This window comes from Phascolarctos cinereus, unplaced genomic scaffold, assembly GCF_003287225.1.
Source record: "Phascolarctos cinereus isolate Bilbo 61053 unplaced genomic scaffold, phaCin_HiC Scaffold_9;HRSCAF=440, whole genome shotgun sequence".
NCBI classification, from domain to species: domain Eukaryota; kingdom Metazoa; phylum Chordata; class Mammalia; order Diprotodontia; family Phascolarctidae; genus Phascolarctos; species Phascolarctos cinereus.
The window spans coordinates 231,160,447-231,282,342 of record NW_027556402.1 but is presented as its reverse complement, the minus strand read 5'-3'; the positions used below and the strand labels follow the sequence as shown (position 1 = coordinate 231,282,342).

General features: G+C 42.8%; 4 protein-coding genes across 4 annotated transcripts in view; 3 read left to right on the top strand and 1 right to left on the bottom strand.

Moving 5' to 3' along the window:
• Positions 1 to 15,555: 15,555 nt before the first annotated feature.
• Positions 15,556 to 40,068, top strand: FBXO3 (F-box protein 3). The gene is made up of 11 exons (XM_020963948.2): positions 15,556 to 15,714; positions 18,320 to 18,409; positions 19,218 to 19,381; positions 27,859 to 27,973; positions 30,087 to 30,291; positions 31,962 to 32,007; positions 34,389 to 34,473; positions 35,156 to 35,278; positions 36,855 to 36,970; positions 37,993 to 38,183; positions 39,042 to 40,068. Exons 1-11 carry the CDS (start codon positions 15,596 to 15,598, stop codon positions 39,171 to 39,173), a joined length of 1,386 nt encoding a protein of 461 aa, XP_020819607.1. The 5' UTR covers positions 15,556 to 15,595; the 3' UTR covers positions 39,174 to 40,068.
• A 2,466-nt stretch (positions 40,069 to 42,534) lies between these two features.
• Positions 42,535 to 69,449, top strand: CD59 (CD59 molecule (CD59 blood group)). Its single transcript, XM_020963902.2, has 4 exons — positions 42,535 to 42,759; positions 55,659 to 55,746; positions 66,034 to 66,135; positions 67,627 to 69,449. The coding sequence occupies exons 1-4, from the start codon at positions 42,550 to 42,552 to the stop codon at positions 67,824 to 67,826; spliced, it is 600 nt and encodes a 199-aa protein (XP_020819561.1). The 5' UTR covers positions 42,535 to 42,549; the 3' UTR covers positions 67,827 to 69,449.
• A 15,666-nt stretch (positions 69,450 to 85,115) lies between these two features.
• Positions 85,116 to 90,512, top strand: CUNH11orf91 (chromosome unknown C11orf91 homolog). Its single transcript, XM_020963929.1, has 2 exons — positions 85,116 to 86,986; positions 90,323 to 90,512. Exons 1-2 carry the CDS (start codon positions 86,434 to 86,436, stop codon positions 90,406 to 90,408), a joined length of 639 nt encoding a protein of 212 aa, XP_020819588.1. The 5' UTR covers positions 85,116 to 86,433; the 3' UTR covers positions 90,409 to 90,512.
• A 21,352-nt stretch (positions 90,513 to 111,864) lies between these two features.
• The window catches only part of KIAA1549L (KIAA1549 like), a 310,713-nt gene continuing 300,681 nt past the window's right edge, over positions 111,865 to 121,896 (bottom strand). Inside the window, 1 exon segment of the mRNA XM_078148701.1 lies at positions 111,865 to 114,657. Coding sequence (XP_078004827.1) covers positions 114,376 to 114,657 — 282 coding nt within the window. The 3' untranslated portion in view covers positions 111,865 to 114,375.

The following is a 121,896-nucleotide window of genomic DNA, read 5'->3' as shown; positions in this document are numbered from 1 at the left end:
AATATGTATACACACACAGACGCTAGGTGGTGCCATAGTACGCAGAGTGCTGAGCCTGGAGTTGAGAAGACTCCTCTTCCCGAGTTCAAATCCAGCCTCAGCTGCTTACTAGGTGTGTGACCCTGGGCAAGTCACTTCACTCTGCCTCAGTTTCCTCATCTGTAAAATGAGCTGGAGAAGGAAATGGTAAACCACTCCAGTATTTCTGCCAAGAAAACCCCAGATGGGGTCACAAAGAGTCAGCCATGACTAAACCACCTCAACAACAAAATACACACACATACACACACACACACACACACACACACACACACACACACACACACACACACACACACTCACACGGACTAACGCTGTGGACTGTCCATGCAACTACATATTATTTTCTGGACGACAGGTGCTCTTTATCTACTTTGTTTCCCTGTGGACAGACAGCCTAAAGTCTTCTAGCTAATTGTGGAGCTCATTCAGAAGACTTCAGTGTCCTGGGATCTGATGCAATTAATATGATGTTACTTGCAAACAGGAGCATCCAGGTGATTTTGCCACCAAAGATAGGGTTCTTGACTTGGGATCCATGAACAGACTTCAGGGAGAGCCTGAACTTAAACAGGTAAGAGTCTACTGTAAAATTATAAAACAAAACAGCCTGTAGCATTTTGTACAAGACTCTCCTCACTGATGAATAGAATGATGGCATGACCCTGTGTGACAGCTTTAGGGAAGGAGCTGATGTGAGACCTTTGGAAACAAGGGATTCTTCATTCTGTCTTTGAGGACATAAACAGTCTCAGATTCTTTTCAAGATCAGCTCCAGGGAGGGGAAAGAGAAAGAGAAAGAGAACGACCCTTTCTTTTACATATCTACAGATATGGAGGTAAAGATAACTCCTCAGTTTGTCCCTAATTTCCTATGGGCCTCCCTAGATTTCAGGGAATTTCCCCTTGAGTGAGATCAGGACCTGCCTTGATTAGAGCCAGATCTGACTGACTCTCGTATAGGCTAATTCCTTCATGTATATGTTTTGTTATATTCGAACCTGTATAACTTTTCTTATTTCTGTTTGTTGTTTGCTTGGACAAATGGGTTGACTTGCTATTCACTGTTGGTGGTGGTTTTTTATGTAACCTGTATTTGGTTGGAAGGGGTCAAATCAGTGTATGTAAGCTTGAGCTGCCATATCTACTTAAGAGATAGTGAGTGGGAAAGTGGCTTTTTTGTTCTAAACCAATTATGTCCCTAGAATGGCAATCTTCGAGGGAGGGGGTGCAGACAGATATAATTCTAGTCCAGTACCGCTCTCATAGACTAGAGAAAGCACAGAATGCCCAACCTTAAAGTGCCCTGAGCGTGCCCGCCCCTCCACCTGCCCTCCTCGAGTTAGTCCTGACTCCAGATCATATCCATCCACGCCTCTCTCCACGCTACGTGTCTGTATGTCTAGACAACTCATGTGAATGTATACACCTTATAGATAATGCTTCTCTTCAGTTGTGGGCATAAAGGAAAAAATGAAATCAGGATAGGATAATTAGGACTTAGCTCCATTCTTTCTGTAGCAAAGAAATAATTGAATTTAGCACCTAATAATTAATTAATTAGGAATAATTAAACTGGTACGCTACCAGATGTTGGCTTCCTCCTCTTGATTCCTCTTCCCCAGGCAGCTCAATATAGTGGTTACAGAGGTGGACTTAGAATTCAGAAGACCTGCATTCATATCCCACATGAAATACTTACTAGTTGTGTGACCTTAGGCAAATCACCCAACCTCTCTGGGCCTCAGTTTCTTCCTCCATAAAATAATAGAGGTTGCTTCTCAGATCTAGATAAATCTAACCAAAAAACAAACAAAAAAGGAATGAAGGACCTGAATAGAATTTTAGAAAAGTTAATATTATGAACCTCTTTATAATATTGGGTGTGAATAGAAAGAAATATACCTATTCCTCAGCTGTACATGGCACCATCATGGAAATTGACCTTGTATTAGGGCATAAAAACCTCACAAACAAATACAGAAAAAAAGAAGTATTAAATGTACCATTTACTGATCATAATGTAACAAAAATTACATTAAATAAAAGATCTTTGAAGTAACAATTTAAAAGTAATTGGAAACTAAAGAATGGGTGGGCAAGAGAAGAAATCATAAAAGCAATAAATAATTTCATTAAAGACGACAGCAATGAGACATTTTTGGAATATAATCAAAGCAGTACTTAACTGAAAATTTATATCTCTAAATGCTTTCATCAATAAAAGAAAGGAAGAACAAATTAATGAACTGGCCATACAATTTAAAGAAAAACAGAAAACCAACCAATTTACAACCTCTATTTAACACCAATAAAGAAATCTTGAAAATCAAAGAAGAAATTAACAAAATTGAAAGTTAAAAAAAAACCTGTTGAATCAATAGGCAAAACTGGTTGTTTAAAAAAAAGCAATTAAAGAGATGCCATTAGCTAACCAATATTTTTTAAAAGAAGAAATAAGAGAGGTCGTACTTAAGGGAATAAGAGAATTGTATCTCTAAGGTCTCTTCTAGCTCTAAATCTGTGATCTTGTGATTCTATGATGATCCATTCAGTAGTCTTGCTATATCCCAGGGCCTTTGTCTCCTCAACCCACTTCAAATTAATTTATTTTAAAACTTGATGTAAAGGCAGATTCCTTATACTCTAACAAGGCAATGAGATACCTCTTCCAGAGCCACCCCAGCTGCATCTCCTCTTAGAATTTTAGGGTCATCCTGCAGGGTTTAGGGGCAATTCTCTATTACCAATGTGCAGAGCCTCCATTCTGGTGTGTTTCTTCACTGTTAACCATCACTGATTAGCACTGCCATTTAAATTAACAAATAAACATCAATTAACTTATACAAAAAAGATATTAAACCAGAAAACAGTGAGAACAGTAGTTATAAATGTTTCTCCCCAGCACCTACTCTATCCCAAGCAAGCCCCAGAGGAAAGTGGGCTCATACCATTGAATCCACTAAGTTCATTTCCAACTGTAGCTTGGCAGATGGATGGATGAATTCACATCTCTATAGCCTGGGCTAGGTCAAGCTTCTCATCAACTGGGATCTGGGAAATCAGGTGGCTTGCCTTGCTCTCCTGACCATTCAAAGCTCAGGAGGTTATAGCCATCTCTCATGACCTTCACCTACAAGAGGGAATTGACCCAACGAAGGCAGAAGCAACAGTAGGGTCATTCACTCACAGCCTACCTGGTCCTGGTAGTGAGACAAAGTCTTGGGGTCTCTCTTCCCTCCAGGGGCTTGGTCTTTGCTTCCTCACTTGAATACACTCAGGCAAGAATGAATACTGTGCCTTACTTTGGCCTTTGGCTACACCCCAGTCCTGACTTTGCAGCCAATCAGCAGATAACCTCTTCTCCAGATGCTTAGTCAACCAGAACCATTCACTGAATATCTATATTGCTGGATTGAAGAATGTGGCGGGGACAGACATTAGGGTGTAAGAAGACTGGAAAAGTGGGAGGGGGCTGTATTATGAAGGGCTTTGAATGACAAACAGAGCATTTTGTATTTGCCATTGGTATTTATTTGAGTAGGGGGGATGATATGAACAGACATGCGTTTAGGAAAATCACTTTAGTAGTTGAATAAAGGATAGATTGGAGTGGGGAGAGACCTGAGGTAGGCAGCCAGCCTCCCACCCCCCACCCCAAGCAGGCTCTTGAAATAATCAAGGCATGAGGGGCAGCTAGGTGGCGCAGTGGATAGAGCACTGGTCCTGGATTCAGGAGGACCTGAGTTCAAATCCGGCCACAGACACATAACACTTACTAGCTATGTGACCCTGGGCAAGTCACTAAACCCCATTGCCTAACCAAAAAAAAATAATAATAATAATCAAGGCATGAGATGATGAGGGCCTGCACTGGAGGGGTGGAAGTGTCAGAGGAGAGAAAGGGGCAAGTTGGAGAGACCTTACAAAGGTGAATTTGTCAGGCCTTGGCAACAGCTTGGATGTAGTGGGTGAGAGATAGTGTAGAATCCAGGGTGATGCCTAGGTTGTGAGTCTGAGGGGCTAGGAGGATGGTGTTGCCCTTTTTGGTAAGGATCGGGGTAGGGGAGGGAGCAGAAGCAAAGATGAGTTCTGTTTTGGAGATATCGAGTTTGAGATGTCTACTGGACATCCGCTTTGAGATGTCTGAAGGACAGCTGGAGATCTGAGTGTGGAGGTCAGCAGAGAGATTGGGGCAGGATAGGTAGTTGTGAAAATCATTGAATAAATTTGGTAATGAAATTCATGGGAGCTGATGAGATCGCCATTATGAAGCAGTATAGAGGAAGAAGAGAAGAGGGCCTAGGACAGAACCCAATGGACACTTACGGTTAGAAGTCATGATCTGGAAAGAATCCAGCAAAAGAGAGGGAGAAGGATCAGATAAGGAGGAGAAAACCAAGGAGAGAATAGTGTCCAGGGAACCTAGAGAGAAGAGAATATCAGGGAGGAGAGAGTGATTAACAGGGTCAAAAGCTACAGAGAGGTCAAGGACAGTAAAGGTTTAGAAGAGGCCATTGAGTTTTTCCCATGCAACCTATGATTTTTATGGAAGCCAAAAGCACTGAGGCCTGAGCTATTATAAAAATTAGGAATTGATATTAACCAATTCATGTTAATTGATAAAATTAGGAATTAACTTATTAATTTATAAGAACTAAGAATCAATTAGTGAAGTTAATTGATTTATATTAGAAATAGCAATCAAGCATTTATTAAGCATTTACTAGGTGCCTGGTATTGTGCTAAGTGTAGGGATAAAAAAAAAAGCAAAACAAACCAGTCTTTGCCTTCAAAGAGCTTATAGTCTAATTGGAGGAGACAGCAGGAAAATAAATCTGGATATAGGAGACAGACAGAATAGATGGCAGGTCTCCTGTGAATTGAAGATCTAATCCGTTGTCCCTAGAATTGAACCTGTAATCTGTTTCCAAGAGGAAATTTTCAAACAGAAACAGCATAATAATAGCAATAATAATGAGGAAGAAGAGGATGGTGATGATGATAGCATTTATATAACACTTCCTCTGTGACAGGCATTGTTGCTAAATCTCATTTGATGCTTACAACAACCCTGTGATAGGTGCTCTTATCATCCCCTTTTCACAGATAAAGAAACTGCAGCAAACAGAAGTTAAGGTCACAAAGCTAGTAAGTGTCTAAGGCCAGATTTCTACTTAGCTCTTCTTGACTGCAGCCCAGCTCTCAATCCACTGCCCCATCTAGCGGCCTATTAATGGAATCACTCCAGAGCTCAAGGCCTTTAGTTTATCATGGATTTAATCAAGAGTGAGAAAAGGCCCTTTTGTTTAGCCTGATTAACTTTTCAAGAGAGACAGATCATCCCCAAGTGGGTGTGATATTTCCATATTTTAATGATTAATTCAAAGAAAGCTTAAACTGAATTTTGTATTTCATTGCTAAAATTTTTGTCTTTTATTTCATAATTACCACAAAATATAACCTGGGAAGTTGCTTTAAAGAAAGTTATCTCTTTATAAGGGGGATGCTGCCCTTCAGAATCTCTCCAAGTATAAATGCTTACGTATTAATAAATTGTTTGGCAGATTTTGGTTAAAGTACAGCATCTCTACCACACTACAGTGGATAGAGCACCAGGTCTGTGTGACCCTGGGCAAGTCACTTCATCCTGTTTGCCTGTTTTCTCATCAGTAAAACGAGCTGGAAAAGGAAATGTCAAACCACTCCAGCGTCTTTGCCAAGAAAAACCTCAAATGGGGTCTTGGAAGAGTCAGATCTGGCTGAAAAACAACTTAACCACAACAACAAATCTTGAATTCCTAGAATATTGTACAATAAACAGAAGAATGGTGTGCTTTTTGGTTCAAGAGCCAGTAAGTGCCGGTATATATCACTAATTTAAACTATCTATAATCCACTTTGGAGCAACTTCACCAGAAGCTATTAGGGTATTTTAGCATTTTAAATTTAAATTCCAAGAACCTAAATAGGTAAGGGGAAAAATAGGAGAAATTCCCAACCTAGATTCTAAAGTAACAAGAGTCACCTAAAGTGCCCCAGGGTACTCCAGCACGCAGAAACCCATGCAAATCATAGCCCAGTGCCCCTGCCAAAGCAACAATACTATTGGGAGACCATGTAGGAGCCTGGAAAGAAAGCATTTAATTAAGACAAAAATATAATGAAAATAACGAGGGAGAAATAATCAGGCAGTAGGGCCATGCTCAGTCCCTCATACAAATAGGTATAGTCTCCTACCCCTCTAAAGTCTTAAAGGTACTCTGGATAAATCTATTATGGACCAAGGCGACCCTTGTCCAAACAACATTGATTAGGGCTCAAGGTGGGAGGTGAGCAGAAGAAAGGAAACCAATGATTCTTTCCCACCTTTTTCCTCTCCCTAGTTTTTTTCATACCTATCTAGGCTTAAATGACAGCAACCACCTTCTTCCTCCTGGCCCTCAGTTCTCCTCCTTTCCTGTCCTGGACTTCAACCATCACTTTCCTTCATACTCCTGACTACCTTCTCTTAAGGAATGGAATTTAAGAATACCTTGAAGGACCAAGCAAATTTATGCATGGTTTCACCTCCAGGTCCTCACTACTCCTTTCCATTGCAGCATGTCCTTTCCCTTTCCCCTAATTCCTCTGCATAGCCTCTGAGTCAGAGCCCACTTTCTAAAGTCCTAAAACTCTACTTCTCTGCTCCAGAGATGATATTAATTTCCACTGTGGGATCATAAATTTACAGCTGGATGGGCTTTAGAGGATACCTAGTTCAGTCTCATTTTACAGATGGGATTTGAATTCAGGTCCTCATATTGCAAATTCCAGTACTATTGCTTCTGTCCAAATGCCTGAGACAGGAGCAGCTAGGTGACCCAGTGGATAAAGCACCAGCCTCGAAGTCAGGAGAACCTGAGTTCAAACTGGGCCTCAGACCAAACACTTAACACTTACTAGCTGTGTGACCCTGGGCAAGTCACTTAACCCCAATTGCCTAAAAACAAAACAAAAAAACCCAAATGTCTGAGAGCTAGGTGAAAAACTCTTACTTTGTAGTGAGTAGAGATGAAGTTCCTGGTTACACTGTTGCCTCACTTCTGGATGAAAATTAAGTGGGAGTGATGAAGTCTAGAGGTTTAGGGGGTGCTGGAACCCCAAAATCACAACATGTGGTCCTGCCTGAAAGAATTTTGACCCAACCCTCTTTCAGCCAAAGACAAGGTTTATTTAAGATCCACCATATTAGCCAGACTCTTAAAGAAGAATCTGAGCACCTGTGAGCTATTAGCTAGATTGTAAAAACCTGAACAGTGGCTAGATTATAAGAATCTGAGCATTTTACTGGAGACAAGATGGACCTTATATACAGAAAGACTATGGGAGGGATCTAGCAGTGGCCAAGTAGTCTATGAGGTAATAGAACACCTGGGACCTGGACCACTTGGCCAAGGAAGAATGGAGCCTAGATAGGATTATGGGTGGGAAGACAATGGAGGGCTAAACTAAGTTAAGGGTAACAGAGAATTGGGCCAGTTGATGGGATTATAGCCTCAGGCCAATGCCAGAGATTTGGCCATGTGGAAAAGTCCAAGGTTTTTCCTTTCTGGGGTCCAGATCCCAACCCCATCAGGAGGACAAAGTAAAAGGAGTTGTTTCTTAGCAGAGGCATCAAATTCCCTGCCTTAGGTTGCCAAAAAACTCCCTGACCAGATTAATATGTAATTGGCAAGTGCTGAAATAAATAAAAATACAATATGTCACTAAAGCTTACTTAGCTTACTAAAAGCTAAACAAAGACTTGTTGATTTGATTGGATTTTTATTTATTTTATTTATTTTTTATTTTATTTTATTTTTTTGGATTTTGATTTATTCAACTGGTGGGATTAGTCTACCTTTGCTCTTTGACTTAAATTTAGTTTGAGATCCCAAGGCCTTTGGACTGTAAGCAAATATTTATTAAAGTGTATTTTTAAAAATCACAAAGTTACACTTGTCTCCAGATCTGGGAAATGATAATGAAAATCAGTTTGCGGAACAAAATTTTTGTTGTTATTTTTTGTTTACTAATTTTGCCAACTAATTTTTACTAGAATTTTACTAATAGAAGAAAGCAAATCTAATTCAAATGAAGTTAAAAGTGATCTTGAGAACATTCCTAAGGGTTATTTGAATGAATGAATAAACTTTAGAACTTCTTTCCTCCCACCCTGCCTTCTGAGCTAATGTTATAAAGAAGGAAGCAACTCATTTTGAGAATTTTAACTAGGAGAGGCACTTACAGCTGAGCATGGAAGTAGATTGATGCATCCTAACCAATGATAGATTTGATCAAACTAGAAATGCTATGGACAATTTGTTCTGAACTGAGGTGCAAGCTCATTAGCAAAATTCTGAGTGAGGTTAGAACAAGATTAAAATGTAATTTATAGTTTTCTAACAACAAGCAAAAATACAATACAACATAGGTAATATTAATTTGTATTTGTCTAAGTCAGTATGTGTCCTGAGGGATCCGTTTCTATTTGGGTAAGACACCATTGATCTATAAGATTCTTCAAATTTAATACTATAACTAGCAAATTCTTGCCTTTTGTTTTAATTCCTTGATTCAGAACCCTCTTTCTTCTGCTACATTTCCCCAAACTTGCATCTTAGTAGATCACTCCTGATTTTCTCCAGTCTTTCTGCCTTCCTCTTTCTTTTTTAAAATTTAATTTTCATTGATAGCTTGTGTGTGTGTGTGTGTGTGTGTGTGTGTGTGTGTTTAATCACATTCATTTCCCAATACATCTTCCTTTCCTCTATTCAGGGAACCATAACAAAGACTTTAAAAAAAAAGCAATTCAAAAAGACTGTTATTGTCCAGTCACTTCTGACTCTTTGGGACTCCATGGACCATACTGTTCATGGGGTTTTCTTAGCAAAGATACAGGACTGGTTTTCCATTTCCTTGTCCAGGAAGGCAAACAGAGGTTAATTGACTTGGCCAGGGTCACACAGCTAGTCAATGTCTGATTGAGCTCAGGTCTTCCTGACCCCAGGTCCAGCCTTCTATTCACTATACCACCTAGCTTCTCTATTACCCTGCCCTCATAATTTGGGGACTACAATATCCTCATTGATGTCTGTTCAAAAACCTTGGTCTCCCAGTTCACCAACCTCTGCAGTTCCTTGGGGGTTACTGATCCCTTTGCCCCATTTCAGCTATCTGAGGACACATTTGAAATTTCACCATTACCCCCAACTATTGTATGCCCACGATCTCAAATTTCCCTTCTCTCATCATAGTCTTTTGTCCTTCTATCTCTCTTGCCACTAAACTTCTCACCTTCACTTTCCTTCACGATCAATCATCAGCAAGTATATTAACTGTACTGCATACTAGCCGTGGTCTCAGTCCTGCTAGCCATTATATTCTCAATCCAAGAACTGAAGTTGGGGATATGAATAAACAGAAGAAAATTCTGAATCCAGGAAGAAAAACTAAGGGCTTAGAGATGCCCAAGAGGTGAATCTAGAAGAGAGTAAGACTTGAATGACTTACAAGTAGAACCTCAGGGAAAGGGCTGGTTTGTCCCCAAAGACTCTAAGAGTGGTTAGAAGTAATGATAGAAGAGAAATCAAATGACATTAGAGCTTTTGTGGTAAAAATTGGAAGGAAAAATAAGTGGCCTGGCCTCAAAAGTAGAAAACAACTCAAGTGTTATAGTCTCTGAAAAAAAAGAATGTAGGAAATAGAACTTGATAATTCAATGAGAAAACAAGGAATATTAGAATAAAGTCAAATGCCTAAAAAATATTGTAAGGTTTCTACTATCAAAACAACAGACCTGGAAAGGAGGATGAAGAGAGATCATTGTTTAGAACTCAAAAAAATTTTTTTAATGCTAAAAATAATGAAATTTTTAAAAAAGTCACTGGATTCCCTGAAAACTATGGCCAAATAATAATGTGGATGTCATATTTCAAAAAGTCATCAAAAAAAAACCAGAGAGAAAAGAAAAAAACATGAAGAATCCATTGGTTACCTCCTGAAATAAGAACAAACAGTGAATACTTTCTTAGGCTGAAAGCACATTTTCCTGACTAGATCTTTAACTGGACACAGAAGTATTACTTTAATTGATCCATTAAATTATTTTGCTTTATATTTCTTCTCTCCTTCAAAAGGTGATTGAAGTATGGTCTGATTGTCAATGGGCCAAGCATAAATCCAGTCTTTCTGACCAGCGCTGTCTCTGTTATTATTTGAATGGTCTATTTTTCACAACTGTCTGCAGCATCACCCACTAAGCTGTAATTTAGTAGTATGTGGTTGTTTTGCGTCCCTTTTGGATTAGTGACAGCCTTATCCGGGCCTTACATTTGCCCCGTTTGGGTGCTGATAAGACTAATCTGCTGCAGTACTGTCTGGTGTATACATAGTTTTCTCAGCCAAACAGACCCCAATAGAAAATGACTTATAGTATTTTGAAATAGTATGGTTAGCCCATCCTTTGTGACCATCTGCTTTAGGTTTAATGGAATCACGTCATAGGATTGTTTGAGAAAATTCCCTGAAACTCCTAATTGCTTGCAGATAGAAATTTTTTTTGAATTTTTTTTTTGGTGAGACAATTGAGGTTTAGTGACTTGCCCAGAGTCACACAGCTAGTTAATATCAAGCATCTGTGGCCAGATTTGAACTCAAGTTCTCCTGAGGGCCAGGGCTCTATCTACTGTGCTACCTAGTGGTCCCCTAGAAATAAAATTTAAGTAACCCAAGTTATTCAGAGGCAGCTTGATATAGTGGATAGAGGGCTGGACTTGGAACAAGGAAGACCTGGGTTCAAATACCTCTCAGACATTCACTAGCTCCTTGGACAAGTCTCCTAACTGCTCTGGGCCTCAGTTTCCTCATTTGTAAAATAAGGGCAGCTAGGTGGTGAAGTGGATAGAGCACTGGGCCTGGGGTCAGGAAGACCTGAGTTCAAATCTGGCCTCAGACACTTACTAGTTATGTGACCCTGGGCAAGTCACTTAACCCTGTTTGCCTCGGTTTCCTCATTTGTAAAATGAGCTGGAGAAGGAAATGACAAACCATTCCAATATCTTTGCCAAGAAAACCCCAAATGGGGTCATGAAGAGTTGGACGTGACTGAAAGAACTGAACCACCACCACCAATAACAACAAATATGCATATACATGTATATATAGCTATATATACATAATGTATATCTATATCTATATAGACACAAATGAACAGCAACAAAGTAAGGGAGTTGGACTCAGTGGCTTCAAAGGCATTCTTTTTTCAGCTCTAAACCTGTGATCCCAGGATAAGCTAAAGCTATCGAAAATATTTGTCCTGTGAGCTTTTTACCTGATGGAAAATTACAGGCAAATTTAAATCATCACCATCATCAGTCTATGTGCTGCAGTTTTGCATTTTTCTCTTTTTGATAAACTATTCAGCAGCATGGGGTAATGGACAGAGCCAGTCTCAGAGCCTTGAAGATCAAGCCTCATGTCCCATCTTGTGTGACCCTGGGCAAATCATCTGACCTCTCCTCAATCTAGGTCAGAGGTGTTTAAACACTTGCACACTCCAGAGTGTCAACCAGAACCGGATTAAAATGTAATGGGAAATATTTAACAAAACAAATAAACATATAATAGAACCCAAAGTTAATTTGTGGGTTTGTAAGTGAAGTGGGCCAGCAGGGCCCTTCTGTTGGGTTTAATGGCTTCCTTTTCTATGTGACAGCCAGTGCTCCAGGCATCTCTCCAAAATTTGAAATTGAAAAATAGATCCAAACCTGCATTGAAGAGGAAGTTTCTACATCTGGGAAATCCCCATAGCAATGAAATCACAGGTTCTCCTCTTAAAGAAACACACACACACATACGTATATATACACATATACACACACATAAAATCACATATGATATACAAATATATAAAAACTAACATATGTTAGTAATTGCATATATAAACTTCAATGGAAAAGTTTTGATGGTGATGATTAAAATTTACGGCTCATCTCCCAAACCTCCTCCCCTCAATGCCTCTCTGCACCCAGTGGGGATGAACTTGGCCCAGATGTGGCCAGAGGTATTTGAGATCATTAAACCATCAATATTTGCATTATGTGAAGTTTTGTGGTGACTTAGGAGAGAAACCATGGGATTTCTGTCCCCTTGTGTGTCCAAGCGTTCAAATAAAAAGTCCTTTGACTTGATAGTTACCCAGTAAAAGCAGTTTAAGAAGATTAAAAGGGACAAAACCCACTAGCAACAAAGTTAAAGGCCTTCTTTCTTTCTTTCTTTTTTGTTAATTTGATTTTATTCCTTCCCACTTAATAGTATTTTATTTTTTCCAAGTATATGTAAAGATAGTTTTCAAAATTCACTTTTATAAAATTTTGAGTTCCAAATTTTTTTCTCTCTCCCCCCCTCCCCAAAACAGCAAGCAATCTGATAAAGGCTATACATGTACAATCATATTAAACATATTTCCACATTCATCATGTTATGAAAGAAGAATCAGAACAAAAGGCAAAAACCATGAGAAAGGGGGAAAAAAAGAGAGAAAATAGTATGCTTTGCTCTGCATTCACACTCCATAGTTTTTTCTGGATGTGGATAGCATTTTCCATCATGAGTCTTTAGAATTGCCTTAGATCATTGTATTTCTGAAAAAGCTAAGTCTATTCTAGTTAGCCATCACACAATGTTGTTCTTATTATGTACAATATTCTCCTGGTTCTGCTCATTTCACTCAGCATCAGTTCATGTAAGTCCAGGTTTTTCTGAAATCCACCTGTTCATAATTTCTTACGGCACAGTAGCATTCCATTACATTCATCTACCACAACTTATTCAGCCATTCTCCAATCGATGGGCATCTCCTCAGTTTCTAATTCTTTGCCACCACAAAAAGAACTGCTATAAATATTTTGTATAGGTGGGTCCTTTCCCTTTTTTTTTTATAATCTTTTTAGGATACAGGCCTAGTAGTACTATTGCTGGATCAAAACATATGCACAGCTTTACAGCCCTTTTGGCATAATTCCAAATTACTCTCCAGAATGGTTGGATCCGTTCACAACTCCACCAACAATGTATTAGTGTTCCAATTTTCCCACATCTTTTCCAATATTTATCATTTTCCTTTTTTTTTTGGGTCATATTAGCCAATCTGATAGGTGTGAGGTGGTACCTCAGAGTTGTTTTAATTTTCATTTCTCTAATCAATGGTGAGTTAGAGCATTTTTTCATATGACTATAGGTAGCTTTAATTTCTTTTTTTAGTTTTAAAAAAAATTTTAAAATTTATTTTGAGTTATCAATAATCACTTCCATAAGCTTTTGAGTTTTAAATTTTTTCCCCTCTCCTCCCCACCTCCCTCCCCAAGATGGTGCTCAATCTGATGTAGGCTATACATATACATTCCTCTTAAACATATTTTCACATCAGTCATGTTGTAAGGAAGAATTAGAACCATTAGGAGGAACCACAAGAAAGAGAAAACAAAACAAAACAGAAGGGGAAAAAAAAGCAAATAGTATGCTTTGATCTGCATTCAAACTCCATAGTTCTTTCTTTGAATGTGGATAGCATTTTCCATCATGAGGCTTTTGGAGATGTCCAAGATCCCTCATAGCTCTAATTTCTGAAACTCTTCATATCTTTTGACCATTTGTCAATTGGAGAATGACTTGTATTCCTACAAATTTGACTCAGTTCTCTCTATATTTTAAAAATGAGGGTAAAGGGCTTCTTTCTACAAGGTGGTTGGTTCCCAAAGTCTCTGGAGCCCCAAAGTCTTAAAACCTGCTTTTATATTCTTCTAGCCCAAAGGACAAGTCTCTACCAAGCTGGAGATTCTGGGAATGTTTGTTGTTGGAAAAATCACTTTCCCTTCATTGTTTGAGTATTCCCGTCTCTCTCAGAAATCTGTGCTTCTCACAAACTGGTTTTGTTCAGGAATCAGATTTAAAGTGGCTTTCACATTAGCCTAGTTGTTTTTTTTTTTTAAGTGTGACATAAATGGAGAAAAGTGAAAGCAGGTTTGGTGCAGAAGCAGACATGAGTGAGATTTTGGCCGGGGCCTATAGGCAGCCAGAATCAGTACTCCTGGGACACAGGCTGAGAGCCGATGGGGCGTCATATTTGCAGACAAGGATCCAGAGGAGATGGGGCAAGAGGATATTTGGAGACAGGACCAAGAATAGAAGCAGGGAGAGAGGATATCTGAGAACTAGACAGAAAGGGGTTCAACTCAGGGATGATAGAGAAGAGGAGAGACTAGGTAGGCTGCAGAAATCTGGGGTCAGTGAATGAATCTGGTTGGAGAATGTTTTAGGACAATCAGATCAACGAGCATTAATTACGCAATCTCAATGTGCCGGGCACTGTGCTAGAGATTCAAAAATAGAACACAGTCCCTTCTATCTATGGAAACAACACATAAAAGGATCTAGAGGAGACGGGCTGGGGTATGAGAAACAATGAGTCAAGGAGGTATAACAACCTATCATACGATAAGTAGTAGCTGAAAGGAGAGCAGGCTGGAAGAGATTTTGGAAGGGCATTTCCCCTAGCAGACTGTAAGTTCCCTGAGGGCAGAGATTGCCTTCTTTTTCAACAGCAAAGCACAGAGAACTGGTTGAGTTGAATGTTTTGAAATGACAAGAACTGAGACAAGATGTAGAGATATGAGGGGGTGAGGCTGAGAAGAGAAAGGGGGAGAGGCAGGATCAAGACCCTGGATTTAGGCTTTTGGGGCAGAAGTTTAGGAAAGGGAAGGGGACCAAGCAGCCAAGCCACAGAAGAGCTGTCCAACCTACCCCTCCCAGCCAGCCAGAGAATTGCAATCCGGTACCGGGGGCGGGGTGGTGGAAATCTCCTCCCTAGATTGAGTAGGGGGTGGGCTGGGGAAGATGGGCGTGGACAGGGCGGGGCAAGTGGTTTAGCCCCTTCCTCCTCCTAGTCTATAAATTCTGGAAGAGCCGTCGGTTGAACCATTCCCCTAGCAGAGTTGAGAGACGACTGTATCCCCTCTCCCTGCTTCGGGCAGTCCAGGGGACCTCCGCCTCCCTCTCTTACTCCTCCTAGGCTGGGGTCCTCCTTTTCCAGCCGGCCCCTGTTTCTCCTCTCTCTTTCTCCCCTGATCCTTTCTTCTGTCCCCCGCTGAGGTCAGCTTGGGTCCTCCCCGTCTGGCTCCTGCTCCCCGTCCCGCCTCCTCCTCCTCCTCGCTGTGGTCAGCCCGGGTCCGCCCCATCTGGCTCCTGCTCCCGTCCCTCCGCCTCGCTGTGGTCAGCCCGGGTCCGCCCCGTCTGACTCCTGCTCCCCACTCCTCCTCCCCCTACTCAGTCCAGGGGCCCCCGTCCTTCGCCCCTCGCGGCCCCTGCCCCCCACGATGTACAGCTTCCTCGCCAGGAGACGCCTTCGGAAGCGCCCCAACTCGGAGCTCGGGCTCCCGGCCCCTTTGGAGCCCTTCCCCCGCCCGCCCCAGGGCGTGAGGGCGTGTTTGGGGCGTGGCCGGGGCGGGGCGTGTGTCCGCAGCCGGGGCCTGGCAAGATGGCGGCAGCGGCGGCAGCTGCGCTGGGGGCGGAGGAGCCTGAGCTGTGCCTGGAGCTGCTGCCCACCGACCCCCTGCTGCTCATCTTCTCCTTCCTGGACTACCAGGACCTCATTAGGTGAGGGGGGGCCGGGGGCGGCCCGGCCGGGGGGAGGGGGCCGCGGCGCAGCCTGCCCATCCCCCGCCGCGGGAGCCGACGCGGCCCAGGCCTGCGCCGAGACGCGTCCCCCCGGGATGCGGGGCCTGGGCTGGGGGCGAGGGTGGGGGGCGCGGCGCAGCCCCCGGGCCGGCTGCGGGCCCAGGCGGGGCGGGGGGCAGGGCCTGCGAGCCCTCCGGCCCGGGCTCCGGCCTGCGACGATCGTGGCAGCGTAGACACGGCGGGACGCGGGTGTCTTTGGGGCTAGACAGCCCGACGCCCCCATTTTGCAGATGAGGAAGCTGAGTCCCCGACAGTCGAGGCCTCTCAAGGTCACAGAGCTGGCATCGGAGCGCAGCTCCCGTAGCCCCCCCGCCCCCGGCCAGGGACCCCGCCGCTGGTCAGTGTGCGCAGGGGCCCTCCCGAGACATTGATCGTTTGGCCTTGGTGACCCGTGGTCACCCAGGGCTGGGCTTTCGCCGCGACAACCTCTCTGAACGGTAGCAAACCCCTCCCCTCCCCCTCCTCACTCCTTATTGCCTTCGGTGCTAGCAGCTGTCCCTCCCATTAGCAGCTCCCCCCCCCCACATCAGCAGCAGCCCCCATTAGGCAGGACCCCCAGGGCCAGCCCTGGAGAGGTCAGGGGCCCGCTCCGTGCTCCCCCCACATGGGAAGTAGCCCGGCCTGATCCTCCAACGGTGCCCTCTTGCCATCACCCCCGCAGAGGACCTGGTGGAAAACCTGCCTCCCTGACCTTGGCCACATCTCTGGGCCACGGTGTCCTCCTGTATCTGCCGGACTTGAGCCCGATCTCTGTTTGCACAGTTAGACATGACCTTGGTCCTGGGAGGCTGTCTCAGATAGCGCCCTGTAGGACGTGTACCCTGGAGAGCTCCCAGGAGGGCTCGCAACCCACCTAGGCCTCTTGAAATTTACCAGCTCATTCAAGCCTCCTGTTAAAAATGAGCTGTTACATTTGGTCTCCAAAGACCTGGGTTCAATGCGACTCTGCCAGCTACTCCGAAGTCCCTTGTCCTCCTATGAGCCTACTTTCCTCATCTGTAAAATGGTGATACTAGGTGCACTTACCTGCCCTTCACAGGGGATGTTGGCCGTGCCTACTTCACTGCTTTTTTTGTTTGTTTGGTCAGTCGGCAAGCACTGAGTGAGTGCTTTGTAAGCATTTAGTGCTGACTATTGACCCGAGAGAGAAATCGTACTGCATCAAGGTCTTCATCCAGGACCAGATGGGTCAACCTATGTGAACTACTTTCCCAACCATAAATGCCAGCCACTGTTATTAAGGAGGGCCTTACTCATCATCTCATCATCCAGGATCCTTGCTAAATTTGATTTAATCCTGTTTCTAAAACCAAAGGAGGGTGGAGGAGAACAAAAGGATTCCTGGAGGAGGAGGAGGTGGTGTGAAGCCTAGTTAGGACTTTCCCTTTTCTGGGAGAGGCAGTCACAATCAGGAAGAGGTCAGGCCACCAGGAGGGAAAGTCCTCCTGGACTTGGTCTCTGGTGCTGGGCCAGGGGAGGTCATGATGGAATAGAGGGAAATTTCAGGCTAGTACCTACCTTACATACCTTTCTTGGCCATCAGCTCCTGACCCGCAGGGTCCTCTTACCTTGAATTTTTTGATGTCTATGAATATAAGCTTCTTGAAGGCTAGGCCTTCTTATCTGCTCTGTCTGATGGAAATTTTAACCTCTGATAGGCCCAGAGAGATTGAATTAACTGGACTACCAGATGCCTAAAGTCAAAAGCCAAAGTCATTTCCATGTCAAAGTGCCTAAGATATTACATGCAACATAAATAGAAGAAAAATGAAATAAAGCCCATATTGTTATGTACTGTTTTTATTTCACTTCTCCTACCTGGGACCACAAACCTCATTTCCTCCAGCCTTCTTCAGCTTAGGTATTACTCTGGAAGGATTTTAGAGCTCCTCTTTTCCTGATTCCTGTTTCTAATCCAGAGCTTTTTTTTCTTCTTCTTCCAAATTAGCTGTGGAGAGCTTTGAGGTCTGTTAGAAATCCATGATGAATATATGGAATATTAAAATTGTGGTGCGTTTAAGCAACACTGATATGAAACTTGTAGATGGAAACCCATGAATACTGTCATGAATTTGGCCACGTAGCTGGACTGTTAGAATAATTACTATAGTCAAATTGGTTTTTTTGGCTGCATCATTTTTTAAAAATTTATGGTAAAATTAGGCCAGGATATAAATGTACCAAGATTGCTCATGGCCCTGGACTGGCAGAGAATTCTAGCAGAGAGCTGCACAAAAATATTTTGCTTAAACCTGACCTTAACTGTGTTCTTTTACATAGAATTGAGATCCTCTCCATCACGAATAGAGGAAAGGTTCTTCCCGAAAAGGCAAGCACAAAGGTGTATGTCTTGTAGACCTGTCATGGTTTAAATTACATTGCGGGTGTCAGTTTATTCATACGTAGGGCTCATTCACTGCTCTACAGGTAATTCTACTAGTTAACACATGCAGCTTGTTTTTAACTCTTTGTTCTCCTGTGGGCAGTTTCACACAACTAATCACAATACTGATTTATGTTGCAGCTGTAGCTGTGTCAGCCGACGATTAAACCAGCTATCAAACCATGATCCTCTCTGGAGAAGACACTGCAAGAAATATTGGCTTTTGTCAGAGTAAGTATGTGGGGAAGAGAAAATGATAAAAAGGTAGCCAGGAAACCTCAGCCACTTTGCAGCTGGTCAGGAGGCAAACATGACATCCTACTGACCCTGCCTGATTCTTTGCCTACCCACAGTCTAAGAATCATAGATATAGAACTAGAAAAAGGACTTTACGAGGCCACCAAAGGCCATACCCCATATTCTCCAGGGGAGGAAATAGACTGAGGGGGAGCTGGGAAGTGTCTGAGCCAGGATTTGAACCCAGGCTTTTTTCTGATTGCCAATCTCTACCACATAGCCTCAATATACTTTAGATTGATTACCCTAGTGTCTGCTCTATTTAGTTAGATTGAGAAAGTTTATCCCTAGGAAACACTCATCATAATAAAGGTATTTGTAGGTGTTGATGGTTTAAGATCCTCGGGCTAACTTCCCTTGTAATTTCCTTAGTGAAGAATTTATTCACCATAGATTTCAAAGCTTGACCCAAATGATTTCTCTTTTGCCGCCTTACCCATCATTGATGTCATAACATATCACTGTTTTGCATGTTATCTTATCTCCCACATTCTTTCCCCTCTGACTTGTGACTAAAAATGTGAAGGCATTTTGAATAATTTGTTTTTAACCTGTCATATTATCTAATCTGTTATTGAATTTAATATTATTCATTATTTAGTCTATAGCATTCCAATTAAAAAAAACACTTTACAGAAGTTAAAGCAACCCCATATGAGCCTAAATAAAACATCCAGGTAGCTGTCAGTATGTGCTCATGATATTTCATAAGATTCTCAAATGCTTGTTCTTTTTTAATTAGGGCAGAAAAAACGCAGAAGAACAAAAGTTGGAAATCTCTCTTCAAGGACACTTATATTGATCTGGGAAGATATATTCAACATTATGCTACTCTTAAAAAAGCCTGGGATGACCTGGAGAGATACTTGGGACAGAGGTGTCCAAGGATGATTGGATCTCTGAAAGGTGTTGTAAATTTTTTTTTTTTAATTAATTTATTTTAGTTTTCAGTAATCACTTCCATAAGCTTTTGAGTTTTAAAATCTTTCCCCCTCCCTCCTCACTTTCTCCCCAAGACGACTCACAATCTGATATAGGCTCTACATAGACCTTTGGAGATTTCTTAGATCCTTGCATTGCTGAGAAGGGTTAAGTCTAACAATATTGGTCATAGCACAATGTGGTTGTTACTGTGTACAACATTCTCCTGGTTCTGCTCACTTTACTCACCATCAGTCCATACAAGTCTTTCCTGGTTTTTCTGAAGTCTGCCTGCTCATCATTTCTTATAGCACAATAGTATCCATTACATTCATATACCACAACTTGTTCAGTCATTCCCCAATTGATGGGCAGCCCTTCAATTTCCAATTCTTTGCCACCACAAAAAGAGCTGCTATATATATTTTTGTACATGTGGGTCCTTTTCCCATTTGTATGATCTCTCTGGGATATAGCCCTAGAAGTGGTATTGCTGGGTCAAAAGGTATGAACAATTTTATAGCCCTTTGGGCATAGTTCCAAATTGCTCTCCAGAATGGTTGGATCAGTCCACAACTCCACCAACAATGCATTAGTGTTACAATTTTCACACATCATATCCAACATTTATCATTTTCCTATTTTGTCATATTGGCCAATCTGATAGGTGTGAGGGGGTATCTCAGAGTTGCTTTGATTTGCATTTCTCAGTCAACAGTGATTTAGAGCATTTTTTATGTGATTTTTTTTCATAGATAGTTTTAATTTCTTCATCTGAGAACTACCTGTTCATATCCTTTGACCATTTATCAATTGGGGAAAAGTGTTGTAAATGTTTCTGTTCATCTTTTTTAATGTTAGAGGCTAACCTTTTAAAAAGTTTTATTTATGTCCTTTTATATCACATTCTTTCCTCATTCATATGGAATGCACCATTCCATGCCCATAGTCCACCACCTTGTCCAAGACTGTAGAGAGGTGATTTTCCCTGGGGCTTTTCAATATTCATCTTGTTTGTACCATTGTATCGTGTTCATTGTTGTCCTGGTTCTGCTTTCTTGACTCTGCTGCATTCCACACAAGTCACTCTGTTTCTGAATTCCTTATTCATTGATTCTTATAGTTGAACAATATTCCATTATATTCATGTCCTACGGTGTACAGGGGGCCTTGGTTTGCTTCCAGCTCCTTGCTATCCCTTCCCTCCTGTCCCCTTCCAAAAGTGCCGCTAGGAATATTTTGGGGAATGTGGAACCTTTCTTAGGTTTGGGATGTATGTCCAGCTGTGGGATCCACAGAGATTAATCTGAAGAATGCCCAGTGTCCATAAACCCATATTATGCTTCACATTCAGCTTTGACTTGGAGTCAGTTAAATAGGAAGCTGATATTTCTATGAAAAGGACACAGCCTGCATTCTAACGCTAACCTTGGCATCTTGGCCTGGCAAAGCTGGTTTGGGGTTGTTGTGTTTTTTTATAGAATAAGCAATAATCCTATACCAGGAGACTAGAAAATGGTGGAAGTGTTTATTAAAATAATAATGACAGTAATGGCCTAAAAGGCAGAACATGTCATCCCATTACACAGATGAGGGAAGTTTTTGTGATCTGCCTGAGGTCACACAGCTACCCAATGGTAGAGCAGATCTTCTAAATCCAAGTTCAGTGGAGTTTGGACTCCTCTACTCCTTCCAATACAAAAACTGCCTCCTTTATATAATAACAAGACTTTGGTAAGTACAGCTCCATAAGAGCTAGCAATTCTGTTTGTTTGGGGTTTTTTTGTTTTTGTTTTTGCTGAGGCAATTGGGGTTAAATGACTTGCCCAGGGTCACACAGCTAGTAAGTGTCAAGTGTCTGAGGCCAGATTTGAACCCAGGTCCTCCTGACTCCAAGGCTAGAGCTCTATCCACTGCACTACCTAGCTGCCCTAAGAGCTAGCAATTCTATAGCGCTTCCAGGCATACAAAGTGCCTACCATAAACCCCATTTGACCCTTCCTACAACCCCTGTTTTTGTGGATGAGGGAACTTGAGGCCGGTAAGTATCTGGGGGAGAGTGCTCATTCAGGTCTTCCTGATTCCCCATCCTGGTGAGCCACCTTGCTTTTGTCAAATGATGTCCAAAGTCATTTCATGCTTCACAACATCATTTGAAATGACTCTCATTCTTCCAACTTGAAGAGCAGGTGGCTCATTGTCCAGTGACTTGAGAAGATTTTATTCTCATGAGAGCACAAAGCTTAGTGGCCAAACCTGGTGGTTCTCTTGAAAAATGATTTTGACATGGGTGAAGAGAAGATGGCCATCAAATATCCTTTCATCTTTTTAAATGAGCCACCTAGAACCTTTTGCAGCATCCAGCAGCACAGTGGATAGAGCACTGGGCTGGGAATCCCTAAGACTCTGTCTTCATGAGTTCAAATCTGGCCTCAGCTACTGACTAAGCTGTGTGACCCTGGCCAGATCACTTCACCCTGTTTGCCTCAGTTTCCTCATCTGTAAAATGAGCTGGAGAAAGAAATGGCAAACCACTCCAGTATCTTTGCCAAGAAAACTCAGTTGGGGTCACAAAGAGTCTGTGACTAAAACCACTGAACAACTACAAAGACCTTTTTAAGTTATACGGACTTATGAAGCCAAATGTGATCAAATCATTAGCAAGAGTGAAGGATGCCATGTGAACACTGTACCAGTCTCCGCTCTCTCTGTGGTCATGGAATAGCTGAGAAGGTGTGGAGGGCTGGTCATCTCTCCATGGATGGAGTTATCAGAGCCATCAAAATATAAAGAAAACTTAGGGCATTTAAACTGTAAAGAGGCTCAGCTTCTACCCCTTTCCCCTCTTGGGAGTATTAAAAAAAAAAACCAAGCCAACAAATGTGAAAACTTGCTTGACTTCTAATTCCTCCTGTAAAGCCCCACAGCCTAGGCTGGTAGAAAAATTTTATCATGAGCCTATGCTGCCCCCACTAGGAAGTGACTGAATCTCTCAAGGCCTAGTGACTGGTGCTGACCTAAGGGGTGGGTGGCATGTACACTCTGCCTAAGAGGTGAGATAAAGAAGCTGGTGGGGTAAGGGACTGATAGATTTCCATCCCTTAATGTAGAAGCTCCTTTCTTTGTTTTTTTTACATACTTAAACACTCTAAAGCATCTTAGATACTAGGGAATCTTTAACAGAATTTTGACTGGGGAGCTTTAAACAGAATTGCTTCCTTAAAAGCCTTCAAAGTATTTCCTTGCTGCTGAATAGAGAAAAGGCCTTGCCTGCCAAACTTAACTTTGGGTGGATAATCAATACAAAATGAACATGCCTTTGCTCCTTATACACCAGAAGTTTTAGGTAAGTGGGTTTTAGATTGATTTGGTTTTTCAGTTCTTGTTGTTGAAACTTTGCAGTTTTAGGTGAGGTGATTATTCTGTTTTCCAGAACATCATAAATATTTCCATTGAAAAGTTGGACATTTGTTTTAGTTTTCTGAAGCTAAGCTTCTGCTCCCTGTCTTCTCATCTGGACCACAGGCTCTGCTGTCACTGTGCCCTCTCGTTTAAGCAGGCCATTTGGTTGCTGCTGGGAAAAAAGGTTTCTTTCATAATAAATGATGGGGTGAACAGGGACATAAAAATGAATTGCTTAGAAGGCTGAGGAAGAAATGGAGTAGACCAGAAGAGCCAGGTTCTAGAGGAGATTCTCATTATTATTAATGCCATAGAAGAAATGAGCTATATAGTAATCATTTGGGATGTGGGGTCACAGAGCAAAGGGACAATCATTCAGAACATAATTGGTACTCAGGGCCTGCGAACGCTATACTTCCGGGCAGCATTTCTCAGTGTTCAAGAATTTTTTTGTAGTGGAAAGAACACCAAATGTTGGAAGACTTGGATTCATGTCCCAGCCCCAACGCTCAGCAATAATAATAATAATAGTAATGAGAGCAAGGAGGGATCATCCATCCTGAGAATGCTAGTATGGGTCTAGATCTTTGATCCTATGATAATAATCCTATGATATAATAATATAAATTGTTATAATAATAATATAATAAAGATGATAATGTTTGGGGCTTTCTTGGCAAAGATACTGGAGTGGTTTGCTGTTTCCTTCTCCAGCTCATTTTACAGATGAGGAAACTGAGGCAAATAGGGTTGAGTGACTTTCCCAGGGTCACACAGCTAGGAAGTGTCTGAGGCCCAATTTGAACTCATGAAGAATCATCCTGACTCTAGGCTCAGCTCACCATCTAGCTGAGTACCTCCTATGCCTGGCATTGTGCTGAGCACTTTACAGTTTTCTCATTTGATCCCTTGAAACAATCCTGGGAGGTACAGGCTATCGTCCCCATTTTACAAATGAAGAAACTGAGGCAGAGGTTAAGTGACTTGGCCGATGTCACACAGGGTTCTGAGGCAGAATTTGAACTTGGGTCTGACTCCAGGCCTAGCATCCAGCTTCACTAGTTCTAGTCACATGACCATGGACAAATCATTGAAGATTTGCCTTTGTTATTCAGCCTCCCTCCCCCCCCCCCAAAAGGAAACAGTCTTAACTGTGGATCTTCTGACTGAGGAATTAGCTTCTTCATTGATCAAAAATCAGTCATTTAACAAGGTATGATATATGAGGATGGATTTTTAGCCATCTAGGCCAATGAGATGAGGAAACCAGGGTCCAAAATGGGGAAATGACCAGTCCAAGGTAGTTACTTTTTTTTGGGAGGGGGAGGAAGGGAACCACCCCATTACGTGTAAGTAATATTGAGTAAAGAAAGGAAGTGTGAGACTGTAAACCAAAAGTGTTTGACTACTCGATCCTATACCCAATAGAAACACATCTCTATTTGGGGTCTGCTTCTCATCCTGATGCTGAGTAGGAAATTCAAATCCATTCTCTGACACTTATTAGCTGTGTGACCTGGGGATAGTAGCCCCTTCCTCCCAGGATTGTTGTGAGGATCAGTTGGATGCTATTTGTAATTAATCACGTGGAGGCACTCTATAAACGGTAGCTATTATAATTAAATATACTACATCTCTCTGATTGCTGAGAGGCTCCTTCTGCTAAATAGAGACCCTCTCTTTTGCCCAGGTGCCTTCCCTGGGCCCGTTTGTGAAACTGGAGGAAAGTCCTGGTTGGGCTCTTTGAAGAAAGCTTGTGAGTTGTACTTAGTTGGGATTTTAGCATAGCTAAACAAAGACTTAGACTTGGGAGTAGTTGATTTCCTCCGTGAAACTAACCCTTCTTTCAGTCTAGACTTTGGTAAACAAAAGGGACCCCTCCCTTCCTTAGGGGAACAAAAACACATTCCCACTCTGGGACACCAGTACAATACTTTTCTTCATTCAAGGACTTTAGGCCCGTCTCTAATATTAATTCTTAATTTTTATTACACACTGCTGCATGCTTCCATATGGAGTTCTAACAAAATCTCAAAGTATTGACAAGCACAGTGAGTTTATAAAGGAAACTCCATTATTGAGTGAATTCTCCCAAAATACTGGCATCTAAAGGGAGAAATGTTATTAGGAAGAATTTTAAAAGCTGATGTGTTATGTTTAAAGATTATTACTAAGTAGAAAATGATTGCTTATGTTTTATTCAGAACAAGAGTTATATGTAAAGATATGTGGACCTATTTTCATAGACAGCATGCTGTCCTTTGCGGGATTCTCCTCCAGATCACTCCCTGTAAATGGAGGTGTCTCCCGGGTTGTCTGGAGCCCTCTTCTCCCTCTATATATTGCCAGCTTTAGGCTGATGACTCAGATCTACCTAGGCTGCCCCAACCTCTCTGCTGACCTCCAATCCCACATCTCCAGCTGCCTTTCTTCAACTGGATGTCCAGTAGACATCTTGAACTCACCATGTTCAAAACAGAATTCATTCTCTTTCCCCTTAAATCCTCCCCAACTCTTACCTTCCCCATTGCTGTAGAGAGCACCATTGTGCTCCCAGCCCCTCAGGCTCACAACTTTGGAGTCATCCGGGACTCCACACCCACCATATCCAAGCTGTTGCCAAGGCCTGTTGATTTCACCTTTGAACCATCTCTACCAGTGCTTAGGACAGGTGCTTAATCAATGTTTATTGATTGATTAATGGTTAGAGGACCAATGCTGGGGTTAGGAAGACCTGGGTCATATTTGTGTGAGCCTGGGCAAGCACATAAGAGGATTTATGGGCATGGACCAGATGAGAAGGTGCTGAGGGCTGGTAATAGAAGGAAGACCTCCTTGGATGAGTGATCCAAGACACCAAAATTGAAAGACAAACTTAAGGCATTTCCACTGTAGAGGTTCAGCTCTCACTTGATCTCCTCCCCTCTTTAGGAGTATTTGTTTTAAAGTAGGGGGGTATGGAAGACTTGTCTCTAGAACACAAATCCAGAAGCCCAGAGGGTCCCAGCCCTTTGGTAGCTCCATTCTAATGGGGAAAACCATGGCTATAGAGGGAATATGTAAAATTCTCTACACTGACTCACTGATCCAGACCAAAAAACCAAAGATGTGTTTTTTCAGTCTTCCTTCTTTTAAGTTTTAAAAGGTTCTTCCACTGGAGAAAAAGATGCCAACAGCTGAGGGGTTCTGCCCTCACCAGTGGTAAGAAGAAACGGGGCCTTTGAGAATGCCCAGTGGGTGATCTTCCCGCCAGCTGTCTACCACTGGTTAATAAAAGCAAATGGGCTGGTCACAATTTTTTTGTATTTTGAAACTAAGAGTTTTATAATGTTGACATACAAAGAGCAACAGAAATTAGGTCTGTAGTTGAGACAGAATAATTTTCAAACCTTACATTTAACTTGTTAGGTGGTACAGTGAGTAGAGCACCCAGCCTGCAGTCAGGAAGACCTGATCCACCCATGGATCTAGCTGTGGCACCTTGAACAAGTCACTTCACCCCTGCCTCCATTTCCTCGCATGTAAAATGGGGCTAATACCCACTTCCTAATGTTAGGAAGATCAAATGATAATTGTAAAGGGCTTAGCACAGTGCCTGGCTAGTAAGAGCTAGTATAAATGTTATAGTATATAGTAAGAGCTATATAAATGTTAGCTTATTATTAGTTCTCTTCCCCCACCCCCAGGGCCTGTCTGCCAATGCTATGTTTTCTCCTTGTCCGTCCAATCTCTTGTTTTATGAGAATAATTTTAGGTTGCTTTTGTGGTGGGGTGTTTTTTTTATTTAATTTTTTTCTCTTTTCTGGCTTCCTATTCCACCCAGCTATTCAGCCTGGCTGTTTGGGGAATAAAGCTCAATCCAAGCTGTGTTACTGAGTTGGGAATGGGGAAGGGGGAGACGGTGATATTCAGAGTTTCTAGATAAACCTCCACCTTCTTCCTTGTTCATCTCTTGGGGCTTTGAGTTACTCATGTTGTTCCATATGAGAGGACGCTTGCCACTGCTGAAGCTGACAGTGTCCTCATTGACTTCCTATGCAAGACATGGACGTAGATTTGACACCCTTGGCCTCTTTGTATCACACTGAGAAGTGTTAATGAAGGCTGTTGGATTACATCCATTTAGAAAGTTTCTGAGCAGTATTTAGTTCTTAATAAGAAAGCTTACTTTGGAAGAGTATATTGAATATTGGAAAATTATCTTCCACAGTTTGTAATGTAATTTTAAAATAATTGTTTCTTAAGATGGGGTTTAGAAAGGATTGGACTTAGGTCATTGGACACTCTGAGCAGCGTAATGGTAGAAGGCTGGGGCTCAGAATACCTGGGTTGAGTCCCATTAGGCTGATTGTGGGACCCTGGTGGCAAGTCTCTTAACTTCTTAGTGCCCCAGGGAATGAAAGGATGTCTAAAGTGCTTAGCACAGTGCCGAGTGCCTGGCAAGTGCTTCAGAAATGCTTCCTCCCTTCCCTTCCTTTCTCTCAGACCACCAATTGAAGATCAGATGACTTATGTGCATATTAGTTAGAGGAGAATGATACTTAGGAGAAAACAGATCCAGCCACAAATTTTTGTTTTGTCTGTGTCCACATTTACATGATTTTATTTAATATCAGTGAGATCAATCGGCAAACATTTATTAAGCACCCACTGTGTGCCAGGCATTGTGCTTACTAGACACCTGGAATACAAAGACAAAAATGAAGTCCTTGCACTCACAGAGCCTACATTTTATTAACAGGGGAGGCTGCATGTACACAAATATATATAGAATAAATAGAGAATACCAGGAAGTTGGGAGAGAAGGCTGAAGAAGGTGGAGCTTAGCAGGAAAGGCTTCCCAATTACAGAAATGGCAATTAAGAGGGAAGATGACTTGAACGGGCCCTTTGTCATCGAGGTAGAGCCTGAATTGCATTGTAAATCTGTATTATTTCTTCATAAGTTTTGTCTCTGTTGCAGTGACAGGCCAGGATCACCTAGGGAGTCGTTTGTGCTTTTCCTCTGGCTTTCTGGCACTGGGTTGGTTTTCTGAAGTCCCTCCTTTCTTATCTTTGCAGACAGTGTGGAGGAGCGTGAGCTGGATGCTGTGGAAGCACAGATAGGGTGCAAGCTTCCCAATGACTATCGATGCTCTTTTCGGATCCACAATGGGCAGAAGCTGGTGGTTCCTGGGTAAGATTCTCTCTCAACCTGAACCTTTTTCTTATTATCCCTCTTATCCTTTCTTTGAAAGATGCTGAAACCAAAATGTTCACAAGTGAAACTCCCTGCAAATGCGTTTACATTCCCCACTTCCTTGTATCTTATAGGCTTCCAGCAATTAATTCTGCCCTTCCCACTCCTTCTGGATGCCTTTGTGGGCCTAAGACTCCATGGAAAGGTCCAGTCCTCAGGAACATCAGTCACACGAGTCCAATGTTTAGGGTTTGCCTGGAAGAGGAGGGGTGTGAGGCATGTCATTCATTTGTCCTCAGCTGTAAATGCAGCTTTGGCCATCTCTTAACTATCATATCAGTGAAGGAGAATGTATGTGAACCTTAGAAGCCTGTATTTATAAAGACCTATTTTCCTAGTAGACTAGAACCTCAGTGAGCCTCTTTTTGTGTCCATCCCTGCTAGAGAAGCAGCATGGAGCCAATGGGCAGGGAGCTGTCCCCTGACCATCTCTGGAGTGTGCCCTGGTCGGTGCCCCAGGCATGTGTTTAAGATTAGCAGTCTCCGAGCAGTTCTTCAGCCAACACTTGTTTGTTTGTTTGTTTGTTTGTTTTATCAGAACCATGGGTCAGTCCCTAACCTTATTCCCCAGCCTGATAAAGTAAACATAGTAGGGCTAATCCAATGCTGGTTTGGATTGAATTGAACAGGGGAGTCCCCAGTCACCTCCTGCTTCCAGCTCAGCTTTGCCTTCCCACAGCTAGCCCAGGAAACACCTGAGAACTGCAGAGGCAACAGAAGGAGCTACAGGGTAGCTCTTGGACCTCCTGGAGAACCTCCCACCAGCTTTCCCTCACTCAGTTCACTAAAGATGAAGGGTTAAGGAATCTGCAATTTGGGTTAACGGGTGACCTATAAACTCCAGACCATGGAAGGTCTTTGCAAGGGAAGACAGACATCGGCGTGTGTATCTCAGCCAATTGTTCATGGCCATGGTTTAGCAGATTAGGAAATTCATGAGTTGAGTTCTAAAAGAACTCCTATGTGAGCTGGGACCTTGTGTTTTTTGTTTTTGTTTTGAATTATGACCCCATGTCAGGTTTGAGAGAAACTGGGCTGAGTTCGATTGGGTGTACATAAACTGGAAGACGTAAAATTCAAGGGCCTCGGTTTATTTTAATCTTGTAATGCCTCTTACTTCTCAGTTAAGGAATGTTTAAGAAATGTTGATTAAATTAATATTTTAATAAAGGCAGAATATTTAATATGGAAGTGGAAACCATGCTCTAACTTGTGATTTCAGTTCCCAACAGCTTACTCTACAGCTTGGTCTTTTTTTAACGTTGAAATCTTTCATTTATAGAGCATGAAACTAGGTTTTTGAGTTTATATCGACATGGGTAAATCTGGGGAAAGTCTGGGTGAATTGCAGCTTAGTCTTGAAGAATTCAGTAGAACCTGGGTCTCCCTGACTCAGTTCCTGCCCTCTCTCTGTGTGTTTAACAAATTGTCCAATTTGCTGATCTCTGTATGGTCAAACCTCTAGAGAGAGACAGCAGAAGCTCTTTTTTTGGGGGAAGTACCAAGGCAATTGAACAATGGGTCAGGAACTACCTCCTGCCTGTGCAGGACCAGCAGGCCATATGCGGCCTCGCCTGACCCACCCCCAGATTTCAGAGGCCAAGTTGAATAGACCGTTTTGAGCTAGAATAGTTTCCATAGGTCATCCAGGAAACAGGACATGGAGGCCAGTGCAGGAGCATTCTCTGGGCCTTCCATCTCCTATGATCCTACTTAAAGATTTCAGGTAGACTCTCAAGCCCTTTGAAGACAGTAGACGTGGATCACCATTGACTTAATATTGCAGGTCAAACTAGATTCCATACAGTACGTACTTTATGGGATTAAACACTTATTTCATGTAATTCAGACTTTGAGTATTCAAACTCTGCTTATGGATCCTTTGGATTAATAGACATTGCAGCATCATTCTTCATCTAGCATTGTGCCACAGGTTGGGTTGAAACTAACCTGAGTCTACTTGGAGATGTTACTCATCCACCTAAGGGACCCTGAGGGGATGTCCCTGGTCTCTGGTAGAGCTGCTGTATTTTCCTCTTTGACCCTGAAGGTTGATGGGAAGCATGGCCCTCTCCAATCACTACCGCTCTGAGGATTTGCTGGACATAGACACGGCTGCCGGCGGGTTCCAGCAGAGGCAGGGCCTGAAGCAGTGTCTTCCTCTCACTTTTTGCATACACACTGGGCTGAGTCAGTATATGGCGTTGGAAAGCGTAGAAGGCCGCAACAAGTATGAGATATTCTATCAGTGTCCGGTAAGTAGCTCTTCACATGTCTGAAGTGGAGATGCTAGGTGGAAGGCTTGGAGTCGGGCTCAGTCTGGGGCCATTCCAAGGCAGAGCCTAGTTTGTGCTGGGTGCCAAAGGGAGGCTTGAGGAAAGCTTTAAGACCACAAGGAGGGAAACTGAAGAATTTTAGTAAGATCTCTTATATCTTGAAGAATCTGTAGAAATTTTTCTGTTGAAATAATTTTAGGTGTTTCATTGACTGTCTTAAAGACACAGCTGTTAACTTTTTTTTTCAGTAGGTAACAGTTGTTTTAAAGTTTAGTATTTCAGGAGATTGTGTTTTTGTCTTTGTTTTGTGTCTATACCACTCCCTAGGGGTGACAATGCAAATCCCTTGAAACAAAAACATTTTCCCATACTTTGAATTACAAATGTGAAACATTAAGAGCAAAAATCAATTACTCAAAAGTTCATGGTAGATTTCCATTTTTCCCTTCAAATGCTTCCATTAGGTCTTAGAATCCTTCCTTATAATTGCAATATGCTTTTAACTCTAAAACCATGTTTATTATAACAAACTGAAATGAAAAATGAGAGGCAGTATGGCTTAGTCACTCTGAGTGACCTTGGAGCCCCTGGCCCAGTCTGGCTGTAGGACTGAACCAGTAACTACCCCTCCCTGCCCCAGGCAATGCAGATTAGATTTTGCTGAGCCCATATTCCAATATTGGAGGAAAGGGTTTGCTTGCTTGCTTTCTTTCTTTCTTTCTTTTCTTCTTCTTTCTTTCTTTCTTTCTTTCTTTCTTTCTTTCTTTCTTTCTTTCTTTCTTCTTTCTTTCGATCTTTCTTTCTTTCTTTCTTCCTTTCGATCTTTCTTTCCTCGGTCACACAGCTAGTGAGTGTTATGTGTCTGAGGGTGGATTTGAACTCGGATCCTCCTAACTCCAGGCCTGGTGCACTATCCACTGTGCCACCTAGCTCCCCCTAAGAAAGGGTTTTCTTACCATGAATTCTTCACCAGGGACTATCAAAAAAAGAGAAAATGTATATCCTGGCTTTCTGGAACATGTGCCTCCATAAAAACTTTGAGGATGTTTAAAAGAGCCATGATAAAGTACATCTTTGTAAAACCTTAAGATGCTCTATGATGGTGAGCTTTTGTTTAGATGGCTTTTATATGGCTTTTCATTGTTTTCCTCATCTCTTACCTCTTTTGTCCTCACAGCACCCCTTTGAAATAAGAAAGCTAGACATCTCTTTAGACAGTTAGAAATTGGGGCCCAAAGAGAAGTGCTTTGCTTAAGGTCACATGGAATTAGTGGCATAGCTGGGAAGGTCTCTTGGTCTTCAGTCCAGGGCCCTTTCTCTTCTTTTTAGCTTCCTACTTAGCTGTTTTTATTTAAAAACCAAAAAAGTACATAACTCTATATCCAACGCAATGGGGTCCTTGTTGCAAGGTAGAGCTTGTGAGCACAGAACGTTCTAACATTCGGGCAATGAAAGCCATGTCTCCGGCTTGCTAGCTTTTGAATGAGGTTTTTTTTTGTTTTGTGTTTTGTGTTTTTGTTGTTGTTGTTGCTTTTTTGGTAGAGGGCAGGAAATTTGGGGAGGGTTAAGTAGCACTTGGTTCCAGGGAAGAATATAGAGATAAAGTTAAATTTGATTTCCTCAATAACAATGTACCTTTTCTAATCTAGGACCAGATGGCTCGGAATCCATCAGCAATTGATATGTTTATTACAGGTAGGAAAGATGTGTGTGTGTGTGTGTGTGTGTGTGATTTGTCAGCTCCTTACTCCACCCCCAAAAAGAAGTTAGTAAAGAGCTATTCGTGCTTAGCTCCTAATGCAATGTTGTTAGATTGATAGTACAGAGCTCTATGTCTAGGCTGGCTTCAGGAGAGTAACTAGCTTGGCTTTTGGAGCTGCACCTGCTGATGGGAATCTGAAATGGAGCATGCCTCAATGACAGGCAATATTGATAGACTTATGCCCTGTGGTATTTTTTTGTTTGCCACATTAAGGTTGGGTTTCTTGCATATCTTTCTGGACTTCTGTAACAGCAGCTGTTGCAGAGCCTTTCAGTTGTATGTGTCCATCACCAGAGTGGCAAACACCACTGTGTGCCCAGACTACTTGGGCCCTGAAAGGAGGGGATATATAATAAGTGGAGTTCACTTCTCTGATTGTCTATTGTTCTCTTCTTGTTTATGTCAAGAGAAGAGGAGTCTCTTAATTCTCTAGGCTGCCTTTTAAAATGTGCATTCTTATGAGTTAAAAGTAAAAGGATATTGCATCTTCAGTTGTTTGTACTGATATGAGGTTGGAGTGCAAGCTTTTTGAGGTCAAAGGCTGTCTTTTGCCTTTATTTGCATCCCTAGCACTTAGCACAGTGCCTGGCACATAGCAGATGCATAGTAAATGTTTGGAGAACAGGAAATTGCATGCTTTCATGTTTTCCAACACTACACAGTATAGGGTGGGTCCGTGTCCCCCCTCCCATCTGTTTGCCTCTTGCCTTGCTCAAGAAGAGCATTGGGTCCTAGATTATGCATCCCCTAGGAAGTGGGAGCCATGTTCTTTTTGAGCATGTGGCCTTTGCTGCTCTGAGAAGGCTACTGACTTTCCAAGCAGGTATGTGGTTTGTCTCCCTGGGTGCCGTGTCATCATGGAAGTGAAAGACTGACTCAGTGCAGGTACCCTGTGCTATAAGCAGACCTTTGGCTTAGGGTGCTACTGTTGTTGCCTGAGAAATATTGCTGCAGCTGTCCTTAGGATAGCATAGCAAAGGGGTCAGTGGGAGAAGCTTCCATGGCCAGAGAAGGGGGCAAAGCTAGCCTGGGCTGGGGCAGCCTGAGGGGAAGCACTTGGACAGGTCCTGACAGATATGGGTGTTCTGAGAATCCAAATGAAGAAATTAAGGGAATGGTGTCAGCAACGGAATTGGCACAGGTTTCTTTAGGTAGTAAACTTCCGCTGATAGCATATGTATAAATGATATATTGCTTGCCTTCGCAGTGGACAGGGGAAGGGGTGAAAGGGAAGGAGAGAATTTGGAATTCTAATTTTTTAAAAAGAATGTTAAAAATAAAAAGTATTTTTAAAAATGGTAAGCTTCCTTAGTACCTGTCAAGTACTTCATTGGACAACATTTAATTTACATAGACTCTGGGGGTTTCATCTCTCATAAAGCGAGTTAGGCATGTCCTGTGCAACGTAAGATTACAGAGGAAAACAATTACACTGTATTAGAAAACCCCAGGCTTTCACAAGAAATGCTGCTTGTGTGTTTCCAGTTTTGGAGAAGCCCCATATAGTTTTGAGTGGAGCAGTATGGGAGCTCCCAAGCAAATCTCCAAGTCTATTTGCCACAGCCCTGGTACCCAGGGCTGGACTTCCTTGAATTCTCCCAGACTTTCTGTGCACTATATGAAAACAATGCCAAGACCTTGGTGCTGCTGTCCTTGCCTGGGTTAGCATTGACAAAGTGCCTCCTCTGGGCCAGTTGCTATGCCCGATGCTGGGAATAATAGTGCAAAGAAGGATCCCAGCAAGTCAGTGTACACAAGTATGTACCGAATAAATGGGAGGGCCCCATGTGCAAGGCTGTAAGAAGCAGCTTTCCTGCTGCCACCCCACTCTTGTCTTTCATTTTATCTCACCAACTAGAAGGATAAAGTGCTTTTCACTTGAATTATGACACACTTTCAAGACCAATTCTTCTCTGCCTCCTCCCCTCCCCATGAGTTCTGTTGGTGCCACTCCCAAGATATTTTAGTGAGGAGCAACTTCCCAAAGGAATAATGATTGAATCCTAGGGTGAAATACTCCTCAAGAAGAAGTGCAATCAATGGCACTTAGATCTACAAGGAAACTTGGATGTCTTGTGGTCCAGTAGCCTCTTTGCAGCTGAAGAATGAGGCCCAGAAGGGGCGGGGACTCACCCAAGGACACCCAGCTCGGTCCAATGACTCCTGAGCCAGCATTATTCCAATCTACCCAGATGAGGCTTTGCTACTGTATCTTCTAGATAAGGTCTAAGTGATGAATTTAGTTGAACTGATCTGTGGACGGACTTAGCTGGTTTTGTAAAACCTCTGTTTTTTCCTATTTCTTTTGGCTTAGGTGCTTCTTATTCTGAATGGTTTACCTCTTACGTGCACAATGTTGTAACAGGGGGCTATCCTATCATCAGAGACCAGATTTTCAGGTATCTTCCTATTCGAAGACTTCTTTGTTTCCCTAAGATGTATCCCTCATTGATAGAAATTCACTGAAGCGACACGTTGGGACCATAGGAAATAGGAATTGTAACTCTGGTTTTTACTCAGCAAAGGGACATTTGTCTATTTATTGATCATAAATAGCAACTGGTACCTTTATAGACTTTTTAAAGAATTACTAAAATGAAGGGCGTATCTGTAACTGACCTCACTTGAATATTGTGAAAATCAAAGTGTTATTATTCAGTATAGTTTGGGGGGAGGAGGGAATGGGGACATGTATGTATAGATATATAAAATGGCCCATATAATTTTTGTAATTTTTCTTCTGTTTATCCCAGACTATTTCTAAGTTCTAGAATCACATTAACTATACTGTCTTTTATAAATGTTAGTAAAATACAAACTGCTGTGAATCTCAGATCTGTCAGACAGATTAAATGGACAAGCACCTGTTTGGAAATGAAGTCTGACTGCTGAGTTCCATGTGATAACACAGGGGGGAGAAAAACCTCCCTGTTAGAAAATTAATTTTTAATTTTTATAATGCAATTGAGGCTTAGCACTGAATGTTTCCTCCCACATGCTAGTTTTTCTTGTTTTTTTTTTAACCTTAGAGAACTGAAATCAGTTATTCAAAAGAGACAGTTCTCTTTCTTGGCTATGTAGGTACGTTCACGATAAGGGATGCGTGGCGACAACAGGAGACATCACGGTGTCCGTGTCCACATCGTTTCTCCCAGAACTTAGTTCTGTCCATCCGCCTCACTATTTCTTCACTTACCGAATCAGGTGGGCATTAGTAATTGCGGTGGTTTCACCATATTTTTCACTGTTTTCAAATGTTGTATGACGAAACATTTTAATGGGCATTTTCTGGAGGTGGTTTTCATAGTATCTCACATTCTCAGGCATATATCTTCTAATCTGTATTAGATAGTGTTTTCCAATTTATTAAGATTTTTTATCTTTTGTGCTTATTTTTGGGCTTTTAATTCTTAAATATTTTAAAATCACATGATCAGTCCACGAATCTTCTCAAATTTGCTAAATGTATATTCTCAGGATGTACTTTTTCCTCTGTATTTGATATTGGTAAGACGTCTAAATATATTGTACAAAATAGATCTTTGTACATACATACCCATCATATATACAATTGAGTGTGCTCCTTAGGAGATGGGGACCAAGCTTGATTTCTTTCTGCCTTAATCCCCTGTGACTAATAATGCATTTTACATAGTAGACATTTAATATATGCTTTTATTAAATAAATTAATTTTCTTATCTAAGGTCAAGCAAGTACCTGAACAAATTTGCTCTGAGGTGTCCACAAAGGACTTTACCTCTGTCTCGGATTGCCCGTTAAAGCTTCCATCTCAGATTTGGGTACTGCTTTATCAGATAACTTTTGGTGACAGCTGTAACCATTTTTCAGAGGGAGGGGGAGAAGGGCACCAGTTCCAGGTGAGGCCCTTGTTCTTTCAATTCATCTTTGTTCTAACTGAACTTCTTAGAATTTCCTGGGGTCCTGAGAGGCTGAGTGACTTTACTGGAGTCACACAGCCAGCATGAACGAAGGTAAGTAAGCCACAGGCCCAGGTCTTCCCACCTTCTCTCTCCTATATGCTGCCACGTTTGTCTGAATTGTTGTAATTAAATGAATGGCCAAGGGTCAGTGTTGGGTATCGGAATGAGGAAGCCCACCTCTGATGTCCTGGCTTCATAACCCTAGGCACGTTAACTTCTCAGTGTCTTAGCAACTCCATTGCTGTGGAGAATAACAGGTAAGTCAAAACCAACTAGGAAGTGTTCTAACCTTTGAGTTTGGTGCACTTGCCGCCCACGGATGCCGGTGAACTCACTATGAATGTGCCCCACGGTGGCCAACACAACCCTTCCTGGCTCTTGAGTATTTGAAATGCTTTTTTCTAGTGGACACATCACACCTGTCCTTGCTGACCGTCTTTAGAGTTTCAGTATTATATATGTGGTTGCTCTGAAGCATCCTCCATACAGGCTTTCAAAAGATTCCATTCATCACATCACAGGTAACCCAAGCAGATGAGTTGGGTTTTGACTCGGAGGTCTTTAAAAATACCACAAGTTCCTCAAATATTGCAAGTCTGGATATAATTCCTCTTGTTGTTTTTTGCTTTTCATTCTCGAAGAGGACCAATGACATCAGGAGGTCGATATTTTTGACTTGCAAACGAATTGGATGTAAGTGAGGCAGAGCTGTGCATAGCTTCACTCTCTCCTCTGGAGTCACTGGAGTCCAGTGAAAGACACAGGTCAGGACGACCTGCGATGGTCCCCGTGACTGCTTTTAAATAAAAATTAAGTGCTTATCTTTCTCACTTTCTAGGATTGAGATGTCTAAAGATGCTCTTCCTGAGAAGACTTGTCAGTTAGACAGCAGATATTGGAGAATCACCAATGCCAAAGGTGAAATCGAAGAGGTTCAGGGACCTGGAGTGGTGGGTGCGTATTGGAACCGGAGAGTCAGGTGCCTTTGCTGGTGGCCAGCCGTGTAGACTTCGTGAGAAAATGGACAGTAATTAGCCATCTTGTCTATTGTTCTCTTCAGAAGCATTATAGATGAGTTTCCTCATCCTGTCTCTTGGACTGTTGGTTAGGGATGAATTCCTTAGTTTGTGGGTTAGCTGTTCCCTTCATTCCTATCTGGGCCATGCCCTGCAGAGTCACTGGGGCCGGGGCCGGCTGCTCTGAGTGAGGTGGGGAAGTGGCAAACCTAATGGCCAGATGGGTTATTTGTCCCCAGCCCTTCTCACCATTGGTTCCTTTTGCGGGATGGGTTTGGTTGTCAGTGATCAGGATTTTGTACTGGAACCTGTTTATGGCAGGGTTTCTTAATTGGCAGGTAAAACCATGTGTGGATTATATAATCGGTCTGTTGAGCAAATTAAGTTAAAGCTGAGGCTGTCCCAATTAATTTCCAGGTCTAGAATAGTTATGTTCTCTGTGTGCTGATTTTTCCTTAGACTTGGAGGATAGTTCATGCCTGTAGAGCTTTGAGGAGAATTTGTCATGCCTAACTTTAACTTTGGTGCCCTAGGCCTCTGTTGTCAGAGCCAATGGCATCAGACTTTGACTTAAACTTTCCTGTCTTGGTGCCAAAAATTCTTTTTAGAACTTAAATTCTCAAATTTTCTCTACTATACTGTCTTCTAGACAGTAAAGTGTAAAGTTCTAGTGACTTCAAAAATTCTTTTCATCTTTTTCATGGCAGCAGCTTGGTATGGTGAACAGGGAGCTGGCCTAGGAGCCAGCAAGACAACCTGGGGTCTAGTTCTTGGCCTCTGACACTTAGGTCTCAGGCCTCAAGGCAGTCACAGGGCAGGTGCCAACCTGCTTTGGTTGAGGGGAGTTCAAGGAGTTTCCTCACTTGGAATCCCCTATATAAACCCATGAAATCACAGATCTGGTCCCTGGCCTCCTGTCCCAAAGGACATGTGTTGATGTGTCCTGTGTTTCTCCCGCAGGAGAGTTTCCCATCCTCAGCCCCGGCCGGGTGTATGAGTACACCAGCTGTACTACCTTCTCCACCACATCAGGATATATGGAAGGGCATTATACCTTTCATCTCCTTTACTACAAGGACAGGATATTCAACGTGGCCATTCCCAGATTCCATATGGTGTGTCCCACCTTCAAGGTCTCCACAACCCCAAGGGTAAGCAAGCGAGTGTTGGAAGAAGGTTAGTTTTTCTCGGGACTCAAAGCCACTAAGCTAACTTCCTTCAAGTTAAAAAAAAATCTCATTTTGATAAACAGCCGTTGGACAGGTTAGCATCTGAGCTCTGGTTTCCTCAGCTGTAAAATGAGTGGCCTAGCTGCCCTGCCTGCTTCTCAGGCATGCTCATTTGAGTGCACTCTTATTCAGAGACTCACATCCACCCTTCTGTGGGAAAAGCAGCAGCTGCTGACCCAACAAGCCTTCCGTCTCATCCTCAGGAGAGTTTGAGAGATGTGTCCAAGAGTAGTTGGAGGAGATAGGGAAACCGTCTTTATTAAGGGATTTTCTGAGCTAGGCCCAAGTGCCGTTTATAAAAGCTACCACTAGAGGTCGCCCTGTCTAAAGGTTTTTTGGTTTTGTTTCGTTTCCCATACCCTTTAAATCACAGGATAATATTTTAGGACTAGAAGGGCCATTAATCCAACACCCTCCTTTTAAAGGTGTGATGTGACTTGTCCCTCTTACCTTCATAAGTTACAAATTCCAGCTAGGAAGAGTGGCCCCCTCCATTGTCCAGCTCCTTGTGCTGCCATTTGAAAACCTGTATTTGTCCAAAATGGTTAGGGACTTCGCTTTCAGTGCTCTCACATACATGCCAGGTGATGACCAAGTCCGTGACCATTCAACCTGTGATGACTCAGTGCTGCTAATCTTGTGGTGTCTGGAATAACAGGACCATCACTTACTCGGTGTTGTCAAAAATGTGGTGGTGTTGGAGCTTCCTTTAAGTCTGCTGTGAGATGTAAAGGCTGAGAAATGAAGGGTTATCTACTCAACGTGTGATTCTATCCCAAGGAAACTGGCCATGATGAATGTTCTGTGATCGAGGAAGACGAAGATGAAGATTCCACAGATTCTGATGACTACGATGGGCCCAGACTCGTCAACTACTCCCCAGCCCCAAGCCACTGTCCTCGGCACACCTGAGCCCCGGCGCCGAGGTGTTTCTGAAGAGTGTAAATAACTAACTGGCTGTTCAGTCACATATGTCTCCCAAGTGGCAAGCCAGCAGTGGGCCAAGCTGTGGTTTCTACCAGACATTTATCTTAGGAGTTGGTTTGGGTTTTTTTGTGTTTTCTGTACGACAGAGGAGGGGAAAGGAAGGCTTCTTTTTTTTTTTCCTTTTGTCAAATGGGAAATTTGTTCTCAAGCTGCGGGGCTGGTATTACTGCCTTGTTTAAAGTATTTCATATTTGTAACATTTACAGAAGCTGGGTCTGTGTGGGGGGTGGCGGGGAGGGTTGTTTTTATACAAGTATTGCAAATGTAGCAGCAGTAGAAAGGGTAGAAGCGCAGATCTATAGAGCCACTGCCATCTTCAGTTCTTGGGTTATCATTTCCTGATATTGTACGTTGTATACAGCGGAAACACACTTGCAATTAGGCCTTTTTAGCCCGGGAATCCATTTTAGAGGGCCCTCTCCATGTATATCCACCGCAGACACCAGGGACCCTTCATGGTTGACTTCAGCTACCGGGAACTAAAAGTGGTCTTTCTCCCCTTGAAGACAATCCATCCTTTAATTTTAGATGAAAAAATCCTTACCATTGCAGTAATTTTAGAATGTGATATATTAAAGCATCTGCTGTGTTGTTCATTGCTAACAGGAGTAATCTTGGCAATGACTCCCATGGTATATACATTTGTAAATACGATTTCTGGTTTTTTCTGCTTTATACACTGTCTTAACTTTGTGATAAGTGACATGAATTTTATGTTAAGCTAAATTTGTTTTCCTGAAACATGGGTTTTTTGTAATTATCAGACTCTGAATTTGGAATGAAATCTTGCAGGTGTTTAAAATCACATATTTAAAAGTAACTCTGGTTGTTGATCTCATCTGTTTAATATCACATTTAAACATTTTCCTGTTTGTGTAAATTGACGCTGCTTAGCATTGTCTTTGCTTGTTTGAAGCAGAGGTTGGTCAGCATTGCTGCTGGAGTGCAGCAGGCCCCATTTCTGGGTTACTTCGGTTGGGGCCATTCTGTGGGGTGTGTTGCAGTGTCCCAAAACACACACAGAATTCCTTTGTTAGGATGCATAGAAGGGTACGGTGGCAGAATGCCTGGCCCCTTGACCTCCATCTGGGGCCTGGTCCGCATCTCCCAGCAGACCTTTGCTCCCAATCATCCAGCCTCTTCCCAGCCTGGCTGCCAAGTGGTGTGACCTTGGGCCAGTTCCTTCTCTCTGGTGCTTTGGTTTCCTCTGCAATAGGAGGGCTTTGGCTGCATGTGCTCTTCTCAACCCTGTGAGCCTGTTAACCTCAGACATGTACTGTGTAGAGTTCATTTCCCAAAAGGGCATTTAGCCTGTTGACGTCTAGAAGACCTGGTTTCTGTCTTATTATAATAAACAGACTGGGCTCTAAGTTTCCACTTAGTGCAGGCTAATAATTCTTCAACATTGTTCGTCCTGGTTTTGCCCTTGAGGGTCAAAAGGAACAAATTAATCCTGAAATATCTCAGGTTTTCAAATACCTGAAGACATCGTCACATTGAGGTCCTTTGCCAATTGCCCAGCTGACCTCCTTGGGACACGATCAGCTTTAAGTCACTTAAATTAAGGCCTGCCAGTGGCCTGTTATAGAGGAGGTGGCGCTTCTGGGAATTAGGGTTAGCTTTGGGGAAAGGTTTGAGGATCATTCAACAAGCATTAAGACCCTCAGGATCCACATTTTTAAAAATGAAACATTCTCTGCCCTCAGGAAGCTTATGTTCCATTGGGGGATACAGCCTGTCGGGGGGAGAAGCAAAAATAGGATATACACAAGAGTCACTAAAGCAGAGGGAGAGAGCACTTGGGCTGAGAAAGTGATTTTATGAGATTATTTCACCAAAGCTCTAAAGGTGCCATTTCTGGCAGTGTAACGGGCCACTGGGAAATGATACTGATAGAGAGTAGGATCTCCCAAAACAGCTTGATTCTTTGAGAAGTTCTGGTCCCGTCAGCCCCCTAGCCTTTATTAAGCACCTACTGTGGGGCACACACAATGCTAAGCTCTGGGCATACAACAAAAGGCATGAACTTCAAAGTTGGGTGATTCCAGCCATTAACACTGGAGAGGGCCTTAGAACAACTTCAGGCCTGCCATGTGTCTCCCCCTCCCCTCATCCTAGAATCTGGGTACCACCAAACAGTCCCCTGACCTGACTTTTGGACTTGTCCTACTCCGAAGACCTCCAAAGGATCCTGATAGGAAACAAATGTATCATGCCTCTATGTAATTGCCTCCCACTCTTCCTGGCCCCAATTAAGCAACACCAGACTTGCAGTGTCCAGGTTAGGTCAAGGCTGGTCACCCCAGAGATAGCTTGTGCCTCAATTTCCCCATCTATAAATTGATGGTGTGAACTAGACCTTTAGGTGTCCGAGATCTAAATCTATGACTAAGGTCCCTTCCCATCTCTGCACAGATTTTTTCAAGGACAGACCAGTACATCTCAGTGACAAGTAGCACAAAAGTTTATGGTCTGGAGGACTTGGGTTTGAATCTAGATGCTGGCACTTAGCATCTCTGATTCTGGTATTTGGGTCTCATTTTACTAGATGGCCTTTGAAGTGCTATCTAGCTCTACATCTTAATGCAGTTAGATTGTTTTTGGCTACAGTGATTCATATAAAGACCTTTTTTCTTTTTGGCAAGGCAATTGGGGTTAAGTGACTTGCCCAGGGTCATACAGCTAGTCAGGGGTCTGAGATCACATTTGAATTCAGGTCCTGACTCCTGGGCTCTATCCACTACACCACCTGGCTGCCCCCATATAAATACCTGTTTAAAGAAAATTAAGGCATGGAAAGGCATGCCTCATGCGGAAGGAATAGCCACACCAATGAAAGAACAAAATAGGTAGGTAGGTAGATGGTGGACTGGCAGATAGATACAGAACAGGCAGGAAGACCTGGCTTCTTATGGCCTGAGATCTACAGCCAATCACTTAATCTCCAGGCAATTCTGTAAATACCCCTGGCCAAGCACGTGTTTCATTTGCTTCGGGAAAAGGACCTGCCGGGCTCTCACTGACCACCCCCGCTCTGTTGCCTCGGTCCGTGGAGGTGACCAGTTCTCCGTAAAGGCCCTGACGGGTTCTGCTGAGCCGCATAAACCTTTAAGCTGAGGCCAGGACACAGCTGTCCAGTCGGTTTGCGGCTTGATGCCGGGGGCTTGGTCACTGTGCATTACAGGGCTACTGAATTCTTGATACTCTGTCGGCTAGGCTTTCAGGTGAAATGACAGCACCCGAAATAGTTAAGTTGGCTGGCCCTCCCACTCTCGGTCCCTAAGGCTGCCCGAGACTGGGGATGGGTGGGCAGGATCATCTCCCCCCACCCCCGGAGCCGGCCCCGCCCCCACTGGCACCTGGACCAAAACGGGGTCCAGTTGGTACTGGCCTGCTGCGGCCGGCCGCTGCAGCCCCGCCCCCACAGTCCAGCCGCTGCGGCCGCAGGCCGCGCGCGGGTGTCCACGGCCCCAGCTCGGATTTCCAGCCCCACGCCCGGAGCCGCTTCGAGGTAGGGAGGGATTTCTCCCCCAAGGGCGGGGGAGGGGAGCAGGCTCGGGGCGGAGCCCGGAGCTCAGGTTTCCCTGAGAGTCTGGGGAACGGGCCAACGGGGGCGCCACCCTGAAACAAATAGCACGCGCGAAGCCCTCGCGCTCACTCGCTCCGGCGTCGTTCCCCGGTTAGCCTGGCTCCCGGACCCCGTGGCCGCCTCTCCTGCCCGCTCACGTAAGACCGGGAGCTGGCGGCTCTGCGCCCCGGGAACGGGGGCGGGGGGTGCGTGGCTGGGCTGGACCGGGGCGCCCGGCGGCTGTTGACGCATTCTGTCCCCCCCCCCCGCCCTGCGCGTCCGGAGGCCTGGGCCGGCCGTGCCACTAGGGGTGCACAGGTGGCTGCTGAGGGCGGGGGTCGAGAGTGGGCGCCCGGGGGACTGGGGGACAAGGGTAGGCTCTAACGCAAGTGCCCCTCTTCTGGCAGAGGCGCGGGCTCCTTGGGTGGCGCGCCCGGGAATGAAGCGGGGGGGGGCTCTGGGACCTCCCTCGGGCGCAGCCCCCGGCCCAGGCGCAGGGGGTCCCACCGCGCTAGCGCGCTCCTGGGCAGGACTGTGCCCTGTGCGTCTCCGGGGGCTGGGAAGCTGGTCCAGCCGGCGCCCTTGGGGGAGCAGGACTGTGCCTATTCCCCCCAGGTCTCTTTGGTGGAAGCCCGCACCCCAGACTCCCACCGAAGGCCCCGACCTTGGGCATATGGCCCCCAAGGCCATGACTCCCAGAGGAAGGAACCCCACCCCACCCCCCATTGTCTCTCTTCTTTGATGCTGAATATTGTTGGGACAGGACGTGCGTCTGGGCCTTGTCCGGCGAGTCAGAGTAGACTTTCCAGTGGGGGAAAATTGTGTTAGCCTGGTCCTGAAAACTAGACCCAAGAGAACATAGCCTCCCCAACCCCCACCCCACAAAAACACAAGACAGAAAACAGGTGGGGCAGAGAGGAGCCAGGCAGTTGTGCTCTCCCCGGTTTCCCTTGGAAACATTAAATCAGGCCTCTAAATGGATTCCAGAGCGACAGAGCCCACGAAAAGACAGAGGGAAAACAACTAATTTACTTAGAAGGACTTCAGGAAGGTCTGTCGCTCTTGAGTAAAAGCGGTGTCCGGCAAGGCAGCAGGAGCCTCTTAGCCACAGCACAGATAAGCACCCAGGCCCTCAGCAGGTCAGCTGGGAGGCCTCCAGCCCCAGTGCAGCAGGCAAACTGCCAGCCCGGGAACCCAGGGCACAACAGGCAGGAATAGGCTGGGGCCACCCCAGTGCAGAGAGCCAGTGACCAAGCCCCCCGGCCCCAGGGCAAGAAGCTTGGGAGGGTGCCCCGTACCCCAAGAGCAGAGCTCAACTTTTAAAAATGAGCAAAAACAAAACCAAACCCCAACCTAACCAGCAACCCGTCATAACAGTAGTCTGATCTCTTGAACCGAACTGTGTTCTTAGCATTTCTCAGCATGGCCTCTAATAGAAAGAAGGGGATTGAAAATCAGGAAGCCTGGGTTCTAATTTAGGCTGTGGCACTTGTGTGAGAGACAGCCTGGCATAGAGGGCAGGCCTTGGATTCAAGTCGTGCCTGGCCAAATCGCTCCGTCTTTTTGTGTGCAACTCTTTAAGATGGTAAGTTATAAATCTTGGGCCATCGGCATCTGTGGAGCCATATTCTACACCAGCACTAACCCCCCCCCCTTTCCCCTCCATTCAATGAAACCACCGGTTGAGACTCAAAGGAAAAAAAAAGTGTGACTGGACAATTCATTTCCCCTCTGGATCGCATTTTTCTCATTTAGAAAAAGAGGGGTTTGGGACTAGGAGACTTCCAAGGTCCCTTTCAGCTCTTTGAATTATATATGATTACCTTCTCTCATGATAAGTTCTCCCTGAAAGCTGGCACCCTGAAAGAAGAGCTCAATTTGCTTAATGACGGAAGATACTGGTAGAGGGGTGGCTCATTTTAGGAAAAAGAAATCAGCATCTTAGCAAATTAGGAAATAACTAATCCATTTTAGCTTGAAAGCTATAATCTTCTGTTGACAGATTATCCGGGTTTGAGATTTTATAAGAAATGCAAGTATTGCAGGCACACAGTATGATGCTGGCTCCTTCAAGGACAGAATTTTTCCCTGTCCTAGTATGGGGAAGCTGTAGTTTCCCCATTCTGGATCATAGATAAGGTCATAGGCTATCAGAACAGGAAGCCCTGTTGAGTTTTGTTTCCTCTTTCTGGTGGTTCTCCTATTGGTTCTAATGTTTACTTACAACATCACTAATCTGAAAATATGTTTAATAAGAATGTATGTATATAGCCTACATCAGATTGTGCACCATCTTGGGGAGAGTGATGGGGAGGAAGGGGGAGAAAAATTTTAAACTCGAAAGCATATGGAAGTGATTGTTGATAAATCAAAATAAATTAATTTAAAAAAACTGGAAGCCACCTAATCCAATTTCCTAATTTTACAGGTAAGGAAATTTAGATACAGAGCAGTTTCAACTTGCCCGAGAATATACAGGCAGAATCAGGATTTGAACCCAGTGCTCTGATTCCAAATCCAACCATCTTTCCACTGGACCATGCTGGTTCTGTGTTAGAAATGGGAAGGAGCCTTTGAGAGAGATCTTTCTCCTCTGTGGTTTCTCTCAAGTATGAGAAATCACTGTGTCTCTTAAACCATCCGATGTATAGATGTTGGTGTTTATAGAGAGCGAGCCAAGGGGAAGGGAGGGGAGTGGAAATGCTCTTCTTGGAACAGGTAATGTCCATATTTGACTTGGAAAAATAACGAAGCTTCCTTATAAACTTTCTTTGTGAGATAAAAACAGATGCCTAACCTCAGTGAGTCAGCACAGAGAGCTTTGTGTTCCAACCAGGAACAGTTTGAATGCAGACTTCTGGGTGGACGAGCCCAGGAAAGGATGCCCTGGGATGCCAGCAGGATGGGAAGGAGAAGGAATAAGCATTTAGACAGCACCTGCTGTGTATGCCAGGCACTGTGCTAAGAGCTTTACAATTAGTATTTAATTTGCTCCTCATTACCACCATTCAAGGTAGGTATGAAGTTATTACATTTTATGGCTGAGGCCTACAGCCAGGGTATGGAGTAGTCCAAAAGGAGCAAAGCTTGGTGGTCTGAGCACCTTCTTCTTTTAAAATCTTCAGTTTTCTAGTCTTGAGCAAAACTTTTTCACATTAAAATCTTGGCAGTCAAAACCTGGAAACTGGGAATGAGGAAAAGAAAGACCCCAGTGGATTGGGGGCTCCCCTTCCCCTGCTCCCCTTTAGACCCTCAGCTGAGGGGCTTCCATTCTCCCTGAGAGTCTTCTGTTGGCATCTGATTGGGAAGGAGGGAACTGAGAAAGTGGTGAGAGAGAGAGAGGGTCCCCATCCTAGGGAAGCATTAGGGTCCAGGCTGCCTGGCCCCAGGCACCAAGGCTTGAGAATGAATTCATTTACACCTGGGAAGAACCTTTGATTTCAGAGATACAGATGTGAAAAGCCATCTAGTCCGGCTCTCATTTATTTATTTATATTATTTATTATATGTTTATTTCTAAATTTTAAATTCAATTTTATTTTATCTTCAGTTCCAAATTCTCTCCCTCCCCTTCCCTCTTCCTACCCACTGAGAAGGCAAGAAGCATAAAATCTATTACCCCCTCATTTTTACAGATGAGGAAACTGAGGCCCAAAATAGTTGAGTGATTTGCCCAGGGTCACACAGCTAGTAAACATCTGGATTCAAATCCAGGGCTTCCTGACCCTACAGGAACAGATGCTCCATTGTGTCTCCTCCGAGAGTCTTTTTTTTAATCCCTCCTTCCTTTTCCTGCAGACCTGTGAGTCATTAACCTTCCATGATGGTCTGAGTAAGTCAGCTTCAGTAAGGACAAAGAAGAGCTTCATGACTAAGTGGAGCTGGCTAGGGCTCTGATCACATTCTGCCTTTGTAACGTTAGCAGAAACTGAATAATTCCTGTGGTATTAGGGTGGGTCTTCGGTGGCCTTCAGCTTTTTGACCCCTAAACCTTAATGTAGATAGAATTTTTGTCTTTTGGGGTTGAGGAATGTCATAGGCTGTTTGTATAACAACAAGGATCTTCCCCTGTGGCCTTGGTCTGAATTAAAATCTGTTGTCTCCCCCTTTCTGTTTTTTTTTTTTTAGGCAGTTGGGGTTAAGTGATTTGCCCAGGGTCACACAGGTAGGAAGTGTCAAGTGTTTGGTCTGAGATTGGATTCGAACTCGGGTCCTCCTGACTCCAGGGCCGGTGCTCTATCCAGTGGGCCACCTAGCTGCCCCTCTCCCCCTCTTTCTGAATGCTGAGTGTACCAAAGCAGTAGGTAATTTCACAGTCTCATTTCAGGGTGATTCTGGAAGTATGTCATGGGAGAAGGGTCTCCTGATGCTGGACTTGCCTAGATTTCTTGGGAGAAGGATCAGCTGACTACTTCACTTTTTAAAAAAATACATTTTTATTGGTACATTTATTATTACATCACAGTTGTTTCTTGGGGTTGGGTAAATCTCCCCCTCATTTAATTATCTAGATTGAATTCTCCTATGTGACAAATAAAAGTAATTAAAAACACCGATATGATGAACGCAAGTCTTCTGACGTGAAGCCTAGCATTCTATCCATTGACCTGCTTCTAGATGGGGGAGGGGGGTTAAGATGAAGGAAAGGGAAGAGATGGAGCTCACGTGGAGTGCCTTCAAATTTCTTAGTCAAGTAAGGGTGGAGGTCTTCTGCTGGGAAGGTGAAGGGATAGGAGGTATGGACTCCAGAGAAGAGAATGTTTGGAACAGCTGCTGTGAGGAGTGGGCTAGGGAGTTAATGAGGGAGGAGGAACAGGATTGCCCCATTGCTGGGACAGCACTGAAGACCCATGGGCTGGGGTAGATCCCCCACCTCTGCCGCCATGATGTTCTCAGGCCAGAGGTGGGCCAGCTCGTGTGAAGTCTGAGAAGGCATCTCAGGTATGCTGAAGGTGAGCCAACCTCATGGCCAGGCCTCTGACCTTTGCCCTCAGCATTTACCCCCAGCCTACCGGGGGCGGCTTTGCTCTAGGTCATATATTTGGAAACTCCAAGGCAGCTTGACATCATTCTGTTCTATAGCATGTATTAATGTGTTGGCAAATGTGTTAGGCACTGCAGAGAAAGGCAAAAATGGAATGGTCCCTGCCCTCAGGGAGCTTCCATTCTTTAGGGGCTATATAGCATATGCCCAGAGAAGTAAATATAAAATATGAAAAATAAAGAGAAAATGAGTGGGGGTGTCACGAATTGGGAGAGCTTAGCCTTGAAAGAAGCTAATAATTCTGAGAGAGCATTCCAGGTGTGGTTGCTTGACCTCAGATGCCATATGATCCAGACCCCCTCCCTGAGGCCTAGGGAGCTTATGTGACGGTCCAAAGTCACCCAAGTCATTGGAGGTAGAATTTGAATTTGGGTCCTCTGACTCAGTCACTACCTTCTTCCTTAAACAAATTTATATGTAGGGAATTAGATAAGTAGAGGCCAGTTTGACTGGAAGGAGATAGGTGAGAGGAATACCATAGTGCAGTCAGCCAACAAAGATAGTCTGGGATTATACTGGGAAGGACTTGAAATGCTAAACAGAGGAGTTTCTATTTTGTCCTGGAGGTGATGGAGAGCCATGGATGCCTCTTGAGCAGGGGAGTCACTCCAGTTATTCCTGTGTTTCATCTGCATCACTTTCTCCCATTTCCACTTGTTACTATTGTTCCTTCCTACCTCAGTGGCCTTCTCCTTTTTCTGGGTTTCAGTTATCTTTGCAAGATGAGGTAGATTTTTTCACACAATCCCTTGTCTGTTCCTCAAACTAGCTTCTTTATGCTGATTATATATAATTATACAGTTCACTTTTATGACAAAAGTGTTTTATAAAGCACTAAGTGTATCCAACCAAATCAATAATTTGATCAGATACACAGAAGTTGTGTTTCATCCCCAATTTACCAGTGAGGGAAGTTGATTGGAAAAGGGATTTATGCCCACTGACCCCATAGCAAGTAAGTGAGAGGCCTGGGAATCCGACTTAGCAGTCATTGGTGGTGTGATGGATTTGGACGACATGGGTTTGAATTCTGACGTGGCTTCCTTTTTCCTTGTGTGACCTGTAAAATGACCCGGGACTAGGCCAATCTCCCGGCTCTAATCTCTTGCCCTTTGCCCTGCTGCTAATTAGGCCAGAGAAAAGGTTTTGTTTGGAGAAGGTCATTTTACCTAGGGTCCCCATCCCAGGCGAGTAGCCTTCTTCTGGGTTAGGAAACAGAGCCTTGTTGGGAGATGGCTAATTCAGTCTTGGGCTGCAGAGAGAAGTAAAATTCTTAGCAATAGAGAAACAGTACCTTGTACTCTACCTTGTTCGGACCCAACTGTGCCAAGCTGGAGTACCAGCTTGTTCTGGGTGCCCCCCTTAGGAAGGTCATTGATAAGAAAGGCCTTGACTTCTTGTCAGTTGAGGACTGGATAAAGAAATGGAGATTTTTAGCCAGTGGAAGGGATGATTCAGAAGAGATAAAAGCTATGTTGGAAATGGGTTTTTTTCTTGATGCTTTTTTAAAAAAAAGTTCCTGTTACTTTCTGATGCTTCTTCCCCCACCCACATAGCCCTCCCTTGTGTAACAAAGGAACATGGTATAGCAAAAAAAACCAGTACACGGGTCCTGTTAGCCTCTTTCCAGAGCTGTGGGTGGAGAGGAAGGAGGCACGTTTCTTAGCCATTCACACGGACTGAGGATTAGGAATGATCTACACTTATTCCTACCACATCCAAACTTTCCCCATCGCAGTTTCAGTATATTGCAGGGCCAGCACAAGAAGCTAAATGAGAAATTTTGGGGGAATTTTGCAGAAGCTGTAGACAAGCAAAGGCCAGCAGATGACACAGAACTTGTGACCAGATACTTCACCCAAATGTTACCATAAGGTACTGTAAGAGAAAGAAAAAAAATCAAACTTCTTCTCTGGTACAAAGAGAAGTCAAAAAGTCTTACACAGATTTTCCAGAATATGGAGGCGTCACACTCCTGCCCCCCACAATGTAGAAGGGCTAACTGTATTTGACCCCTGAAGATAGACCTAGAAGCAAGGGGGAGAGAAAGTCCAGAGAGGTAGATGGAGCCTTGATATCAGGGGAAAGAAAACCAGCCATAAAACCTTCCCAACAAGTAGAGGTGTCCCAACTAGGTGGTGCAGGGAGGGAAGATGACTCGTCTTCATGAGTTCAGAACCTGCCCTCACACACTTACCAGCTGTGTGGCCCTGGGCAAGTCACTTCACTACTGTCTGCCTCCCTTGCCTCATCTGTAAAATGAGGCTCATGGTAGCCCCTGCCTCCCAGGGTTATTGTGGGGATCAAATGAGATACTTGTAAAGCGCTTTGCAAACCTTACAGAGTTTTATAAATGCACGCTCTTAATTATTACAGGTAGATCAAAGGATCATTGACCTAGAATTGGAGGGGACCGATAAAGTCATTCAGACCAACCCTCTCATTTTACAAAAGAGGAAACTGAGGCCCAGAGAAGTGAAGGGGCTTGCCCGAGGTCACACAAATGGCGCTATCAATAGAGGTAGAATCTGAACCCAGATCCTCTGCCCCCAGGTCACTGCACCATGCTATCTCCTGTGGCTCCAGAGGCCCTTCCACAGTCGGTGGTGCTGGGATAGCTTTATGCATCCTTTCCTGCTGCCCTGGCACAAACTCAACCATATTTCTGCTCATATTCAGTTGTCATGTGTGAAGCCTCCTACTTCCCTGTCTTGTCCAGAGGCCTTTAAAAGAGACTGCCCTATTTTGGACTCGATGGGAAAGTTGAGGTAACTGCCTGCTTGGGAATGTAGGGAGATAACTTCAGAAGTTCCTTCTTGTGCTAAGATTTTATTTATTTATATTTTACATTATTATTTTTTATTATATTTATACATTTCTATATTATATGTTTCTATATTCGTTTTATTATATATTATAGCTAATATATTTATTTTATTATTCTTTTTTTATTATATTTATATTATTTTTATAACAGTCATTCTTTGAACACCAACTGTGTCTGAATTGCAGCCTGGGTGACCTTGGACCAATCACTTTCCTCTTCTGGGCCTCACTTCCTTCACATGTAAAATAGAAGGTTTGGTCTGATTAATCTGCAAGGCTCCTTCAATATTCTAGGTTGGGTTTTTTTCGCTGAAGACCGAGCCAGGGAATGGGATGGCAGAGGGACCTGTTAAGTTGGGCCTGGCTGTGGTAGCCCATCAGCAAATCCCCTGTTCCCACCACATCTCAGTATCTGGGTGTAGCCAAGAAAGGAGGGTTGGAAAAAGGTGCTACTATCATCCCTTTCTCTAGAAGTCATTGAAAGTGTCAAGCTCATAAGTACAAGATGGGGAGGCATAATTAGTCAGATGGCCCTTTGTCTGAAAAAGACCTGGGGTGTTAGTGGATTGCCATCTCCACCTGTGAATTAGCGGTGGGATTCAGATGTTTTTCTGCTGATGAAGCTTGGGGGGCTGCATTGAGAGAGGCAGCTTCCAGGAATAGGGAGGTGATAATCCTGCTGTGGTCTTCTGTTCCTGTAAGATCACATTTGGAATATTACATTCAGTTCTGGGAACACCCAAGGGATTTTATAAGGCAACCTGAGGAAGACAAACAGGATGTTAAAAGGCACTGGGTCCGCCCCAGACCAGGATTGGTTGACCTTGGAGAAGAAAAGGCTCAGGGAAGACTTACTAAGCCATCTTCCAGTATTTAAAAGACTGCTGTTGGCTCCCAGAGGGCAGACCTGGAAACAATGGGGAGAAGTTATAAATACATCAATTTCTGGAAAAACTGTAACAATTCCATCGGTCCCCAGGTAGAAGGAACTGCCTCTGGCAGTGCTGGGCGTCCTCTTACTGAGCTCATCACACCAAGGTTGGGAGACCACTTCTTTGTTTTTAATGTAACCAGCAGGTATTACTGTGGGCTAAACTTGACTAGCAACTCTTTTTACATTTTTTAGGAAGGATTTTTGTAGGGTATGGGTTGGACTAGATGGCCATGAGCTCCCTTCAAGCTTTAAAACTCAGTGATTTCCAACCCTACTCCACAGGGTCCTTTTTTTTTTTTGGTTGGGCAATGGGGGTTAAGTGGCTTGCCCAGGGTCACACAGCTAGTAAGTGTTAGGTGTCTGAGTTCTGATTTGAACTCAGGTCCTCCTGAATCCAGGGCTGGTGCTCTATCTACTACACTGCCTAGCTGTCCCCCCCCCCTTTTTTTTCTTTTCAGGATCCTTAATAAGAACATGGGAAGAAAGGGAGTTTATTCAGTAGGCACAGTATCCCATCCCAACATGGACACTGGAAAGGCAGTAGACAAATCTGAAGAGATTCTAGCCAAGAATTCAGCTCTAACCTCTTTCCCTGTTTCTTTACATTCATACCGGCGTACCAAAACCTGGAAAGATCTGGCCTGGTGATGAGGGAAGAGGACTGGAAGCCTAATAGGGCTCAGAGAGCTGGCTAAAGGAGTTGGCTGGTTCTTATCAGCTTCGTCAAGTCAATGGCAGAAAAGTGTAGTAGCCGGCCTGAAAAAAAAAAAGGAGGGAGAATATGGGCAATTTTAATTTTTTCATGACTTAAAGATGTTTCCTGGGTTTTCCCTGGTTGGTGACAATGACTCAAGTAGATTTATTACTTTTGTCCCCACTAGGGAATCTTTGGACCCTGCCCTCTGATTAAGTAAGCCCTTTTGTCCGAGCCTTGGTGATCCGAGGGCTGTAGACTGTCAGGGCCTGTTCTGGGCTTTGGTTAACTCGCTTTGCCTCTGCCAGTTTATTTCCAAAGGGTTAGTCTGTGGACCCAGCCAGACTAGAACAATAAGGGGCTGAACTTCAACTGAACAGGGAGGGCTTTAGGTTAGAGATGGAGAAAAAAATGATTAGAACAAGGGAAATGCCACACTGAGTCAGGCCAGGGGCCGCCCATCTTAGGGTTCCATCTCTGCCAGGGGATACTTCCTGACTGAGAAAGATATTCAGTGTGGAAATTAGTTACTGAGAGAAGTCATACCTTCTCCTTTCCCAGAGATTAGGAAGAATAAGTTATACACCCCTTCTCTGTTGAATGCAGAAGGTCTATGATCGATTCAAGACTACCATTGTCCCTGGAAAGGGCATGTCAGTGGACCACCTTATTGTTCCACTCAGCCTTCTCCATGATTTCCCAGACTAGAACTCCCTGCCTTGGCCACCATTCCCATAGAGATGAACTCCCCTATATGTAAACTTTTTTTTTTGAATTTTTTTTATTAATTTATTTTGAATTATCAACAATCACTTCCATAAGGTTTTGAGTTTTTAATTTTTCTCCCTCTCCATCCCCACCTCCCTCCCATAGAGGGCATGCAGTCTGATATAGGCTATACATATACATTCCTATTAAACATGTTTTCACATTAGTGATGTTGTAAGTGGCAATTAGAACCAATAGGAGGAACCACCAGAAAGACGAAACAAAAAAAACAACAAAAGAAAAAAAATAGCAAATAGTATGCTTCGATCTGCATTCAAATTCCATAGTTCTTTCTTCTTTGTGGATAGCATTTCCCATCAGGAGGCCTCTGGAGATGTCTTAGATCCTTGTATTGCTGGGAAGGGTTAAGTTTGTCAATATTAGTCATCGCACATCGTGGCTGTTACTGTGTATGACGTTCTGGTTCTGCTCACTTCACTCCGCATCGGATATATGTAAGCTCTTTAAGCAGTCTTTGGCTTTTGTATCTTCATTGCTTGGCACATAATACACACATAATAATTTTTTTTCGTTCATTCCTTATCACCTGTTTGGGAGATCCCATCTCAACTCGAATGCCAGAGCTTAGTCGCTGGTCCCATCAGAGTTTAGGGGACAGCCCTGAGGAATTGGGAAGAAGTTCTCTAGTACCAAAGTCTTTGCCTGTGTGCTTCCTGCCATGAGTATTGGTTGATTTCAGTCAGCCAGACTGAATTGTCTTTTAGAAAAGGATATTACTAAGTAGGGGTGAGAATAATAGTAGTGAAGAATAGTTGGTACAAAATATCTTCTCCCTGCCTTAAAGTCTGTGACCAACTTTCCCCTGAGTATGTACTGAGTCTAGGGAAAAGGGGACTCGAGCTTAGGGAGAGACAGGAAAAGAGTAACTCAGTTCTTACAAGTCCTTTTGCTGGAGTCTTCATGCTCTTGGGCGTGGTATAGTTTTGTTGGTGGACTCTTTGTGAAGCCTTGAATATATGTCTGTCCTTGTCTCCAATCAGCTGTTCTGGATACTGCCAGGAGATACCTGTGGAGAAATGTGAAGTTCAAAGTGCAAAGGCCTCCAGACCCTTGGAAGCTCATAAGGCTTTTCTCCAAGAAAATCAGGATAGGAGGAGGCTGATGCCCTGAGAGAAGCAATTTGCTCTCCTTTATGGGAATTCCCCTATTCCTGGCTAGTTTCATACAGCCCCGGAGGGGGTGAACAAGGTCCTCAGCCAATCCAGATAGAACCTAGGGGGGCTGCTAGGCTGCTAGGCAATGTTCACACCTAGTAAACAATCAACTTGGGTTCTCACCTGATAAATGTACTAAGGCTAAATGGAGGTGGAGTGGATTTCAACCCTGCCATTGTAATTAATGAATTCATTCATTCTTTTATTCCTCAGTCTACTAGATCAAGGTACCTAGGTCTAGTTAAGTGACTTGGGGATTAGAATACCTGGGTTCTTCTTCTGGCTCTACTGCTAATTAGCTGTTACTCTGGCCCAGTCATTTAGCCTGAATTTAGCTTCCTTTTCTGTAAGATGTGGAGTTTGAGTTTCCTTCTAGTTTTGAGGACATGTGCTGCCTCTTCTACCTTGGTTTCTGGTCTCCAAGTCAAAGGTACATACTCAGAGGTCCTGGCTTTCAGTTCCTTTGCTTGACATTGTGGTAGGAAGGTGCCTCTTTTAGTAGACTGAGCTGATTTCCCTTTAAGGGGACTGGGAGTTGTCTTTGGGATTTGTTGGCTCGGGAGACTGGAACCTAAATTACCGATTTGATTTCCTTGTCCTCAGACGTAAAAGGTCAGTCTCCTGGGGAACTGTGGCTCCTGACGTTTTATCGAATTCCTGTTTCCCTGCTGGGACAGCCTCCTCACTGATTGTGGCCAATTGTTATAGTGAGCTCAAAAGAGAAAAGGGAGTAACATTTTATTTGAATTTAATTATGAGTTGTATCTCTTTTAATATTGTCATGAACATAATTGGTTTGTATTGCATTTTATGGTACAAAAATCCCTAATTACACTCTAGCCCTGAGCTGAATTATTAGAGTTAGGTCGGAGTTAGGTTTGGCCCAGAATATTTACTAGGTATGTGATGCTGGGCAAGTTACTGTTACTTCTCTGTTCCTCAATTTCTTCATCTGTAAAATTATTTTGATGATATCTGTACTAACTCCTAGGGCTGATGTAAAGCTTGAATGAGTTTACATGGGTAAAACACTCTGCCAATTCTAACACGCTCCAGCAATGTAAGGTGGTATTATTTTGGGGCAGGATGGTTCGTGGAAAGAACTCTGGCCCTGGTGTCAAAGGACCTAGGTTCAAATCTCACATCTCCTAGTTATATGTGTGACCTTGGACAAGTTACTTAATTTCCTTGGATCTCAGTTTCCCTGTCTGTAAAATAACTAGATGGATGTTGAGGTCCCTTCTCTCTCTAGACTTAGAATCCTAGGGGCCAGAAGGGACAAAAGATGTTTAGAAAAGACCACCATGTATTGTCTATTTTCTAATCTAAAAAGCTGTCCTGGATACCAAATAGGTATTTAAATAACTGGGGAGTCACTCTGGGGTGTTTTTCCCTCTTCAGGTTCTAGAAGAGATTGACATGATGGGAAGCAACAGGATGCAGATCTTCCTCCTCGGTCTCCTGGTCCTGGCGATGTTCTGTAGTCCAGGTGGGTCAGGTGGGATCCTGCAACCCGGGAATGAGCCACACTTCCAGCCCCAGGCTAGCTGACAGTCCTGTCCTTGGGCCCGCCTCCTTCCTGGGTTCCAGTCCCCTCTGCTGTCCTGACATACAGCCCCTTGTCCTCTGCCAATGGCCCCTTCCTGTGTTACAGCCCATCCCTCAGTCACAGAGCCAGCCAAGCGAGGGCGTCTGGGCTGCTCTCTAAGAGAGCACGGTGAGGGGAGAAAAGAGGAATGAATTTGTGTTCCTAGCTCCAAGCATTTCCTTCTCCTTTGTCTCCGGGCCTCAGCTTTCTCCTGTGGACAAGGAGCAGATTAGACCAGAGGAGGTCCAAAGTCGCTGACAGCTTGAGAAGCTCTAATCTAGAGGGCATCTTCTAAATATATGTGTGTGTAGACATATATACACACATAACATTTACACATGCCTACTACACTTATATGTATAGGTGTTGTGAACATGCATACGTATTTCTACAACGTAACATTTATGTATGTCCCCAGCACATATACACGCATATGCGCACGCACACACATATATGTGTATCAGAATATAACTTATATGGCTAAACACACATGTACACATACACGTGCACACCATACATGTCACATCAGTGTAAATGTGCACTCACGCACATATGCGACGTATTTCTACATTGCACTGTGTACATGTGTATATACATGCCCATATTCACACATAATGTTTATATGCATGACACAATATGTGTGTGCATCATACGCATATACATATAACATTTATACATGTACACAACAATATGTAGATATGCATACGTATATGCATGCACACCAGAACATGTTTATATATGTTCACAACACACACGTATATGTCTATATACACATAGCATATTCATATGTGCATACAACACCCGTATATATGTGCACACAATACATAGATGTATAGCTATATGGTAGTTCACATCTGTGTATGGCATATGCATATGTGTTTGTGCATGTATATATACGTGTGTGTATATATACACACACGTATATATATATACCCAGTATATATATATATACCCTATATATATGTATATATGTATGTGTATATATATATATATATATATATATATATATATATACACATACACACATATATACAGTGTGGGTGTGTGTAGGTGTGTAGGGGGCATGTAGAGCAGGATTTGGAATCAAGAAGACATGGGTTAATGTTGGATTAGGAACAGAGAATAAGCTACTGCAGAAGGACAGAGGCATTGCAATGGGATGTGGAATGATCAGGGAACTTCCTCATATGTCAGATGAGGGGTTGGATTCATTGATGGCTAATCCATGATCTGTGACTACCTGGTTTAGTCGTTTAAGTTGTTTTGGAGTTTTGTGGGCAAGGGATGTGGGGGATGGTCAGAGAGATAGACGTGTTTATATGAAATACACCGAGAAACCAATGTCTCTGTTATATAGGTTGATTCAGAAGATCCAAGGATTTTTTTCCTTAAGTGGGAGGATCTCATAGAATCCTAGATTTAGAGCTGGCCGGACCCTTAGAAATCATTTAGTTGAACCCCACATTTTACAGGTGATAAAAATAAGCCCTAATGAGGTTAAGAAACTTCTCCAAAGGCAGAGGGTAAAAAGACAAAGAACTGAGATTCACACCCAGGCCCTCGACTACCGTGCCTTTGATCGTAACAGTGGAAAGGTGGGGAAATCTTGTTTCAGACTTGTCTGTTAACGTGGACCACATCCCACATCCTTCCAAAAGAGAGAAAGAGAAGCAGAAATAGAATGTCAGTTTCATTTCTTCTGGTCTTTCCAGATAGGTGGGTCTTTCCAGGATGTGGTGGGCTGAAACCATAGAACTATAGTATATTTTAGTGGGAAGGTTACCTTAGACATCCTTCCTCATTTTATGGAGGAGGAAAATAGCTCCCAGAGAGATAAAGGAACTTGCCCAAGGCAACCTGCATGGTTTGAAAGCATCTGAGCTGTCACTTTACCCTAGTCGTTCTGATGTCCAGGGTATTTGACCTTTATTAATCCGATTCATATAGTGAAAATAGCATTGGATTAGGTCAAGCCATGTAGCCTCGCTCAGGCTTAGTTTCCTCATCTGTAAAATGAGGCAGTTAGACAAGATGACCTCTAACTTTTCTTCCAGCTGTAAATATATCACCCTATGATCCAGTCCATTTATCTTTCCAAAATCCCGTTTTACTCATTCTCTGCATTTGCATAAATTTTATATAATTTAATTTCCCACATCTTGCCCTGTGTCCCCCTGCAGACTAATAGGTAACTTTAGCCATGCTAAGTTAGGTCTAGACTCATCTCACCTCTACCACTTCCTAGTTGTGTGATCACAGAAATCATTTAAATTCTTCCAACCTTAGTTTCTCTGTGTGTAAAATGGGAATGCTAACACTAGCCCTGTTGACTTCACAGAGTTGTAAAGAATCAATGATAAAGGAAAAAAATAGTAATTGGTGTGTAGCAGAAGATAGCAGCAAAGTGTAAGAAGTCAAAGAGGCTGGAGTCCAAGGACCAGAAAAGCTGGTTTCAAAGATCAGCTCTTCCATTTACCTCTGGTGTCAACCTGGGCTCTTCATTTCCCTGGGCCCATGTTTCCTCATCCATAAACATGAGGAGATTGGACCAGATGACTTCCAAGGCACCTTCCAGTTCTTGGCCTACAAAATGAATGATTCTGAGTTTCAGTTGACTCACCCCATGAGGCTGCATTTGACAAGCCTTGTAAGCCTTGACAGGCCGTTGAGGGTTCCTGAAATTGGATCACGTGCTGTGTGTGATGTTGAAGGAAGAGGCTGTGTTTTAATGGATGTTTGTGAGTCAACCAGAACCTGGATGCTCCTCATTTGAGGGACAAATGTTTTTTTTTCCTTTTGTTTCATTTTTAATCATATTTTGGATTGTTCTGCCCTTGTACTGAACAGCAACAAATATGAGCATGTCCATCCGCAGAGAACAGAAAAAGAGGATTGTGGGTGAAACTCCAAGTCTCCATTATGTACAACTTGTTCTTCTGTGATTTTTAATTTCTTTCTTATTCTGAAGTGAACCCCCTGCCCTAAGGGCATTTCCATACCCATAGCTGAAGTTAGGAATCTTCCTTTAATACCACTTCTTTCCATCTTTAAAGTATATAAGAACCCTAAAGTGGTTCACTTGATCTGTTCTTCCCTCTGAACACCTTCCTGTCTTCTTCTATGAATCTTTTTTTCAAAATGAATATTTTTATTAATTTATTTTAATTTATCAACAATCACTTCCATATGCCTTCGAGTTTAAAATTTTTCTCCCCCTTCCTCCCCACCACCCTCCCCAAGATGGCACACAATCTGATATAGGCTATACATATACATTCCTATTAAACATATTTTCACATTAGTGATGTTGTAAGTACTCTTCTACGAATTTTTTAAAATTTTAACAACAATTCTCTTTCTTTTCATTACTGTTCATACTATCCTTAACCCTTCTCCCCACCATTAACTAAGAGAAAGAATGAGGGGGAAAAATCCCTTATTTTCCTATTGAATTTGATGTACTCCTATATCAGACTCTGTGTGGGTGTGTGTGTGTGTGTTCAACTCTACTTTGTATCAGATAAGAGTAAGGTTCATCAGATGCCTCCTTCACCCACTTCCTTCCTTCTCACACACCCCAATAATGACGTAGGCTATTAATCATATTTTGGATTATTCTGCACTTGTACTGAACAGCAACAAATATGAGTATGTCCATCCGCAGAGAACAGAAAAAGAGGATTGTGGGTGAAACTCCAAGTCTTGTTCTTCTGTGATTTTTAATTTCTTTCTTATTCTGAAGTGAACCCCCTGCCCTAAGGGCATTTCCATACCTACAGCTGTCCCCTTTTCCTTACTTCTTTTTTTTTCTTAGAAAGAGATAAGCTTTAATAAGAAGACCATTTAAATCTTTGTAGAGCAAAGAACAAAAGGCATAATACATTTTGCCCTCTAGAAAACAGAAAAAAAAAATGAGCGATCAAGCACTGAATTCTTCCTGCAGCACCTATTAGCAAAGAATGAAACTTGGCCAATTTGATTGCCAGAGAACTTGGGAGATAGGATCCACCCTCAACCTAAATCCACAGAAATTGATAAAGCTCCTACTAAGAGCTACGTGATAGTTATATAATGTAAAAAAATATATGTCTCTTTCCTCAAGGATCTTGCGTCCTCTCAAGGGACAAAAATATAACACATAAATAATATATATGTTTGTATTTTTCTATTTATCCATCTGTAGACATACTTCTATAGATAGATATATACACACACACACATACACACACATATATATATATATATGTATATATATATGATATAATTATTATTATATTATATTATATATAGATATAGATATAGATATACACACACACACATACATATACACATAGTCTGTCTTCCCAAGAGCAGAATTACTTTTCATGGAGACCCATGTTCCCAATTCTGATTGGGGCAAAAATGTAATGTTGCCTATTTCAACAACTTTGTTGTGGCTCAAAAAATGGAAAAATGCATATATGAAGGAAGTGGGAGAGGACTGATGATGGCTTGCAGATAATTCGAAGTAAATTCAGTATTGCTCACACTTAAATCTGAATTTTGCTTGTGGCACCAATGGTATTTATGGCCAGTTGAGTCAAATTCAGCCTAACATTCATGGCATATAGACAGGCAGAAAATAAGTGTAACTGCTGTAAATGAAGTTTATCTTCAACAGATGCACTTTCCTCTTTTGTTAACAGCTTGTATTTTGACATCTCCCTCCATACATACCCAAATGCCCTTATGCTGCCTCCTTTATTCCCAAATGTTTTCTACAGTGACAGTTTATCAGGATCCAGACTAGAGTGACTTCTCATCATCAGCGTGTAGTTGAGAATCCTAGATACACAAAATGTCTTCAGTTGTGGCTGTTTCAAAAGCCACTCACTCTCTGGCTCCCCTTCACGGACAAATTCCAACTTCTTGAGCTGGCACAATCATGCCCAGTCCAGGCCAAATCTTGTGATCTTTTCTCATCTAGAGCCATTTGTAGAGATGGGAGATCCACAGTTGTTACACATTGCACGTGTTTTCAGATTTTTTCAATGTATCCATCAGTTGTGCAAATTTTTGTTTCTTTCTCCAAAAAAATACTATGTGTCTCATAGGATGCATTCTTCTAGTCTTGGCTGGAGAAGAACTTGGGGTTAGGAATGATGCGGTTTAGGGATTCTGGGGTGCTGGGACCCCAATATCACAACATGTGGGTCCTGCCTGAAAGAATTCAACCCAAGCCTTCTTTCGGCCAAAGACAGGGTTTATTAGAACATCCTTCATATTGGGCAGACTCTTAAGGAGTCTGAACATTAGTAAACTATTGACTAGATTATAAGAATCTAACCAGTGGCTAGGTTTTAAGAATCAGAGCCCCCTTTTCCTTTTTTCTGCACAAACCTGTCACCTCCTTTTTCCATCCTTCATCTTAAAACCCTCAGAACAGAGGCCCTACCCTTAGGTCCTCTGATTTACTAACTGCCCTTCCTCAATACTTTTTAAAGATATTGGATTCTGAGCAGATACTTGTTTTTTCTCTCCATTAACAGCCCCTCATCACATAGCTCCTTCCAGCTGCTCAAAGAAATTTACCTGACTATGTTTCTCTGGATTCTTGTGCTTGTATTTCAGAGTTCCTCCCCAGCTCTGGTCTTTTCATCACGAATGCTGCCAGTGAAGGTCCATTTTTTTTTTCCCCTGTGAGAGTTCTACCCAGCTCTGCCCAGGCCTTGGATCACTCCCACCAAGCCCCGCCTTTACTCTTATCTGTGTGCTGCTGACTAAAGTTGGAAATAATTAAAGAAAAATACAAAAATTTGCTGACTGGACTCATCACAAATTTATGTAACACGGCCTTAACTGGGCCTCCCTGTTGCTGGCATTCCTTCCCTAGTTAAGTCACTATCCCACTTTTCCTGTTAGCTCTCCCAGACCTTTTCATCCTTCTTCAAGTCTTCTCTCAGCTAAGAACCTTACCCTTATTTTAGAGAAAGCCCTGACTTCCTCTTCTCTCCTCCTCCTTATCTCCTCACCCAGATGCCTTCTGTCACTCTCAGTTCTGTGTTTCACATCATAAGTGGCCCTTCTTGCCAAGGCCACTCCCTCTATACACAGGAGGCACCCCATTCTATCCCATCTTCTCTAGCAGACTGTCCCCTCTATCAATCACTTATCTTCAGTCTCCCCTTGTCTACTGGCTACTTCCCAACTGCTTACAAACACGCCCTATCTCCTGCGTCCTCAAAAAAACGCTCACTTGATCCATCTTTCCATCCCTGCCGGATCTTGTCCCATATCTCTCCTTTTTTGTGACCAGACTCCTTAAGAAGTCCATCTACTTCCTTTTCTTTCCTTCAAGAACTTTCTTTTACACTGTACAGGCTGACTTCTGACCTCATCATTCAACTGAAAGTTCTCTCCTAAGTTACCAATGGGTTTAAACCATTCCCGTGTTTCAAGATGCTTCTCCAGGGAGGCCAGTCAGTAAGGACCATTATGTGTCAGATAAAGCAGGTGTTTTGTTTTGCTTTTTTTTTTTGGGCAGTTGGGGTTAAGTGACTTGCCCAGGGGCACACAGCTAGCGAGTATCATGTGTCTGAGAGCAGCTTAAGGAAAAGTGTTTTTGTCAAGTCTGAATTTCCCACTGGGAATCATAGAATCATGGGATTTTAGCGCTCTAGAGGAAACTTAGAAATCACGAAGTCCCATGCCTCATTTTTACAGAATAGGGAATTGAGATTGGAGAATCTTGGGAAGTGACTTACGCAAAGCCACATAGGTCAGAAGGAACTCAGCTGGTTTGCTAGAGTTACTGGGATGTGGGTTAGCACCAGCAGAGCCAGGAATTTGACCTTGGTTCCTTAGAAAGTACTGCCCTCTACCTTTAGGTACCTGGAAAGGTCTTACTGGATCAAAGGCAGCTCTCTACATTCCAACAATCCATTCTCCCTGCCATGGGTCAGAAGGATAGGAGAAGCCGCCATCTTTCTTTATTTACAGGGTGTGTGAGTGTGTAAGAGAGAAAGAGACTATGTATGTAGAACTTATATAATGTCAAGTCTTTTCAATGTGTTAGTTTTGCTTAACTTTACAATTTAAAAAAAATTTTTTCAGGGCGCAGTGGATAGAGCACCAGCCCTGGAGTCAGGAGGACCTGAGTTCAAATCTGGCCTCAAGACACATAACACTCACTCGCTGTGTGACTCTGGGCAAGTCACTTAACCCCAATTGCCTCACCAAAAATTTTTTTTTCGTAAGGGATGGGCTGTCTGGGAAGGGTAGGGATACATTGGGAAATGGAGGAGATTATAATAATAAAAAATTAAACACATGCACGTACATGGACAGTTCCCTAATGGAATGGGTCATTTGTGAGTTGTTTTTTTTTCCCTTTTTGAGTCATCAAAGAATTTATATCATATTGTTTTCAATTAGAGTCTTAAGACAGCCACAACAAGGGAAGCAATGGTTGGAGGTACCTTTTTTTTTTTGGCAGTTGGGGCTAAGTGACTTGCCCACGGTCACACAGCTAGTAAGTGTTACGTATCTGAGGCCTGATTTGAACTCAGGTCCTGACTTCAGAACCGGTGCTCTATCTACCGCGCCACCTGGCTGCCCCTGGAGGTAGCTTCTTTAAAATTGTTTTTTTTAATTGATATTTGCTGTTTCTTACATCATCATAGTTATCCCAAGTGTCTTTTGCTCTTCTTCCCCTCTCAGGGAGCCATCGCGTATGACAAATAGTCATATAGGAGGAGAAAAGAAGGGGAAAAAGCAGCACGATGGATTGATACATTGAAAAAGTCAAACCATGTGCCATGTGTAACACCTGTGGACCTCCAGCTCCATGAGATGGCAGGCTAGGGATTTCTTCTCATCTCTCTTCATTTTAGTCCCACTTGGTCTTTAAAATTTTGTTATGATTACTTCTGGTTTTTTGGTGTGTCCATCTTTCCATCTACATTGCTGTAGTTACCGTATCTAGTCTTCTCGGTTCTGTTACTTTATTCTGCATCAATTCATATTGGTCTTTCTATACTTCTCTGTATTCCCCATACACATTATTTCTTCTTGCAAAGTCATTTTCTGTTACATTCATGTACCACAGTTTGTGTAGCCATCCCCTAATCAATGGGCATCTACTTTGTTTCTAATTCTCAGCCGTCACAAAAAAAGTACTACTCTAAGTAATTTGGAGTATAAGGGAGCTGTCTTCTTATTAATGTCTTCCTTGGGGTATAAGCCTAGTGATGGAGTCCCTGGTTCAAAGGATGTGGGCATTTTAGTCACGTTATTTACATAATTCGAAATTGTTTTCCAAAATGGTTATACCGTTTCACTGTTCCACCAGTGATGTGTTGATGTACCTATCTTTCCACAAGCCCTCCAACGATAACTTGCCATTTTTTGCCAATTTTCAGGGTATGAGATAAAAAGCACAGGGTTGTTTTGATTTGTATTTCTCTTATTGTTAGGAATTTGTAGCATTTTTTCATGTGGTTTTGAATACTTTGCAGTTCTTTTGAGAACTGTTAATTCATATTCTTTTATCATTTATCTATTGGAGAATGGCATTGTGTGTATGTATATGTATGTTTATATATGTCTAGATGTACATCTTGGATACTAAACCCTTATCAGAGAAGTCTGGTACTAAGTTGTTTTTTGTTTTTTTTCACATTCTACCACTTGCTTTCTTATCCTAGATTTATTAATGTTGTCTGTGCAGAAACTTTTTGGTTTTGAGTAATCAAAGTTATCTGTTTTCTCTTTTGTAATTTACCTCTATATCTTGTTTGGTTAAGAACACTTCTCCTGCATAGCTGTGAGAGGTATATGATCTGTTTCTCTTCTAATTTTTTTTGACAGTATGATCTTTATTTTTGGTTTTTGGTTTGTTTTTTTTAGGCAATTGGGGTTAAGTGATTTGCCCAGGGTCACACAGCTAGTAAATGTCAAGTGTTTGGTCTGAGGCCGGATTTGAACTCAGGTCCTCCTGACTTCAGGGCCAGTGACAGTATGATCTTTAATATTAAGGTTGTGTATCCTTAAAATGTATTATGGAATGTAGTATAAGATGTTGATCTAAGCCCAGTTTCTATCAGATTACTTTCCAGTTTTCCTAGCAGTTTTTATCAAATGAGAACATTTTTCCCTAGGTAATTTAGATTTTCCACTTAATCAAACACTGGGTTATTGAGTTCTATTATTTCTGAATCGCATTTTTCTAGTCTGTTCCATTGATCTATCGCTCTATTCTTTAATGCCTACCAGGCGGTTTTGATAACTGCTGCTTTACAGTATAGGTCTGCAAACGCTCTTCTCCCCTCATCTCTATCTCTTTTCATAGTTTCCCTTGATGTTCTAGATCTCATATTTTTCCAAATGAATTTTGTTATTATTTTATCAAGTTTTATAAATAGTCGCCTTGGTCACTTGATTAGTATAGCATTAAAATGGAAGTCCCTCCTAACTCGAAATCGGTGATCTTGGGATTCTTGCCCTCCACCCGTCAAACATACTTTATCATTAAAACTTCAACATCTCTTCAGTTGTGAGCTTATGTTCTTCTGTTCATCCTGTCCATTTCCATATGTATTTATTTATCAAGCTCCTAGTAGAAGGCACTGGAAATACCAATAATTTTTTAAAACAGTCTCTGCTTACAAGGAGTTTACATGTATACAGATAAATAAATAGCAAACACAAAGCTATTCTAAGTAGTATTTGGGAGGGAGAGCACACTGACAGCCAGTTGCATCAGGAAAGGGCTTGTGTAGGTAGTGAGCGCGACCTTGACGGAAGCCCAGAGTCCTAAGAGGCCGTGATGAGAGTATGCCAAGCATCAGGTTGAGACAGTCTGGACTGAGGTGCTCCCATATTGGCAGCCTTAGACTTTAAGCCTCTGAAGGACATGGATAGGCTTTGTGTTGGTGTCTTATCATGTGTTTGTCAAGAGAGATGTTTTGGTTTAATAGTGGGGATAAGACACTATCCCAGAACAAGAAGACCTAAGTTCAAATCTGCCTCAGAGACTTAGTAGCTGTGTGACCCTGGCCATGTTGTTGAACCTTTGGTTGCCTTAGTTTCCTTATCTGTGAAATGAGGAAATTTGGTTTCTCAGATCCCTTCTTAGTTCTGTCATTCTATGATCCAAAATTTTGCCCACCTGGCGGGTCTTTGATGTTAGTTTTTCTTATTATGTTGCAGGCAGTGCTCTGAAATGCTTCCAGTGTGACTCTCCCGTACAGCCCTGTACCAAGAACGTCACTTGTAGAGCGGAGGACGACGCATGCCTTCAGGTTATTTCTGGTGAGGAGCTCCCCTTTTCTTTTCTTTAAGCGTCCCTTTCGTGGTCGCAGCTGTAGGCTAGAGTTGCACCTTGTTGTTTTTTGTTTTTTATTTTTAGGCAGTTGGGGTTAAGTGACTTGCCCAGCGTCACACAGCTAGTGTCAAGGGAAGTCGCACTTTTTTGGGATCAGTGTTGGTGCCGCTGGAAGCGCACTTAGGAAGATCAGGCCGGGCCTTAGGAACTTCTGGTCCTCTTCCCGTTATTCTGACAATTACTTGGGGCGAGAGGACCGACCTCATAATGCACTGATAACTGATACGAATGAGAAGGGGCCTGCCCGGGCTCTGGGTCAGCCAGCGTTCCTGGTGCTCTTCCAGCTGGGCGATCCACTTGGGAAACCAAGTGGGAGATCTGAAGTCACTGACCAACTGATAAAATCTGTGCAGGCCAGCCTCTTCAGAGCTAAGCTTGCTGGAGGTGCTGACCCGGGCACCTTTGTCCCTGCCAGTGCCGCAGGCATGGTTCTGATTTTCGTCTACATTCCCATTTCCGTATGTGAGATTGCTTTTGATTTCTTGTGATTCCCTCAAATTTAGATCATCAGTTTCCTGGATTCTCTCTCATACTGTAGTTTACCTCTAAAAAATAATTACTTCTTTCTTATGAATTCACTTACAGAATCATAATGGTAGCTACAGCCACGTGAAATGCAAGGGATCCTTCCTTCCCTGCCTCAGTTTGTCTCTTTGTAAAATACTGTTTGTTTACATTCATTCATTCATTCATTCGTTTATTTATTTGTTGGCTAAGCAATGGGGTTAAGTGACTTGCCCAAGGTCACACAGCTAGTAAGTGTTAAATGTTTCTGGCAAGCTATGGGCAAGTTATTTGATCTTTCAGTGCCCCCAAGCACTTCTCAAGTAAGCGGCAGATGAGCTGCTGATCCTAATTGGAGGAAGAAATGTCCATACTGGGAGCACCCTCCCCCATCCTCCAACCTCCATTCAAAAGCTGATGAAGGGGTAGCTGGATGGCACAGTGGATAGAGCACCGACCCTGAAGTCAGAAGGACCTAAGTTCAAATTCGGCCTCAGACCAAACACTTGACACTTACTAGCTGTGTGACCCTGGGGAAGTCACTTAACCCCAATTGCCTTAAAAAAAAAAAGCTGACGAAATCACAGATCAGGATAAAAAACAAACCCACAACTATGCATAGTGAAAAGTACACTGTTTTCAGAGTCAGAGTTTTAATCCCAACTTCGCTTTTTATTCCCTGTATGTCCTTTGGCAAGATATTAACCTCCTGGGACTCTTGTTTCTCATTTGTAAAATGAGGAGGATTAGACTAAATGATGTCTAAGAGATCCTTTCTAGCTCTAAATCTGTGGTTTTATATGTTATGTACCTATGCTTTTCCTTTCCCTTTCTGTGAGCTCTGGAAGCAACAGCTGTAATGTCTCAACTGCTTGTTTTCATAACTTGTTTTCTGTGTGTATTTCTTTTTAAAGGTGGAGCTTACTACCATTCCTGTTGGAAATATGCCAACTGCAACATGGAGAAGATTGGAGCAGCCTTTCCCGTGGCCAGTGCCCGCTACGCTTGCTGCCAGCGTGATCTGTGCAACGCTGCGGGGATGGGGACTGCGGTCAGCAAGGCAACCATGATTGCCGGCCTGTTGGTGGTGGTGGCCAGGAGCTTCTCTCTTTAATTGAGTGGAAGGGGAAAGAGCCTGAAGGAACATGTGTGTGTGTGTGTGTGTGTGTGTGTGTGTGTGTGTGTGTGTGTGTGTGCACGCCTGTTGGGGTGGGGGAAGTGGTTTTCCATTTCCCTGTCCATGAGATCTCAAGTATTATTTCTCTCACTAAGTGCATTTTGTGTAGGAGAAAGATGTTTCGTTACAGCTGTCCGTTTGAGAAGCAGGTACCCAAAAGTCGTGCAGGGGGGAGTATATTATCTGGATGGCATTCTCGTTCCCAAGCAAGCCACCCATCTAGGGAGACATTTTAAACTCTGAAGTGATGGAAAGAACTCTGTAGCTGCTGCTAACTTGTCATTTCTGAGGGCTTCCTCAAGCTGCCCTGGCTTCCCCAACCCTCCACCCCATAGCTGTGTCTACATCTTGGGTGACAAGATTAGCCAGGAGAATTCCCGTGTGGTATTTCTTCCCACTTACCCAAGTAACTCAGTTCATGGTCTTGACTAAGTCGCTGTCCCTTCTCATTCCTTGGCCTTCAAATTCAGAGTCTTTTTTTTTTTTAATTAATGCTTCCATCACTGCACGAACTATTCAGGCCCATCCTTCTGGCTCTCGAGCCACTTTTCAAGCACTCCCTTCTCAGCCACAGAGAAAGAACACATTAGCCCAGTCTAAAAATAGACCCTGCCCAGAGAACAAGTGTCATTAAAACCCTTGTTTCATTGTGATTGGAACGGGTTCTGAGAAATGTCTGCGTGACAGGGAGGATGGACCCCTTCAGTTAGAAGGGCATTAGAACCCGATCCCTCTCCAGGGTAAATAAAAGCTGTCTCCCTCATGGGAGACACTTAGCTGAAACTTGAGCATCTTGAGGGAACTAGGTCCTTAGGGTCCCTTTCCCCATTCACCTCTGAGATTTGAATTAAAGATGGGATTTGAGCCTAGTGGGAGCATTTACAAAGCCAGAATTAATGTGTTACAATTCTATTAACTGTTCTCCCACCCAGCCAAGCATGAGCTCAGACTTGGTTCCATAACTAGTAGAAATTAACCAACCCTTGGCCTGCGTGCTTTGTAGTATCCATTTGACTGATTTGAGATGTAAGATTTTTGGTGGAAAGTCCTTTATCCATACATAATATCGCTGCTTCTGAATATGGTGGAAGAGTAAGTGAAGCTACTATGTGGAGCTCCAAATCGCATCCTTAGCAGAAATAAGAACTTAGTCATTGCCAAGATTACTCAAAACTCTCACAGCCGAGTGATTAACAAAACAGGTGGGGAAAAGCCCTCCCCTGCTATGACGGCTATTCACATGCTATTGTCAAATGCACTGGCTTCCTAGGACATACTCTACCTGCTAGCTTTGATTCCCCCCGCCCTTTTATAGTTGTAAGCGTGATGCCTCTCCCCCATCTCTACCCCCATAGGAGCCCCTTGAGTGCATATTATTAGAATGACCAAAAGAAAAGATTTTGTATTACCAAAATGTTGACTCTGTACTCAATAGCATGTATCAGCTTTGTAGATGAAGGCACCATTATGATAAAGACTTGAATTGAAAGATATTCTGCAGCCAGGTGGAAGAATTATAAGTAGTTGTGTCTTCTGAAAATTAAATCCAAGCGAGCTGTTGGACTGGGTGTGCTTATTCTGAAAGAGGGTTTTCTGTTGGCGGTTGGGAGTATGGGAGTTTTGGGACCTTACCAGCCATCAGGCCTAGTTCTATAAGTCCATTAATCACCGCTCTTTGGGTAACATGGTTCTGAAGCGAAGTAACCATATTATTGCTTAGCCCATGTCCTCTGTCTTTGTATCTCCACTGCTTAGAGAGGAAAGGGGATACTGTGTACCCCTGTGTACCAGACATGCACTTTTTAATCTCACTTGGATCTCAACCCTGGGTCACACAGCTACTAAGTGTCTGAGGTAGGATTTGAATTCAGGGCTTCCTGATTCCAGGCCCAGCACTCTACCTACTATACTGCCAGTTGACTTCTAGCACTGTGCCTGAGACCTAGGAGCTGATTAGTAAATGTTTATTGACTGTTTGATCCTTATCTACAAGGTTATCATAAGAGACTATGTAAAATGCTTTGTTGAAATACATATTCATATTCCTTACCCACATTTCTAGGAGAAATGAGATTATAATCAAGATCTCTTTTTTTTTTTTGGAGGCAGCTGGGGTTAAGTCACTTGCCTAGGGTCACACAGTAAGTGTCTGAAGTGAAATTTGAACTCGAGTCCTCCTGACTCCAAGGCTGGTGCTCTATCCACCTACTTGCCCCAAAATCTATGCTTGATAATCCTTCCTTGACTCTTAGAAAGGGAAGTGCTTATCAAACGTCTACTAGCTGCCATCCCTTTTATGATGTGTTCCAGCTCCAATAGAAACAGGGGCTGCTAAATAGTACATAGGATCCCTGCAGCTGAATATTGATGCAGAAAACCACACATGAACATTATGTTTTATTGTATTTTTATTTATTTTGTTAAAATTTCCCAATTACATTTTAATCTGGTTCAAATCTGATTTGGGAGTGTTGTGAACTATATGCAAGGATTGTGTGTCTTAGAATCTAGAGATTCTAAGAAATAGGCTTTCTTTAAAAGGAGATCAAAACAGTTTAAAGATGGCCTCATTTTGCCCAACATTTATTCAAAGAAATATTTATGGGATACTTGGTACATGCAGAGAATTGCTTCAAATGGATCCAGCCTCTTTAAGGGAAATCAGGAAGCAGCATTATTCCAATGTCACAGATGAGGAAATTGTGAATGACAATTAATGGCTTCCCTAAGGTCAGATACCATCAGGGGCATCGATAAGATTCTAGGTTTCCAGACCCAGAAGCCAGTGAGTTGTGTACCCACCGAGTTACCAGCTTCACTGACATTGGGGAAGGAAGATGCACCTCCATTTCACCAATGCCGACAGCTCTAGGCCCACATGTGCTTCTCCCTCAATAGCTGGAGAAGCCCACCATAAAGAGGGTGATAGATGGGCTGAATATTTTTTTAATTGCTGTTCTAGTTAAAGTGACCAGCTAGCTACTGCCAGGACAAAACCATTCTATCTTGAGCCATCTCATTGCATTTGCACAAATTCCCCATATGTTCCCTCCTCACTTCTGCCTTTTAAAATCCTGGGCTTCCTTCAAAGCCTGGCTCAGACACCGGCTCTAAGACGAGGGTCTTCCTCATTTCCTCAGTGCTTATTATTCTTTCTCTCTTGAAATTACCTTATTACTTAATGAAATGTATGCAATTTATAAAAATTGATTAAATGACTTAATTATTTAGTGTATGTAGGGGTAGGGATAGGGTCTGGACTTGAGAGTTTATTGGCATAGGAAACCCTGGTGAGGAAATTTCCCTCTGTGATTTCAGGTTAGCACTTTGACGGTGATTTATGATCCCATTTGGGGTTTTCTTGGCAGAGATATGGGAGTAGTTTGCCATTTCCTTCTCCAGCTCATTTTACAGATGAGGAAACTGAGGCAAACAGGGTGAAGTGACTTGTGCAAGGTCACAGAGCTAGTAAGTGTCTGAAGCCAGATTTGAATTCAGGAAGAGTCTTCCTGATTCCAGTCATGGCACTCTATGCACTATGGTGCCACATGGCTACCCTGCACAGCTTGGCTTCTGGTATTCCCTCATGTGTATGGTCTGTCGCTACTCTCCTTGAGCTGCCAAGAACAGGACACGATTAGTACTTTATTGTGTAAAGCACTCGGCTATGAAGAAGTGGCTTACAAAGACATCAGTGAACCACCCAAGGTTGAAAGCAGGGCGCCTGCCCCCGAAGTCCACACCAGAACAATTGCTCGTTCAGTTAGGAAAAAAAAGAGAAGGCTGTTTGGGGGTCCGCTGAGTAGCCAAGCCCTTGGGATGATGCCCAAGCAGTTTGTGACTAGACATTGGCTTCCTGCCGCTGGCCCCGGGGGGAGGAAGCAGAGGACTGTGGGAATCGGCTAAAGGGGCCTTGGACTGAGTGCTTCGGCAATATTACTGGTAATGTGAATGACTAACTCTTAAATTATTTGTTTTGGTAAGTTCCCTTGTAGAATTTTTTTTCTTTTGGTCATGTAGAACTAGAAAGAAGCTCAAGGACCATCTAGTCCCAACCCCTTTTTTTTGCAGATGGGGAAACTGAGGCCTAGTGACTGGCCCAAGGTCACACAGGAGGAAACAGCAGGAATGGCATTTCAGTCCATGTTTTCTGACTCCAGAGCCTGTGCTCTTTCCATTGGGCCATACCTGTGGGTCTCACCCATCCTTCCCTCCTCTTCTTCATTCATTAAGGACGTGTTAAGAGCCTGTATGTGGAACACCAGAGGAGATATAAAATTTAGAGAGCTACAGAAGCCCAGAGTTGGAAGGAACCTCAGAGAACATGTAGTATAACCCACAATTGACCAATCATAAGCATTTATTAAGCACCTAGTATATGCCAGGCACTCTGCTAAACACCAAGAAACCATTCTATAGATTTTTTTTTTAGGCAATTGGGGTTAAGTGACTTGCCCAGGGTCACACAGCTAGTAAGTGTCAAGTGTTTGGTCTGAGGCCGGATTTGAAGTCGGGTCCTCCTGACTTCAGTGCCGGTGCTCTATCCACTGCGCCACCTAGCTGCCCCTCATTCTATGGCTTTTTAATTCAACATTTATTAAGTGCCTGCTGGGTGCAGAGCACTTTGCTGGGTACATAAAAGTGAAATATGACCTCAGCAGGGGTTGTAGTGGGGTTTATAGTCTGTATACATCTAGGTGACAGAGTACTGGGTCTGGAGACAGGAAGACTCATCTTCTGGCCTCAGACACTTCCTTGCCGTGTGAACATGGGCAAGTCACTTAATCCTGCTTGCCTCAATTTCCTCATCTGTCAAATGAGCTGGAGAAGGAAATGGCAAACCACTCCAGTATCTGTGCCAAGAAAACCCCAAATGGGGTCACAAAAAGTCAGACACCTCTGGAATGACTGAACAACAGCATACAGGTAAGTAAATACACATTATTTTTTTAAAGTCTAGACTCTTGATTTCATCAGTATGGGGAACTCCCAGTGTGGAAAGTCCCAACTCACCTGTAACTTAGAGTTTCCTGGGTCACTGAGGTGGAGTTCTGGCAGAGGCAGGATTTGAACCCAGGACTTCCTGACTTCCAGGTGGGCTCTACCATAGATACAAAGAGATGATGATCAGGAGAGGCCTCATGGTGGTACTTTGGTCTGTGCTTTGAAGGAACCCAGGAGCCAGAGGTGAGGCAGTGCATTCCAGACATGGAAGCTGGCCAAGTATCTCTTCATTTCCGACACAGCTACACTCTTCTGGACTTTGCCATCATGCCCTCCCCTTCACTGGGTAACTTCCCCTCCTTCCCTTTTTTCAGCTTCCTTTTGTCTTTTGTGTAGATTGTAAGCTCCTTGAGGGCAGGGACTATCTTTTTATTTTTAAATTTTTTTTGTATTCCTGGCACTTAGCAAAATGGCTGGTACATATTAGGTACTTAATTGATTGACCAATTAAGACATGGAGTCAGGAAATGAAAAACCCTATAGTGAACAGCCAGCAGGCTAGTTTGATTAGAAATGAGAGTGGATGAGGGTCAATCACTCAATCAACATTTATTAAGCTCCTACTTTGTGCCAAGCACTTCTGAGCACTGGCAAAAGACAGTGCCTGCCCTCAAAGACCTTACAATACTATATATATAAAGCAGGCTATAAGCAGGATAAATAGGAGATAACTAACAGAGGGAAGGCATTAGGATTAAGAGGGGTTGGGGAAGGCTTCCTGTAGAAGGTGGGATTTTAGTTGGGACTTAAAGGAAGCCAGGGAGGTCAGCAGTTGGAGCAGAGGAGGGAGAGAATTCCAGGCATGAGGGACAGCCAGAGAAAATGCCTGGAGCCAAGACCTAGAAGGTCTTATTTGTGGGACAACCAGGAGGCCAATCATTGGGTCAAAGAGTACACACTGGGAAGGAAGAAGACTGGAAAGGGAGGAGGGAACCAGCTTATGAAATGGCTGAAAAACTGGTTCATCCAGTGGAGGTCCATTGGGTTCCTGTCTTGGTGGAGTTTACACAAGGGAGATCTGAAACCCCCAATCTAGCTGGGCCAGGCCTATAAGGGGACAGCAGAGAGGAGTCTTTGACCACTTGAGTTAGTTACATCAGTTAAAGTTCCTAGGCAGCGACCCCCGTACCTGGGATTAAAAACAGTTCTGTTCACAAAGTCCCTTTGAGAGGCTTGGAAGGAGCCCTGAGTGGCAGAGGCTGCCCCAAGTTCAACTTGTGGCATTCCATGAGGGACACATGAGTGTGTGAAAGTGGGGTGGGGGAGGGGAACCAAAGATCTAAATTGGAATGGGTCACCTCTTCCCAGTTCACTTCTAGGTCATCCTGTTACCTATATGACTCATTTACTAGATTTTTTTTAAGCTTGGGTCGTGATGAAAGCAAATAAGGAGCAGTTCTCTGGGTGGGACACAGACATAATATAACAATAGATTTAATATATTAATTATATATCAGTTAATTAATATTAAACAAATAAATGAATTAAATTAATTAAAATAGCCTATTAAGGTCTGCAAAGTGTTTTACATAGAATCACATTTAACCCTTACAAATAACTCTGTAAGGCAGGTACTATTATTACCTCCACTTTTACTGATGGAGACACTGAGGCACAGTGAAGTTATGTGACTTGCTTCGGATCACGCAGCTAGCAAGTGTCTGAAGTCAGATTTGAACTCGGGGAAGATGAGTCTTCCTGACTCCAAGACAGGCGATCTATGCACTAGGGTGCCACCTAGCCACTCACTAAGCAACTGTTAATCTTTAGTAGTCCTTATTTGGATCAATCCTAATCTTGCATTTCTTAACCTATTAAATGACCCCAGGAAGCAGCATGGTGAGACTGAGAAAGCACGGGTCCATTTGGTTAACTTTCTTTTTGCAATTTTCTTAAAATCACTTAAAAAAAAGAAAAACAAAAAATATTAAAATTAAATTAAAAAAGAAAAAGCACTGGTCCTGGGGGAGGAGTAAGCAATTTGTAAAGGTTTTCAGGGCTGCCTTGGACTTGTTCTACTCAAGCCTGGAGGACCAATGGGTACAAGCTGTCAAGGGGCAAATTGAGGCTTTGAAGGAAAAAAGCTTCCCAACACTTAGGACTGGCTGCCTCAGGAAGGTGGTTGCCTCCTCCTTGGAGGTCTCTATCTTGTTGAGTACAGAAGTCCAAGGGATCTTTTTTCAGGCATGGGTTGACCTCAGCTCTGTTCCTGCTCTGAAATTCTGTGAATCATGGACGCCTAGATTCAAGTCTGGTTTCTGCCCACTAATCTCCTGTGTGACCTTGAGCAAGTCCCATCCCTTAATCTGAGCCTCAGTTTCTTTCTCATTTGTAAAACGAGAGGGTGGGATTACATGATCTCATGCCCCTTCACATGCCAACATTTGGATTCTGTGATTCATATTCCCCCTGCAGAACTCCTACTCCTATGCCCACACAGCAGAGCCTTCCAAATTAGAGGTTGGTAGGTTCAGATTCCGCTGAGCCTTTGGAGAAAAGTGGCCTTACCAGCACCTCATTCTTCAGTATCCCTGAAGCCAGACATCCTGATTTCCCAGGCTTTCTTTCAAAATTATAAACCTTTGAGACAGAAAGGGCCCCTAGCATTTATGTGAACTAACCTGTTTCCTTTCAGTCTTAATGAGGAATAATACAAATCCCATTTTACTGATGAGGCTGCTCAGGCCAAGAGCATTTGTAATTTTCTAAGGTCACACAGCTAGTAAAGGCAAAAGGGGAGGGCAGTAAGCACATTCGGTGGATGCTGGTACCAACAGTTTGCTAGCACTGGGCTCTTGCAAGAAAATCGGGGGACTTTTGAATAAGGGCTGATGTGGGTGATTATGTGGACAGGCTGGGCTGGTTTGTACCTTTGTTCTGTCAAATGCAGGAAAAATTATGTAATCCATGCTTCCAGATGCTGGCAGAATTGGGTAGTGTAGACAATGCCGAGTAAAGAGAAGGGATTTGGTCTCCGGGTCATCAGGCTATTGGAGAAGAAATACATCTAGAAGAGCCTGTGGGTGAAGAGGTTTCAGGTGACCAAGAGATGAGAGCCAGCAGGCCAGGATTGTCCAACTTTGTAAGGAGGGGTAGATGGAAGAGGAATGTATGGAGGGGACAGAGGGATTTTAGGTAGCCAACTAGGATTGGGACTCTGAGGCCAGGTAGGGATTCCGAGTAGAGAGGATTAGTGCTTTTCATTGGGGAGTCTTCATCCCAGTCCATAGCCTCTCCCCTTTACTTTTCCCCTAGCTGTTGGGACAAGAATGAAGTCTTGCTGGCTCTCAATGGTTGCGTACACTATGAGTATTTGGAAGTTTAATGTCTAAGTTTTGCCTGAATTCCCTTGCTATCCAAATCATGGTTAATTATCAAACTGTATGTACCAGTGCTTGAAGGCAGCATGAAGTGGGAACAATTGGGAAAACCCAGAAGGGAAGGAGATTCAAACTGCTTTTCACTGTATCTACCAGCCTGGGCCTTATATTCAAAGAGAAAGAGAGAATTTATTGATGTATTTTAATGGCTTCCCAGAGTAGAGAGCCCATTCACTGGAGGTATCCGTTGGGATGGAATTGAGTCAGTAATCACAGAAGTGGTTGGCTGGAGGGGTTGAAAGGGAATCTTGCCCCTAGGAAGGAGGGGGCCTTAAGGAGTGGCTAAAGAGAAAAATATCAGTCCCCAAGGGAGAAGTGCTGGGATAGCTCTGCCCACTTGAACATAGGGAGAGTTGGGAAATAAAGTGACTCATTCCTCTGCCTGGCTGTTCACCAGCCCAAGGCTGATGAGTAATTCTTTTGTAAATAGGATTTCTGCTGATTATGAGTGCTAGATAGAGCGTCATAAGACCGTTCGAATGCCAGCTCTGCTACTATTTGTGTGTCTTTGAGTCGGGATCTCCAATTCCTCTTCAGTAAAAGGAATGGCTTGGACCAAATGACCCCTACAGACCATCCCAGCTCTAAATCAAAGACCTTATGTTTCTTATCTGGCCGGTCTGGTAAGAAACAGGTTTGACACCATTTGGTTAGTGGTGGATTAATCAATAATAGGTATGCCTGGAAGTTAAAACTGCATTTATTTTTAAATTTTATGTAGCCAGGCCTTTGAAAAGGGACAGGTCCACTGGCATCCAGAGGCTTAGGGAGAAACTGAGTCCATCACAAGGTCTGAGCCTGGGCTGGGGGAATCTGCCAGTTACAACGAGCTGATTTAGACTCTATTCTGAATCACTGAGGTTTTAGTACACATTTCTGATAAGACATAGGGCAATGGAGTGGTGCATGTTGGGAGTGAGCAGGCTGGCAACACATTACAGATGAAGACAAGTGGGAGGAAGTGGTATAAAGGATATAATCATGGAAATGTAGGGCTGGAAAAAAAATCACTTTATAGGAGGAGACAACATGCACACATGGGATCATATGCAAAATAAATAAAAGGTCATTTTTTTTTTGAGAAGCGGTAAGAAGCGCTCTTGGATGGGGAGAACTGGAAAGAACTCATGGAAAATACGGTGCCTGGGATAAGCTTTGAAGGAAATTGGGCCTCTTAGAGGCAGAGGTGAGAAGAGAGTGCATTTCAAGGCACAGAAATGAGATGTAGGACTGTCTATTCAAAGAACAGTGAAGATGGTTTGGACAAGAGAGTTCGTGAAGAGGAATGCTACATAGAGAGATTAGAAGGTAGGATGAAGGCTCACTGTGAATGGCTAACATTTCTAGAGCATTAAGGTTTGCAAAGCACTTTACATGGCTTGGTGTCCATCCGATAATCCACTGGGAGGTCGGTGCTATTATTATCCTCATTTTACAGAGGAGGAAACTGAGGCTGGGAGATGTTGCATAACTTGCCCAAGGTCATGCAGGCCATATCCAAGGGAGATTTGGTGTTCAGGTCTTCCTGATTCCAAAGGTAGCATTCCATCCACTGGGCCACCTAGCTGCTCTCTTTTGACCAACCCTAATGCTTCATCTAGGTAGCCTTGTGCTTGTGGGTCTGGATGCCGCCCTCAGAGAACTCCTTTTATAGTCATGCAGACTTCTGAACATTCCTCAGATACCAGACCATAGCTGGAGTAATGTGGTCAGTCACGGACATCCCATTTTAGGAAGGACATAAACAAACAAGGCCACCTACAGCAAAGAGAGCAGTGTGGTCAAGGGTTCATTCCACAGGAAGATGTTTAGTCCAAAGAGAAGACAAATAGGAAGATGGTGACATCAGACATTTGAAGGGCTGTTCTAAGGAAGGAAGGTTAGCTTGGTATTGCTTGGCCCTAGAGGGCAGAACAAGCAGCAATGGGGGGGGATGGAAATAGAGGAGGAGAGATTTAGACAAGAGAGAAGGAAAGGAGCGAGTTGTGCCTCTTTGGAAGATGTCCACAAAAGACTGGATAACCACTTGTTGGAGGCGTCATCATCTGAGCATTAGAAGAAACCTCAGCAGCCATCTGGTCCAGCCCCTACTGGACAGGAATCCCCGTTATAACATAGCTGGCAAATGGTTATCCAGCCTCTGCTTGAAGACCTCTCAGAAGGGGCAACATCTCCTCTTGAGGCATTCTGTGATACCTCCAATTGTTAGGATGTTTTTTCCCTGCCATCTGGCTTAAATGAGGGAGGAAAAAGTGAGGCTGGTGACTTTGCACAGCTCTGCCTCGCTTAAGTCCAATTCACTTGCAAGTCAAGACATGTTCCTTCTGATGTCATTGATCATCTTCGAGAATGGACGAGCAGCCATCTCTGAGTAGTAGTGGCTATCCCCTTGGGACCCAACTGGCCGGTGTGAAGTCAAGGCAATGCTTCTTTCTTCTTTTTTCTTCTTTGTCTTTTTCTCCTCCTCCTCCTGCTACTGCTGCACGCAGCCTGCCTGTAGTCCCATGGACGACAAACTGTGGCTTGGGTGTCCTGTGGGATGCAAACCCTAATCCGGGGCTCAGATCTAAAGGGTCTCAGTCCTTATATGTGACTGTTATTGATAAGCAGATTCACAGAGACTAAGTGGGAGAGGGACCCTAGGGCCAGTCAATCAGTATGTGATCTAGACTACAACTGCAAAGGCACTGTGATTAAGAAAGTCTGTTAACTCCGAATACCTGCTTTATGAAATTTGCTAACCTTGTATACTTTGCCTAAACATGGCAAGCAATCCAATTACCAGCTACATAGGAACTTCTCAGTGGCTTGCAATTTCCTTTTCCAGGTCATTTTACAGATGAGGGAACTGAGGTAAACAGGGTAAAGTGACTTGCCCAGGGTCACCAGCTAGTAAGTATCTAAGGCCAGATTTGAACTCATGATTCCAAGCCCAGTAATCTATCCACTACAACACCCAATTGCCCCACATAGGTAGGTCTATTAGGGGTCAAACATGGAGTCACTTTCGTCGGCTACAGTCTAGCAAGAGGCCAATCCTCACATTTCCACATCTAGGGCTTCCTTTACTCAGGGTGGAAAATGGCGGCGATGATAAGACTAATGCTGTCACAGACTCTGACCCCATTCAGAGTTAGGTTGACCTGTCTCAGTGCAATCTCATAAACCTTCCAACTACCCTAAGAGAAGGTGAGAAGTCCTACCATACCATACCAAGTTTTCCTTGGGCTACCATCCCATCTCAGTGGGGCCTTGTTTACTCCCAGGAAGCACTGGGTTACCTTATGCAAATCAAGTCAATAGGAACAAAGAGGGTGCAGCAGCTAGGCTGCAGTGGAAAGAGATCTAGATTTGGGTTCAGAGAAGCTGGGTTCAGACCTCAGCTCTGCTGATGACTATTTTGGTTCCTGTAAACCTCTTCACCCCTCTGAGCCTCAGTCTCCTCATTTGCCAAATTGGGTGGAGGGTTATGGACTAGATGAGCCCTAAGGTCCTTTCCCGCTCTGTTTTATGACTGACTTTGATGAGGTGCAGAGATGCTCCAACGTGGCAGAACCAGACTAAAATGTAATTGGGAAATATTTAACAAAATGAATAAAAACGATAAAGGATATGTAACATAACACTTAAAAGTGAGGCCACATGCAGCCACGGGGATCCTTATGTACAGACAAGTGGCCTATTATATTTGAGTTTGACACCATTGGGTTACACAGTGTTGATGCCAAGTAAGTCTGAGCACCACCACCACAGCCAGGAATGAATATCAGCCTTTTCACAGTGTTTTGCCTTTTATGGGTATTTGTGATTTGGAGACATCATCAAAATTAAAATGGATGAAAAGGAGCTCTGTGGTTAATTGAGGGAGGAGGAGGAGAATGGAAAGATGCATAACAGAGTTAAGAATCACATATCTACAGTTATAGAATGAACTTCATATCTGCACTGATGAAGTTAAGTCCAAAATGAAGAGTAGTCCCTTTGATTAATTGGGAGTGTATTGGAATATTGTTTCCAAATAGCCTAGGAGAGAACTGGGCTGTCTTTATTTCCAGCCTTTGGCATTGCTTTGAGCCCACACATATCCTGGCATTTTCTTGGTTATTTCACAAATGAGACCAAACAGAAGGTCTGTTGGAGCCAGTCTGGTCCAGCTGGTGTCTATCTTGTGACTAATGTACTCAGCCTCAAGTTCCACCATGTTGACATCCCCCATTTCAATAATTGAATGGGGGGGGTGCCTGTCTACATTATTTCTTTAAGTAATCAGGAGTAATACAACTCTTAGGTCATTTACTCTTTTTTTGTTTAGTATATTTTCCCCCACTTACATGTAAAAATAATTTTTAACATTCATTTTTAAAACTTTGAATTCCAAATTCTCTCCCTTCCTCCCTCCCCCGTCCCCATAGCCACCTTGAGAAGACAAACAATTCTATATAGGTTATATATATGTACTCATGCAAAACACTTCCATAACAATCATGTTGTAAAAGAAAACATAGACAAAAGAAAAACCTCAAGAAAAATAAAGAAAGTAAAAAAGTATACTTCAATCTGCATTCAGACACTGTCAGTTTTTTGTCTGGAGATGGACAGCATTTTTTACCCGTCTTTTTTAAAAAAAATTATTTATTTTTAGTTTTCAACATTTACTTCCACAAGATTTTGAGTTCCAAATTTTCACCCCATCTCACCCCTCTCCCCACCCCAAGATGGCATGCATTCTGAATACCCCTTCCCCTAGTCTGCCTTCTCTTCTATCTCTCCCCCTGCCCCTTATCCCCTTCACCTTCTATTTTCCTGTAGAGCAGGATAGACTTCTGTACCCCATTTCCTGTATTTCTTATTTCCCAGTTGCATGTGAAAACATTTTTTAAAACCTCTGTTTTTAAACCTTTGAGTTCCAAATTTTCTCCCTTCCTGCCTCCCCACCCACCCTCATTGAAAAGGCAAGCAGCTCAATATAGGTTGTACATGTGCAGTTATGCAAAACACTTCCTTAGTAGACATGTTGCGAAAAACTAACTCTATTTCCCTTAATCCTATCCCGCCCTCCCATTTATTCTATTCTTTCTCTTGACCCTGTCCCTCCTCAGAAGTGTTTGCTTCTGATTACCCCCTTTCCCAGTCTGCCCTCCTCTTTATCATTCCCCTGCTGTCTTGTCCCCTTCTCCCCCTATTTTCCTTAAGTCAAATCCTATGAGAACTAGATTCACTCATTCCCTCTCACCTTCCCCTGTTTCCCCTTCACTGTAACAGCCTTTTCTGTTTTTGGTGAGATAATTTACCCCATTCTACCTCTCCCTTTCTCCTTCTCCCAGTATAATCCTCTCACCCCTTAATTTTGTTCTCCAGATATGACCCCTTCATCTTCAACTCACCCTGTGCCCTCTATCTATATCTATATCTATATATACATACATATAATTTTTTTCTTCCAACTACCCTAATACTGACAAAGTTCTCATGAGTTACAAATATCATCTTTCCATGCAGGAATGTAAACAGTTCAATCTTAATATGTCTCTTAAGATTTATCTTTCCTGTTTACCTCTTCATGTTCCACTACAGTCTTGTGTTTGAAAATCAAATTTTCTCTTCAGCTCTGGTCTTTTCATCAAGAATGCTTGAAAGTCCTCTATTTCACTGAATGACCATTTTACCCGCTGAAGGATTATACTCAGTTGACCCTAAGTCTTTCAGAGTGGTCTTGGATCATTGTATTGCTGAGAATAGCCAAGTCATTCACGACTGATCATCTTACAATATTTCTGTTACTGTGTATATAGTAACATTTACTCTTTTGCTGTATAAACAGATAGTAGAAAGAGAGCTGGTCAGAGAAGCAGGAGAGACCTGGGTTCAAATTCTACCTATGTCACTTACCAATATTTTGCAAACCTTACATTCATGTCAGCTATTATCTGTTTGTCTTCAAGCTCTCCTCCCACCCATCTATCCTATGTACAGCAGCCAGACTAATTTTCTGAAATCATTTTCATCACATCACTTCCCTGTTCAGAAGCCTACAAGATTAAAGTTCAAATATAGTTCCTTGCTTTGGTATCCAAAGATTGCTCCAGTCTGATGGTCCTAACCTATCTTTCCACCCTTATCTCCCACCATCTTTCACAACCCATTCACCTCCGGCAACTAGTCAATTTCACTGTACTCCAAATATGCAAAGGTCAAGAGAACTCAAGGAAGTCTGCATTATGTTGGGGGAACCTTTGTGATGGATTTAAGGGAATATGTGGGCAAGAGCCACCAACGACTGTTAGGCATTGATAAGGAATGGCTTGTATCTCTGGAGGGAGCTCCCTCATCAATGAGTTCACCCATCCATGAGAGTATTGTAGGTCATTTTAAAAATTACCTTGAAACTTTCTTTATCTTCTCTCCTAACTCTCCGATTTCACTTACTTGGATATTCATGACCTTTTCAGAGTTTTCATCTTCCTTGACTTCCCTCTCCCCCTCCCCCCTTCATACCATGAATTCTGTTGGCTTGTGTAACACTCTAGTCTTCTGGTTCTCCTCCTATCTCTGACCACTGCTTCTGCTTCCTTTTTTGGCTTCTCCCCATCTTTGGGTACTCCCCAAGACTTTGCCCTTTCTCTCTTCTCTCTTTTCTGGACACTTTCTTCCTGGCTAATTTCATCTGTTGTGATGGCTTCACTCATCACCTCTATGTGGACAATTTCCAGCTTTACTTCTCTATCCTCAGCCTCTCTCTTGAGCTGTCCAGACTTGCATTTCTAACACTCCCATGGGCACCTCAAGCTCCTCAAGATATCAAAAACAGAACTCATCGTTTCCCCTGCAAAAGTGGCTTCTCTTCTTGACTTTCCTGTCTCTGAAAAATGACTCCTGGTCACTTTAAAATCTAGGGGAAAAAAATCCTTTTGAGTAGGGGTTGTTTCATTCTTTGTGTTTGTAACCTCAGGGTCTAGCACACTACCTGGAATGCAATAGGTCTGGATGGATCAATTTAATTGGATGAATAGTTATTATACGCTGGCCATGTGTTCCCATATTTCCTATACTCTCTCCTGTGGAATTCCCTTCTGGCAAGTTCAGTTATGCTTCCAAGTCAGATAAGTAGACCGGGAAAAACAATCTGATCTTACACTTTATTTATTATCACTTCTTACACCATACTAGTAGACATTAATGGAGGGCACTAGCAACATGGCTTACTTCTGTGCTTATGCAGGGTAAGGAGGCACAGGGCCAAATCCACAGCTCTAAGACCTTCCAATATCTGCATTCATCCACTCTTATTATCCTTCTCAGGTAAAACTGCTGTACAATGATTGCACACATATAACCTATATACAATTGTTTACTGTCTTGGGAGGGGGATGGAAGGGAGAAAAAAATTTGAAACTCAAAATCTTATAAAAATGTTAAAAATTATCTTTACATGTAATTGAAAAAAATAAAATACTATTTACAAAAAAAGAATCCTGCTGTACAATCCAGAGATACAGGGCATTGCATTCTTCCTCAGTAACTCATGTAACACACTTTCAGTAGGTGATCTCTGTTTCATGGACAGCTATATGACACAGTGTCAGGCCTGCAGTAAGGAAGATCTGAGTTAAAATCTGATCTCAGACGCTTCCTAGTTGTGTGACCCTGGGCAAGTCACTTCACCATGTTTGCCTTAGTTTACTCACCTGTAAAATGAGCTGGAGAAGGAAATGGCAAACTACTCCACTATCTTTGCCCAAGAAAGCCCCAAATGGGGTCATGAAGAGTTAGACATGACTGAACAATAACAACAAAATCTCTATTTCATGGTAGAGCATGCCTGTCACTTGTTAGAACTGTCTCACACCACCAATTGGACATTTCAAACTGGATATCCCAAAGGCATCTCAAACTCAACTGTCCAAAACAGAACTCATTAATCTTTGTGCCCAAACCTTCCCCTCTTCTCAACTTTACTAATATTATCAAGGGCACCACCGTACTTCTAGTCATCCAGGCTCCCAAAGCATCATCCTTGACTTCTTACTCACTCATCCCACATATCCAGTCCATTGCTATATCCTGTTATTTGTACCTTCCACAACATTTCTCATAAATGTTCCCTTCTCTCCACTCACATCACCATGTCCTTGGTTCATGTATCACCTCTTGCCTGGACTCTTGCAACAGCCTTCTAATTTTTTTTTCTGCCTCAAATCTTTCCCCACTTTAATCCATCCTACACTCAGTTGCCAAAGGGATTTTCCAAAAGGCAGGACTGATCAGGCTGCCCTCCTATTTAAAAAAAAAATTCCGGTGGGTCCCTAGAACCTTCAGGATTAAATATAAAGTTTGCCACTTAAAGCACTTGATTCCTGCCTGCCTTCCTTACTTTCCCAGTCTTCTTACATTTTACTTTTCTCTCTGTTTCAGCCATAACAGCCTAATTGCTGTTCCTTGCACCTGGCGATCTCTCCTGCCTTTGACTGGTTGTCCCTCATGCCTGAATGCTATCCCTCACCTTTATCGACCCTTCAATTTCCCTCCTTTGCAGTCTTTCAAGACTCAGCTCAAATCTCACCTTCTGCAGGAAGCCTTTTCCTATCCTTTTAGCCACTAGGACATTCCCCTCAGAGATTGCTGTCTATCTGCTGTTATTTTCATATGGCCCATTAGAATATAAGCTTCTTGAGGGCAGGTACTAAGCACTATGTCTGGGTCATAGTAAGCACTTGAAAAAACACTTGCTAACTGTGGTTTTGAGAACAGAACTCAAATAAACACTACAATTGTTGGAAAGAAAATTTTAATCATTTGCCATATGGATTACAAATGTAATTTCTTCTGACTTCCCTGTGCAAAACACTCCTACTTCACCAGTATGCTTTATATGTGTTACATTGCTTGTACTGTGTCCTGAGAGTCTAATGAAGGATTTGGGAAATAAGCATTTAATAAATGCATTGTTATTCATGCACTCTTCCTCCCATGTCTCCAGATGCTTTTGAATCACTCACTACCTAGCCACCCACCGTTCTGAATTTAATTCTGGCATTTGATGTTATGAGACAAAATAGGATTATCTGTTTCAGAGAAGCCCACTGTTGTTCAATGGTGGGGGGGGGGAATGGAAGGGACAGATTTTTAAAATATTTATTTTTTTACATGCATTTATGATCTGTACCTCCCACTACCCCTTCCCATTGAACAACATCCTGAAAAGTAAAAGCATCGTAATAAGAATAGTCCAGCAAAAAAAATTCTCACATTGATCATGCTCAAAAATACAGGTTTTCCTCTGTACCTAAAGATCACATCATCTCTCTGTCAGGAGATTAGCGTCCTGTTTCATTTTCAGTCTTATGGACTCATGATTAATCAGTCTTGACTATTGTTCTAAGTCTTTCAAAGTTATTTTTCTCTATAATGTGGTCATTGTATAAATTGTTCTCCCGGAAGCTAGAGTTTTAAAGGGGGTGGGCTGGGCTGAAGAAGAATGGGGAGCAACAGGAGCCTCCGCTCAGGCACTGAGATGGGAGATGGTGCATCCCTAATTGTGAACATCGAGTAGGCCTGTTTGAGCCAGGTTCTTTGTGTAGGTTTCCAGCTTTTTAAAAGCGGGATGCCGAACCCGAGATAACAATCCAGATGTGTACTGCCTCATCGGCAAAGTACAACATGAAGCAGCTGGGAAGGAAGCCTCGACGGATGGACAGACAGGATGAGGTCGGGCTTTCCCTGTCCTCTTTCAAGCCTTGTGGACTCCTCGTCGCTAATGCCTTCCAATATTGATTACCTTCAGTGCACGCTGTACATATCTTATATGTACATAGTAGTTTGCTTGTGGTCTCTCCCATTAGAACGCGACCTTCTTGAGGGCCGACATCTGGTTTTTGCCTTTCTTAGTATGTCCCAGATGTGGTCCAGTACCCGGTAGGCGTAGCGGGCACCTAATCAATGCTAGTGGGCTGATGGGCGAGCCCCTTGAAGGCGGGGCCGGGAGCGCGCCCGGGGGTGGCGGGGCTGGCGGGGCTGGCTAGGAGGCGCGTGGGGTGGGGGTCCAGTCCGGGGGCGGGGCTGCGCGTCCCGGGGCGTGGCCCGTGGAGCGAGGGAGGGTCTGCGGCCCTCCAGCCGGCCACGTGGCGGCCCGCAGGCTTCAGGCCCCCGCCCCCATTCAAACGATGCCGAAGGGGCGGCGCGGCTGCCCGAGCCCCACGATGAGCAAGCGGCCCGCCCCGCCCCTCTACTTCCCATCCCTCTACGACCGCGGCATCTCGTCCTCCCCCCTCAACGACTTCAACATCTGGAAGAAGCTCTTCGTGCCGCTCAAGGCGGGGGCGGCGGCGGGGGTGGCAGGCGCCGGCGGCGGGGTGGGCGTCGGGACCGGGGCTCGGAGCCTGGCCGCCCAGCAGCCCCCGGCCGCCGCGCCCCCGCCGCCGCCGCCCCCGCCCGGCCTGGGCCCCCAGCCCTGGCCGGCCGGCCTGGCCCCCATCCCCTACGAGCCGCTGCGCTTCTTCTACTCGCCGCCGTCCGGCCCCGAGGGCACCGCCCCGCCTCCGCCGCCCCCGCCACCGCCGCCGCAGCAGCCCCCCGCCCCAGGGCCGCCGGCGCCCCGGCTGCCCCCCACCGCCGCCGCCACCGCCTCGCAGCCCGACGAGCTGTGCGAGCTGGAGATCCGCATCAAGGAGCTGGAGCTGCTCACCATCACCGGGGACGGCTTCGACTCCCAGCGCTGTGCGTGGCCCCGCCCCTCTGGGCCCCGGGAGCTGGCCCAGGTGCTGGCCCGGGAGCCAGCCCGCAGCCCACCCCTGCTTCCTTCCCTTGGGCGGGGGTGACCCGGGCCCGCATCCCCCGAGACCCTCGGTGGGGTGGGGAGGGGCGAGGGAGCAGGAGGGGGAGAGGCAGGCACGATCGCTGCGTGGGCATGCGCACGGGCCCGTGGATTTAGAGCTGGAAGGGACCTTAAAACCATCCAAGCTAGTAGTTCTCAAAGGGGGTGGGTGGTCAAGAGAGCGCACCCTTCAGGGGGTCTCCAGGCCAAAACTATTGTCATAATCATACTCACCAAGTGGCTTGCCCACGGCAGCACAGGGTAGTAAGCATCAGAAGTAGTGCTGGAACCCAGGACTGCTGTGTCTTCCATTCTTCCATTTAGTGGGGAACTAAATGATAAAACTCACATTTCCCTATTAAAATTTAAGGTTTACTAAGTATTTTCCTCATGACCTCTCCCTGGTGTATGAGTAGTATCCCCTCCATCTTACAGATAAGGAAGCAAGAGCAGAGAAGGGTTGTGACTTGTCCATGGCCCTACAGGCAGTGAATGGTTGAACTGGGACTTGAGCTCAATTCTTCTGATTTCAAGCCCAGGGCTCCTCCTCCTCCTCCTCTTCTTCTCCTTCTCCTCCTCCTTCTCCTTCTCCTCCTCCTCCTCCTTCTTCTCCTCCCTCCTCCTCCTCTTTCTCCTCCTCCTCCTCCTCCTCCTCCTCCTCCTCCTTCTCCTTCTCCTCCTCCTCTTCCTCCTCCTTCTTCTTCCACTTCAGTAACCTTCACCTTGTGAAAGTTCTTTGGCATAGTTGTCCCCATTTTACATATGAGGAAACTCAGCCTCCTTTGGTGCAGTAATGTGGTTGCAAATCTGATAAGTGTCAGAGGTAGGCTTCAAATCCAGAACTCCTTGTTGCTCAGGCTGGTTGGGTATATTGTAGTTGGGGTTTCTTTTGTGTTGAGTTTGGGTCAGATGGCCACTGAGTCCCTTCCAACTCTCAAAATTCTTTGATTCCTCAAACTGTTTTCACTCTACCATGCTGCCTCTCCAAAGACCTGGGAATCCTCACTTTGAGTGTGACTTTTGAGCTCCCCAGGCCCAGGAATTGAGAGGGCTACTACACAGACTTTCCAACTCTGGAAGGAAAGCATTAAGACTCTTGGCTGCCCAAAGTCTTGGCCTAGGATTTTCAACTGCTAGGCGACCTGTTGACTAGAAATTATCAATAAGGATTTATCAGCTAGTATCCATTATGCCACCCTGCATCCTCATTTTGCACATAGTAGGTGCTTTGTATGTGTTTGCTGAATGGTATTGAGTTGAGTCAGAGCTTTGGGGCTTGAACCTGGATTTTACTGCATGTGTGACCTGGATGGATGTTGGCAAGTCACTTTCCCTCCCAAGCCCCTGGTTTTCGTCTTGTAAAATGAGGGGTTGGACTATATGATCTCTTCTGAGCCCCAAATTCGAGGACCCTGTAACCTGGGGAAGGGGAGAGATACAGAGAAAATCTAGCCTTTGCATATATTGGATCACAAGCCATCAGGACTAGAAGGACCCTCAGAGACCACCAGAGGGAAAAGGGGGAAAAAACAAGGCCCAGCGAGGGGATGGCACACAGTATCACAGGAAATCCTGGCTGGAAGCACAGTCAGTCAGTCAGTCAACAAGCATTTATTATGTACTCGCCACGTGCCAGGAACTGAACCCACAAAGAAAGGCAAAAAGGGCTGTTCTGCTCTCAAGGAGCTTGCATTCTAATGGATGTGAGACAATATGCAAATAACTGTGAAAAAATCACTTACAGAACTTTTTGTTGTTGAGTGGTTTGAGGTGTGTCTGACTCTTTGTGACCCCGTCTGGGGTTTTCTTGGCAAAGACACTGGAGTGGTTTGCCATTTCCTTCTCCAGCTCTTTTAACAGATGGGGAAACTGAGGCAAACAGGGTTAAGTAACTTGCCCAGGGTCACAAAGCTAGTAAGTATTTGAGGCCAGCTTTGAACTCAGGTCCTCCTGACTCCAAGCCCAGTGTTCTATCCACTGTGCAACCTAGCTCCCCATACAGACTAGATGGAAGGTAATTTCAGCAAGAAGATGCTCTTGGCTAGAGGACGTAGGAAAGGCTTCCTCGAAGAAGGCGGGGTTTGAACTGAGACTTGAGAGGAAGCTGCCAGGGAAGCTAGAGGTCAACATGAGGAGGGAGAACATTCTAGGCATGGGGACAGTCAGTGCAAAGGTACAGGAGTGGGAATAAACAGCGAAGGGGATGGTGCACTTCAGTTGTAGAGTGTATGGGTCAAGTGCAAGAAGATTTGATAGACTTTGGGGGGGGGCGGGTTGAGGATGACCCAGAAGGTTTGAGCCTGGGTGACTGAGAGGATCTGGTAATAGGGAAGCTGGATGAGGGGATGGCTTTAGGAAGGGGCCTTAGAGACAACCCAGCTCAACTCATACAAGGGAGCAAGTGTCTCTTAGAAGAGTCTGAGGATCATGGAATGAGACAGTCAGGGATGGGAAAAAATTTAGTTGAATCCCCTCATTAACAGTGGGGAGGGGGAGTGGGAATCAGAGCCAGAAAGGGGAAAGGAGAAAGTATTACATGATGCCAAGTCTCAAAAAGATTTCTTTGCTCAAACTGGATTTCTTCCATTTTGTCTCTGGCTGATAAGAAAATTTTTTGTTTATAACTCATACGGGGCTGGATTTGGAATCAGAGGACCTGGGGTGACCCTTTGTGACTTTTCTCCTTGGGCCTCAGTTTCCTCATCTGTAAAATGAAGAGGGTGGACTAGATGACCTCTAAGGTCAGCTTAGTGGCAGAGGCATTAGTAGCTCAGGCAGGTAGGTGGCACAGTAGATAGAGTGATGGATCTGGAGTTAGACAGACCTGAGTTCAAATCCTTCCTCAGACACTTACTAGCTATTTAACCCTGGGCAAGCCACTGAAACTCTGTCTACCTCAGTTTCCTCATCTGGAAAATGGGGATAATAATAGCACCTTCCCACTGTGGGTTGTGTAAGCTAATATTTGTAAAGGGCTTTGCAAACCTTATAGTGTTATCTAAATGTTAGCCATTACTATTATTATGTCATAAGATCCCTTCCAGCTTTAAAGCTATGATCTTGGGACAGCGCCCTGTACATAAATCTGTGGCTCTTGTTGAATTGAATTAAACCCTATGATCCCATGATTTGCAACAACAGACTCATTCCACAGAAGTAAACTCTGAGGCAATAAGTGTTTTTGATCCCCAGGGCTTGAAGCCAGCCCAACTGGCTGACCATGTTTCCTTCTTTTGCAGATAAATTCCTGAAGGCATTAAAAGATGAAAAGTTGCAAGGCATAAAGATGAGGCAGCACCTGAAGAAGCCCACGCCACTTTCCTAACGAGATGTCGAAGGCTGTGTTACTGTATCTCCGTAGCGTTAGATGTTATTGAGTAGAGAATGTATCCCGTTTCTTGTCATTTCAGATATAACTATTTTCTGTTCTTTGGCTCCTTACCTTTTTCCTGCTCCCAGGTGCACATTACAAATACAGCGTCAGCTTGTCTAGTAAGCCCCCTGGAGTTGCTCCTCTTTGTTAATGCTGGTGGGTGTTGGCCATCTTTTCCTGCTCTGATGGGATAACTTCCTGAACATCTGATGGTCCCAGGAGGCCAGAAGGTGTTGCTGCCTTGTTTGCATTCAGGGGTGCCTGGGATTGGGGAAGGATATTTTCAAGGAGAAATGGAGTCTGAAGGTACCACCATTAGGAGGGGCTGCTCCTGCTAAGTAAAGTGCCAAGAGGGGAATGGAGAGGATCAGGGCGGGGGTCCCATTAGCAGACTCACAGCCTCTGAAATGGAAGGCACTAGACAGACAAATCAGCCTTTGCCATTGAACCCAGAGCTGGGCAACCTCTGTAAAGAGGCCAAGTGGATTTGTGGGAGGAGGAACAGGGGGAGTATAGTTTTCTTCTCTGGAAAAGGTCAGAGTTGGCCTAGATCATTTAAACAATCAACAAGCATTTATAAAATGCCTACTAGGAGTTGGGACATATTGGAATGACCCAAGAGGGCTTTCTTCTTGGCCATCCTGAGTCCTTGCCCACCTGGCACAATCCATGTGTCTCTGGCTTCACTGTGACCCTGTTTATAGAGAAGGGAGCTGGATATGACTGGAGAAGGTTGGAGCTGATGTCACAGCAGTGTAGCACAGCAGAAAGACAGAGCTGTATTCGAATCCTGATTATGCCACTTCCGATCTGGGCATGAGCGAGTTGCTTCCGTTCCTTGGAGCTCAGTCTCTTCCTCTGTAAAATGAAGGGATTGGACTAGAAAATCTCTAAGGTCTCTTCTAGCTCTCGGGTCCCCTGATTCTAACACCCAACTTTTGGAGCCACTTATCATTAGCTCCTTGACCCCTTCCCTTTTTCCAATCAGGAAAAACAGGATTATTTCAGTCAGTTAACAGAGTTCAGATTTAGAATTGGAAGGGACCTTAGAGGTTCCCTAGTCTAACCCCCTCATTTATTTCCCAGATAATGAAACTGAGGCACAGAGAGTGGAAGTGATAGGATGCTAGCTTTCATGTAGCCTACTTTCTGGGTCTTACCCCATTATCACCTGAGTTTTCTTTGATATCTAACTGTTTCTGTTCTCATGGCTGCTGTCTTTCTTCCTAATTCATTACCACTTGCCAGGAATCTCATTCTAAAAGATTGCATTTCCCCAAAGGACATGAAACTTTAAAAGGTATTTCACAAAGCTTTTAAAAGTGAGCTGTTGAGGGGTGGTATGTGTTTTTCAAATCATGGAGTAGTGGATAGAGCCCAAGACCTAGAATCAGAAAGGCCTGGGTTCAAATTCCATCTAAGACATTTCTCAGTTATGTGGTCCTGGGCCAATGACTTAACCTGTCTGAGGCTCAGTTTCCTCATCTCTAAAATGGGGATACCTCACCTACCTCACAGACTTGTTGTGAGGATCAAAGGAGATACCGTGCTTTGCAAATTTTAAAGACTCTTCTATGTGAGCTATTTTTACTGTCATAACATGAGGGAACGTGGCTTTTTTTTTCCTTCTTCTTAACTAACTGTGTGTTTAGAATAATGGCCAATGGGGAATATGTTGTCATTTTGAAATCAGCCGTATGGTATCATTTGCCTATCAGAGGAGCGAAGTAGTGGCAGACAGGGGAGGAGCAGCCGATTGTTGAACATTTTAATTGCCTGATTTTATAGCCAGAGATTAGTTTTGCCCTGGGATCCTGCAGCTATAGCATCTCAGGCATGTTATGGCCACCTGGCCCTGCTGTTCTAGCTGGGACCATTCAGTGATCTTGAGAAGCTGGGCATTTGTGATCATCTCAGAGGGTCTGGGTCTCATGGCTGCAGCCTTCCATAGCACAGGTCTGATGTCACTCACTTCCAGGCTCACTAGAATATGTCAGGTGAAATACAAGTACCACCTTTAAGGTCTTTCCTGGTCTGGTCTTCACATACCACTTCCTTTACATTCCAGCCAAACTGGACAGTTTAAACTGTTCCCCCCAAATCCCTTGCCTGACACATAGGAGGAGCTTATTAGGGCTTACTCAATGGACCTGACTTGAACTTCCATTTCATCTCCCACTGGCGTGAAATCACACAAGCTGTCATCTCAGGCTTGTGATGCATTCATTCCCCCATCTCTACCTCTTAGAATATTTGCCAACTTCTGGTGCTGAGATAGTGGAGTGAGGAAGGAACCCTCTGAAGCCCTCTGAAGCCCTCTCAAATTCCCCTCCAAACAACTAGAAAACTGCCTCAAAATTGGTCTAGGAGCAGGGAAGCAGCTTGCCAGCACTGCAGGAAAGATCTGTCTCACTATGGTGGGAGGGGAGTGAGGTCCAAGAGCAGCAGCAGCAGCTAGCAGGGGACCTGCAGCAAGGCTCCAGGCCTGGGGCAATCCACCAATGAGGCCTCGCCCTCCTGCAAACCAGCAGACCCCCTCAGGCAAGTGAGCAGTCTGTGTAACACAGCAAGCCAACCCACCCCAGCAATGCCACCCCCAGCACAAGCCACCATCAAAGCTTGGACCACATTGCTGACCAGTAGTAAAGCCCTGACCTGGGACTGGCCAATAGAGAGACCCCCATCCCTGTGGTCTACCAGTAGAGAGACTCTATTTCCATAGCAACCCAGCAGCAGGGCCTCACCCCTCAGGCAGATCAGCAAAAGATCCCTCCTCATGGGTCAGCCATCAGAAAGACTGTTACTCTAGCAACCCAGGAGCAAGGCTCCACTCCTGGAGCAGGCCAGCAGCTAAACCCCACACCCAGGGGAGGCCAATGGGACACCCCCCAGTACAAGACAGAAGGGAAGCCTACCCTCCAGAGGAAGCAATCAGTTAAGCCTTAAGCAAGCAGTGAAAGGCAACAGTAAGGCCCAGAGCCCCAGCACAAAAAGGTTGGAACAGTGCAGGACCAAAGCCCAACTCTCACATAAAAACACCAAATCACAAAAAAAAAAAGGCTTGACTATAGAAAGTTACTGTGGTGATAGTGAAGATCAAGGTATAAGCTTAGAAGAGGACAATAGTGTCAAAATGGCTATGTAAGAAGCCTCAAAGAAAAATGTAATTTGGTTTCATGCCCAAAAAGAATTCTTGAACAAGCTTAAAAAGGATTTTAAAAAGCAAATTAGAGAAGTAGAAGAAAAATTGGGAAAAGAAATGAATAATTCAAGAAGATCATGAAAAAAGAGTCAACAGCATGGGAAAAGATACACAAAACTTTACTGAGAAAACAATTCCCTAGAAAAATAGAACTGGCCAAATGGAAAAGGAAGTACAAAAGCTCATTAAAGAATATAATTCTTTAAAACTTAGAATTGAACAAGTGGAAACTAATGACTCTATGAGACATCAAGATACAATAAAACAAAATTTAAAAAAGTAAATAGAGGAAAATGTAAAATTTTTCTCTGGAAAAAGAATTGATCTAGAAAATAGATTCAAGAGTGGTAATATAAAAATTATTAGACCACCTGAAAGCCATGATAAAAAAGAAGCCTGGACAACATCTTTTAAGAAAATATCAAAGAAAACTGCCCTGATATATTAGAACCAGAGGGCAAAATAGAAATTGAAAGGATTCATCAATCACCACCTAAAAGGGATCCCAAAATGAAAGCTCCCAGGAACATCATAGCCAAATTCCAGAGCTTGTAGATCAAAGAGAAAATATTGCAAGCAGCCAAAGAGAAATAATTCAAACATCATGGAGCTACTGTCAGGATTACACAGGATTTGTCAGCTTCCACATTAAAGAACTGGAGGGCTTGGAATATGATATACTGGAAAGCAATGGAGTTAGGATTACATCCAAGAATCACTTACCCAGCAAAACTGAATATAAACATTCAGGGGGAAAATGGACATTTAACAAAATAGAAGACTTTCAACCATTTCTAATTAAAAGACCACAGTTGAATAAAAATTTGACCTCCAAATACAAGATTCAAGGGAAACATAAAAAGGTAAAGAAACAAGAAGGAGAAAACATAAGAAATTAAATAAGGTTAAACTGCTTATATTTCTGTATGGCAAGATAATATTTGTACCTTAGCAACTTTATTATTATAAGAGCAATTAGAAGGAATATATGTAGACAGAGGGTGTGGATATAATGTGACTTTGATGGGATGATACCCCCAAAAACAAAATAAAAGGATGAGAAAGAAAATTGCACTGGAAGAAGGAAGGGTAAATTGAATAGGGTAAATTATCCCACGTAAAAGAAGCTTGAAAGAGCTATTATACAGAGAGGAGAATGTGGGTGGGGGGTTGGCAGGCAAAGCTTAAACCTTACTCTCATCAAAATTGGCTCATCGAAGAATAACATACAAACTCAGTCGTATATAGAAATCTGTCATGCTCTATAAAGAAGCAAAAAGAGATGGGGATAATGAAAGGGAGAGAGGGAAGTGGTAAAAGTGAGGGTATACTGGGGAAGACAGAATCAGAAATAAAACACTTGTAAGGACAGAAAGGGTGGGATGTAAGAGAGAGGGGGATAAAGAAGTGAAAAATGGCATGGAGGGAAATACACAGTTATCATAATTATAAATGTGAGTGGGATGACCCACCAAATGCAAGTGGATAGCAGAATGGATTGAAAAACAGAAGTCTACAAATGTTGTTTACAAGAAACACATCTGAAGCAGAGAGATACACACAAGGTAAAGGTAAGGGCCTGAAGCAGAATTATTATGCTTCAGCTGAAGCAAAGAAAGCAGAGGCAGCAATCATGATCTCAGACAAAGCAAAAGGAAAAATAGATCTAATTAAAGCAGATAAAGAAGGAAACTATATCTTGATGAAAGGTACCATAGACAATGAAATCATATCAATACTAAACATATATGCATCACATAGCATAGCATCTAAATTTTTGAAGGAGAAGATGAATGAGTTACAGGAAGAAACAGACAATAAAACAATACTAGTGGGGGATCTCAACTTTCCCTTCTCAAAACTAGATAAATCTAACCAAAAAATAAGAGAATTTGAGGTGAATAAAATTCTGGAAAAGTTATGTATGCTAGATCTCTGGAGAAAATTGAATGGGAATAGAAAGGAATATACCTTTTTCTCAGCAGTGCATGGCACCTGCACAAAAACTGATCATACATTAGTACATAAAAACCTCACAACTAAATGCAGAAAAGCAGAAATAGTTAACACATCCTTTTCAGATCATAATACAATATAAATTGCATTCAATAATGGACAATGGAAAGAGAGATGAAAATTTAATTGGAAATTAAATAATCTAATCCTAAAAAACAAGTGAGTCAAAGAACAAATCATAGAAACAATCTATAATTTCATTGAAGAAAATGACAACAATTGAGACAACATACCAAAATTTATGAGATGCAGCCAAAGTAGTACTTAGGGGAAGATTTATATCTCTAATTGTTTACATCAATAAAATGGAGAAAAAGCAGGTCATTGAATTGGGCATGCAATTAAAACTAGAAAAGAACAAATTTAAAATCCCCAATTAAACACCAAATTGGAAACCTTGAAAATCAAAGGAGAGATTAGTAAAATTGACCATAAGGAAACCATTGAACTAATAAAACTAGAAGCTGGTTTTATGGAAAAAAAAATAATAAAATAGATAAGCCATTGGTTAATTTGATTAAAAAAAAAAGAAAACCAAATTACTAGTATCAAAAATGAAAGGGGTGAATTCACCACCAATGAAGAAGAAATTAAGACAATTGTTAAAAGGTATTTTGCCCAATTATATGCCAATAAATTTGACAATCTAAACCCACATAAATTAACAGCATTTCTATATATAACCAGCAAAGTCAAGCAGCGAAATAAAGAGAAATTCCATTTAAAAGCACTGTAGGCAATATAAAATACTTGGGAGGCTACTTGCCAAGACAAACCCAGGAACTATATGAACAGAACTATAAAACACTTTTCACACAATAAAGTCAGATCTAAAGGACTGGGAAAATATTAATTGCTCATTGGTAGCCCAATCCAATATAATAAAAATTATAATTCTACCTAAATTAATCTATTTATTCAGTGCCATACCAATCAAAATATCAAAAACTGTTTTATAGAGCTAGAAAAAATAATAACAAAATTCATCTGGAAGAACAAAAGATCAAGGATATCAAGGGAATCCAGGAGAAAAAATGTGAAAGAAGGTGATCTAGTCTAGTCATACCAGAACTTAAATTGTATTATAAAGTGTTAATTATCAAAACAATGTGGTACTGGCTAAGAAACAGAGTGGTGGATCAGTGTAATAGATTAGGTACAAATTACATTATAGTAAATGAACATAGTAATCTAGTATATGATAAACCCAAAGGTCCAAGCTTCAGAATCAAAAATATTATTTTGACAAAAACTGCTGGGAAAACTGGAAAACAGTATGGTGAAACTAGGCATAGAATAGACCAATATCTCACACTGTATACCAAGATAAGGTCAAAATGGGTACATGATTTACACACAAAGGGCAATGCCATAAACAAATTAAGGGAATTTATATGTTTGATTTATGGATATGGGAAGAATTTATAACCAAAGAAGATATAGAGAGCATTACGAAATGTAAAACAGATCATTTTAATTAAATGGAATTTAAAAGTTTTTGCAAAGCAAAACCAAGTCAACCAAAATTACAAGGAAACTAAAAAGCTGGGGGGGAAATTTGCAATAAGTATCTCCAATAAAGGCCTCTTTTCTTTAATATATAGAAAACTAAGTCAAATTGATAAGAATCATTCCCCAATTGATAAAATGGTCAAAGAATATGAACAGGCAGTTTTCAGACAAAGAAATCAGAGGTATCTATAGTGATATTTAAAAAATGCTTTAAATCACTATTGATCAGAGAAATGCAAATTAAACCAACTCTGAGGTACCAGCTCACATCTATCAGAGTGGCTAATATGACAAAAAAAGGGAAAATGTTGAATATTGGAGAGGATGTGAGAAAACTGGGACACTAATGCACTTTTGGTGCAGTTGTGAACTGATCCAACCATTCTGGAGAGCAATTTGGAACTATGCCCAAAGGGCTATAAAACTGTGCATATCCTTTGACCCAGCAATACCACTGTTAGGTCTATATCCCAAAGACATCCTCACAAAAGGAAAAGGACCTATTTACACAAAAATATTTATAGTAGCTCTTTTTTTGATGGCTAAGAATTGGAAATCAAAGGGATGCCCATCAATTGGGCAATGGCTAAACAAGCCATGGTATATGATTTTAATGGAATATTATTGTGTTATAAGAAATCACAAGCAGAATGATTTCAGAAAAAACATGGAAACACCTACATGAACTGATGCATAGTGAAGTGAACAGAACCAGGACAACGTTGTACACAGGAACAGCAATATTATTTTATGAAGAATTGCAAATGACAGCTATTCTCAGCAATAGAGTGATCTAAGACAATTCCACAGGACTAATGATGAAGCATACTATCTGCTTTCCCAGAAAGAATTGACAGTGACTGAATACAGAATGAAGCATGCTATTTTTCACTCTTTCATTTTTTTCTTTTATTTGAGTCTTCTTATACAAAATGACTAATAGGGAAATATTTTACATAATTGCACATGTATAACCTATATCTGATTGCTTACCATCTCAAGGAGGGGGGAAAAGGAGACAGGGAAAAAGGGATATAATTTGGAACTCAAAATTTTAAATAAAAATGTTAAAAAAAAATTAGGGAAAAAAAGAATGCTTGTCTTTCTTCAAACCTTAGCTCAGCTTCCACCTCCTCTATGAAACCTTCTGTGATTCTGTCCACATGTTAGTGTTGCCTCTTTCTTCAGAATCATTCATCAATGTGCTTGTACCTTTCAGTAGAATGTAAGCTGCTTGAGGGCAGGCACTAGGGATTTTTGTTGTTACTGTTGTTGTTTGTTTTGTATTTGTATTCAGAGTATAGCACAGTGCCTTGCACATAGCAATCACTTAATAGATACTTGTTGAACTGAATAGATGCTGAGAGAGTATCACCACTTTAGAAATGTCCAGTTTGGTCTGGAGCTGGGAGCCCAGGAAGGGCAGCTCCTCTGATAGTCTCTGTGGAGTCGAACTCGCTGGGTATTCTAGAGTCACCTGCCTCATGGGGGCAGTGTGCTACCTCGGCAGCCAGCGGACAGCTCTTCTCAGCTCCCATTTGCTGATGAAGATTGTAGGGGAGTGGGAAGGCTGGGGATGATGGGATCCCCATGCAGCAGAGGATATTATGATCTAAAGTGGTGCCCACTTGTCAAACAGAAGAAAGACCTTCAAGATGCCCCAGAATAGGCTTCAGAGAGGGTGGCATAGGTCTGGATGGATGGGAGAAGACAGTCTCAGATGGATCAGTCTCATAGGCAAAAGAATAAAGAGGCATCTTTTGATCAAAGGCTGTCCCCAACCTTTAAGAAGCCTCCTCACAAACCACAGGAAACTGGCTCCATCTCTGAAAATTACCTAAACAAGAACACAGTGATGAGAATTGCTTCCAGTTTCTTTAATCTTTTTTTCCCTTCTAATCACATCTGTATAAAATGATCACCATCAATGGTATCATCTTTGTATAAAAACAAAGGCAGTCTGCTTCCAGGAATTGGAGGGGGGTGGGGATCAGGAATCAATGTGGGAGGCAGGAGGAGCATTTCCAATGAAATAAATTTTTAGACAACTGTGAGAGATGAAAGGAATCTTAGCCCTCATCCTGTCCAGTCTCTTGTATCAGCAGATAGGAAACTGAAGTCCAGGGTGAGGAAGTCACTTGCCCAGGGTCATGGAGCTTATTAATGTCAGAGCTGGGTCATGCATTCCGGCTTTCCTCGAATAGACTGGATGATCTTGCCACATACCTCTTACGTGCCTCATAAATGTTGGCTGCCATCATCACTGTCATCCTACACATTCACTGCCACAAAGCAGCAAACAGATTGAAAGAAGAATCAGGAAGAGTGGACAAAGGAAGCAGAGACCATGGGGGAAAGGAGCGTTGTCCTCAATTCCACTCACAAGTCAGGAAACTCCAAAAGATAGAGGCTGGAAGATGGGCTCAAATCACTTGGCCCAGGCAGATTACATCCTATGCTACTGAAAGTTGCTTTTCAGCTTTCCTTTCGTACATAGAAGAGGGTAGGAAAAGGTTAAGGAATAGTGAAAGGTCCATCCAAACTGGACCTTTCACTATTCCTTAACCTTTTCCTACCCTCTTCTACCAGTATTTTTGTAAAATTGCTCCCCCCAAATAGACACATTCCTTTCACCCCTGGACCTATTGAAACCTTTTAGCTTACCTGACAGATCTTCTAGGAAGTCATTCCTGATGGCCTGAAGTGGTCCTATCTAGGAATTTCTCATCCTTTTTGAATCTTCCCTCTTAACAGATGTTATAGGCTGGACCTTATCTGTGTACATATCTTATCCCCTTCTAGTTTGTAAGATCCTTGAGAGCAAGGAGTTGTGTCTTGTTTTCCTACCTTCAGTACCTAGCATAGTGCCTTGCACGGAGCAGGCATTTAATAAACATTTGTTGAACGGAAGGGGAGTTTTCTGGGAAAATAAAATGTTCTAGTCAAGTCACGTCCACTAGATGGCAGTAAGTAATTAGTTTGTTTTGAACAGCTACTCCCTTCCCTTAGCACTTCAACACTTCAACAACTTATTTATCAGCCTGTTAATTATTAACTAAAAGAAAATCCCTTAAAAAACATTTGGGGAGGGAGATGGCCCTGGAAGCTATTAAGCACATTAGTTGTTAAAATAAGAGGGGTTGCTGACTTTGAGTTTCTGAAAGCATACTTTGGCTGGCTCCTTTGTCAGGATTTACCAGTGATTTTGTGCATTCCTTCTAGAGAGAGAAAGAGAATAAATTGCATAGGAAGTCAGAAGTGGAAGGAACCTCAGTACATAGAACATGGAATGCAAGATTTGGAAGAGATCTTAGAACATAGAATAGAAAATAATAGAGCTGGACGGGACTTCAGAACATAGTCCCCAGAATGTAGGACGTTAAAGTGGAAGGCATCTTAGGTTATAATAGTAATGGTTCTCTAAGTGTGATCTGGGGATTCCTGGAGGTCCCAAGAGGCTTTCAGGAGGTCTATTTTCATAAAAATATTAAGATTTTAAAATAATCAATATAGCAAATATCAATAGATATAACTCTCATAAACAAAAGCTCTTTGGTGGGGTCCTCAATAATTTCTAAGAGTTTAAAGGGATCCTTTCACCAAAAAGTCAGTGAACTATTGGGATATAGAATATTTGAACTGGACAGATGCTTAAAACATAGAAGAGTGTTAGGGCTAGAAGGGATCCTAGGACATAGAATATTAGAGCTGGGATGGGACCCTACTGGAGCATCTCCATAAGCCTATTTCCCCCAACCTTCATTTATACTTGCAAGTTGGGTCCCAAGAGGGGCTACCAGTACCTCAATTTCTACCAGTAACTCTATGGGTGAGTCTTGCAACTACTATACTTCATGAGCCTCCACTGGTATGCTTCCTATTAATGATCAGTCAGTAGACTCAACTACTTCTTATCAAAGGTATTTACCCAAATGGTAGAGCTGGTACAAACCATTCTTCCCAAATCTAGGGTATACTCTCTCACAAATATACATAGAGTCACAGTGGGGGATGGAGGGTGAGCACAAGGCTAGAGTACAAGGGTATTCCTTACATATACATGTAGGAAACATATGTAGCTAAGGCAACTTACGACTCCGGAATTATAGAGGCTCTATGTACTTTCTTTCTTGGAAAATGCTCATGAAGTTCACATATGATTATGGGAATGGATGGGTTGATGAGTTTGGTCCTAATCCAGGCTGTTTCTACACAGGGTATTTATTAGTGCTTTTGTTAGATGGGTGGCTTAGCTGGGCTTACACCTTATAGGGGATGGAGTCTTCCCTGAATGGGTCACTCTGCTGCTAGGTTTGGTTGGGTAGGGTTGGAGCTAGGATTAGACCATCAGAGACCATCCTGCTTATCTTGTTCCTCAGAGACCATGCCATCACTGCTAGACAGTTTAACTTGCTAGATTCCCCAGGATTACTCTTCAGTGGACAGCGACAGTCCCTACACCGTCAGATGGGTTGCAGTAAGGTGCTATTGTGCTCTTTCAAGACGTAGACCCTTAGCCGGGGATTGGCAGAAATCACTCTAGTTTGATCCTCTGTCAGGCCCCGTGACTGAGGTTTATGACCTCCCAGGTAGGGCGTGGAAAAGGCATAGCTTCTCCTTTCAACAACTATTCCTGCTTCAAGTCTGGGATCCCTCAGTGAGGGAATTTACCATAACTTATGGTGATCATGCAGCTATATTTCCCAAATCTTCATCTCTGCAGGCTGGGCCACAAACAGAAAATGTCTATTTGCTGAATAATTACCAAACAGTTCTTGAGATTCAGAGTTTCCTAGTTGAAGAAAAAAACCCCAACAACTCCAAGGCTTTCTCTTTAGTCTATGCAAATAAATGTTTGGGAGAAAGGCTGCTTGTGCCCAGGAAACGAGCTCATTATTTTTGCTGGACTTTTCATATGCAATTGAGCTGCTCAAAGGTTCAAACGCAATGTGGGCAGCTAGGTGCTACAATGGATAGTGTGCTGGGCCTGGTGTCAGGAAGATCTGAGTTCAAATTTGACCTCAGGTACTTACTAGCTGTGTGATCCTAGGCAAGTCACTCCACCCTGTCTGCCTCAGTTTCCTTATATGGAAAAGGAAATGGCAAACCACTCCAGTTTCTTTGCCAAGAAAACCCCAAGTGGGGTCACAAAGAGTTGGACAAGACTGAATAAGAACAAAGTTATGGGATACTTCATTTATACCTGAAAGGTCCTCACCCTTATATTTCATGGTCTCTTTGCATCTCACAATCTTTAACATTGCTGAACCTTGAAAAGGGATTATATTTAAGTTAGAAAATAGAATATTCTTAGAGATCTAATTCATGCCTTCCTTTATAGAAAATAAAAATGAGCCAGGGGCAGCTATGTGGCACAGTGGATAGAGCTTTGGTCTTAGAGTCAGGAGGACCTGAGTTCAAATCTGACCTTGGACACTTGACACTTACTGGCTATGTGACCCTGGGCAAGTCACATAACCCCAATTGCCTCACCAAAAAAAAAAAAGCAAAAATAAAAATGAGTCAGTATGGTACAATGAAAGTTCTATGGAGAGGACATGGAGTCAAAGAACCTAGGTTTGAATCCTGGCTTCACCATTTACTGCCTTTGTGACTTTAGTCAAGACACTCCATCCCCAATCCTCAGTCTTATCATATGGAAAACAGGGGATTAGATACCTCCTGGGCCAATAAATGGCACCATAGTGGATAAAGCCTTGGGCCTCAAGTCAAAAAGACTCATCTTCCTGAGTTCAAATCTGGCCACAGACACTTACTAGCTGTGTGACCCTGGGCAAGTCACTTAATTCTGTTTGTGTTGGTTTCCTTATCTGTAAAATAAGCTGGAGAAGGAAATGGCAAACCACTCTAGGATCTCTGCCAAGAAAATCCCAAATGGGGTCGTGAAGAGTCAGACAGGACTCAGTGACTCAGCAACATTAAGGTGCCATCCATCTCTAGATCTAGAATCCTATGCATGTCCACATTGAGCCAACTGCTGATTTCTGGTTGTTTTTATCAACAGCATATTCATTCCCCACTACACCCACACCTACTCTCCAGCTTCAACACACACGAATTGGGGAACTGACTGAAATGTACTCATTAAGCCTGGCAGGATGATAAATTGTGCTTGCGTTTTGTTCCCAAGGCAAATGGAAGAGTAGATTTTGTTTCTTTTTTAAACATCATTTTGATGTGAAAGCCCCAAACAAGTGGCTTGAGAACAGAAACTTTAATCCAGGCATGAAATCACTAGTTTCTGGTCAATCATAGATCGGAATATCTGGAAGATGTGAGAGAGATCCATTCTTTGCCTTTGTATAGGACAAGTACACAAAGGTGTCTGACTTAAATGTCAGTCAAAAGTAGCTAGTGGTCTTCTCAAACCCCACACCTCTGAGGGCTTTTCTGAGTTTGTTTTTCTTTAAATTAACCTGCTCATCCTTGCAAGCAGTGAGTTAAAAATTCCAAGTGGATTGCCCTTTTATAGCAAGGATTCAATGAGGGGAAATTCCAGGTATATTTTGGTATAAGGGACTGAGACTAAATCTGCTTGAAACTCCAAGGAAATTGCCTATGGTACAAAAACCCCTGGAGAAAATTTGATGCACCCTATGTAAAAAGGGGCACTTCGACATTTTGTCTAGCCCCTAAATGGGTGACCTTATGCACTAAGGGAATCATAGAAGAGTATTCACTCAGGACCATCTGATTTCTCATTGGAAGGGTGAGAAGATAACTTCCAGTCAGTCCCAGGACTCTAATCTCTGGATGGAACATTGGGTCTTTGTAGAGACTAGGTTTTCCTTCTAAGACAGAAAGCTTGGTTTCCTTCTCTTTTTTCAGCTCATCAAAGATCAAAGTCCTTCTGTGTGTGGCCCCAGAATAGAGGGGCCCCTTAGTGAAAAAAAGAGAAGTTCTTCCTGAACCAAGTACAGTTTTGTTGTAGTACTTGGTACCCAACTAAGCCCAGAGTAGAGGGGTCCTTCCATGGGAGGAGGAAAGAGTAGGGAATCAAGACTCTCATCTCCCAGACTAGTCTTGCTTCACAAGCACAAAATCAATGGTTTGGTTTCTCACCGTAAGTGTGAAGGAATGAATGCCTTCTCATCAACCATGGATCCCTAAGCCCTCTGGGGTAAGCCCCACATGCTTAGGGAGCCCTGTCAGGGATAACGCTTTCCCCCTGAGAAGGAACTTGCTTTTTTTACTTTTCTTTGTTGTTTTTGGGGTAGGGGAGGCCTTTTGCAAGTATCAAGGTAGATGGCTAACCCACTAATTTTATTTTTAAAAAATTATATTGGTATCACCATGTATTTGGGGAAAAGTTAATCACCAAATTAGATTATGCACTGTGACACAGATTTTTCCAAATGTTCTTCTGTGTAAGGTACTGAAAAAGATGTTTAAGAAAAAGGATAATGCAGAACCTCACTAGGGAGCTATTTAGGATTTTGGACTGTGGACTTTGATAAACACACTCTGGTATATTTGCTGAAGATAGCAAATATTAAACTTGGGGGAAGGAAGACAATTTAAGAGTGGTGTCTCATACACCTACTTTAATAATTACAGAGCCTAGGACATGTCAAATGAATCATCAGGTGTAACAAAGACCAGGCATTTCTATTGAGCCAATCAGTCAGTCAAAGGCTTTAAACTAAGTGTAAAAAATCCTCAATTCAGAAGTCTTTGGAAGACATTTGGTACAATGTAGTGATGTTGCACAGGTAATGTGTTTGTCAGGCAAGGTTTAGAAGACTTGGTCATACACTTTGAGTTATGTATGATGCTACTGCAGCCAATTTAGAGCCTAGGGATTTGAGATTCTGGTAGATTTGGGTGGAAACTTACCAGTCAAGCCACAGAAGAAATCACTGGGGGAGGATGGAAAGAGACCTAGTCCTGTCCCCTTCCCTGGTCTCAGTCTTGGTCTTCTCTTCCCTACCTTGGCTGGAAAAGGACTTTGTGAGATAGAAGGTTTGGGGAGATGTTGCAGTTTCCATCAATATTCTGGTAGTGTTCTTTAAAAAGCTGATAGTAGTGTCTGCACCAAGAGACAAGGACAGACTGGATGCAGTAAGAAAAAATAGTTTTAAGGTTCTCTGAAGAGCCTCAGAGAAAAACTATCATATTCCAAAAGGGAACATCTGGAACTTCAGTGTTTCAGCAAAAGTTTCAGCAAAAGGAATTTTAGGAGCTGTGAGTTACCCCTTTTGCCATCTGTGCTCTAAGTTGGAGCCCACTTTCCCTTGGACTTTGTATGTACTTGTAGGAGAGCATGCCACAGAATTTTTTTGGGGGTAGGGGCAAGGGATATTTTGTACTAATTGTTTTTACTATCCTGCCTTAGTAAATACTCCTGTCTATAAGCTACACCTAGCTAGTTAATTGCCATCAGCTGATAATTGGGAGGTAAGGAAAAGAAGTACCATTGTAGGGGTCTGTGAGCTGTATTACTAGAAAAACCACCACCCTCAGCTTCTGGAGACCTAGAAGAAGCAGTAGCTAAGCTTTGGGGACCTACCTCCCCTATACCAACTCTAGCAAAGATCTAAAAAGTATACAAGGCTAAATAATGATTTTTAAAATTCAATGAGAACCTGTAATAAGTGACCTCATCCACCCCAGATCAGCTAGAAGCCCATGGCCCATAAGGAGAAGGGAAAGAAGGGAATTAGCATTTACATAGCATCTATTACTATGAGCCAGATATTGTGCTAAGTGCCTTTTACAAATATTATCTCATTTGACCCTCACAACAACTCTGTGAGGTGGGTGCTATTCTTATCCCCATTTTATAGTTAGAGAACCTGACGCAAACAGAGGTTAAGTGACTTGCCCAAGGTCACACAGCTAGTAAGTATCAGGATAGATTTGAATTAAGGCCTTTCTGACTCCAGGTCCAGCACTCTATCCACAGTGCTACCAGTTGATGCCCAAAGGAAAGAAGATGGAAAAGACAGAACCTGCACTTAGGTGATCAAGCAGGAAGCTCCCTAGAGAGATCAGAGACCATCCAGAAATAGGTATGTGTAATCTACAAGACTCTGTGTCCCAGGGAGGCAAGAATGGAGGGTTCCTCTAAGCCACAGGCTGTCAGGAGACCTCAGAAAGGACCAGAGGCAGCAACCATCAGCTCCAGTGTGGCCGTGTTCAGACTGGGACACTCAGGGCTAAAGTCCTTAGCACTTTTTTTGGAAATGCCATGAAGGGTACTGAAAATCTGCCAAACTCGACAGGGAAACAGGAGAGGATAGGGAAAGCAGGGCAAAAGGGAGGATAATGCCAGGGAGAAAAGAGTCACAAGCAAAACAAAACTGATTCTGAAGGAGGAACTAAAAAGGGAAAAAAGAGAGAGAGAAATAAAGAACTAGTGACTAAAGGGGGTGCCCATCCATTAAGGAATGGCTGAACAAATGAGGGTCTATAAATATAATGGAATCCTATTGTTGTGTAAGAAATGACCATGGAGACAATTTCAGAGCATTCTGGAAAGCAAGGGCTGATGCCTATATGTGATGGACATACATATAAATGTGGGTCTATGTCCTTTTGATATATATGATATATTGGATATATGTTTATATAAGTATGTATACACACATATAAATGTGTATATGTATGTGTGTATATATGTATATGTATATATATATATATATACATATATGTGGAATACAGATTCCTAAGAGGTGTACATAAATACATAGATATATGTGTACCTATGACATGTGTGTATATATTATATTGCATAAATTATACCCACACACATACACAAAATAAATAGGAGGTGATTTTGACAGGGAGGGCAAAAGCCTCTGGAGGAATGAGGAAAGGTTGCACATAGAAGGTGACCCTTGAGGCATGAAGAATCTGACTGAGCAAGAAGTGATCACAATTAGAACAATTTATACAATGACAAAACCAGTTTTGAAAGCAATGACCAGCCACGTCTCCTCCAGAAGACCTGTAATGAGACATATCATGTCCACTTCTTCACAGAGAAGTCATGGACCCAAGGTGCAGAAGAAGATGTACCTCTTGTACATGACCACTATGTGGACCTGCTTTGCTTGAGTGTGCTCATTTGTTACCAAGGTTTTTCCCCTGTTTTTAAGTTGGGGAGGGGGAAGAGGGAGGATAGTAATAGGGGTTGCCCCCCAAAAATAGAAGAGAAGGAAAGCTAGAAACACCAACAAGCAGAACAGCTTTGAAAGGGACATGTTGGGGGAAAATATGGGGGGGGCAGTGATGGTAATGCCCAAATAGAGAAAAAAGAGGAACTGGAAACATTTGCCTGAACAAATGCTTGAAAAAATGTTTAAAGTGTGTAGAAGATAGTTCAGAAGGAAGCATAGATAAACAGGCTAAAACAGCCCCTGCCTCTAAGGAGCTAACATTATATTGGGGAAAACAGCATACACACACACACACACACACACACACACACGCACACATTCATATACATGAATACACAACGCATGCATATATACAACACACAAATGCATGTAGACACACGTGTGCATACACATATACACAGTTATACATATGTATATGCACACATGTGTAATATGCACACACATGTAGGAAATACACCTAAGGGGGAGATATGTGTAAATGTGCATGCACACACACACACACACACACACACACATGAAGAAACCCAAAAGATACAAGGTGATTTTGACAGGGACAGCATCAGCCTCTGGAGGGGCTAGGAAAGGCCACACGTAGAAGGTGACCCTTGAGGCATGAAGACTTTGAATGACTGACCAAGAGGGCTGCCTGGATGGAGGCAGGCAGCCAATTTCGCACATACTTGTTCCTGCCGCCTGCCTAAGTGTGGGCGCTGGCTTTTCTGGCATACTCTCTTTTTTTCCTCTTATCTTTGGAACTCTGGTTGACCTTTTGTGTCGTTCTGGGGTGGTTGCAGTCACTTTTTGAAGTCATTTGATTTTCTCATTGGATCTCTTGATTATCCAATGGCTAGCACAGTGCCAGGTATGTGGTTGGTACTTAATAAATGCTTCTTGATTAATTGACTGAACGTGGCCACATGCTTCTTCTTCTGTGGTAGGCTGAGCCTCTTGGCAACAACCATGTGAGATATAGATAGTGCAAGTATTATTATCTCTATATCACAAATGAGTAAACTGGGGCTCTGAGAGGCAGAATGCCCTGCCTACAAGCAAATGGAAAGGACTTGTCTACTGCAGGATTCAAACCCAGGTCTCCTTCTTCAGGTCCACCACTCCATCCATTTGGCTACCCACCCCCCAGTGGACTGACACATAATTCTTGTTTTATTACTTGACTATGATTATTCGTCCAGGGTGGAATTCAGGGCTGCTTTCATGGACCTGTGCTGAGGGACATGGAAGTCTAAGCCTGACAAAGAGGATTCTAAACTCCAGTAATTAACACAGACAGCAAGTGCTTAATGAACGTTTGTTGAATTATACTGAATTGGCCAATCATAATGTTTTAGATATTTGGAAAACACAAGTTGATCCAATAGGTGGGGCCCATTCCATGTTGCTAGGTAAAAACGAAACCTAGCCACGCAGATGGAGACAGTAATTCTAGCAACACGGACATTTTTACAGCGTTGCATGCATTTCAAAGGACTTTCGCATCTCCAGCCATCATAAAGCTCTGCAAAGCTTGGTGGAAGAGCCCTCTGCACGTGGTGAGGATGGCACAGCAGAGTAAATATATCAACATTTCCCAAATTACTGTGTGGCTTCATGGAAATAGAAATCAAAATACCAATGGGTTATTCTTGTTTGTTTTTGTTTTTAGGCAATTGGGGTTAAGTGACTTGCCCAGGGTCACACAACTAGTAAGTGCCACATGTTTGGTGTGAGGCCGGATTTGAACTCAGGTCCTCCTGACTTCAGGACCAGTGCTCTATCCATTGCGCCACCTAGCTGCCCCCCCATGGGTTATTCTATAGAGCTAAATAAACTAAGAAGAGGTGGTGTTGTAGATATGGTGGTGGACTTTGAGTTGGGAAGACTCAAGTTCAAATCCTACCTTAGACAGTTCCTGAAGTATGACTTGGCCAAGTCACTTACCTCTCTCAGCCTCCATGTCCTCAACTGGGTTGTTATAAGGAATGAATGAGATAATATCTGTAAAAGTAGTTCCTTAAAGCACCATATAAACTGTCATCTATTATTGCATGGAGAAAATCAAAGGGAACTTTGCTTAAGAAGTTAAGGGAGGACAATGTACTCTGTCAGACTTTAAAATATGCTACAAAGCAGTAATTACCAAAACTAAAACTAGTTGAGAAGCAGAAAAGCAGATAAATGGAACAAAGGAGCAATTGTAAAAATTTTAACATCTTTTGTGTTCATGTATGTCCAACAATGAAAACAACAAAATAAAACAAAAAGAAAAGCGATATATTGGAAAACTTTCTAACCCTAATGCTCAGCACAGAGCCTAGTGCCTACTAATTGCTAATTAAATGCTTGTTATTTGATAATTGACAAAAGTGTGACATCCAGAATCTCTATGGAATTGATACACATTTATAAGAGACTCTGGCAGTCTCTAAAGGGTAAAGGATACGAATACGCAATGTACAAAAGATGGAACACAAATTATATCTAATAGCCTGAAAATTATTTGAGCCTTCTAATAATTAAATACAAATTAAACCCTCATACCCATCAAGTTAGTAAAACTAAGAGGGACAAAACAGATGCACTCATACATTATTGGTGGAATTGTAAATCGGTGTAATATTTTGCAGAGTATTCTGGCAACAACTGCAAAATCAATCATATTCTCTGACCCCATGATCCCATTTCTGGAAAGCAATTAAAAGAAAATAAGACTGAACTGAACAAAAGCTATTTCATTTGGGGCAGTGAAAAAGTTGGAAACAACACATCCAATAGTTATGAAAAAGGCTGAACTAATTGTGGCCATGTAATAAGATATCTATGACAGATGAGGAATATACAGAAATATGGAAAGATTATTTAAATAAGGCAAATTGAAGGAAGATCTAGAAGAACAACCCACATACACTGATTATATTGGCAGATGTAAAGGGACAAGAAGATTGGAAGGAGACAAAATTGGATAAATTGTTAAAAATATTTTTATTATAAATGGTTTTGACCATATGGTTATATTAGGAACTTTAAGAGATTTTCTTCTTTGTTTTGTTGAGATTAAATTTTAAATATTTCCTTCTATCTCTACTCCAACTGTAGCAAGCCCTACCTACTAGGTTTTATAATAGCCTAACTTTGACCGAGTGCCATTGAATCAGATTAATTATTTTTAGTCTTCAGGAGATATGGGTGGAAGTTATTGGAGCAGATTTTGGGGTGAAGTGACACAGAGGATAAAGCACTGGGCCTGGAGTCAGGAAGACCTGAGTTCAAATCTGACCTTAGACACTGGCTGTGCGACCCTAGGCAAATCACTTATTCCCTCTTGTAAAATGGGGATAATTAATACTGATAATAATAGGCATTTATATAGTACTTACTAAGTGGCACTGTGCTAAGCTAATATTTAAAAATATTATCTCATTTGACAAATATTTCATTAATAACAACACCTATTTTGCAACATTGTTGTGAGAATCAAATGAGACACGTGAAGCACTTGGCATAGTAGGTGCTATAGAAATGCTTATTCCCCTTTCCTTCCCTTTCCTGTAAGGAAAGAGTTGCTAATAATAATTAATTAATAATAATTAGACCTATCCACAAGTAGAATGGGCTAACTCGACATTTGGGGCTTTGCTGGCTGCCTGTTGATTGTAGTGTAGAGGGAATTCTTGCGCAGGTATGGGTTGGCCAGGATAGGTTCGGATTCCTACCAACACTGAGACTGTGATTCTGTGGGTAGCCTGGGGCGCAGAATCAATCCCTACTGGGTGGAAACACCTTTTGTGTATGACCTATTGAATCAAAACACAAAGCCCAAAATTTCTTAAAATATCGTCTGGTAAAGGGATGACAAGTTTCTTTCTCAATCTTCCCTTCCCGACCTCCCTCCCCTAAATATATGGAATAATATACTTATCAAAATCAGGAAAATTTTGCTACCTCAGGGCACTCATTGTGTTTGGAGTATTGGATTTTAAACTGAACCACCAAGCCAAGGAAAATGTCTCAAATCCAGGAGTACTGGTAGTGGGGAAACTGCCCATAAGCCCCAAGAAACCACTACTTGTGTTCTCATCTTCCAAAAAAATGTACAGATGTGCACTATAAACAACACAGTAGAAAGCATGGTTTAGTAGAACAATCAGTGGTTTAGGAATTAGGACTCCCTCAATTACTTTGTGTGTATTATGTATGCGGTTATTGTCATATTGTCTCCCCCAGTAGAACGGGATTGCTTCATTTTGTCTTCGTATCCCCAGTGCCCAGGACAGCGCCTGGAATTTAGTGCTGCTTGACCCAGGGCAGGTAAGTCACCTATCCTCTCTGGGTCTCAGTTTCTTCATCTGTAAAATGAGTAGGGGTTAGATGAGATGATTTCTAGGCTCTTTCCCAGCACTAACATTTAGGAATACAAGTTAATGAGTCTTTCTGAACGTAGAACCCATGGCTAGGAATATAGTATGCATTGGAATCTTTCTAATGAAAGAATGAACTTTGGCATTTCCCAAAAGATTGAAAAAATATAATTGACTAGAATTGACTTCAAAGATTTAATAACTCTTCCTGGGGAAACAGGGAGATACAGCTTTTTGTAAAAATTATATGAAAAAATTCAAACTTGTGGTAATGTAAAGGCTGAGGACATTTACATGTCCATGAATTTTACATGCATTCATTATCACCTCTAACATGTCCAGAGCTCAGAGATTTCATCCCAAAGCATAAATATTTAAATTGCACAATTGTTTTTAAGGTTCTATTTGACATACAGGATTTCCAGGCAAACACCAGTTGGATAGAAAGTAACACATCTGGATTGACAGAGTGGCACTGATGACATAATAGCATTAATAAGCAAGTGAGAGAGTTAACTGACTTTATCAGACCAATACCTATTTGTATGAAAGGCTGAGTTTCTTTGGCTCTTTTTGCATTCACGTTAGTTGACTGCCTAGCTAAGATTAAATTTACACACCACACATCAATTTTTCAATAAAGTCTTACTGTGTCTATAGTGTCTTGCAAATTGACTTAGTTCTTAATCCATAGCAAATTGGCCACTGGTAGAAATATACAGTATATACACATGGAGATTATAAAAATACATTTTATTTATATCTGATTTTTTTAAATAACAAAAAACACTAACATTTTGAAAAATCAACCAGTTTACCAAAAGGTTCCTTGTTATTCTATGTGGTCTGACCAAGACAGATATTTGAAGATTCTACCACCCATTCATTATCTCTGGTATTATCTGGGATGGGCTCTTTGTCTTTGAAACAAAAAAAATTGCTCAGTTTTAAAAGACTGTGTGTGCTTTGTTAGGCTGAACCTTCCTTTCCTGTTCTTCTCAGATTTTAGACATGGCCCCCAAGCTAACCCAACTTTAACTTTTCATCTTGGTTAAAGACCAAAGAAACTCATGTGGAGAATGAGGTGATCAGATCAGATAGAGAACATATATATGGCTGTAGCTGAATGGATTACAGGGTGAAGGGAGGCCATTAGCACAGAATTCAACAGATGTCAAGTACATCCATCCCCAACGCTGGGGACCTCTGCTACTGAAGCTGCTTTCTCAATGAAGGAACCCAGAGTATTGCCCATGGTCAAGATGTTACTTTATTTGATTTGACTTGGGGAAAAAGAATTCTGGACATGTGTCCCCTACAATGAGCTGAAGAGGTCAGATTCCCTACCAGTGGTGAAAGAGGATTATCAGCATTAAGCACACCATGGTCAGCAGTCTCTAATTTTAGTAAACACCAGCCCCCTCCCCCCAACTCCCTGCTTCCACGGAACGAGATGATTTGGTTAAATTCATACGCTTGTGTTCATTGATTTACATTGGACCATAAGTCAACAGGTTGCCCATATTCCAAAGTTTCTACAAACATCGGCTGGGAATTTGAAAGTCTGCAGATTCACATATCCCATTTTGAACAGACATTAATCACAGTTTTATTTCGAGACACTTGGCAGAATTTACTACACAGCATTGTTCAAGAGAGCTGGAAAGCTTTATGATAAACAGAGGTTTCCTTGTGAAAGTAGATGTACCTATTATTCCAGGAGAGAGAGAGAAAGAGAAACAGAAAGAGATGGTTGGTTCTCAGGCTACTTTCAAATGTAGGGCAAAGAAAACAGACTCAAATAACCATTTTTCATTTGCAGAATTCCCAAAAGCACTTTGCAGCAATTCTCTCTTCTTTTTTTTGTTAGGTCTTCAGCACAACTCACAATTCATTCTATTCTCCAAAGGCCAACACTTTTTCAGATGCTCAACAGGGGCCTTTAAGAATTTGGCAAACGCCAATTACGCGGCCACAATCAGTCTCCTCTCCCATCTTCTCTGCTTTCGGGCCATTGTACGGTTAATGAGAAACCAAGTTGGGACTATTTACAAGGGCGATTGTTTGGGGAGAACCAGAAACATAAATTTCACTTGGCCTTGAGCATGAGCTTGAAATAAAAAGGGTTGAAGTTACTTGATTGGTTTCAGTTTCCCTTATCCCAAGTTCAGAGATGATTTTATTTTATTTTATTTTTTCCATTTAAATTTTGCTGTTGTTCCAATGAGAAAGAATGCAGTCTGGTGCTCATCCTCACCTTTTTATCACAGAAATACAGATTGAGCATGCAGAGGTCATGGTAGTCAGGTCTGGATTTTGTCCTCTCTCTGGTTACTTATGAAATATGGCATTGAAGGGCAATCTATCAAATAGTATCTCTCATGCCTAAGGCTTTTCAGGACAGACAATCATATTCCATGGATTTAATGTATCAGCATATCAAACACACAGTTGCCAGGCAGGACAACCTTGACTGGCCAGCCTAATAGACAGGTCAAGAGCTTTGCTATTTAAGGAGTTGCTCCACTTAGCAGAAACCCCAGAGTTCAACTTTCCAGGCAGTGATGGGTCAGACAGAAATCCACCCTCTCTTCCAAGTCCCAACAAACAAACCAAAGACACATTTCCTTGTCTCTTTGCTGCCTTCACGGTTTGGAGTTCAATGGCTACAAGAGTGGAGAACTCCTAAGTGTTAGACCTGGAATTCAAACATGTCTGTTTGTTTCTTGGCCAGCTTAGCAACCTCTTCCCGGATAGCCTTCACCAGGGCTGCTGTGGAAATGTTGGTCAGCGGAGCATCAGAAGTATCGTTCTCTGCCAGGCTCTGCTGAGACGCTGCTGTGGAGGCCATGGGGGCCTGTTCCAGACTTGGGTGCATGTTGGTGGGCTGGCTGTACTGCCGGGGGAGTCTTGAGGGGGATGTCTGTTGGTAGCGTGACCGGGGATATGCCTCTATGTAACCTGGGAGTGGAACCTAGATGAGAGAGCAGGTTAAGACGTTACCAAGGTGCATTTTTATACCCAGAGGAATCTAAATGAATAGACATGATCTGGAAATAGGTTGTTTGAGTTAAATAGATTTCTCAATTATTTTAGATTGAGCTTGTGTGGACAATATTTGTAAAATGTAGTCTCTTGTTACAATAAAAATGAGCATAAGTCACTCCATTTGCTTTTATCCACTTTGTTTTGTGAAGCTAAGTTTCAGCTGCTTGTAAGTCACCCGATTTTAAGTCACAAGGTTACTCCTCCCCACCAAAGGTCACCCTACTTAAGGAATGTCACAAAACTAATCTCTCTCCCTCTCACCTCAGTATCTCCAGACCCCACCTTCCATAATGAGAAACCTGATGTCATAATCCCTATGATCCTGTTTTTCCTGTTTTTCTCTTCCTCCAAATTGTGTATTAACTATGAGAAACCAAGCTTCTAGGTCTTTGGCTATGGAGAGCCTTGGACCTGGTTTGTTTTGCAACTGCATGCATTGCCAAATATATCACTGCCTTGGATGTAATTAATTACTCAGTTTCTTTATACCATTGTAACACTTTGCAAGTCCCACGGTTCTGAATTCAATGGTTCCAAGAGTCTGCCGATTTCCCTGCCTTAGTAAGTATAAAGAGTGTAAATGGTAAATGTAAAAGGTAAATGAAATTCAATTCAATTAGGCAAAATTCATTAAACAGTTGATGTGCACTCAGCACTATGTGAGGGTAGGATAGGGAAGAAGAAAGATATAACAACTCAAATGTCTATCTGATTGAGGTAGTGAAAGTATTATTCTGTGAGTTTCATGTTTTACGGCTCAGAGTAGTTAAATGCTCATTTGACTATGCACTTAGTGACAAAGCTCCAAGTCTAGTCCTCTTTCTTACAGCCCCAGACTAATGACTTCATGAACCCCGTGACATGAGTTGGAAGTTAGGAAGTAAGTGAAGGGTTTTCCCCATTTTTGTAGTAAATAGCCTGAGACCATGACCGGAGACGGATACCTGGATGGTCCAGTGATTTAATTATAAAAGAGAGCTTCTTTAGTGTTCCTGAGACTCAGTCTTCTAATTTGTCATAAACCAGCTGAGTCCTTAGAAATATCCCACCTCCATGCCTTTGCTCACAGTTCTTCCCTCCACCTGGAATGCTCTTCCCCTCTAGCTCACTATCAAGATTTTCCAGTAGAGGCTGGACAAGCAAATCTTTTCACCTTGGTCTGCCTCAACTTCCTCATCTGTAAAGTGAGCACAATAATAACACCTACCTCCCAGGATTGTTGTGAAGATCAAATGAGATAACCCAATCCTTAAAGTCCTATCTTAATGTTAGCTGTTATCATTAGTATTATTTGATATTCTAAGGTTTGTGGTTTTTTGGACAGTTAAACACATTTCATTGATGCCTATTGTATTTGCATCCCAGTCATTTGTGAAGGAAAAACAAAGCAAAGCGTGCAGTTCCAGACTGATCCCTTCCTTGTAACAACAATTCAAAGAACCAATTAGGGGCAGCTAGGTGGTGCAGTGGATAGAGCAGCGGCTCTGGAGTCAGGAGGACCTGAGTTCAAATCCGGCTTCAGACACTTGATACTTACTAGCTATGTGACCCTGGGCAAATCACTTAACCCCAACTGTCTCACCTCCCCCCCCCCAAAAAAAGAGAGAACCAATTAAGCAAAAACATCCAATAGAGTGACCATATGGGAAGATGTCTACACTAGTCCATTGCATCCTGCTTCTCTCCTGTCTTTCTGTCATGAAGGAGTGTTGTGAGTTGATCTTTGGGACCTTTGGTAGTTTTTCAATTATTCTGAATTTGGTCTACCTGTAGTGATCTTTTCATGTACAATGTAGTCACGGACACCTTATATGACAGTGGCGCTTCTGTACAGAGGAGGCTAAAGCCTCCTCTCTTCCCCCCAAATGACTTTCTATTTACTTTATACATAGCCTATATTTGTATGTTTGTGTACATGTTGTTTTCTCTCAGTAGAACGTAAGCTCCTTGAGGGCAGGGACTGTTTCATTCTTGTTTTCATTATCTTCAGTCTTTTTTTTGGGGGGGGTCCAGATATGTGGTTTCATGGGTTCAAGGAGCTGCCTAGAAGGGAAAATCCTACCCATGTAGATCAGCTACTGCAACTTGTATTCTTAGAGAAAATGCCTGGGGCCAGTGAGATGACCTGCCCAGGGTCATACAGCCAGCAGGTGTCAGAAGTGCTTCTTGAACCCAGGTCACCCTGATTCTGAGTCCAGTTCTCTATCCACTGTGCCACAGTGTCTCTTTCCTGGTACATAGTAGGTATTTAATACTTGCTAACTTGAATGGAATTGAATGTCTCATCTCTTCAATGTTGCGAGGACAGAAGAAAGTGCTTTATTTTTCTCTGTGGTTCCCTCAGCGCATACAGCAGATGCTCAAAAAGGCATGTCGAATCCAACTAAAACAGCTGGTTGTTGGCTGCCACGTAGACCAAATATCCAGATGATGGCCTGAGTTGGTCACTGGATACTTGGATGTATAGATACAACCATAGTGTCTAATAAATCTTCAGCTGTGATTTGTCCTCATTTACTTTTTTTTTTTAAATACTACACACAGTAGCTTAGACAGAAAATTAAAAAAAAAAACTTGTTACAAGCTACCCTGCTAATAGGCACTGTTCACTAGGTAATTGGATGTGGTAATTGTGCTCCAGGAAAGAGCCTTCTTAAACTAGAATAATCATCCTCCACTTAATTAAAAACAATGAAAAAGGACACTGGCTCATTTTCAGCTGGAGAAGGACAGACCTAGACTGGTGGATTCAGCCAATCAAAAAGATGAAGCTGGAGCTTTCCACAGGGTCTGGCTCTCAACACAAAAGTTTGCTATTACTATTGAGCAAAGGGCATCTGCATGCATTTCTCATGCCACCTGGGACCCTCACAAATAAATATAAATGCGTGCCATGATTGTTATCAACCAACCAATCAATAAACAGTGGGCATCTGCTATGTACAGGGACTGTGCTAGGCACTGGGGACAGAAAAGAGAAGGAGGGCAGCCTCTCTACTCGTGAGGAGGGAGTTTACATTGTGATGGTAAAGTACTTCATAAATCTTAAAACGCCAGATCAATGTGAGCCAGTATTGCTGCTGTTGTTTTACACAGTAAAGGCTTATTTTGCAGAGATATGAAGGTTGGATTGGACTGGGGAGGAGGAGGTGGAGCGTTCACTCTGATGGAGACTGGAACAGCTTGGGCAGGGGGTCATGAAGGTCTAAGCTAGGCTAGGTACTCCAGGAGAAGAGAGCAGGGACTAGGTAGGACAGATGGTGTGGGATGGGAATGGACAGGTCTTGGCAGACGAGCAGGTATAATAATAATAACAATAACAATAATCATAGCTAGCATTTATACAGTGTTTTACGGTTAGCCAAGTGCTTTAGATAACATTCTCACAACAACCCTTCCAGTGATGTAGGTGCTATTATCATCCCTGTGTAACCTTATTGAGAAACTAGATGGCCCTATGGATAGAGTGCCAGATCTGGAGTCAGGAAGACCTGAGTTCAAACCCAGCCCCTGACACTTACTAGCTGTGTGACTCTGGGCAAGCCATTTAACCTTGGTGTGCTTCAGTTTCCTCATCTGTAAAATGGGGATAATAATAGCACCACTTCGTAGGGTTGTTGCAAAGGTCAAATGAAATAATAATTGTAAAGCTCTTAGCACCGTGCCTGGCACATGGTAAATGCTATATAAATGTGAGGGATTATTATTAATTACTATTTCATAGATAAGACAACAGATGATATAAGGGAAGTGGGGGAAAGGGGAGAATCAAAGACTGATCCTTAGGTTTCCACCATGGGAGAGGGTGAATGGTGGTACCATGGACAGAAGCAGGGATGTCAGGAAAAGGAGGAGAAATAGATTTAGGAGAAAGAGAAGTTCCATTTCAGGAAAATGAGGTCAACTAGCAACAGTGTCTGCAGCAATGGGCAGCACTGATAGCAGAGGAAGGGTTAGTTCCCTTCGCCCTAGGAAAAACGCTTCTCAGAGTCCTTGGTCTGAGTATGACAGCAGCAGCCCCAGACCCCTACTCTTGACCGACTTTCCTTCCTATCTCATTGAATTGCTACATTGGCCTTTGATTTTAACTTTCATCCCCATCTCTGGATCACAGACTCACAGATTTTCAGAGTTGTTCGGAAACTAGTCTAACCCATGTAAGAAAATGAATTCCCCCTGTAACATGTCTGATTGTTCACTCAGCATATAAAGGTCTCTAGTGAAATGGACCCCATTCCTGTCAGTTCTACTGGTCAGGAAGTCAGGATGCTATGGGAGTCCTGCATTCTCACCCAACAAGTTGCAAAGATATGTCCTTTTGCCACTGGCCTTTTTGGATTAACCCATTTTGGCTGACTCACTGTTGACCTTTTAAGGACAGAGAAGGATCCTTGCCCCTTCCCTGGCCCAAAGCTGGTGCTGGTCCTAGGGGGCTGAGCACTCAGATGTCTCAGCTAGAACTCTTGGGATTCAGCATCATGCTATATGTTCCACTGGACAGAATGGGATGGTGGTTATTATAAGAGTTATTTTCCCACAAGTTCAGTGGAAAGAGCTCTGGACTTGAAATCAAAAGATTTGGGTTTGAATCCTGGCTGTACAACTCACCAGTTGTATGACCTTGGGCAAACTGCTTAAACTTCCTAGGACTCAGCCTTCATCATCCTTCAAATACAGGTAATCATGCCTGCCATTTAGATGTCACTGACTTGAAACATTTATTAAGTACCTACCGTGTGCCACGAATTGTGCTAAAAGATACAAAAAGAGACAATAGATAGTCCCTGCCCTCAAGGAACTCACAATCTAATGAGAGGAGACAACATGCAAGCAAATATATACAAAGCAAGCTATATACAAGATAAATAGGAAATAATAAACACAAATAAAAGATGGGTCACATCTCATGAGGAGGCCCTGATCTGAGGCATTAAAAAGCCATATCAGAATACAAGTCTTAGACTGAAGACACCAAGTACAGCAAAGAGAATAGAGAAGTCAGCAAGAGAAATTGCTTATACACAGAAGAAAGAGCACAGAAGCTTATGGTGTTGAGATGCTGATAGAAGCTGAGTCCAGTAGACAGCTCTGCTGTTGATGTGGGGAGCTGATCTGATTGAAAGAATGTTCTACTGTTTAGAAGGGTTGATTGGAAGAAAGGAGAATTCTCTGCTATAGGTGAAGAACTGGCAGGGGGGAAAGACCACCAGCTCTCTAGTGCTGTTCACAGCTTGAGAAAGGGGAAACTCCTCAAAAGCTTGCCCATGTTTCCTTCTGCTTTAATCTACAGCTTGAGATGGAAAACCCCTCAAAGCTAACAAAGAGCAAGATCAGAATAGCTTTACTAACCCCAGGATTAAGGGGAACTGCTTTTCATTGAAAATACTTAGACAAGGGAGCAGACCTGGGAAGCTCTACAAAGTCCAGGTTTAAGGCCAATATTAGATAAAAGAGGTGAATATGGCTTAAGTAGTCCAAGAGTAGCGATGAAAGAGGCTTTGTCCAAAAAGTAATTTGTGGTGAAGGCTGTTCTCTGAAGAGACCACAGACATTTAGGTATGCAGACCAGAGTAATGAGGCACTCAAGGTATATGAGTTTCCTTATTCATGTGCCTTACTTCTAAGTTTTTGTAAGTTTATGCCCACTCTCCACCCAAGATACTACATGTATTGGTGAAGGTGTGATCCAGGTATATGGTTGTACTGTTATATTTTGATCATGCCTTACTTTTGCCTTTCATTTAATACATATTGTGATTAATTTTTGCTTTTGCCTTTTCACTTAGTATATGTTAAGAGTTAATGGCATCTTTTAGAGGGGGAAAAGAGTAAGTGGTATCTCTGTGATGGACGAGTGTAAATGGGAAGCACACCAGTGGGGGCTCACAAGTTTTAGTAATGAGTGCAGACATGGAAATGAAGTTTACTTCTAGGATCCTGAGAATGGATTGTATCAACAAGGCATCCATGACAATCCTCCCCCCAACACACACACTAGAAAGACAACCTTACCCCCAAGACACAACAGTGTAAAGGCCTGTGGATAAGTGAGTTAACCCAAAGAGAGACAAGGATATAAATATGATGTTAAATACCATACTCTATGGGCTACATATTTGTCTTATGTATACTTCTATACATATGTGTTGTCTCTCTCATTAGAATGTAAGCTGCTTTAGTCAGAGATACCAGGGACCACTTGTATGAACTCAGACAGAGTGAAATGAGGAGAATCAGGAGAACAATTTATACAACAACAACAACATTGTAAACACAAACAACTTTGAGAGACTTAGGTCCAATGACCAATCACAATTCCAGAGGACAAATGATAAAGTACGCCACCCACCACTTGAGAAAGTGGACTCAGAATGCGGACTGAGATATATATGTATGCATGTATGCATATATATATGTTGACATGTGTATGTACATACACACATATTAAAATATATGTGTATATTTGTTTTGCTTGAATACACATTTGTCACAGAGGTTTTTGGTTTTTTTGCTTTCTCACTGGACAGGGCAATGGGGGAGAAAGAAGGAGAATTTTCATTTGAAAAAAATAATTCATTTTTAAAAAAGAATAGGGGCAGGTAGGTGGCACAGCGGATAGAGCTCTGGCCTTGGAGTCAGGGGATTTCAAATCCAGCCTCAGACACTTGACATTAGCTGTGTGACCCTGGGCAAGTCACTTAACCCCATTTCCTAGCCAAAAAAAAAAAAGACCATAAACTCCTTGAAAGAGAGATTGTTTCATTCTTTGTACTAGTATCCCTGGTCGCCAAGACAGTGTCTGGCGCATAGCAGATATTCAATAATTATTGGCTGATTGACTAACCCAGTTAAGTAAACTAGATTCCTGCCCTTAGAAAATAGATAATAACAGACTGGCTAGGTCTGAGCAGGACATGTATAGAAGGCCCACAGATAGACAACTGAGCACCAAACTAGTAAAATCCACGAGCATAAAACTTGCCGAGAGGACAACGGAGGACTCACAGTGCACAGATGATTTTGGCCTACCGCCAACAACAGTATTGGAGGTCTGATTTATCTGGTGATCTCAACCATGTAGGATGTAGTTGAGATCCAGGAGGTATATTTAAAAAGCCTCTGAGTGGTAAAATAATGCAAAGCTTATGTATTTTACTCATAGGGT

What these genes read in the sequence shown, in the direction of transcription:
- FBXO3 (XM_020963948.2), top strand. Translation starts at nt 15,596, where the DNA reads ATGGCGGCAGCGGCGGCAGCTGCGCTGGGGGCGGAGGAGCCTGAGCTG. An exon ending in CAGAAGCTGGTGGTTCCTGG is followed by an intron (nt 27,974 to 30,086) that starts GTAAGATTCTCT and finishes TTGACCCTGAAG; the next exon opens with GTTGATGGGAAGCATGGCCC. An exon ending in TCAGGGACCTGGAGTGGTGG is followed by an intron (nt 36,971 to 37,992) that starts GTGCGTATTGGA and finishes TTTCTCCCGCAG; the next exon opens with GAGAGTTTCCCATCCTCAGC.
- CUNH11orf91 (XM_020963929.1), top strand. Translation starts at nt 86,434, where the DNA reads ATGCCGAAGGGGCGGCGCGGCTGCCCGAGCCCCACGATGAGCAAGCGG. An exon ending in CGGCTTCGACTCCCAGCGCT is followed by an intron (nt 86,987 to 90,322) that starts GTGCGTGGCCCC and finishes CTTCTTTTGCAG; the next exon opens with ATAAATTCCTGAAGGCATTA.
- CD59 (XM_020963902.2), top strand. Translation starts at nt 42,550, where the DNA reads ATGGGTGGGCAGGATCATCTCCCCCCACCCCCGGAGCCGGCCCCGCCC. An exon ending in GGCGATGTTCTGTAGTCCAG is followed by an intron (nt 55,747 to 66,033) that starts GTGGGTCAGGTG and finishes ATTATGTTGCAG; the next exon opens with GCAGTGCTCTGAAATGCTTC. An exon ending in ATGCCTTCAGGTTATTTCTG is followed by an intron (nt 66,136 to 67,626) that starts GTGAGGAGCTCC and finishes TTCTTTTTAAAG; the next exon opens with GTGGAGCTTACTACCATTCC.